This window comes from Amphiura filiformis, chromosome 7, assembly GCF_039555335.1.
Source record: "Amphiura filiformis chromosome 7, Afil_fr2py, whole genome shotgun sequence".
NCBI lineage: Eukaryota > Metazoa > Echinodermata > Ophiuroidea > Amphilepidida > Amphiuridae > Amphiura > Amphiura filiformis.
The window spans coordinates 29,818,061-29,939,588 of NC_092634.1; the positions used below are offsets into that span (position 1 = coordinate 29,818,061).

At 36.8% G+C, this 121,528-nt stretch overlaps 3 protein-coding genes and 1 long non-coding RNA gene across 4 annotated transcripts; 2 read left to right on the forward strand and 2 right to left on the reverse strand.

The window, feature by feature from the left end:
• The first annotated feature begins 37,254 nt into the window (after positions 1–37,254).
• LOC140156335 (uncharacterized) lies at positions 37,255–38,740 on the forward strand. Its single transcript, XR_011859528.1, has 3 exons — positions 37,255–37,335; positions 38,363–38,509; positions 38,629–38,740. It is a non-coding gene; the product is annotated as an uncharacterized lncRNA (long non-coding RNA).
• Positions 38,741–63,669: 24,929 nt separating this feature from the next.
• On the forward strand, positions 63,670–89,712 carry LOC140157780 (uncharacterized). The gene is made up of 21 exons (XM_072181028.1): positions 63,670–63,832; positions 64,306–64,449; positions 66,766–66,958; positions 67,500–67,648; positions 69,162–69,356; positions 69,863–70,020; positions 70,862–70,979; positions 71,451–71,540; positions 71,818–71,907; positions 73,651–73,740; positions 74,423–74,575; positions 74,853–75,107; positions 77,036–77,899; positions 79,092–79,256; positions 80,465–80,911; positions 82,149–82,270; positions 83,660–83,721; positions 84,563–84,768; positions 86,008–86,191; positions 86,735–86,932; positions 88,030–89,712. Exons 1-21 carry the CDS (start codon positions 63,670–63,672, stop codon positions 88,304–88,306), a joined length of 4,323 nt encoding a protein of 1,440 aa, XP_072037129.1. The 3' UTR covers positions 88,307–89,712.
• Positions 89,713–94,118: 4,406 nt separating this feature from the next.
• Positions 94,119–102,020, reverse strand: LOC140157781 (monocarboxylate transporter 6-like). The gene is made up of 4 exons (XM_072181029.1): positions 101,828–102,020; positions 97,206–97,265; positions 94,882–95,682; positions 94,119–94,237 (listed from the first exon to the last, which is right to left on the reverse strand). The coding sequence occupies exons 1-4, from the start codon at positions 102,018–102,020 to the stop codon at positions 94,119–94,121; spliced, it is 1,173 nt and encodes a 390-aa protein (XP_072037130.1).
• Positions 102,021–107,507: 5,487 nt separating this feature from the next.
• Positions 107,508–120,280, reverse strand: LOC140156995 (retinol dehydrogenase 16-like). Its single transcript, XM_072180048.1, has 5 exons — positions 120,089–120,280; positions 111,542–111,768; positions 109,532–109,790; positions 108,762–108,928; positions 107,508–107,950 (listed from the first exon to the last, which is right to left on the reverse strand). The coding sequence occupies exons 1-5, from the start codon at positions 120,178–120,180 to the stop codon at positions 107,718–107,720; spliced, it is 978 nt and encodes a 325-aa protein (XP_072036149.1). The 5' UTR covers positions 120,181–120,280; the 3' UTR covers positions 107,508–107,717.
• Between the last annotated feature and the right edge of the window lie 1,248 nt (positions 120,281–121,528).

Sequence of the window (121,528 nt, forward strand, 5' to 3'; positions counted from 1 at the left end):
TATAGGTATATGGACATTGCCTAGTTAACGTCACTGTGTGAAAAATAACCGGCCAATATTTAAAGTACTCTCTGAAATTCTAGAAAATATAGTTTTGTAACATGTCCTAAATTTTTAGCTAATTTAGGTGTTTGGAAATATTCGCACTTTGGTGTTTTAGTGTATGTTATAGGTATAGGGCATTGCCTAGTTAACGTCACTGTGTGAAAAATAACCGGCCAATATTTAAAGTACTCTCAGAAATTCTAGAAAATATAGTTTTGTAACATGTCCTAAATTTTTAGCTAATTTAGGTGTTTGGAAATATTCGCACTTTGGTCTTTTAGTGTATGTTATAGGCATAGGGCATTGCATAGTTAACGTCACTGTGTGAAAAATAACCGGCCAATATTTAAAGTACTCTCTGGAATTTTAGAAAATATAGTTTTGTAACATGTCCTAAATTTTTAGCTAATTTAGATGTTTGGAAATATTAGCACTTTAGTGTTTTAGGAAGGATACGTAAACGACAGATAACACCAAAAAAAAATGAAGAAATTATTTCCAAACCGTGTTAAGTCCACAACCATTATGTTTCTCATTTTCAAGAATGCTGGTTAACAATATATTTCGGAAACAAAGGCTCACACAGTATTGTTACCTTGCGTTTGTTTTATAATCGTTCACAAAACTGAAACTATAATACCAGCTCATTGCAATATCGCACAGGTAAAACAGAAACATGTGTAGTGTGGATTTAACCAGAGAAGATCTGATTTAACATAGTTGAGCTGTTTTCAATGAGTATTATCTTGGTTTAATAGCTTTTAATGGGGTTTAAGTCCTGCAAAGGTCGTGGTAAATTCTACTGTAGACAACACTGCATCATGGATCGTACGCCCGTCTATCTACTCAAAATCACTCTCCTGTGATGGAGTGATGTCGCTTATACAGCCAGTATTGAATATTCTGCACGTACAAAATGAACGTGCGGACAACGTGGAAAATGCGCAAAATGAGAGCCAAGGATATTGAACATGCGCAGAAAAGTATATTAATATGATCCATTTTGTTGCAAGAAATCAATACAATAAAGCAACAGTGAGGTGTGAAAATTTGACTTCACTCATACGTGTGGTTCATACGTACAGATTGTCCATTGAAAAGTCTGTTAGATAGGCTGTATAAAAAAGAGATTGCGATTTGCATCTGTGATACAAACGCACGGATTAACGCACAGTAGATGTTGCAATTTACAGTTTCGTACGGACCCAGTCGGTAAGACCCCAAAGTGATCAAATTTATTGGAATATTTATCCGGGTTTTTTATTTGTATATTACTGCAGGTTTTGTAATGGTTCTTGACAACGTTATGGTGGCAGTTGTGCCGAAATATTTTGATAAATATTACAAATTAGCAGTCAGTATTTATTGCTGTACGTCGGCTGTTGGAATTTTAGCCATGCCGTTGCTGACACAAATATTTTATGATACTTGTGGTTGGCGAGGTGCATTGATTTTGATCAGCGGACTAGGTTTACATTTAATACCATTAAGTGCTCTTTTGCACTCTGGAAAATATCAACAGACCGATCCAAGGAAGGAAAACGAGCCATTGATATACAAGCCTTCCAAATTAGGACACGTGGATCCAATGAATGAGAAGACGAAACAAGAATTCTGGCAGATTCTAACGTTGAGACACAACATTCCTTTAGTCACACGAGTTTTAGTTCCAGGGTTAGTATATGGGTATGTGTTACATGGATGGATGATATACATAGTGACGTTTGCTATTGCAAACGGCGCATCAGGACAGGAAGCGTCAATTGTAGCAAGTTGTGGAGGAATCGGTATTCTGATTATCAGAATATTACGCCCATTTGTGGATCATATCCTGACGTACAAACAAATCATGATCTCGTCATCTGTTTTGGGAGCTGCTTCTTTGGTATTAACAACTATTTTCACGCGCATCGTAGAAATGAGCTTGGCATCAATTTTCTTTGGTATCGCAATCGGTGCACTTGGACATGTTGGAACAGAAATATATATTCTTAGTAAACATGTCGCAGACGAAGATCAGTACTATATGGTACTTTCATTGTTTCATCTGTCCCTTGGATACGCTTCAGTAATAAGCGGGATATTAACAGGTAAAATACATTAAGTGATAAAATAAGAAAATAAATGAAAGGGAAAATGATAATATTTGTGTGTAACCAAAGAAGGATGAATAGCGTGTCCAGGCAGGATCTTTTTCTGCGGGGGCTCAGAGGGGCTTTCAGAGTTATACGAGGGCTTAATAGCTCAAATCGCCCCAAACCGGCTGATTTTACATGATTTTTAACAAAGTGCGAGGGGCTTCAGCACTTAAAGCCCTCCCCCTCCGACACGCCACTGAGAAAAGGAAACAGCAGCACTTGTAGATTAAGAAGAGTCATATTAAAAGTAAAAGCCATGACGACAATGACGATAACGATGTATGATGATGGTGTTTGATACAGACTGTATCAAAATGATTGGTACCCATCAGTTTTGATGGTTATTGAAAAGCCTGCTTCTTCCAAATGCAACATAGCGTCTTCTTGAAATGACTGTAATTGATAGTTATATCACTGTTTATGACAACAAATTAAGTGGATCCTGTGTTGATGTGACAGTCAAGTGAATACATGAATACAAAAGCCACCTAAGTCCATGCGAAGTTATTTTGAGAGAAAAACCCGTGTATCATTTTAATTCCTTCAGTTAGATTTACCTGGCCAATATGGTAAGTTTTACGTGCAAATGAGTGGATTAACCTGTATTAGGTATGACGATTAGCATTTCAGGGACTTCGTGGGGTTCATATTAAATTTTGGACTTAGGTGGTTTTTGAATCATATACAAAGACAACAATGTTAGAATGAGATTACCACTAGTAAGATAATACAAAATAAAGCACACAGGTATGTATAATGTTGATAAGCATTCTGCCATGTAATATAAACCACACACTTTCCTTTATTAAACCCATTTTTTGTTCAAAAGTCATTCTCTAGCAATGAATGTGTTACAAGTGGACTTTTATACATACTGGATTTCAATCAATGTGTTACAAGACTCAAATCATGGAATTGGGTGATTCTTTCATACATGCTATTTTTCACATGCCCAATAGACACAGAGAATGAATTTGAGTTGTTCTTTCATGCATATGACAGGCCTATGTATAGCAACAATTTCCCATGCTTAACTCAATTTGGCCAAAGTATGGACTTAGGTGGCTTTTGTATTCATATATTCAAGTCCATATTAGACCCTACTGGAAATTGATGGTACCGATCATTTTGATACAGCCACATTTAATTGTTAATGATGACGACAACGAAGACGATGATGGTGATGATGATAATCAGTGGGGATCTGTCATTATTACTGCCGGAGGGGACGGTCATGTGGTGATCATGTGGTGATGGTTCAGGGGGGACACGAGGGGTGAGTGGTGTGTGTGTGTGTGGGGGAGGGGAGTGTGTGAAACCTGCACATATTAGTACCATTTTATGTGACTTCGTTGTAATTTACTGAACTGATACGACTCGGTGATTTTTTTGAGTTTGTGTGTTTATTTAGGCTATAACATTTTTAAATTCTCATTGTGATAGGCTCTACATATTCAAGAAAATAAAGTAGTGTTGTATCAATAAATGATAAGACAAATAAATATGGTTGATATTGTCACTGTCTACACATGACCTTCGAACATGCTTGGTATAGTGAACATGGTGAATAATTATTAAATTTTACATGACCCCCCTATCAGGAAAAATAAAATGACATAACCCCCTGTTTGTTTTGTGAAAACCCACTTATTTCTCTCGCCCCGGCATTAATAATAAACAGTCCCTTTTGTTGACGATGATGACGACGACGACGACGACGATGGTGATGATAATGATGACGATGACGATAATGATGATGATGATGATGATCATGATGATCATGATGATAATGATAATGATAATGTTGATGATGATGATGTTGATGTTGATGATGATGATGATGATGATGATGATGATGATAATGATAATGATGATGATAATGATGATGATGTTGATGATGATGATGATGATGATGATGGTGATGGTGATGATGATAATGATGATGATGATGACGACGACGACAACGACGATGATGATGATGATGAATTAAAATTTTTAATAATAAACCTTCCTCTTGTAGGTTTGATCTACCAAATGACATCGAGCAGTGTGGTATCTTTCCTCGGGTTAGCCGCTGTGACTTTACTTACTCCGCTTTCGCTTGGTTTAGAGGAATTATTGACAACTTGAATCAACTCAACTTGAAGACAAATCAACTTGAAGACGTCTTATAATGTGGCAGATATCTCAAAGATTCTTAAGCACCAGCGCATTCCGTCGCGGACCAGACTGTTAATGGTGTCATTCGGTCATTTCAAATAATGAGTTTTAGTTTTCATCATGTAGTTTCCTATTATCCTGCTTAAGCTCTTGAGTGACGTCATTAGCGATATCTTTGTCTGTACCCTTTGTTAGAATCAAAACATTTGTAGCGAGGCGTTTCGGTTTTCAATTCAGTTTATTCAAAAGAAGTTTTTTAATTCGCAGGACTATATTCACGAGCAGAGAAGTCGCACAAGTCAATCTACATTTGAAAGCGTGATTTAGTTTTGGAAATTGTGATCTCTCCCATCTGTTTCTCTTTCTCTCTCCCTTACCTCCGCCACACACACTCTTTCCCACTCCCTCTTTTATTCCTCTCCTCTTTTTGAGTAAACATTACTTCACTAAAAGTCACTAGCTTATATTGGAAGTCATATAGCTTTTCTAACGATCCTCCTACATGCGATAATAAGCCAATCAAATTAAAAAAGTCACCCACCACTAATTGCAACAGAAACCATTTAATCACCATTCATTTCAAAAAAGTAAATTAATAAAGAGAAACAATATTCACGATATTATGACAACTGACCATAACCATGATACCCCTACTGCCAAAATTATTCATACATGTATATTTTGGCATATTACACAATATAAACAACAAGAGGTATTACAGGCGGGGGGGGGGGTAAATGAACGCACAGTCCCGCTTTTACGGCCCCCTGAGGTATCTTTCCTTATTTCATACGGGCCTCCTAGCACCTCGGGCCTGGGGGCATATGGAAAGGTTTCTATACAAAAACGATTCTCTTATATCTATGCAGAATTTCCACCTCGATACACCTGAGCACACATTTTCGCCCAAGAGCTTCCAAGCAAGCAGTGAATTATCTCTACACATTCTTTGATTACACTACACGGTAGAGTGCATAGCATCGTAAGAGCTGTGTGAGCTTATAGTTGGAAAATAGGCCTCTGTGATTGGTTTTTGTTAAAACCTCAAGTGTTCCCTTCATCCAATCAGAATGTTTTTTATATCGAACGAAAGCTAACACTTCCCTCTAAAAACACCCTTTCTCATTAGGTCAACAGATAACGCAATTCAATGTTTATAGCAAGGCTAATGTGGTAAATTTGTGGAAAACAACATAATTTTATGACATTAAATTGCAAATCTTGTGCAAAAAATAACTATTTTGAAAATTCAATGAACTATGACTTTGCTAAAGAGCGCTTACAAATTGATATGTCTACAAAGCGTGATTTAGTTTTGGAAATAGCTTAGGCTTTATTTTTACAGGCACCTAGGACCCGGGCCCGGGCATAACGCATCCCCTTAACCCCCTTTGTCGGCGGCACTGACAATTGCACCCTGATCTGGGACCAGCTACACTAGTGTTGTTTACGTTATTAACCATTGTTACCAAACGCAATGACGTCATTCCAAAACACCTTTGATAGACTACGGATTATCTTACTAATTTGACTTCATAACAAAGGAAACAAAGACGTTTAGTGTAATGTAAATTGTGACGTGTCGTGTCAAAACCAGACACTTTTGGGCAGGATCGTAAATGGAGAAATAGCCAAAAATCAGCCGGTGGGTGGTTTAATCAGCATGAAAAAGGCATTAAAACGAGTACAAACATGCCTAGTATTGGTTCAGTAGTTCTCAAGATAGCTCTTGATATTTTGAGAAAATATTTCAAAACTTGGATCGTTTTCCGTTGAAGCGAAGGACTAGCACACAGAGTATAAAGAATTGGGTGAAGAAAGTTTTTGATAACCAAACAACTAATCATGGATTTTTGAAAGCGGGAGAAAACCGGAGATCCCGGAGAAAACCAGAGAGAACGAGCACGGAATCAAAATAAACCAAGCGCACATACATTCCTTTGGCACAGCCGGAGCTTGAACCCAGGACCTCAATGGTGCAAGGCGAGGGAACAACCGCTGCATCAACTCGCTCTCCCTTATATTTCGGGACGGGACTAAATCTAAAAATGGTCCTATCATATTCCCAGCAAACACAAAAACGTTTTAAAAACGTTTTAAATAAGTTATATTTTGGCTTTTGGTTTAGGTAAAAACATTTTAATAACATTAAAATGTCGGGTTATATAAAGGTCATAATAAATGATTAAATATTTTCAAAAAATGTTATTTTAAACTATTTTTGCAAACATTTTTGCCAAATATTTTGTCAATACTTGAATAACATTATGTTAAAATATTTGAACCCAGCAAACACAGAAATGTTCTTAAAATGTTCTTTTCAAAACCTTTTAATAACATTTAAATGTCGGGTTATATAAAGATCATGAAAACGTTTTTAAAACGTTATTGCAAATATTTTGGGCAAACATTTTTCGCAAAATATTTTTTCAACCCCAAAATAACATTCTGTTTAGAATGTTTTGTATCAAGTTTTCAAGAATGTTTTTGGAATGTTATTAAAACGTTTTTATACCCTTTATATAACCCGACATTTAAACGTTTCCTGTAAAACATTTTTGTTTGCTGAGCATTAGATTATCAAAAAATGTTTTTTAAGGTAAAGAAAACGTTTTATACTCTTAATATACCCTTTATATAACCCGACATTTAAACGTTTTCTGACAACCTTTTATAACCTTTTGCGAATGATGTCGAAAACGTTTTGTGTTTGCCTTGTTGTAGTGTATTTCAAATCGTGCCTCTCATCACTAAGAATAAAAACGTCAAATGTCATTATATTCTACGATGCCTAGTTCAGGTGTTATAACGTTGAATAAGTCATATGTCAAAAAATGCTCAGACTTCTTACTCCCCATCAACATCAAATCTTAAACTTAAACTACATTCACAGACAATTTTGGCGCAATTGTTATGCCCCCTTCAGAGTTAATGCAGTCTAGTCAAAGTTCCGGGCCAAAGTCCAATAGAAATATGTACATGCATAACCTTGGCCCATAATTTCATCCGATTCTGAGGTTATACATATTTTCTCAAACAAATCATTTTTCTATTTCGTGTGCCGAGGGGAATAATTTGAGACAAATTACGATTAAATCGGTGCATTTTGAAAATTTGACAACGTGAGATATTTGACATTTGCTATCTCTTTATCTCTTCATTGATATCTTTTTATGTACATAATTGTGCGTTTAAATATATCTCTTTACATTATGAAGATCCATTGAACCCGGACATTGAATATGCCGATAGACACAAACGTTCATTACCACAGAAATGTTAACAGCTGCACAAACATGACAAACAATCACACACCGACATCGCCTGGCTAATAATTACTTGGTACACCAGAGATACTAAAATCAATACCCGGGATCGATACACGTGAATGTGCTATGCACGATTTTGATATTCAGACGAAAATCTTTGGATACCGGGGTAGAAAATGATGAATATCTCCCGTAAATGATTTCGTCTAAAGAAACCAGATGTGGTTCCTTGCACTTGAATATATGCGTTGAACAGATATGATAGTCGTTTGCTTGCGTCTTGAGAAAGAAGCTTGCGTCTTGAACTCAAAAACTGACGATAATTCTGATTTTATATGTGCCGAATTATATAGCGCAGTGTATATAGGCCAATCGTGGGTAGTCTAAAAGCATATGATCTATGGCGTACCATGCTCGACTCACACACAGCGAGGTCAGTCACCGGACAATTGTCAGTAGCCGTAGTCAGATGTCCTTCTGCCCATTATGCGTCTCAAAATTATTAAACAGGTCGGAACAAAATGGCCATGCGTGGCGGTGGATTCAGCCTACCATGGCGATTTCTGCCATGAAGATATCGGGGCGATGACACTGTGAATCATAGACTGAGTCTTAAATCGGCTTTTGTCAAAACAACCAATTACTAAATATGTCCTACAAATGCCCTAAGGCATAAAACAATAAAAACTCGGCCTGTTGAACCATGGAAACAAGAGAATTATCTTATTTCCATGGTTGAACATTATTCTCAAATCTTGGTGTACTACATTCCAATGGGTGACAAGCCTATCGACCGGTGCGAGAGTATTACTTAAGGGTAGATTTTCTATTGTTGTTCGAAGCAGCCAAACAAATTGATTTTCATTATATAAATCAATATATTATTGAAAAATAACACTTTGATGTATTGCAAAAGTTCATTCTACAAATCATATACTTTGCAAACTTGCTTGAATTTATGCCGTTAACTGAGTTATGTACGTTTTACAATTTAAGTGTTGCTGTTTCAGCCCTCTTTACAACATAACTCAAGAACCATAATGACCTACAAAAGTATAGTTGAGATATTTGGATTCTTCCACACACTTGCTATGGAATAATCAATGCAATTTTTCCCAAAGCTCACTACCATTCGCAAGATGCTGTGAACTACCAAATCGCAACAGTTTAAAATAGTTGCTAACGTTAAAGTGGAATCCGACTGTTTTGGTGATAAAAGCTTTAATGTAAGGACAAGATACCATTTGAATAAAAAAATCGGGCTATCTACCTTTAATTGAAGCCAGCCTCGATTTCCTCAAGAATGAATAATATATGAATAATTCAGCAATAAAGTAACAATCTAGCCAATCAGAGCAAGTTGTTCTTTCTTTCCTTGTTTCTTTTAAGGTTACGCACTTTTTTGCGTACAGTCTCAGCGGCCAGAGGATTCACTGTATCATAATAAAACATATTTAAAGAGATAAAAGACATTTGGGAGTAAAAATTGTAGTGGAATGAATGCCTGGTGTAATTTTTACTAATGGAAAAAAAATTGTGATCCATCAAAAACAACGTTTTTAAAAATCAATTTTAAATGGAGCCTTAATAAATAAGCTATACGATAAGTACATCAAACGCCTGTTAAAAAAACCTGTCATGCTCTTTTCTAATCACGACAGTTTTACTATGAACCAGCTTACCAATGTTGATGCCATTTCAGATACTTGGATCAAGCTGGTTCAAACACTCTAAAGAAAGAATGTGGTCATATTGTTGAAATAAAAAAGAAAAGCGCAGTGATTTATAGTGCGCTACACACCCACAAGACTCAATATAAATTAACAAGCGCATTTATAGACATTTTATAATTGACCATTGCAACCAGGATCATCTCACCGAGTTTTGTATGGATTACAACGCGATCAGCGGTAAGTTCCTTGTTTTCTAGTGGAATTTCAGCTCTGGTTTTAACACTAGAGCGTACTAACCACCGCCAGTGTCCGAACCCGCAACCTCTCAAACCATAGTCGAAAGCTTTAGCGATTGAGCTAACTTGACTGCTCAAATATCTTTTCCTTAATTCCAAATGACAATGTGTATGGAATATTCGTGTATTTTCCTGTCAACTTGCACAAAACATTAAGGCGCACAGATTTCCCGTCTTATACAATGTCAGCATCGTATTAAAGGGGGGTAACCCTATCGGTTTAGGATATGGATTCTCTTCAAACTTACATACAATGTCAAATATTGTCCCCTTTATCCATCTATGTGAGAAAACGGGAACAATTTCAGCATAAATGTGAATAATTAGCATATTAGCAAGCGAATACACTGGTACGCGTGAATTGCATTCTGGTCAGGCATCCCGAAACAACGGCCGAGTGCATGTCCCGGTGGAAACAGGAAGTGTTCGCCTTGGCACTGAAAACCGGCTCGCCACTGTACACTTTTATACCCTCTATTCATACTGATTAATCTTAAAAAACATTACATAGCACTGCGCTCATTAATCATTCTTGACAAGATAGCCCATGCTGTATTTACTTCGCTTAATTATTTCTTTATTTTTAGCTATATGATGCACATTTTCACATATTTATGATTTTCTTTGTTTTATTTTTTAACTAATTTTTTAATGGGGGGGGGGGTGGTCTCATAATTGACAATATAGGTCATGTTTCCTTATTTATTTCGCGTCTTATGTATTTCTTTATTTTTGTTTTTTGTTTTATATCATTATAGCGCCATCTATAGTTTGACATTAGGGAGCCTATTTAACTATATTTGATGTATTTTTGCGGACGAATTGGTACATTCGGAAGTCGTCCGAATCTATTCCGATTTCATTCTATGACTACCCAAAACTCCCGTGTCGTGTAAAATGCGAACAACTGGTAGCCTGTAAAAACCGCTGTGTTTCATGATTTCTCCAGAAATACATCGACTTGGAGCGTCAAATTTCAGGATAGTAATGGGAAAAATAGTATCTATTATGTGATACCAAAACCTCATCAACAATGAAAAAAATCGGGGGGATGATGCTGTCGATCGGGTTACGGACCTTTAATGTTTACCTTATTTGTTTGATGTCTTATATTTAAACGTAAAATGGCCATTTAATCTTTATTAAATTTGTTATTTTGATGTAGCGCTGATGTGTTGGCGCGATAGTTGTTAACCTCCCGCTTGAAGTTCAGCCGATTCTGGTTGGAGGTAATGGACCAGGTAGGATAATCCAAGTGAGCTGAAGATAGAAGAAATGATCATTGGTGACTAACAAGGTTGATATTAGGAATTCTTACAGCTTGGTCGTGGGATCTGTTGGAGCGCCGCAGACGAGGATCATACGATCTGGTAACACTAACAGGTGTTGCAGGAGTTCTGGAGCGTCGATAATAGATATAGAACATCCTATGAAATACAATTGACTCCCACTGCTCTTCTATATGTCCCAGGTACTGTATTTGACGGTTCTTTCCATCTCCTTCTGAGTCACTGATGTATAGCATCTAGTTTAGGCAGAGAGGTGGAGGAGCACCCATCCTTGCAGAATTGGCATATTATATCTCCGATCGGATCACAGTTTTGCTCTCTGAGAAGGAACCAGGTAGCAGGCTCACGCCACTCTCCTTTTCAACTGCCTAGTTGGCGCAGTCAGTAAGGTGTGGACAGTGGCGGCGCAAGGAAATTTGTTCGGGGGGGGGGCATTAGGGGGGGCAACGTGAATTTCAGGGGGGGGGGGCAAAATCAACAAAGTTAGCGCAAAATTACCGTAAAAAGTGGACATTTTCGTAATTTTGGGTTTTTCTGGGGGGCAAGAGTTCTGACTGGGGAGCATTTGCCCCCGTGGCGCGCCGCCACTGGGTGTGGAATACATCCCGTACATGTGTATCATTGAATTGACCTGCTACCACGAAATGAGCGCAAAGTCGCAAGTTGGTAGTTTCGAGATGCCCTGACTGCATTAGTGTTATTTGTTTCACATGCACCTGTTCAAGCGAATAGTATGTCTCGAAACTACCAACCTGCGATTTTACGCTCATTTCGTGGTAACAGGTCAATACGTCAATGATTCAATGGTACATATGTACGGGATGTGGCAAACAACACTTGATCGGTGAACACTGTGAATAACACCAGAGATACCCAGGTTTAATACAAAATTTTACTGTAATTAAAGCACTCCAAGCTTAGTCCTACACATGGTATTTTGTACCCCATTGAACATTACAATCAAGCAAAAAGTAGAAATTCGAGGAAAAATTCGAGTGGGTCGCTGTGGCGCAAATAACACTTTAAGTTCAGGTGTCAATCAAAAGCGGAATCAAAAGGTACACTGCCGTTAGATATACCGGGACATACCCGCTACGCGACCCTATTTATACCTATAAATAGTAAATTGTGAGGCAATATAAGAGTGTAACTAAATACCACCTATATTAATGATAATCATAAAGCAAACTAACGTGTGTTCCGTGTTGTCTAATCTAATCAGATGATGCTGGTATTTATGATATCATAATACTACGTCGTTGGAATTAGTTGGAATCAGTGTATTTTGACTCCTGGGTTATGGTATGAGTAGCCGGGACTGTATGGTCAATGGTGCGTATTTTGGCTTCTGAAGGATCAACAGAAGAAAAACAGGAGAAGTAAAACCAACAACTGCCACAAAAACTAATAAAAACACCATCTTCTGATGCGCAATTACGCCTTGAATCAAGGCTACGTGCAGATCAAATGTCCGTCGGTGAATGACTCTTCGGACCTGTAAACGACCATATACATAGGCTTACATCAAGGGTACGCATTTTCACCATCGTCATTCAAGTTTTGACTGACACTTTGTTGACTACACAGGTAAGCCTTATCGATTATAATACAAACTCTTACAAATCTTGTCGATTCCTACTATAATTTAATTTTTGAATTAAAGCCATGTTGTAACATTTGCTGAGGAGGGCCCCTCAATATTTTTTGAAATTCAAGTTACACGAATGTAATGTACTGCAACAATCAACATCATTCATTACAATGGAAATATTAGTCGCGTACGAGATGTTCATAACACAGTACATACTTGGTGTGCATGACGGTCATGCATGTACCCATGAAAGGAACGTGCCGTAGTACGACCGACGGAGAGACACGCATTGGTGACATTGGCGCTGATAGTAAATTCCAATTTTCTTTACTTTACCTTAGATGTTCGGCTCAAAATTAAAAGGGGACATATCTGACAGTAAAAGTAACATTTTATGCAAAAGAAATACTAATCTATTTCTTATGGAAATGCTACAACATGGCTTATTTTAATGGGAAAATAGTATACACACGTCAGGTAGTGATGAAATAAGTACCTAATATTTAAGACCATAACCATATTAAGAATACTGAAGAAGTAAGATGTTCATACATCTTAAATACTGAAGAAGTAAGGTTTGTATTTGTCTTTTAACTGATGCACAGAATTAGAGTTAGAAATAGCTAATTATATTCCAGAAAAATACAGCACTATTTTTTTTAAATTAAAAAGTGTTATCTTGTTTTGCCAAATGAAACATGGCTAAATCCCAATATATTAATTAGTTCCAATTGGCAATGAAAATCAAATTTTCATTTTTTTGGAATTGTTTAGAAATAAGGGCTAAAACAGGCGTTTTTATTGCGTTTTTCGTATACAGTGACAATGAAGCTCAAAGACGTGTACAAAGACATATCAATTTATAAGCGCTCTTTAGCAAAGTCAAGTTCCGCTTGCGTTTAGTGGAATACACTCTATAAAAGAATCGTTTCTGTATAGAAACCTTTCCATGCTACTTGTTAAGCATTCTAATAATTTAGGAAACATATTTTCAGCTCTTTTTTTTTAATCATAACCAATTTTCAAAAAACAAAAACCCAAAAACAAAACTCCATAGAATATCAAACCTAGAACAACCAAGGTATTTGATCCGCCATAAAAAAAAATGCGCGCCCTTACGCCCAAATGACTTAAAGCTAATCGTAGATCGATTCTTTGCGCTCATTTAAGTGATAAAGGTATTAACCCAGCATCTTACCCGGGGTAGGCCCGACATAAAATTAACATAAAGGTTGGGTTGGTGAGGTCCACCATAGGTTTCTACAGTAAAATTCACGATTTCGTTCTTGGAAGATTGTTCAAAGAGAGACTGACTTCTTGCTTGAAAATCACATGTACGTTGACTTTTTAACCGAAAATCAATTTTCCATATATTTTTGGACATAGTCAGAATTTCTCAATTTTGCCATAGTGAAAATTGCATTTTGACGTCATAGCGATATTATTTTGGGAATGTTTGTACTTATGTTGGTATAATTGCATAGAGGGGACCCATAGTACCAAATATAATGGTATATATTTATGTATTATGACGCTTATACATTAAATATAGGGGGTTGCAACACCCCTGGTAGTCTATTACAAAATGGCTCAGTAGTTCTAGGGTTAAAAGTATGAGCTATTAACTCTTAACATACTCAAGACTTTTAAGTGCGTAGACTTGTGACTTCAAAACATGCAAAATTTCTGATAATTATGCAATCTCTTCATACTCATGGTACTATATAGAAACCAAACTTTCAATTCTCTTGTCATAAAATGGAACATAAATCATGGTAAGAGGACTTTTCACTACAGATCATGTTATATGCTTGGAATGAACTCCCTCCAAACATCCGTGAAAACTTATCTTCAATGACCGTTCATACTTTTAAAAACTGTATTTCTGAATTGTGATTAGACTTGCACATTTGATTTACCAATTTACACATGTTTATACAACTTTGTGTCTTATGTTCTAATTTTGTTACTGTAGGCATATATCCCAGCAAACACAAAACGTTTTCGACATCATTCGCAAAAGGTTATAAAAGGTTGTCAGAAAACGTTTAAATGTCGGGTTATAGAAAGGGTATATTAAGAGTATAAAACGTTTTCTTAACCTTAAAAACATTTTTGATAATCTCCTGCTCAGCAAACAAAAATGTTTTACAGAAAACGTTTAAATGTCGGGTTATATAAAGGGTATAAAAACGTTTTAATAACGTTCCAAAAACATTCTTGAAAACTTGATGCAAAACATTCTAAACAAAATGTTATTTTGGGGTTGAAAAATATTTTGCGAAAAATGTTTGCCCAAAATATTTTCAATAACGTTTTAAAAACGTTTTCATGACCTTTATATAACCCGACATTTAAATGTTATTAAAATGTTTTGAAAAAACATTTTAAGAACATTTCTGTGTTTGCTGGATTCAAATATTTTAACATAATGTTATTTAAGTATTGACACAATATTTGGCAAAATGTTTGCAAAAATAGTTTACAATAACATTTTTGAAAACATTTAAAATATTGTTGTAGTGTGTTTTCATACAAAACGTTTTAAAACATTATCAAGACCTTTATATAACCCGACATTTTAATGTTATTAAAACGTTTTTACCTAAACCAAAAGCCAAAATATAACTTATTTAAAACGTTTTTAAAGCGTTTTTGTGTTTGCTGGGTAACTATTAATATAACTATTAATGGCCTGATGTACAATGTAAATGCTGTACTTTTATGTAATTATTTTTTCCATGCATTGCTTTTAATATTTATTAACGTCTGGTATGTTGTAAATTGTCACTCTGGATCATTACCAGTTACTGAAGGGGCTACCCTGTTTAAAGAAAAAAAATAGGATCAGCCCAATTCATGTATTATGTGGTAACTGAAACTAAACTGTTGTATGAAAAGAAAAGGATTGTAGATTTGAAAATTTACATCCAATAGACCAAATCGGAATTACAATTAAATATCAGAAACAGCAAGTATTATAAATATTCAAATTAATTATACAACCTTATGTTTTCGCTTATATAATAATTAAATAAAAGGAACATAAAAAAAAAATTGGTCACAGAACAGGAGTTCCAAAATACGCACTGCAAGATAATGATGATTATAGGTTTATTGCAAAATACTTTGTCCAAAAAGTTAACTCCAGTGTAAATATCACATGATAAAAATATTAATACAATCTCCCGGATTCTCCTGGATTACGTTTGTTCAGGTGATAATTGTATAATTGATAAACATCATAAATGATAAGTCGTAAGGGTACCACTTTTGTACTGTGTTTGATTTGTCTGTGTGTGTTTATAATTTTAGACAAGATAGACTTTGCAGGTATGAATCCGGATCATAAGTCAAGTGCTTAGCAAACTCAATGGATTATTTTTGACGTTTCCTTTGCAAAAGTGGATCGACGAAAATTGGCTATTTCATTACATATCCTATACACTATCAAAAAGATAAACTTTGAAACAGGGGCTGTAGATTTAAAAATGGGAAATTCCATTTAAGATACAACCCTCTGAGGAAGATTTTAATCTTCCACTCAAGGGGTTGTATATTTCAAATGAAATTTCAAATCTTACATAAACAAAGTTTTGATAGACTTTACTGAAACCAGTTTGTCAGACCATGTTAGAAAAAATATAGAATAATAATAAAAATGTATTCAATAATCTTGTTATTTTGTTCGTATTTAGAAACTAAATCCGAAAATTCAGTTATAATCTGAATGATCAACCGGGGGGGGGGGGACACTCACTAAAATGGATGACGAAGATGTGTGGCCACATTGACCCCCATTTTTCAACTCCCTTTCACCCAGTGACCCCCTTTTTTGTTTTATTGAACTCCCTCTCATCCAATGACCCCCTTTTTTGTTGTCCTGTCACCAAAAGATCCCCCTTTAAAAAAATTTGTTTAGAAAGTTTCTGATAATCTCTCACTGAATGACTCCATTTTTTCATTATTTTTCTTCAAATTTTTTCAAATATTTTCAAATTTTTGAAAATATTTTCAGTGTCTATAGACTCTCACCGAAAGACCCCTAGTTTCGAACTGCTGTCCGTACATCCCCGTCGCTTCCAAAGTCGGGTCCCCCCGTGTCAACTATCTCACTAGTGAAACAAAAAAGAGTTTATTTCAAATTATATAATGAAAAATTAATTAAGGCCTACATTTTTCCAGAGTATTGTGTTAGGGAAAAGGGAAAATCTAGACGGAGTTGTTAAAAAACATCAACATTTTGTCACCACAGGTCATTAAGTACATTAGAGGCTATATTGATCTGTAGACCAAACTCTTCTTATCACGTAATTGCACCAATTAATTACAATTTAGCGCGTTCAAATAGTTGCTATCAATTATATTTATATAGATACAGTAAAATTAATTCACCAATACATCCAAGTAAAAGATTAATAATATAAAATTTAATTCATTAAGGCTTCTTCTTTCTTCAATAAATAAATGAACATACTTCTGAGTCATTAACACCTTGGATTCTCATACTGAAAGAACTGTATCGTCGGAATAAATAATACTTGGGTATTTTAGTGCCCAAACAAACTAAATAGTTGATGGGGTTAAGGGGGTACTACACCCCTGGCCAATTTTGTGCCTATTTTTGAATTTTTCTCAAAAATTATAGTGCATTGGTGACAGGTAAGACATGTATATTATAGGGGCAAGCACTACAACTACTGCACTGGAGATTTTTATTTCAGCGCAGACAACAGTTGTGGAGTTACAGTCAAAAATGAGGGAAAACCAATATTTGATCAATAAATCAATAACTACTTGCTTAGAGTTGCTGAATTTTAAGTACCGTAGTTGTTAGTCCTTGCCCCTATAATATACATAGCTTACTTGTCACCAATGTGCTATAAATTTTGAGAAAAATGCAAAAATAGGCACAAAATTGGCCAGGGGTGTAGTACCCCCTTAAGGAGTAAAATTTCTATCACATTCTTTTGGAATTTTAAAAATTGAGTACTCCGTTCTTGAAATATAAGAATTTTACGAAAATACCTCATTTTCAATCCGTTCCATGGAGTCAAATATCAATCACCATGACCATAGATACATCATGCGCAGTGATTGGCATACATAATACAGATCATTGATTGAAATTGAATTTGTGGAAAGGTTTGGAAATGAGATGGTTGTGTAAAATTCTTATATTACAAGATTGGCATGATAAATTGTCAAAATTCAAAAGGTATATGATCAATTCACGTCATTTTTAGCTATATTTAGTTTGGGCGTTTAAAAAGTAAAAAAAAAAAAAAAGTTCCGACAATACAGTTCTTTTAGGGACACCCTGTATTTCCTTTATACGAGTATTGGGTTAAGATAGTCCACGAAGTTGAAACCATTTAAAAAAAGTTTAACAAATTTAGATATTTCTGCCAGATATTTATGGCTTTCCAAAATGTATGATTTACCCAATAACCAAAGCCGTTTGTTTACCCCCTCACCCCCACCCCACCCCCCCAAAAGCTAAATATAATAACTCAATCGTCGATACTGCTGCTTTTACACAATCTCGGTAATTAAAGTTCATCGACGTTCCAGAGTCCAATGCTTTTCAAATAAATTACAGTTCTCATATTTGGCTCGCTTGCCGCCTTTTACAATCATATTACAAACAGCTACTTACCAGTACCGCAACAGGCAGTGTGAAAGGATCACAACAGTAAGATGATCACCAAAGTAATACCCTTGTCGAATCCAAATTAAACCCAAACGGAAACCAAGAACTCAAAACTGTTATAATATTTTGAATCCAAATGCACAATCCTATAATGTATGGTTTCATTTCATCCAATATTTGTATGTCCTACTTTTTAATACAAACAATAATATAAAATCGTTGAAACGTGGGGAACGGATAAACGGTTTGTGGTCAAACGATTTTAATGTTTTTAATCATTCTTTTTGTATTTTCTTACATCAGGTGCTGGATTAGCAAAGCCTAGCGTTTTGCTAGGGTCCCCTGATGGGACAGGTACAGATGGGTGTGAAAACAAGTCATAGAGCACTATGTAGTGCTTTGATTAGCATACTGCTGTTCCACTCTGTATCCAGTCAATCTGAAATTGGCGGGAACATTACCGAAGATGCCACCTTAGACATATATGGTAGCCCATACAACGTAACCAGCACCCTGGTCATATATCCTAATGTCACCCTTCTAGTTGATCCTGGTGTTGAACTTCATTTTCAACCCAATGTTGGTGCAGTTATTCAAGGCTCCCTTATTGCTAACGGCACAGAAACAGACAGAATTAAATTCACTGGCCATGCTGTAAACCGCTCAGTTCCTATTGGATACCACCAAATTCGCCTCGTTGACGGACCGACACTTAATGAAGGCAGACTGGAAGTGTTTTTCAACGGCCAATGGGGAACCGTCTGCTGGGATTATTGGGACTCTAGTGATTCCATGGTGGCCTGCAGACAGTTGGGATATCTGAGTGGATATAGAACCAACAGCTATCGCTATGGCACTGGACCTATTTGGTTGGACGACGTGGAATGCACTGGTGATGAGCTTGTATTGTGGAGTTGCAATCATAATGGCATCGGCGTTCACAATTGCGGTAAGTTGTCAGGCTTCCACTGCTACTGCTACTAAACTCAACCAATAAAGTATCGAAACGATTATAGATGGTCTGATATATCGGGAAATGAAATATATAGCAAAAAATGTATATAAAGCGCAACTTTCTCCTGCGCATTTTGATACCTCTTTTGTTGCTCTACGATATCATTTAGTCGAGTTATGGGCGCCTGAGTGGCTTCAAGTCAGATTTTAAAAGTTGCACTTAGCTCCCATTCAAGCCAAATGCGTTGTACTGTAACCAATAAATGACCATTTTGCTTTTGTCCACCAAATTCAAATGAGTGTGTGTGATGGTGGGCACAAGTATTGAGATGTCAGCAGAAAGAGTTCATGAGATAAGTAAAGGGTAACAAGTATTGAAGTTGGAAATCGAAGGAGTAAAATAAAGTAAAGTTTATAGTTAAGTAAACAGAGCACATCTTTGTCTTGATTTTGTGTGGGGGTATGTGTGTACACGGTACACGACGAACGCATTTGGCTTGAATAGGAGCTAAGTGCAACTTTCAAAATCCGACTTGAAGCCACTCAAGCGCCCATAACTCGACCAAATGATATCGTAGAGCAACAAAAGAGGTATCAAAATGCGCAGGAGAAAGCTGCGCTTTATATACATTAAATAAGTTTTTGCTATATATTTCATTTCCCGATATATCTGACCATCTATAATCGTTTCGATACGTTATTGGTTGAGTTTATTAAACTGCTGCTGCCTCTACGAGGCTGAATCTGTCACTGATACCGTACCACTTCCATTGGCCCTGATTTGGTAAAATGATCTCTAACTTGAAAATCGCTGTTTCGAGAAAAAGAGCTTTAAAGTTTGAACTCTTGACGCTTTTATTCTTTCATCAAATAAATTAATAAACACATTTAATATCTTAGAAAATATAAAAATCTTACTATTTTGCACAAATTTGGTCGAGTAATTTTGAAATAACAACCATTTTAGGAAGTTGTACATTGTTTTACATTATTTACTCATTAATATGGTAAAATGATCTATCTTGATCTATCTAGTCAAGATAGGTTCTGCTATTTTCAAAACGAAGTACGGCGGTAATTCGAGGATGTCATCAACGGATAGAGCGCCCTCACATTACCCAAGATATGGATTTAGATCGTTTTTCCTATGGACGAAAGAGATAACAGGCCGCGTACAATCAGCCAAAGTCCCCTTGCATTGTATGCTGCGAATCCTCGCATATTCATGAGGGCCGATTGTTCGATCGTGCCGTGTCTAGCAATCACGGCAGCATTGCGTACCTTCACGATTACGCGATAGACCGTAAAATGCGCAATCGCATGCCTGTCGCATTTCATGGAACAATCGGCCCTCATTATCGGGTGATGTTGAGACTTTGACTGATTGTACACGGTTTGTTATCTATTTCGTCCATGGTTTTTCCAAACCAGGGCTGCCATTATCACTACCACTACCACTACCACTACCACCACCACTACCACTACCACTACCACTACCACTACCACTACCACTACCACTACCACTACCACTACCACTGCATCTATTGCTGACTTCTTTTGACCACCCTCCCAGATCGAGCCCATGGGCTGGGTGGTGTTGTGAACTTTCACACTAACATGCCTGGCATTTTGTTCCTGTTTAATGTAACATTATAATGTCGAGCATAGTTAGCAGTGTTTAGTCTTTTCTAAACATTTGCTGGACTATAAAGGAGAAGACCATTTTTCTTTCTTTCCTTTGAAATGTGGGATTCTGAGGGATAAACCCCCTAGATTACAATATAAAGACTTGCAAGTGATCTTTGTTCGCTAATAAAAATATTTATCCGTATAAAGTTTTCCCAAAGCATTCCAAAGTCTTTAAAAAATAATTCAGGACTTTTTTACCTTTATAATAAATACATGTACCATGATTCTTTGCTCTATGGCAGGTCAAAATGAAGCTGTTGGATTGGTATGTGATTCATTGGCTGATTATAATCTCTACCATAAGTCATGGCTTGGATTACAATGGATCCAGGAAGTCAATACTACTTTTTTAGAATCTGTTCTTAGCTACACCGATATTGAATACGCTGGCGTCTTCTTCGATAATGACACATCACAGTATACGAGCTTACCAGCCATCAATGCGTCAGGGATTCCACCCTTTCTAGACAACGTGAACGTGGAGAACAATTATGGCGATGGCATTAAATTCTCTGACGTGTCCGTTGAATCAGCTATAATTGACAGTCGTTTAGCCAGGAATAGGAAAACAGGACTTTATGTGTCAACCGTTGGTATAGGAAGAATTTACGTAGAAGGGACTGATGTATCTGGCAACGGCGGTGTTGGAATTGATTACGGGGGAAATACACATCCTGAAGATTCTCAGCACTACAAGTTCTGTGGTTATGGCATGAGCTTGGATAAATATATATATTTGGACCACTCTTCCTCCGATCCACGCGAATGTGTACAGGTACGTATACTGCAAATACAATGACACCCTTCAGATCGTTCTCAGCAACACCTGTTTAGCTTTATATGTTTAGTGGTGGTTATTCAAATACTGCATTTTGTATTTAAGGTGGTACTACACTCCTTGATATATTTGTGACTAATTTTGCATTGTTCTCAAGAAATAATAACACATTGGTAACAAAAGTTATGTATATTATAGGGGCAAAGAATCCAGTTGCTACAATGGAATTTCAGCACTAGTGACTCAAGACAAGCGGTACATTATTTATAAGAAAAGAGGTACCACTAGAATGTACCTCATTTCTTAACATACGACGTATATAATGAACCACTTGTCTTGAATCACTGAAATTTCAGTGAAGTAATTGGATTCCTTGCCCCTATAATATACATAACTTTTGTTACCAATGTGTAGTTATTTTTTGTGAAAAATGCAAAATTAGTCACAAAATTTATCATAATAAATATACCGTATCACTCTGTACATCCCCATGTCATTGGGTAGGATTTACCGCTTGCGTTCTGAACACCCCAGCAAACACAAAACGTTTTCGACATCATTCGCTAAAGGTTATAAAAGGTTGTCAGAAAACTTATTATTTAGATTTTTGTGTGACAAATCCAATAAGATATACTCACTGACTTGAGCTTTCGCCATCCAGGCTGATGGCTTGATCACAAGTGATCTGGTCCACTGCATTTCCCGCGGTGTTTGGATGCACTCTCACTCCTCGGGATCAAAGTTTGTTTTAGCAGTGGATCATATACGTGACACATATACGTGATACGTGCATCCAAACACCGCGGGAAATGCAGTGGACCAGATCACTTGTGATCAAGCCATCAGCCTGGATGGCGAAAGCTCAAGTCAGTGAGTATATCTTATTGGATTTGTCACACAAAAATCTAAATAATTTGATCTACAATCCTACCGATGCATCTGTTTACGGTTGTCAGAAAACGTTTAAATGTCGGGTTATATAAAGGGTATATTAAGAGTATAAAACGTTTTCATAACCTGAAAAAACACATTTTGATAATCTACTGCTCAGCAAACAAAAATGTTTTACAAAAGGCGTTTAAATGTTGGGTTATATAAAGGGTATAAAAACGTTTTAATAACATTTCAAAAACATTCTTGAAAACTTGATACAAAACATTCTAAACAGAATATTATTTTGGGGTTGAAAAAGTATTTTGCCCAAAATATTTTCAATAACGTTTTAAAAACGTTTTCATGACATTTATATAACCCGACATTTAAATGTTATTAAAAGGTTTTGAAAAAAACATTTTAAGAACATTTCTGTGTTTGCTGGGTTCAAATATTTTAACATAATGTTATTTAAGTATTGACACAATATTTGGCAAAATGTTTGCAAAAATAGTTTACAATAACATTTTTTTATAATATTTAAAAATATAGTTGTAGTGTGTTTTCATACAAAACGTTTTAAAACGTTATCATGACCTTTATATAACCCGACATTTTAATGTTATTAAAACGTTTTACCTAAACCAAAAGCCAAAATATAACTTATTTAAAATGTTTTTAAAACGTTTTTGTGTTTGCTGGGACGTTAGTCCATAAACACATCCCAAAAATTAATTACCCCCTTTATTACTAGGCAATAGCTCCAAATCTATGCATCAAAAAATGAAATAGCAAAAAGAAACCAATTTCAGTCCTGCAAATTTTGATACTTTGATCATTTGTCTGAATAGCTGAAAATTTGTAACCATGGTGACTCCTAGAATACAAAAAGATGCGGAAACAGTAGTTGCACTAACAAGGTACTCCTGTCAGTGTATCATTACATTATCTATTGGTCAAGGATGACATTTTTGGGATGTGTTTATAACGATTATCTCATGAAGTGCAAGATTGTTTTTCAGACAACATCCGTAAATGGTGTTAATTTAAAATCATAGTATTATATTTGGTGAGCACAAGCAACTCTTTTAAGGTTAGCAACTATTTTAAACTGTTGCGATTTGGTAGTTCACAGCATCTTGAGAATGGTAGTAAGATAAAAAAAAAAATTGCATTAATCATTTCATATTAAGTGTGCAGAATAATTCAAATATCACAGATATACTTTTGTAGGTCCTGTGGTTCTTGAGTTATGTTGTAAAGACGGCTGAAATAAAAACACTTTCGTAAAACGTACATAACTCATTCACAACAATAAATCAACCAAGTTTTGAAAGTATATGATTTGTAGAATGAACTTTTGCAAAACATCAAAGTGTTATATTTCAATAATATGTGGCCGTACACTACGAATGAGCCGTAAAGTCGGCAAATTGTATTCTGAGTTACAATGTAAAATGCGTGTGAAGGTAGTATTCATAATGTACCTCAATTTGTTGCGACAAGTATCTCATTTATACCGTTTAAACCAATCAATAATCCTATTGCTGAAGAGGATAATAAGCTTCTACCTATTTCTATAGAATCATTAAATAGCTCTAGTCTTTGTTTGCTTTGGCTAAATCCTGTTCAAGTGGTGAGCTACAAAGCATTGAATTTTGTCTAGATAACCAAAAAAAGAGTACTTTCCTGAACCTCTTTGACTTGAGGATGATTTGAAATGACCGCCAATTATGACTGTTTGATATTTATTACCAATAATGTGGAAAAAGAGACACACGTAGAACCGAAAAAAGGTACCACGTGTAAAAAAATTAATAGAGGTTATCCACTTCACTCATGTGTGACTTCTAACAAAAGGCACTGGTTCCCGTAGTATTCCTCATTCAAACTAATTCAATGCACGACCTCGGAGTTACCTGCATGACTTTGGCGGGCTATTTTGAAACAGTCATGGTTGCACATGCAGGTACTTCTTTTGAATGTCCTAAACAAGGTATAGCAGTCGTTGATAGGACATGCAGCTTATAGAACATGGATAACCTCTATTGTTTACTTAAAAGTGATCGATAAGTCATTCAAATTGTCATATGGTATTTTTGAAATGAAACATTTGGCAATAAACGAAAAAAACAGCAGTGCTGTCGAAGTAGCAGCCCCATTCAAATACATGTAGCTAATTTATATACTGTCAGTATATAAATTACAGATTCATGTAAATTCCGTATTTTTGTCATAAATATACGGCTTTAGGCTGAGCCACTAACAGGCTATGTTAACACGTTTATGACAATGACAAAGGTACCAAAATCTTAATTTTGATGATTTTTAATATCGTCCGGATGAGCAATTCACTGAATGGGCCTTTAAGTACTAGGTGTCCCAGAAAAAGCGACCCCCAAGAAAAGAAAGGTCACAATATATCAGCAGTCATATTTTGAAAACCTAATTGGTCATATGTTTGCATGATTATCACCAAGAAAGATAGAAAAGAATAAATGTGAAAAAGAATAAAAGAAAGAATGTGGCTTTAAACAAATGATATAATGTGGCATTAAATAAATAAAGAGTTCAGCTTTAAAAGGCGATGTACACCATTTTAAACCTTTTATATAAAGGCCACCAACATCTGTCCTTTAATGCATTTAATACTTTTAAAAAGTTCAATTTATATTCAATATATTTTGAAACTACAATCACGAACAGCATATATCGTTACTCTACTACGATAATTGCCCAAGTCATTTTTTGTATTTTAGAACAAAGTACAAAATACGGTTCAAGCATGCATTTAAACATATTTATTCACAAATCTTTGAAGATGAACACATGATAATGAGACAAAAAAAGGGAATAATCAGAAATAATTAGGGTGATTACGTATTTAGTACTTTGCTCTGTTCTCCAAATGACATGATCGATTAATTGGTTTGAGAAGCGGTGTGTGTCCCAAAAGGCTGAAGTAAGCAATTTTGACACCGCTACCAAGAGCTTCAGTCAAATATGATTTAAGGCTTAAACAACATACGTAAGGCCATATCATTTTTACAAAACTACCTTAATTTCCTTTCTTCAGCTTTTTCAATCGCCACCTGGAACTACATTAACAGCCTACCTTGTATATGGATATACTTATCGATCAACAGTCTATATAGACTTCTGGAACGGAAACACCACGGAAGACTTACTAGCTTCTGTGCTGCTTACTGAAGTAAATGGAGAACTTATAACCACAACAAGCAATAGCCTGAGAGTGACAATTCGTACAAATTATTACCGAAGCTTTTCATGTACACTGTTAATCACAGTTCAGAAAGGTTAGTCTTTTGTTCCTTTCAAGCAAAGTCCCAAGGCAACATTCTCTGCCTGTTTCCATTGTTACATGAACAATTTGACCTTTGACTCTATTATAAGGAATTATTTTAACGTCCTCGTATTTATTATAATGACCGTACAGCTCGAATGAGCCGTAAATTCCCTAAATTGTATTCTGAGTTACAGTGTAAAACGTGAATGCAGGTAGTATTCATCGGCATCTCTAGCTGGCGCGACATCAGTCTCATTTTATAGTCAAACACCAATCAATAATCCTATTGTTGAAGACGATAATAAGCTTCTACCTTAGATGGCAATAGAAATTTTAATAGCTCTGGTCTTTGTTTGCTTTGGCTAAATCCTGTTCAAGTGGTGGGTTACCAGGCATTGTATTTTGTATAGGTATGTATAACCAACAATTAAGAGAACTTTCTTGAAACTCGTTGACTTGGGGATGATTTGATATGACCGCCAATTATCACTGTTTGATATTTATTGCCAGCAATGTGGAAAAAGAGACACACGTAGAAACGAAAAAAGCTACCATTTTCTTGAAGGAGCAAAGTTCATCAAACCATAACCCCGCTTCTGGATATCGTTTGAAATCAAATAATATACCATTTTAAAGCTTGTGATGTATATTTTCTAAACACGAAATAAAACAATTTTGACCGGGGAGGAATTTACGGCTCATTCGCCGTGACAGGTCACATATATAACTAACTGTATGTACTTTTATCACACATTGTTTAATATCATTCTGCTATGTGAATATAGTGGAATACTTCCATCGCTATGCCACAAATTTGCAAGAGAATCTTATGAACAAACCTCTGAATAATGATTGTAGTTTAGATTTGGCGTACAACCAACGGTCTTGGAATAATGGCCATTATTTAAATGGGGTAATTACTTTTTGGTAGATGTTTCTTTACACAAATCTAATGGTACTTTTGTTCTTTATTTTGTCATTAATCTAGGGATGGATTATGATTTACATCTTCAAAATGTTAACTTGTTGGAGAATAGCGGCGGTATGAGAGTACAACACATGCGTCGAAGACTAATTGTGGGCGATTCAAATATCAGTAATAACGCTCGTCATGGAATAAACATCGAACATACGTACGGGCATCTGTTGCTACAAAATACAGATATTTCGCACAATAAAGGCACTGGATTATTCGTCCCGCAAGGTCATGGTAAAATGTATTTCGACATGTGTAACTTTAGAAATAACACCGAGAATGGAATCTATACTAAATTTCGAACACGACAACGTTCGTACGTGTTTATATTTTCAATAACGAGCACATCTTTAACCGACAACGGAGATATTGCGCTGCATGTCGAGCCTGCTACTTGTTCTTATTACTACCAATGGGATTTCGAGATGGTGTCAAGCACTGTAAGCAATAATATACACGGAGGATTGAAACTCTCTAGAAGTAATTGTAATACCTTGTACAGGAAAGCTCTTATATCACACAACACATTTGCAGAAAACGGAAACCTTGCATTGTCTGTAAACCTAATGTCACCCTTTACTATTGATAATAATTCATTCGAAAATAACATAGGGCCACAAGTTCTATTAATAGAGCTCCCCAGGTCATCCAATCCAGCCAAATTGTTAACTATAAAAAATAACTCTTTCATTACAAATTCTGCTGACTACATTGTGTTCCTTGACGGCCGTTCTTCAAATGGTCTGGACGAGATATCATTTCAAGGCAACGTATTGGCTAATAACACGTGTGAAATTGTTCTCCAAATTGCATTTTATCCAGATGGTGTTTCTGGAGTGGCAGACATATTTAACATCTCGCAAAATACTCTTGTTGATAATATACCGCATCCTTTCTTCGACCGTGAAGCCCAGTATCTTCCTGTCGCAGTTATTTCTTTCAACAAGCCTCACGTGTTGTTCAAAGAAAATATTATAGAGAATCCGCTTTTCCCATTACAACTGATAATAACTGGAGATAACTTTGGTTACCATGTTACAGCACACCTAAACTGGTGGGGTACTTCTGATGAAGTTCAAATTCAGGAATATATCTGGGATCGTCAGGATAGGTATGAATTCGCTACCATCGATTATTTCCCGTTTCTTTTGTCCGCTGATTTAACTGATGTCATCAGCCCCAATGCAACTAGGTATGTAGTGCCTTTTATACGTGATGATGTGATCGGAGGTGTTGTACAGGGGAACGTGTCACTCTCAAAAGCCGATTATTATGTAGATCGAGACATATCCATTCCGCAATCATCTGTCTTGCGTATAAGTTCAGGCGTTGTTTTAAATTTTTCTCCATTTTCGGCGATATTTGTTCGAGGTAAATTAATTACAGACGGTCATATCAACGATGGAATCTATTTAAAACCCCACTATTTTATATCAGATACCGTGTCTTCCAATGCAACAAAGATCAGACTCGTGGACGGCAGCACTGCATGGGAAGGTCGGCTTGAACTGTTTGTAGACGGAGAATGGCATTCTGTTTGTAGCAATTATTGGACGCAACAAAATGCACGCGTTGCGTGTCGACAACTCGGATATTTTGATGTACTTGATAGCGATTTCTACCCTCGTCAACCTGGTACCGGTCCAATATTGAATTATCCAGTGGAGTGCAAAGGCAACGAATTAGATATACTCGACTGTAAGCCTAAAGAGGACGCTACCGAATTATGTACATCTCATAGTTATGATATCAGTATACAGTGCAGGCGCCCTCAATGGGCGGGTTTGGTTTTCCCCGTGAATGATGAAGTAAGTGTATTACGTCACGTGACTATTCAGCACGCTGGTTATAGGCATCGTCACGATGCACATACAGTTTTAAGTACGGAAGCAATATCTGTTCATCTTCATCACCACGAGTTCAGTAACCTGGACATTGTATCCTCAAGTAAAGGGATTAAGATGCTGTACACTGACCCATTCCATGCGATACGTCCACTTTCAACGATATCGATGACAAACTGTACCGGATATGCATTTGAATGCTATTCCGACGGAGTTCATCTTGAAAATTGGAATATTCACAACTGTTACGAAACGTATGTTTCACCAACTACAAATATGCATACAGAATTGGTGAAATGGGTTGAATCTCATAATAAGATATCCACATGTCATTTGAATAAGACACTTGACTTGAAAGAAAGCTTGATATTGTCACCCCCGTTCAGTGAATCTCGTTATTGTAAGGGAATACATACGATTAATAATATAGACTCAAATGGACGAGTGGGTGTATTTGTTCTATACTCATCGGATTACGCTAGAATTACGGTTGAAGAACAAGGCCAAACAATACTTAGTATATCCGGTAGTACTCCTCATGAAAACTCGGTGCTTTCAAACGGATCTACAATAACAATTCGACACCATTCAGCTTCTTCAAGATATGATTACAACTTTAATCTTATCGTCAAGGGACTTGAAGGTGAGTACTCGAAAAGACATTTATTGCAGAATTATCCGGGAGAATTATGGTGCATTTTTGAATTAATGTGTCGTTCTTTTGAAGTACTAGTGCACCTGCAGCTCTAATGGCCCTGTAGCTATTAGGGCACCAGCTGCATGATAGAGATACTGCTTGACCCCTGATGACCCTTTTTGATTTTATAACATGTTTCTGTGATATGGAGAATACTTTTAGCGAAGTTTGAAATTTTGACCCCAGATGACCTTTGACTTTGGATGACCTTAATGTATTTTTTTTTTTCATGCTCCCCTCATACGAAGGATTCCACCCACCAAGTTTAAGCCCAATAGGGCAAAGTTTAAATTTTGCCCCTAGATGACCTTTGACCTCGGTTGACCTCAATTTTGTTTCGCACATATATTCCCCTTATATCAAGGATTCCACCCACCAAGTTTGAGCCCGATAGGACAAAGTTTGAAATCCATGACCTTTGACCTCGGATGACCTCCATATAATGTTTTTCATGCTCCCCTCATACGAAGGATTCCACCCACCAAGTTTGAGCCTGATCGGACAAAGTTTGAAATTTGACCCTGCGTAGTGATCTTTGGCCTCGGTTGACCTCGATTTTATTTCGGGGATATATTCCCCTCGTATCAAGGATTCCACCCACCAAGTTTGGGCCCGATCGGACAAAGTTTAAAATCCATGACCTTTGACCTTGACCTCCGATGACCTTTAAAGCTACCCGGTAAACAGCGCACGCCCGGTACCCATCTATATCTGAAATATCGGAACGACGCGTCGAAGCGCGGCGAAACGCATAGCCGGAGAGACAGACAGACACATAGACAGACAGACACACAGAGCGCATTATTTTATTAGTATAGATTTTCAAGCATAATAGAGAGTTCCCGTGTTTTGGGTTACCCGCCATCTTGGAGGGAAACCTAAACTCCGTTTACAATTTTCAGAATACCAACACTCGCGCAATAATTAGCAAATGTTATTTTGTAGAATGTAGCACCAATAGGGTCATTGACCAAATCAAAGGAATGAGGAATACGGCGGTTCGAATCACGTTATAAACACTATTGTAGTCCGTTCCGCTTGAAAACACGGGAACTCTCTATAGTATTAATATGTATGTGTATATGTTAATAGTGATATCAGATGGATAACTTAGAACTATATGTCCAGGTTGTACAGTACAACTGTTAAAAAACTTGCAACAAGCTTGGTAATATTATTGGTCAAGTTCGATCTGACATTCATAATAACTGAATATTTAAATTATTAAGAAAGGTTATTAAACAGTATAACTAAATTATAATAACTTGTGACAGAAGAAAACACATCAGGAACATTAACTGATGTAAGCTCCACAAAGACAAATACAGGGTGTCCTATTTATACCGGGAAAGATGGATTTTTTAAGGTATGAATGGCATTTATATTGGTCAATTTGTTTTGCATTGCAAGTTTTACATAATATTAAGCTTTCTCAGATTTTTTAGATTTTAAAAATTGACCGTTTCTAGTAGTAGTTGGAGAGGATTGCGTAAAAATGGTGAATTCCAAGTTTTAACAAAGCAACCTATTTTGAAAATCTGTAAAATTACTAACCGTTCAGCACAAAGTTATTTGGAAAATGTTATGCAGTATATTTGTTGTGTCCTGTTCTTACTTCTACTAAATAGTCGATATCTATCGTTTTTTATGATGTTACGAAGCAATCCTTGTATGGAATAAAGGATTTGCTACGCTTGAGTGATCTTAAACTATTCTTTCTTTGGGGGCAGTTTTGAAGCCAATTATTGCGGTGTGTGAGTTATCATTTGAAATGCCGGCAGAGATGGATTTTTCATAAAGGTATTGAGAAGGCTCGTCCTTAGTGTCACAACATGCATTTATGTCCACAGTTTATTGGCAAACCCACAGCTACGTGACGAAGAAGAATAAAATTTACTGCGGAGGATGCTTTAGGAAGTTATATCCTCTGTAATAATGACATTTGTGGATAAAAGTTGGTGTAAAAATCACATAAAAAGTATGTTTTCAACCTAAATATCTGATGTCATATTGAAATGTTTCACTTAATCCCATATCAAGAATGATTTAGCATGGTAAGCTCTACATCTGTGCCAAATTTTGTGTATTTCCTATAAAAGAATATAGGATTCCACCAATATATTGCACAGTGCGGCTGGACGGTGGTGATAAAGGATACATGTGTTATGAAGCCTTTGCCTTGTAAATTACACACAAGCCGTTTTCGTTAATTTTCAGAAATAGCAATGTCACGCGAAAACGAATCAAGCTATTTCCATGAAAGTCACAGAATAAGTAGGAGACACGTGTGGCATTGTATTGCACTTATGAAGATTAGATACACTGTTGACTATATATTTTTGATATATTGTTCAACGGTATAAATTCTGGGACACCTTGTATCCAGCAAAAAAATTGGGTAAACAGGTAAATGTCAACCTTTTGTATGTAATTATGATGAATCGTTAAAAACCTGATTATTACCAATACTATTGTCATTTATATACAGGGAGCACTGAAGTTCCAACTCGGAAGCAGCTAGATACATTTACAATTACAAATACAAATATCGTCCACATCATAAGCAGGAGCTACGGCATGTATTTTTACCCGAGTCAATGGACGGAAGTTATTGCAAGCAATGTTAAGATGAAATGTTCTTCTAGTTCGTCCTGTATTCACTTCACTCGAGCGTTTGAGAAATTATCTCTTTACAAAGTAGATTTAACGGATGCGTCTTATGGACTGCGGGTTTCTACTACACCGCTAGTAATATCTCAAAGCAGCTTTTATAATATGAACTACGGAATACAGTTTTCAGGTTCTACAGCTATCATCAGCAACAGAACTATGACGGTTGAGGACACACGTTTCAGTTCTATTTCACGGGCGCTGTACATTTCTGACTCGTACAGTGCAAATGTTGCTGCTAACCTTGGTGTACACTGGCTAATAAGAAACTGTACAATTAGCAATACGCAAGATTATGGTATAAGAATAGCGTCTCGATCATCTGTTAGCTCCAATACAGTAATACCTAGATTTACTATCGAGAGCTGCGATTTTTTTGGAACATTTAAAAGGACCATTTACGTCTCTTCTGGACCCGTGTACAATTTACTTATTTCCGACAACATCTTTCGGGAGAATCAGGGAACCGTAGTAAACATAGAAAGAGCGGATAAATATTCTAGCTTATCTGTCATTAACAATATATTTGAAGCGAATGAAGCAAAAGTGCTTAGAATACCCAACGATTTGCCACGATGTAGTATAAAGGATAATATGTTTTTGAATAACACAGCTCCTTATATAGTAGAATATTTTGAAACAGTGCAATTATCGTCAGCAATGACTTCTGGTTTCGAACATATTTTCTATGGAAACTCTTTAACAGGAAATTTCCCAACAGGTACTTCAGGCAACCAACAGGTTCCGACTTGCACCATCATCACGCGACACTTGAGTGGAAGCTTCCAATACAATATTTTCGAAAATGAAGGATTTCTGTACGAGTTTTGTATGGGACGATTTACGTTCTATGATGTTAGTGCGTCTTTGGATGCCACTTTTAATGATTGGAACGCTGAGGAAGAGTCGGAGATAGCTGATAAGATTTTTGACATAAACGACTGGAATGATAGACCAGGCGTCACCTTTGCGCCATCGTTAACTTCTGAAAGTAATACTTTCCGGACATCTTCACATGGCGGTCTTGGCGAAAGTCACCCATTAGGAGGAAAGCTACTGCAAGATAAAACCCTAACAGCCTCTGAAAGTCCTTATTTCGTACGGTCTGATATCACTATTGTGGACAATGTAACATTGACAATTGGACCAGGAGTAGAAATGAGGTTCGCGCCAAATATTGGAATACTCGTCATGGGTTCTCTAATTGCTCGTGGCAGTTACAATGACCATATCGTAATGACTGCAGCTAATTTAAATGACACAAATCTTTCTTGGGGTGCTGTACGATTACAAGACGGCCCATCACCGTTGCATGGCCGACTTGAAATATATTTGAATGGAGAATGGGGAACGGTTTGTCGCGATTACTGGGACTTAAACGATGCTCAAGTGGTTTGTCGCCAACTCGGTATGGGATCACCCGTTTCCTATCGTAGTACGGATTTTACAGGGACACCACCTGATAGAATTTGGCTTGATGATGTACGGTGCACAGGAAGTGAAACAGTGCTATCTGAATGCCCATCTAGAGAAATTGGGATACATAATTGTGATCACCATGACGACATCGGCTTAGAATGTGAGCTTGGACTATGGGGCGGGATTCGAATTGTTGGAACCCAGGACGTAGATGAACCCGAATCTATTCTCGAGTACGTTGATATCGTAAATACTGGTTATCTTCACAACAAACCCTACCCTGGATTGTTCATTAGGCATGCTAGTCCACAAATTAACAACGTTAACATCGTGAATTCGGCTTCGCATGGGATCTTGACGGATACACCAGTAACTGACTTTAAACTACAAAATGTTACCGTCAAAAATACCAAGAGCGGCGTAGTGCTTCTAAAAGTTGGGAACGTAATGTTGGATCTCGATAATGTAACTGCAGTCGAAAACAAAGAGACTGGTTTAGTGGTGTACGAAGAAGATGACAACTCGGCATTTTCATTATGTTATTTCAAAACAATTCCGATTTGTTGGCGGGAAACTGAGAATCTAATCATGGTAGACAAGTCTGCCGATCTGCATTTGCACATTCCCTCTACGCAGTATTATGACTCTGCTCGTTCGTCGTGTACTATTCTAATTCAATCTATCAGAAATGAGACTCTTGTGCTTCAGGTATACATGCCTCCTAAGTATAATAACTACATAGAAGTATACGACCATGACTCATCTATACTTTTAGGCAAGACGAGACGTTACACCAATGAAGATCATGTAACGATTGTATCGCCACCAGAAAGCACGACTTTACGTATATATTCCTATCACGATCAACGCTATGGACACGAGGCATATATCAGGATAACAACTTCCGCTGAGAAAAGTAAGTAGAGTGATAATGGATTAAACAAAATGTTATCGATGATGTGAACAGCAGAAATGAGCGAAATTCTTTATGTCTCATTTACTATGCATACAAATTACAAGTCATTATGAGCATGAAAGTGGTTTAGACGTCTCTTTTAGCGTTATTTTATTGATTAATTAACGAGGTGAGCTCATGAATAATTAATGAGGTGGTGGATGTGTCGTTTAGGTTTAAAAAAATTTTTGTGTGTTATTAAGGGCTCTGGTATGAGTCTAGTCTTTGTCAAAGACTGACTCGAGATAGTGTCGGACTCGTGATCAAGGGGGGTGAGCGGCGAAGCCGCGATGAGCAGCGAAGCGGCGAATTCAAGCCGCAAAGCGGTGAGTACGAGCCGCCAGCCGAAAGTGGTTTGAAAGTGGTTTAGACGTCTCTTTTAGCGTTATTTTATTGATTAATTAACGAGGTGAGCTCATGAATAATTAATGAGGTGGTGGATGTGTCGTTTAGGTTTAAAAATATTTTGTGTGTTATTAAGGGCTCTGGTATGAGTCTAGTCTTTGTCAAAGACTGACTCGAGATAGTGTCGGACTCGTGGGGGGGGTGAGCGGCGAAGCCGCGAAGCGGCGAATTCAAGCCGCAAAGCGGCGAGTCATGCCCACTGTGGTTTCCGAGAGTGTGTGGTTCCCTGTAGTTTCTCTCTCCCATGGATAATATAGGTACACGGTCTGTAACACAGACTAGTATGAGTCTGGGGCAGTATTTTTGTGGGACATGAGAGTACACCAGACATATCGAATTGTATTTTGAATACGAAGAATGTCCTTCTGATATCAATATTGTTTTTTTAAATTTGCGATATAATACGAATTTTATGGCAACCGGAACTGGTCAAAGTTAACCGTAAGCGCCATATATACTCTTGACGTCACTTCCGTTTCAATTTGACCTTTTTGGTAAATCCCATAATTCTTTGTGGCTAGACCTGAGATGTCGTCATTTGACATGCTTGTCGGATCCTTTAAGACTTTGGTAATCATTTGGTTAAAGTGAATGCATTTTTAAAAATCCTGGTTGCGGGAAATTGTTGATTTGGCATGTTACCTGTGGCAAATTGATAGATTGACCGACCAGTGTATTTCATGCGGATCCTATACACGCACGGTGGCATAGTATACGCCGAAGCCCGGGTGAAGAGGTCAGAGGTTTTATTGAATAGCTCTATTGTCTTCTAACAGACGTGCTGGTCAGAGACCGTCACGGATCGAAACGTCACGTTACTGACTCTGTCGTATCTCATTTGGTAGAGCGTTCTAAGCTTTTGAAAGTTTGTTCTACCCCTGCATGGTCTCTGTTTAGATAGCTGGTCTTAGTCCTGATACTTTTCTATAGTCTGTGCTTATTTTTGTTTTTACTACACGTGTTTATTTGCAGGATTGGTGAAACATGCGATCCGAGATTCAATTGTTCGAGAAAATAAAAGAGGAGGAATATCGTACAACATCGTACCTAATGGACTGATAAATGGGGTCTCTACAATGTTGCCTTATTCGTGCAATATATCTATAGAAAGATGTCAGTTCTTATCAAACGAAGCACCTGTTGGTGACCATGTGATCGCATTTAGAATCAATGGAGAATCTCGCTTCGATATGGAGAATTGCCTAATTAACGGGAATAGTAAATTAGGAGGAATCGAACTCTATTTGGATGATGACGACTCGTACAATAACAAAACTGTACTACATCGTATTCTAAACAACGAGTTCAAGTACAATACACAAGGCGAAGGTATGATATTTGTGGAAGGGATAGGTAACAATTTAGGAGATTTTATCCAAATTTACGGCAATCTTTTTCTTCACAACACTCCTATAGATACAGCAAGTGTGATAGAACTCAATGGAGTATATATCAAGTTGGACAGTAACACAGCGTATAACAACACGGGAAAACGAATGCTTTTGGTTAAGCAAGGAACTATACCACCTGAACCTCAAGAATGTATCAATAACCTTATTGCTTACAATCTTGGGCAATTTAGTACCGAAAAGTACACCATTGAAGTCGGCGCTAGTGGTATCCAGTTACACAATAACGTTCTACAAAATCCGGCAAATGACTTTGAAATGAATGCGATTCCTGGATCTGGAGAAATAAACGCAACTCATAATTGGTGGGGGACAACGTTAGACTACCGCATTGGAAATAGGTTACGGGATTCGGACTTTGTTATTGGAAATCCAGACATCATATTTGAGCCGTATCTGTTTAGCACTCCATCGCATGTGGAGAGTAGTGAGTATACTTGCCTAATTTGATAGAAAAATACACCGTCGTAAGATAGGGAAAATGTGTCACTGGCCCCTGAACATCTTTAAAGCAAAATCTTCATGTTCAAGGGCCACAAGTACATAGGAGGCTTTGTACTTGTGGCCCTTGAACATTGTAAAACAAAACTACAAAGAAGATTTGCTTTAAACATGTTCAGGGGCCAATGAGACATAGGAAGTATTTCCTTCCCAACGACGACGTGTATTGTGGTGACGATGGCAATGGTTTCAAACCCAAATGACTGAACTGGGTTTCTATATCAACGGTTGAATGGGCCATATTCAATACTCCCTCTAAGACATACAAACATAGGATGAAGTCTTGTGGGCCGGTCTCTCATTGGTCTCCAACCCAAGTGACTAGACCTGGCAACTACCAAATGAATAGGGTGTTATGACTTATTCTAGTTGGCTAACAATGTTGTATAGAAGTTACATTTACAGCAGTTTGTGTTTTGATCCAAATTGTTATTCAAGTAACCAGTAAAAATATGGAACCATCCAATCTTCACAATTAAAAGTAAAAGAGTCGTTAATTTTGACGAAAGGCATCTAAATCCTCAAAGGCTATTTCAGCTGGAGAATCTAGAAAACTAAACTTACAAACCTAGAAAGAGGGCAATGGCTATTATAGTTCTGAGCGTGCTCAACGCATTGACTTGTACTTTTGTCGTATTACTTTTAACAGTTTATTGTCCTGTTGGATACTTTGGATATGGCAGTGATTGCTTTGGATACAAAGGTGGCGCCGTCAATTTTGACGAAGCAGTGCAGTCTTGCAAGGTACAGTTTCATATATGTACAGTAACTCTTTTGGTATTTTCAAAACTGTAATAGAAGCATATTATGGCACTATCCATATCTGCAGTTATTGAAGGAGTACAAAAAGTACCCCTATACTTAAAACAGAAGAAATATCTTACCAAATAAAGCAATCAATAGATGGGGAATTTTGTTGTTCGTATTCTGAAACCTTATTCGGCACGTTGCGACTCCTTCATACTAATTTGAATGAAAAATAAGCTTTTCAACGTAACAAATTGGCGGAATTTTCCTCCTTCGATTCACACCGGCCTTTGTATCGGGCTTTACACCGTGATAGATCATGATGTCACTTTTGAAGTGCTTTCTTTTTCAATTAATGGTATAATTTGATGAAATCAAACAATGAGGTATCAAAATACGCAGAACAAAAGTCTTCATCTATTCAATTACTTTATTTAGTAATTTCTGTACATACACATATATTTTGTAGTAATTTTTAACATAAATTTATTAATCTTTTTTCTGCTTTTTTGTGGTAATCTAAATTCTATAAACTGTACATTTGTGTGCAAATTGAGGGCGCTATTTAGATATATATTTAATTTAAATTAGCCAAATAATATGAGTTATACCTTACATTTCTTGATAAAAAGTTTTTTGAAAATTCCCATGTCATTTGTTAGCATGTTTGCTGCTACCTCTTGTAAAGATGCAAACAAGATTTTAGACAAATAGCGCAACCATTGTTCAATTTTTCTAAAAAAATGACTCGGTTTTACATGCCATCAAACAACCGTGTGTATATTTCTTTCACTCTGTCTCTCTTTCTGTCTGGCTTTCCTCTCTTTTTTAGTCCTCTGCTTAATCGTGGAAACCCTCAACGCGTATTGGTGTGCAGGATGGGGGTGTGTGGGGGTGTGTGTGTGTGTGGGGGGGGGGGGTGTATGTGACAGTGGTGCTGAGTACGCAATGAGATGTGTGGATGTGAGTGTTTAAATTATCTGTGATTAAAATCAGTAATATCAAATTTGGATCTTTTCTCAAGATCGATGGTGCCATTTTGCCGACTATGCCGTCATATATATTGCAAGAGATTTTGAAAAACCACACACAGTTTTCTACTTCTCCTGGTGGAATATGGTTATACTACCTTCCTGGCAGCAAAAGTGTTGATCAGACATTGTTCCAAAAGGTATGTACACGAAATTTCCCCATTTTCAATAAATTAATATTTGTTCTATATTGTTACGACGTTTATCTTTGTCTGTTTGCATCTTTCTTTTTATTGTTTCTCAAATCATATTAAACCAGGACGTGAAATCATTACAACGGCGTTGCTTTATAATGGAGTTGTCCGAGTCATCGAATGATTATAGAGTCCGTGAAACTTCGTGTTCGGTCATGCAGCCTTACGTATGTACACGTTCAGCAAGTAAGATATATCCAACTTTTAAAATTAGAAATTATATTGACAAAAGCATTATTACTTTATTTATCGTTTAAGTTTTACAATTATTGGAAATATTTACTTTACAAACCTCGACCGGTGGTTGATCGGCAGTTATGATGGTTATGGTGCTTAGAACAATAGAAACCGGCTTCAGCCGGACGGAACTGGCGGGCCATCAGAGGTTTAGTTTTGAAGCCGCCACTTATGTTAATGCTACATACGGTACATTCGAAAGTCGTGCCGTGATTATTATTACTATTCTTCTTCTTCTTCTTCTTCTTCTTCTTCTTCTTCTTCTTCTTCTTCTTCTTCTTCTTCTTATTCTTATTCTTATTCTTATTCTTATTCTTATTCTTATTCTTATTCTTATTCTTATTCTTATTCTTATTCTTATTCTTCTTATTCTTATTCTTCTTATTCTTCTTATTCTTCTTATTCTTCTTATTCTTCTTATTCTTATTCTTCTTCTTATTCTTATTTTTCTTCTTCTTCTTCTTCTTCTTCTTCTTCTTCTTCTTCTTTGGTAATACTATTATTATTCTTACATTAATTGCTAACAGAATACTGTTAACTGATTTTTTTTTAAATAGGAGTGAAATGTCCCAATAATTGTCACGGTAAAGGTGTCTGTCACGGAACCACGTGTGTGTGTAGTAAAGGATGGAAGGGTGAAGATTGCGCAGAGTTCCACTGCCAGGATGTTAAAGATTGCTCTGGTTTTGGGACGTGTGTCGGACCTAATCAGTGTAAATGTCGTGCTGGTTGGCAGGTAACTGAAGTGTTTATTTTCACAATAAGATGTATGGACTTAAGGGCTCGGATAGCAACATTTGCATATAGGTTTTTTTTCGGGACATGGGAGCACATCAGGCATATCGAATATTGCATTCTGAATACGAGGGATATCCTTCTGATATTTAATATTTTTTCGCGATATAATTATTAAAACTTTTTGATATTTAAATAAACGTTATAAATCTAATGATATGTACTTAAAATATGGGTAGCTGAGAGGAAAAGCCGACGATCATTTAAAAATGTTAACCATTCGTATTGAAGATGCACAATTTTGCATTATCTCACGAATTTCAAAGAAATCAAAATAATTTGATATCAGGAGGACATTCCTCGTATCAAGAATGCAATACGATATGTCTGAAATCCCAGAAAAAGAAATACTGTGCAATCGTTGCTATCCGAGCCCTTAAGCTAAGGGCAAAAGCAATAGAAATGCAGTAACACAAAATACAAAAGTAACACCAAAAACCTACCTAGGCCTATATACCTTTTTTTACTAATACAACTACACGTAATAATTCAACCATTATTTCATTTTCACAACTCGTCTTATGTGTTTTGGTTACAGGGTCGAGCATGTTCAATAAGTTTTTGCAGCCGTTTTGACCAATGCAAGACATGCGCCCGTGAAGAAGGCTGTGGATGGTGTGATACAAAGCGTTCGTGTTTGCCGGGGACACCACATACCCCTGATAAAGAACTTGACTGTGTAGACTGGTTTTACTACACCTGTTTTACAACTGGACAGTGTTCGCAATCAATTAATGTCAGTATTTGTTTAATTGCCGGTTTTGTCATTTAGTATTGGGAGAATGTTGGGGGTGTGTGTGTAAAATTGGGGGTGTGTGTGTAAAATCTGAAGATCTGAATATCGTGTAAATATTGGTCAATTGCACGTTACAATCATGGTTCCAAGTTCCAAAATTTGAACGCTGAAAGCACGTTATAATATTAGATCAACTGTGATTTAACGTTGATTCAACGTTGAATACCCTTAAATGCCCTTCATTTTAATTAACATTCTAATAAAGAATTTATCTTTTTCAATTAGTTTATTGTAATGCTTTTAATCATAAAAAAAGACCCAGAAAAGATAAATTGCTCAGCAGGTAATGCTTTTTTCAAAACAAAACTTTATCAAAACGGATTTGTAAAAAAGTGCTATTATAAAAAGTTTATATAAGTGAGTTAATAAGTTTCGCCATCGAAAACTTATTATCTCTACAGAGATTAAGCTGCGAAACCCGGCAGTGCAACATGTCTATGCCTGAAAGCGACAATGAATCATGTGAGCAGTGTCTGGATGTTAAACAATGTTTCACAAAAGATGTGAGTATATCAACCTTTTCTGCACGGTGTTTTATTAGAGTAGTGTTAATGTAGTACAGTAAAGGTATTCGAAATTGAAAGTCTATTGAAGGCGATTTTGCACTCAAATATTGAGATCAATAGAAAGGTACGAGTATTATAAAAGAGATCCCAAGGTATGACATTTCCATCTCAAACATGTCATATGACTAAATTTTCTAGCTAGGAAACTATTAAAACATTTCGTCTAACTATTCAGTTAGGACGCGGGACTACCAATTCTTTAGAAATGCATAGTCGCGCTAAAAGTCGATCGGTACATGTTAAAATCAGCACAATTCAGAGATACACCTTTTTGCTATGAAATTTATTTTCTCGGTCAAATATAAAGCAAAATTTTTTTTTGCTTCAGTAATGTCAGTTAAAGACATAGTGCTTGGATATACATTTTTTTTAAAAATCCTGGTGTTAAAATTCAAGCATCATATTTTGTCTTTTAGTGTGATATTTTTGATTTTTATAGACCTTTAGTTCGCCCGTGAGCTTTTTACGGAATTCATTTTTAGCGTCTCAAACTAATATAGTTTGCTAAAGAAAGATATTTCCCACCTCTGTAAAGCACATCGTGTGGGTCTATATATTATAGTTTTGTCAGAATTTCCGTTTTATTTTACCCTTTTTCCCTTCGTGCTCCGAAAATGTCAAACTCAGTACTTTATCTCGAGAACAACTAGCAGAAATAATCGATATTTCAATTGTTGTCAACCAGGTCCCTTTTCCATTGAAAACCAGGATTGCCTGACCAGCGATTTGGTAGCCCAAATCCCCAATTCTGGTAAATGAGGTGAATTTTGGAAATTTGCTCCCGTGATAGCCTGCAATTTCAATTTATAGGGGCTATGGATTCCATGATTATGAAAACCATTTTGTCTGTTTGTTTGTTTGTTTATTTACCTAGGATGAGGTCCTTGGGAAAATCCACTGTCCAAACCTAGAAAAATTCGCGTGTTATTAGAGGGGATTTTAATTTTCTGTCCCTCCTATCTCCAGGTGAATTTTGAATGAACCCCCCCCATCGCGGGTTGGCATTTTCATTACGCCCTTCAGACTTGCGTTCGGGTTTGTGTAGGCCTATTTGTCATAATTTAGCGCTATAGGACCTACTTTCTAAATGTAGGCTATAGCTGTAGCCGTGTTATATAAATATTATAAGGTACCGGTATGTAATATTATGTAGGCCTATGGGGGTGGGGTGGGTACTCAACACATTTTAACCATGACTTACAATGCAAGGCTCATTGTTGCCATAAATGATTTTTCCTTTAGGTCATTATAATAGGTTGTTATAAACTTCCATATTTAACCTTGTATTGTTTTGGCTGCTTCATTATGACTTTGGGTGGGTTTAAGCAATTTCAAACAAACACAAACAAAAGGCACTATACCCAGTCACCTTCATGACAATTGAAACACTAGGTAATTTCTTTGCTATATTGAAGTTCTGGCAACACTGTATCCAGGCCGGGCACCCAGAGATATCGATCCACAATGCTAGTATTAGCCTAAGATTTCACGCGTGGATTTGACAATTTTTCAGCTGGTAGTCAAAAATGATGGAATCAAAACGGAAATTCTGACAAAACTATGATATATCGTTCACGGTGATGTGCGTTAGAAAGTTGGGAAAAATCCTTCTTTAGCGAACTATATTACTTTGAAAAGCTAAAAGATTGACCTAAAAAAAGACTCGCGGGCAGAGTTGAAGCCTATCAAAATCGAAAATCTTACACTAAATGACTGAATTTCACGACTAAGTTTAACACTAAGATTTGAAAAAAAATACAGTATCAAGCATTACAGTTTTTCCTGACATTTACTGAAAAAATGAAAATTATTGCTTTTCATTTGGCCGAGAAAAAAAATTTTACACTGAAAAGGTGTAACTCAAAATTTTGTTAATTTGAATACCAAATTCGATCGTTTGTATTGCCTTATTAAAGGACTGAGTGAGCCTTGCATAACAATAACAATCGGTAGTCCAGCGTCCTAACTGTATTAGCGAACTAATTGTTGATTCCGAAAAAAAACCCATGAATTTTGTATTTTGTTTTTTGCTTTTCTTGCCAAAGAATCCTTGTCATACTTGGAACGAAGACCGCTGTCCTTCAGGAATCGTATCCGAAAATTACACCGACACGTCAAGGATTATGAAAGCTGAAATCAATGAAGACGTTATTCTGTTGGATACAGAAAATGCCACTATATACAAATGCCCAGTTGTTGGATATGGCGAGCTGGAAGATCATGTTTTGTTTGTAACAAGTCAAATAATGGACATCAAAGTTGGCAAGATTTTAAGCAATGAGCAAGCTGATGGCATTCTACACAGGGTTGGATTGGTGACGAATAAAGGTTAACAAATCTTATTCAACTACTCACATAATAATATAATAATTTGTAATTATACTGTGCCTTTCACAGCCACTGGTGAAATATCAGAATCAGATCGCATCAACTAACGATGCTGTCGAAACACACAACAATCTGCACTTTCAACCCTAGAACTATGAAGGGGGTTGTACCAACCTCCCTAAGATTTTTTTATCTGTACAAAAGAAACCCGCACGCGCTTACGCCCAAACGACCTAAGCTAATCGTAGATCCATCCTTTGCGCTCATTTTTTTTACCCCACCCCCTTACCCGGGTGTAAGACCGGTCATCAAAGATGACCATAGAGGGGGTTGGTGAGGCCCACTGATTTATATTTCGCTCTTATGAAATTATTCCAAGGGCTACGGACTTGTTAGTAAGGTGAAAATAGTCATTTCCTTTTATATGTAGGAGAAAATTGGGTGAAAATCGTATTTTTGTAGAAGTTTCTAGTCGAAAATCAATTTTACCTATAATTTTGTACATAGCCAGAATTTCCCAAAGTTGCATGGCCGTGCGCCCTCACATTATGACGTCATAGCGACATTACGTGGGGAGTATTTTTTACTTATTTTGGTATCACTGGATTGAGGAGACCCATAGCTATACATTAGTACCAAATATAACGGTATATAACGTTTATATATAATTGAACCTTACGGGGGTTGCAACAACACCCATTACGTGTTACAAAATATGGCTCAGTAGTTCTAAGGTTATTATTCACCACCATCCTTGTGTATGACTTCTTATAATATAGACTGCCTACTAAAATTTATACTATATTTGTCAGCATATTACGGATACCGTTGGTTTTTCCTTCAGATCGCCACACACTGTTCATGGGTAAGCAGGCCGACCTATTGGAGGTTCTCAAGTATGCAGACTTCAGTCAACCTGTGGAAATGGAACCTGCTGGTGACCCAGCGATAACAGATGATACCCCAAATAATGAGTTACTTGAGGAACTGCTGTATGGTAATATCACCACTAATGGTAGTAACATCATTGAGTTGGCAGAAGGTAAACCATGCTCTGACATCAATATGTTTCAGTATTTTGGTAGCTTTGCAAATACATTTTTAAATACATTATTTGGTCCTAATTGATCTTTGAATCATTATATTAACTTGTGTGACAAACATATTTTGAATAAATTATTTGACAGATATTACTCCTTATAAGTGTCTTGGACATCACTATATCAACAAGGATAATAACGAAGAACAGAGTATATCGTCCTTCATATTCTTACCCATCAATGATGAGACAAGAAACTACACCATTGGAGATATTCTTATTTCAAATCGGACTTCTTTGAATGTTGAATCTGTCATAGAAATTGTCTCTGAACAAGACGCAATATTTGTTCACACAGAGCTTGGCGACTGCTCCGACAATGATACATACATTTATGGGTTGGTACCACCAAAACTGGTTAAAATAATTAATATATCTCTTATACACGATTTTGCATTATGATAAACGAACGCAATTTCTCCTTGATATCCTTACTAAAGTAATGGACATGCATTGATAACACATCCTAGGCAAAGGACATACAACAACCGGCAAACTTGGCTGCCATTTTCTAGTGTAACAATAGTAAATGGATTGGTATAACTGTAGAAACATTTTTATAGCTAGGCAAAAAAGGTGTTGAAGCAATCCTAAGTCCGCACCGTTAAAGGCCTTTTCAAAGTCAAGCCAAATATTTAAATTAAACGTTACATTTAGTGATTTACTCATCCGGAGGATCCTAAAAACCACCCAAATTAAGATTGAACCATTTTTGCTAGTGTAATTGATATGCTAACATATAGAATGCTAGTGGTTAAGTCAAAAGCCAAGTACCACAAAAGTACATTTGTAATTTCTCTGCTTAAGGGTATACGATGTATTGTTGGTCGAAGCAGCAGAAAAAATGTTGTTCACAGCATCTTGCGAATGGTAGTGAGCTTTAGCAACAATTGCTCAATTCATAGCGAGCGTGTAGAAGAATTCAAATATCACAGATATACTTTGTAGGTCCTGTGGTTCTTGAGTTGTAAAGAGGGCTGAAACAACAACACTTTTGTAAAACGTACAACTCATTAACAACAATAAATTAAGCAAGTTTTCAAATTATATCATTTGTAGAATAAACTTTTGCAAAACACCGAAGTGTTATTTTTCAATAATATATTGATTCAGATAATGAAAATCGATTTGTCTTTGGCTGCTTCGACCAACAATACCTCGTATACCCTTAAGTAGAGAAATTAATTTTTACTAAAGAAAATGTATTTGAACAGTGCTTCAATGTTGTTTTTTCCCTTTTTTACACTTTCATTAGGATTAATGATATGCTTTTAAGAGACTATATCAAGACAATTTTCATATTACAGCATAAAGGAGATGTTGTCAATACGAAACAATACTGGTGAGGAAATAGACTTATCTTGTCGAGGAGGCATTGGTCGGAACAATCTCCTGGTACTGAATGAGAACATATACGAAGACGATCTCGTTATCTCACACGATGACACAATTATCGGAGGGCCTGGTGATCGGTTTGTTGGACAGGTAAGATAATTCTTTACGTATTCTGATATCTAATTTAAGATAAGTTGTTATATGTCTTGGAAGTGTACTCATCATTACGTTTTTATTTGAATATGCATGTGCCAGTTTGACATGTTATGAAGTTTTTATACTAACGTGTGAACAAACATATTTTTCTTTATATGAATGGTTCAGGTAGCCATACTTTTGCTCCTCGTTCTCAGATAATTCTAGCGATTCACAATACGATGCGCCGCCAGCGGCTGCTCTTGCCAGTCCAATTTTTCACCTCCAGTGTCGATATCGCCGTTCTAACCACCATTGGATTTTCACGCGAGTGTGAAAATAATAATGTAAAACAGCTCCACCAAGGATTCGGTGTGATTAATAGATAGATAATAGATCTACTATAATTGTACTAAAAGTACGATGATCATCAATATTGATATTTAAACACACAATTACATAATTATGTGCATGTGTTGTATTCCGATTATGCGGGCTATGGATGTCGACTTTCCCCCCATGCACTGCGTATTTTGGTCTCTCCCCAGCTGGAGGCGCAATGCATTGTGAGTCGGGAGAATTCAAATAAAATATTTTGCTAAGAAAATATTTATTAGGAGTATATGTAATCATTAAAGAGAGTTATCAGGTTAGTTTTGCGATCATAAATAAAGTTAAGTTGGCAAAAGCAACAACAAAACAAAACAAAAAATAAATAAATAATTTTAAAAAACCTATCGACCGAACCCTACTTGAAATATTTCTTATACTTTCTATGTAATTTTAAGTGGATATTTGTTGTATTATACAATAGATCGTCTCGAAGACAATTACCAAGGAATTCGTAATTTTGGAAGTTCTGACTGCAACAACGCTACCAGAGCTGTTAGCGTTACCACATTTCAGTGTACTGCCAACACGACACAGAGTTAGACGAGGAACATTCACCTACTCTCCGAGTTATTCGTTTTCATACCCCTTTGAAAAAAAGGTAAACAGTACAGGTCAAAGTTTGCTGAATGGTACATATGTTACCACAATAAACATTGAACCCGGGGGGGGGGGGCACTTCAATTTGAAATGGATATAGGTGTAGGGCTGGCACTTTCGCACTAAGGGGCATTCGGTGAGAGCAAAATGTAAAAAATATGGGGTCATTGGGTGAGAGCATGATTTTTGGCATTCGGTGAGAGCAAAATGTAAAAAATATGGGGTCATTGGGTGAGAACATGACCTTTTTTGAAATGGAATCTTTGGGTGAGAACCGAAACAGCGCCACAGAAACCGCGAAAATCGAATTTTTAGTTCTAAATGGCTTCAAATTTCTCTGTTTTTTTTCAAAATAAGTAACAAAATCAGTGATAAATGAAAGTTGCTGTTCAAATTGAACTTGTAAGGGTCTTTGGGTGACAGATCAAATGTAAAAATAGGGGGTCTTCGGGTGACAGAGACGGGACAGAGCATCTGTTTGTAAAAAAATATGGGGTCTTTGGGTGACAGCGATGCTGAAAAAGGGGGTCTTAACAGCCCTACATACGCGTCACCTCCAAAGTTGAAGTGCCCGCCCGGGCATTGAACTTGGTGAAGTGGTCAAAAGCATAAAAAACTGTCATATAAAAGAATGTCTGAAACAATGACAGGTCACTCCAGAGGAACAATATAGTCCGGTATCCACGGGAATTTAATGATGACCCCCCTCCCCCCGTCCCCACAGGATCATACCAAACCAACTTTTTTAGCTTCCTTTTATGGTCATATAACACATTCAAGATGTTAACAAAAAATTATTCCTGGCACTCCGGTCATATTCAAGGTCTAAGTTCAACACAGTGGTCAAATTTTAAAGTTGCTCAAAACTGGTTAAAAGGCACGCCAAATTATTTCTGTCATTTCAAGCATTCAGAAATAGTAAAGTTTGACCTACCAGCGACATACCGTTCTTGATTTTTTTGGGGGGGTCAGTTTTGGGACACAGGGGCCAAAAATTAAAAATGCCCCGATTTCAACGAAAATTTCTGAAATTGCTCGTCATGTAAAAACAAGCTATTGACCACAACCTATTTTATGATGTTTCCTTAAACTTAACGAGCAATATGAGACCATTTTCGTTGAAATCGGAGCATTTTTTATTGTTGGCCCCTGTGTGGCCAAAAAAACCCTGACCACCCCCCTTAACCTTTTTGCTCATAACTCAAGAACGGTATGTCGCAGGTAAGTCAAACTATACTTTTTCTGAATCCTTGAAATGAGAGGAATAATTTGGTGTACATTTTAATCAGTTTTGAGAAACTTTAAAATTTGACCACTATGTTGACTTTTGACCTTGAATATGGCCGCGGAGTGCCGGGAATAGGACAGAAAGTCTTCTATCACAGACATTCATAAGTCAGTTTTCACCGACCATGTTGCCTCTATCAATCATTCCATCAATTGGGAGGACTTAAAAAGTTTAATATCGACAGAGAAGCTGACAAGATGACTAGATGGCTGAAATAAGCCATCTAGATACGCCGAAAAGGAAAAGACAGTCAGTTATATATTCGACCACCTCATCATCATTTAGCCCGGAAAACAACGTGTTTTGGACCAAAAGAAGGCAGAATTGCACGATGGGCCATCAAATAGCACAATCCACCTTTATTTTTGACCATAAATTATGCTTTCACCCTAAATTTTAATTATTTTAATTCCCCGCCATTGTACAGACATATATGTTCACATTAAAGTATTTTGCGTTTAGGGACTGTTCAATATTTATGCCCATCGGGGGTGGGATCTGAATTAATCTTTCACTTGTTTTTAAATAGAGAAAATGGAGAAAGCGAGTGGGGAATCCAAATATTTGGAGCAGATGCGAGGGGAGAGGGGACGCGAAATTTTTGTTAAAGATTTTTTGTCAAAACTCCCACTCCCCCTGGCGTAGATATTAAACAGTCCTTTATAGCTCTTTATCACATTGGCTTAATAGAAAGGAAGAGTAACGTGTACAGGTGAAGGAGCAGCAACATTTAATCCAACGTTTACGTTGACTGGCGAGAAGCCTGGACTTTTTGACATAGAATCATTAGGTATGGAACTATCAGGAAAGGCGGAGCTGAAGGTCGAAGCGCAATGCGACTACACCGCCGAGTAAGTTAAAAGCTCACCGTCAGTTTTATCTTAACAATTTAGACAATTCAAAGCCGTAGTATAATTTGCTCACAGTGACGCCCAAATTTTTTTCTTCAATTTCTACTTTTTGCACGATTGTTATCTTCAATGGTGTACAAAATATCATGTGAATATTGAATAGTTTTCAATAAAATCCGGGTATCTTCGGGTTTCTTCACCACGCTCACAGACGCTAAAGTAAATTTATTAGTGATGGCTGAGATGTCTTGTGCATACATGAATCATTGACGTATAAACTCTGCGTATCGTTATTCGTATTTATACGTCCATGCGTGAATAACGATCGGCGAGCTGATACACGCATTAACGGTAGAATATAATAGGGATTTTCTTTGTTTTATCTCATTTGTTAGGCTCGAAATATAAAACGGACATTATATATTTGATTATAACATTTTACGGAAAGGATTATTCTTTGTAAATCGCACATTATTGCTTAAACGTTCGTATATCAAATTACATCAGCATATTGAATTTTTCACGGTCTATCTAGCGTTGTGTGAGAAAAGATCGCCATGGACTGAACTTTCAAAATAAAATCTTTTCATTCAAAAGACATCCTTAAATTGTGTTTGGGTTGGTTTAATACCGATAGAACTTGCTTTAGACTTACACATATAACTGTACAAAGACAAAAAAAAGTTTTCCTTGTTTTGCATCGTTCGTTCAGCTCAAAATTAAAAGGGATTATATAGTACAGGGCACTATGGGTCTGGGATTTTAATTTCATACATTAGTGGAACCAATGTTTGGCATCCTCAAATTCATCAATTGTTCCTCTTATTACAGGGAATAAAAAAGTCAATTGTTTTATTTCGGTGCTTAATTCAGGAGTTATAAGGTCGGATAGGTGAAATGTCAAACATTTCATAAACAGAGGTCAAAATTTAAAAATGGTCCGATTTCATTGAAACTGGTTTCAAATTACTTCCCTTAATGTAGGAAATCTTGGTGGAATTTTTTTTGGTAATGCCCCCATCAGAGTTTATGCAACCAAAGTCAAATAGAGATATGTACATGCATAACCTTTGACCCATGATTTAATTCCATTCTGAGGTTATAAATTTCTCAAACAAATTATTTTCCTATTTCGTTTGCCGAGATGAGTAGTTTGGGACAACTCGCGAATGAATCGGTGCATTTTGAAATTTTTGAAGCCTCTGTGCATGAGATATTTGACATTTGACCTAGTTTACGCTATAACTCCTGAACTAAACATTCTAGTACACAATGACAGTTGACTCTTTTATTCCTAGCAATGAGAGGAACGATTTGAGGTATAGCCTATTACAAAATGATAGAATAAATTTTAACTTAACATTATGACTTCGTGGGAAGGACAGAGGGCATAGAAAAAAATGGAACAAATTCTAGTTTTATCATTTGAGGTGCAAGGATGCCAAAAAACATTGGTTCCACTAAGCAAAACTAGATCCTAACTCAAAAATCACCCGATAGCGACCTACACTATATATTTGACAAAACTAACATTTTGAGGCAAACAAATACAAATCTTCATGGAAATGTTACAATTGCTAAAGAAATAAATTGAAACAAAACAAATAAACGAAATAAATTATGGAAACTTCTCATTACTTTCACATTTCAGGGGTAAACTGGAATACTATAAACCTCTTGGGCAAAAACGTGTGGGTGTCTTCACATTTCGGATATGGTTAATTCCTTTCCCGGTGAGCTTTCACCTTACCGCGTCGTTGGAAATTATTGCTGAGGCTAAGGTAAATGTTGTCTGCATAATTACTCTTATAGTCTTTTTAACTTTTCATTTTCTACTAGTCTATTGTTCAGAAACGAAAATGCAAGGGATTATGTGAGTTGATCTGTAACTTGAATTAATTGTTAAGTTTGAAGTACCAATCAGCTTATTTCAATTATAGAGGTGGATGCCTGCTGTCAGTAAAGGCTGCATAATGACAAGATTATGGAACAATATTAATAATGGTAACTATATTATAATACACACTAATGTTTTAAGCAGATAAAATTCCAAAATATGGTACGTTTTCTGTCTTTGTTTGTCACGTGGTTTGTTGAAGTAATGAAGTTGCGACTATTTTCACGATGACACCATGAAGTCTTGTGGCCGAGCGGTCTAAGGCGCTGGTGATATGTCGATACTGTATATACATGATAGCGACGCAGTGCAGTGTGGGTTCGAGCCCCAGCTCTGCCGAACTGAATTTTTTTAAATTTCATATTATGTTAGGGAAATGTGGCTTGGAGAATGTATGTATGACGAAGAGTGGTGTGCTCTAGGACCTGGTCACTCCATAATGCTACAGAGAGCACACTACTTTGACAATGGAATGAAAGACTCATTATTGATTAGACGCGGATTTTAAAAGTATAGCCCCTGTGCGTGTATCGCAAAAAATTGGAATAGGACGTAGGAATTTTGTAACTAAAATGCATTTTGCAAAATGTGCTCTAACCAATTTATAAATCAGTGAATGTTCTTAGTCATCCAGTAGTTTGAAACAGAGTTTTGGAATTAAATCTAATACTGGAACTTACTTTTTGCAACTATTGCTACGTTGCGTCTGGAACCACCAGACATCATCAGGCAACTGACCCGTTGGACTGGTCACGTGATATTTACCTCCATTTAAAGGACACTGGACACTCAATTAAGAACGAGGAAGTTGTCATTCTTGATAAGGAGGAACAATCGCATAGGAGAGGCATAAAAGAAGCCATTTGGGAACGCATTGAGCAACCATCACTGAACAAGAAAGGGGGACTCCGCTTTAACTTATCTCATGCATGGGACCGGGCCGTCGGGACGATACCTAGCCGTCTATCACGTGACCAGTCCAACGGGTCAGTTGCCTGATGAAGTCTGGTGGTTCCAGACGCAACGTAGCAATAGTTGCAAAAAGTAAGTTCCAGTATTAGATTTAATTCCAAAACTCAATTTATAAATCATTCATTGACATATTGCTTGACATGTTTGGAATTATGGTAAATCATTAAAAAATATTAATCAATTAATTAATTATGTACATTAATTAAAAAATTAATACAGATATGTAGATTTTGTGTATATGCACTTTATTCCGTAATCAATAAGTATGATAAACAAACACCTTTCTGGCACAACGACTCATAGCTCAGCGGTGTAGGCAGTGGACTATGAATCCATAGATTGTGGGTTCGAACCCCAGCTAAACCCTTGTAGAATTTTAATTCTAGTACATTTCTTTTTATTTTATTAAGTAAGAGTTATTTTTAATAATTATTTCAGTATTGAAATAGGAACAGAAAGCGTGCGGTGTACACATTCCAGAAAAATGTAAATTTGTTTGTTCTAGCATTCTGTATCTCCAAAATCCTATCTAAATGATTCTCAATGCTACACAGAAATTATTTTCTACAAAGGATAGAAAATTTACACAATAGGGTGCTTGCACGGAAGATCATAAGTTCAAATCATCCTCCAGACACGCTCCAGAAGACATGCATGGAGTACAATATCAATCACCTGTAAACTGGTATTGATCAAAGTAAATCTTTGTACTCCATGCATTAGCATATCTTAGTCCTGTATCTTATGGAGCATTTCTGGAGGATGATTTGAACTAATGACCTTCTGATGTGTGTTTGGTATTTTGTAAGGCAACATGAGTAAATAACATGTAATCGAAGGTCGTAAAAGATAATATGATAGTAATAGCTTGACAATAGCTATCAATAATCCGTTTCCAGTAGATTCCTTCATACACGGTCCCTGGGTATGCATAGAGAATATGTGTACAGACAGATCACTGTGTGGGTATCATTATAATAGAGGCGTGTCCAAAATAAGTTCACACCCCTTCAAATAACGAAGATATACTGCAAGCCCTATGTGACTGACCTATGTAGATGTCAGTGAACATGGTATACGCCATGAGGTCATCTGCTATTAGACTGCCTCCACCAGTGGCCTACGCTGCGCTATAGTTCGGCATACATAAAATCAGAATTTTTGTCAGTTTTTGAGCTCAATACGCACGGTTCTTTCTCAATACGCAAGCTAACGTCTATCATATCCTTTCAACGCATATATTCAAGTGCAAGCATCAAAAGCGGCTTCTTTAGAATAACACAATTACGGGAGATATTCATCATTTTCTACCCTGGTATCCAAAGATTTATCGTCTGAATATCAAATCACGTGTATCGATCCCGGGTATTGATATTAGTGTCTCTGCTGTACAATGTAATTATTAACCAGGCGATGTCGGTGTGCGGCATGGCCTGCAAAACTCCCTGTTTAGTGACTATCACTCACTTGTGGACCACTCTCTAAACCACTTGACGGATATTTTTTGTACTTGCTGTCAATCTAGAATAATGTATACATGAAATGTAGGCAAAAAACAGAGTAGGTGGGCATCTGCAAATGTTCGTACCTCCCTGATATGTAAATGACAGATAACAGCAAAAACAACTCCCATATCTGTCCATAACTTTGGTCAGTAGAGCGAGTCAGGGGATTTCAAGTGGGTGATTATTGATTGGCAAGTGCCATATGTGGGCATAAGTGCAGTCCACCATTCAATGTGGAGGATGGGCTAGACCTTATTGATTTTGCTGGAGTAATTCCCTGTTAACCCGGTTTAAGCACTGCCAAGGCCGAATCATGTTTGCTGTGCAGCATAACTGCATTATGACAACTTATTGCGAATTTAAGACCGTACAATTTAAACACTTCTTTTATCTGGATTAGCACCAACCCTCCCATCTCAAGTTTTTATGTCAAAAGTAACTTAACAAACCGGAACTAAAAATTCACTTCCTTCAACTTTTTAGAGAGCAACAAAAGAAGCTAAACGAGTAGAATATAAGAATTGTTCACACGTGCCATGCTGAAACTTCAAAATAACAATGAGATCTGAAACCGAGAACGAAAATAGAAGTAAAACTGAACAGATAAAAAGATTGTGTGTGTTAATTTGAAATCAAAAACTATGTAACGTTTTTTCAGGCTTCGGTATCGCCCCTTATCCTAGATGCATCTTCGGGCCGTCTGTTAATCAGGCGGCAATTGGATGGTGTCACCAGAGGTCATTGATTTTTAATCAAACTTCTTGGGAATGTTTTTGCTTACAGAATTTTATATAGGTTCCTGCCAAATTTTGGCGAAAGCTACCTCCCCTACGAATCACGAGACAGGACAAAAGTGGGCCTGCATCAAGATAAGAGTGACATCAATGAAACCTTGAAAAAAAAAGTTTGAGGCAAATGCGCGCGAAGCAAGCTCGTGGGGTGTGGGTTGCCGACAAATAATGATAATAATAACTTTCTCTTCTACCTCACCGTCTTTTCGTATTGTTGTTGCTGATGTTATTGTTTTCAATTATGTTATCAAACACAATTATAGACCATAAACATGTGCATTCTGTAACACCTTGGCGTATGTCACATCATTTCGTTAGTGTTTCAACACATACTATCGATCCCGTTTGAACGCGAAGCACTTTTTGATTTTCATCACTGGCTAACCGTTAACAAATTTCTCCACTTGTAAGCATTGCAAATGTCTCAGGCTTTGCCATTAAATATATAACAGCGGTATCAACCGGTATGTCCCGTTTCGCGATGTGCGTATCTCATACTTCAAACAGATTCGATATAGTTGTCAGAATCCCCGTCGATGTCATTCCAATGTTGATAATATCTCGGTATGCAAGCTTTATTTGATAATGCTCTTATTGCCATATTTAATATTCGCAATTTCATAATAAAATTTCGAAACGATTAAAATGTACGTAGGATACATTTACAGTGGTCTAACTTTTCTCATTCAGTTCAAGGCTGTCGTAGGAGCATCCGCGAAAGTTACATGCGACATGAAAGGGTCAGCTGTGTGGCGTGATGGTGATGGAATATCATTCCCAGACCCCACGGTAAGGCACTTAAGAGGACTGCATCAGGAAATAAATAAAGGTTTTTCATTTTTACACAACCGTTGACTACGGCTGAGTCTTTTTTCTTACAGGATCTTCTTCTTTCTTTCTTGGTAATGGTTCATTATTATCTCAAAATAGGTTATGGTCAATAGGCATCAATAGGAGTTAATGGCCTTTGACCTAATATTCCATTAACATTGGGAAACAAACATCCTATAATGTGAAACCTATCTATATCTTAATGGTTACGCTTAGAGAAATAATTCAATTAAATTTGTCAAATTTTACCTTTTTGCAGGTAATCACAGATAGGTCAAACTATGCTTTTCATACATTCTTATAATCTAGAGAATGGGTTGGTGTTTTTGTAACAATCTGAGCAATTTTGAAATTACTATGTGAACTTTGATCCATGTCTTAAGCATGTTAAGTCGGTTCCACATGTCCATATTTAATAATATTTTATATTCTAAAATTAATCATAGCGACTTTTGAAGTCACAGCATCCCTAATGAAGTAAATTGTTCGACTGTTTTGTAATTTGGTCATAATCGATATTAATTTTTCGCTTCAGCTTGGATGTAAAAACGAGACAAAAACATTCGTAAATCATGGAGAACCTGACACCGGATTAGCTACAGCAACGGTAACCGCAATACTCAAAGTTGGATTCTCAGCTGTTTATCCGGCGAGAATAAGATTACCCGAATGTGGAAATTTGATCAAATTACGTGAATGGTTGAAAGTGGCGAGTAAGTTTTGTACCAATAATTGATCCCAGATGTTTGGGATTTTTAAGATTTTTACCGAATTTGCAAACAAATAATATGTCTGCACGCGTACTAAAGTTACTGCGTACAATTATCCGAACACTTCAAACAAAAGCAAAATCTTGACACTTAACCTGAAATACCATACATGCAACGTAATGTTCTGCATATTTTGATACCTTATTTGGTACGATGCAACTTTATTTCCCCAAATAAGTTAAACCATATTGAATGGAAAATTGTATTTCCAAAGTGCTAAATTCCTTCGGCGTGATGACTACCGGATCAACACTCACTCGCCGTGTTCGTAATATTAGCGTGTTTCGAGAAAAAGTCCATGTACATTTTGTCACTTTTGAAATAATCTCTTTTTTATTCAAATTAGTACAACTTGGGGAAAATAAAGTCACATAATGTCGAATGGGGTATTAAAATACGCAGAATAATCTATATTTCATCTATTTATTGCTTTATTTGGTAAATTATGTATTTAAAACTTTTGTTTGAAATGTTCAGATACTTTTTGTGTGAGTGTTCTCTTCGAATTACACCATTGTCCGCGCTTATTATAGGGGTGTGACCAGTGGTGTAGCTAGGGCTTGTGGCGCCCGGGGCCAAGGATACATAATGGCGCCCCATCGCAAATTCTTAAACAATGTAGCGCACAAACAAATTGCACATATACTTCTAATTTGGTTATAATCAAGCTAAATTTCGGTCCTAAAATGGTCTTTCAAGTCACTATTAATGTTTAAATGCGCGCCATTAGGCGGAGGCACCATATTTAACTTTAGCTTTGGACATTTTTAAATCACTTTATTTATTTATTTTACTCGTCTAATACAAAGCGCGCAAAAAATGACTCTAACCGCTTTGGAGGGTTCGCAGAATCGATCTATCAAGTGCTGAATTGGTGGATTCGGCGCCCTTAAAAGACGGCGCCGAATGTCATCTCTCATCAAAAGCCTCATGCCACATTTGCTTCATCAAAACTAAAGATTTTTATATTAGAAGAAAGCTTAATATTTTACTCACTACCCCAGTAAAATTTAACACCGGAGATGGTGTCAACAAAAAAGTGGTGAATTGTGGTACATGTATTTGCTTCTCATCTCAAAACCGCTGGAACAACAACAATACAATTGAATATATGAATACAAAAGCCACCCAAGTCCATACGTTGGCCAAATTGAGTTAAGCATGGGAAATTGTTGCTATACATATGTATGAAAGAACAACTCAAATTCATCCTTTGTGTCTATTGAGCATGTGAGAAATAGCGCGTATGAAAGAACCACCCAATTCCGTGATTTGAGTCTTGTAACACATTGATTGAAATCCAGTATGTATAAAAGTCCACTTGTAACACATTCATTGCTGGAGAGTGACTTTTGACAAAAAAAATGGGTTTAATAAAGGAACGTGTGTGGTTTATATTACATGGCAGAATGTTTATCAACATTATACATACATGTGTGCTTTATTTTGTATTATCTTACTAGTGGAAATCTCATTCCAACGTTGTTGTCTTTGTATATGATTCAAAAAACCACCCAAGTCCAAAATTTAAAATGAACCCTACAAAGTCCCTGAAATGCTAATCGTCATACTTTATACAGTTTAATACACTCATTTGCACGTAAAACTTACCATATTGACCAGGTAAATCTAACTTAAGGAATTAAAATGATACACAGGTTTTTCTCTCAATATCACTTCCCGTGGACCAAGTGGCTTTTGTATTCATGTATTCAATTATTATAAAACTCAATGTAAGATTGGAAACCGACCATGAAAAAACCCAAAAAATGTAAGTGAATGGTTACGCCACACCACAGAATTCTAATATACCCATGCGTGGCGCAAACGTAACCGTTCTGGCTGAAAATGAATCAAAAAAGGTACGGCAAGAATTTTTCGCATCACGTACGTCTTTTCAATGTGCAAACTGTAGTTAGGATAACGAAAACGACTGATGGGCAAGTCTACTAAATGACCTCAAAATCTGAAGAAAAAAATGGCGGACTGTCGCCGGACCCTTTCCAGAACCAATACAGCATATTTAGCCATTGTCAACATGGGGTCATCGCCAGGAATATTTTCCTTAAATAAACAACTAACACCTCCGCTATGTGATATTTCACGATATAACGTTAATGGAAAGAAAAGTGCTTGTGTTTTTCGTGTTTCGAATCGGACGAGTGACAAGCTCTAATGACGTCATAATTTTAACCACGTCCGGGTCATTAATAATTAATGAGGTAAACCCAAATTTGGAAACCTCCAAAAGTATGCTAGAGTTCAAAATTATGCAAATGAGTTGAAGGAGGTTACGTGAACATGTACAATAATTCTCATCTGGCTTTACTAAAAGATCTTTGCGCCACACCGACTACGCCTCATGCTGTTTAATAATTGTGATACGACGCGATCAGATTGTTTCTTTGACCGTTTGTTTCTTCCCCATCAGCTAATATTGGCATAAACGCAGTCTGTACCAAACCACCAAGAATAAGCGGATTATCATTAATACAAGATGTAACAGCAAAAACAGTCATCGGCGCCACGATTTGTGCCCACAACTGCCCCGATCCAGAGAAGTCAACGTTGCTTACAACAAGCGTTGGGTTAGACCAATATACTTTGACAGGCGCATTCCGAATTGGGGATTGGACTGAGGAAGAGGAATATGTGGTTCCGTTGTCATTCGGGTATAACAATGCGTAAGTATATTGTAGTCTCCACAGCAGCCAGATTGGTTCCGCTCCCTCCACACAAAAAGTCTGCCAATGATAACGAACGAGTTCTTTTTGATTGGCTAGCCGTTTGCCATGACATCATCGAGCACGCGCTGCTTGTGTATCTGATTATTCAGCCAGGAGTTGAATTCACTGGCAATCAAGTTCCCGGATGCATTAATGACTCCTGATCAGGTTCTCGTAGACTTTGCATTGTGGCCCTCTTAGCTAATCAGAAACGGCATTGGCAGACTGTTTGTGTGGAGGGAGCGTAACCAAACTGGCTGCGTAAAAGACTACACATATTGCAGCCATTTTGAATGCGTAGTTTAAAACAATAACATTTTTCACGGCTGAATGTAGTGACAATTTGACAATCAGAATTTGTCATATTGACCATTACTCTGTGCTCAAACAACGCTAGCCACTAACCTCAATAGCGGGTGGAAAAACCACAGGCAGCCACAATAGTTCTGTTTGAGACCCCACTATATTCACAAGCCGTGCACTCAGCCGTGAAAAATGTTATTGTTTCAAATGGTGTCATTGTAAAGGGGAGTATTGTAGCTATCCATTGATGTGCAACACGATATGAATATGTCACAAATAATTTGAGATACAGATGCTTGAAAAACTTTCCAAACTTTTGTTGAGGAGTTTATATTCAGTGTTCCATTACAGAAGTAATGAGAGTGTCGCGGATACCACGATTTGTTTTTAAATGGGTATACATCTAGTGTGATTTTATTGCATGATATTTATGACGTCACGATGATGGCAAGTATAATGAAAATTTGAAAATCATCGCGAAATAATTAACGCACATAAAGCATGTAATAAATGATCTTCCCCTTTATAATCTTCAATAGATGGTGTTTAGACCCAGGATACGCTTGTTGTCTTTGCGAAGACGAAGAAACTGGAGAAAAACTTCCTGGAAAGATCCATCCTGATAAGTTGGAGTGTATGTGCCCATGCTACTGTGATCCACCGGACAATACCGTCAAAAGTGTCAAGGTATGATTGTGTCTATCGGACTTTAAAGAACTTGAAATAATGTGATACGGCCATTATCTTCATATTTTTTATTCAAATCAAATACACTTGATTTTAAAGGTATCCTGGAAATTTTTGCGAAATTTACTCTACATTGCAAAACTAAAAGTAGGTATATCACCTCAAAAATAAGCGCAGCAGAAACACGTTATTGAATGTTTCTACATGAATGAGCTTTATTAAAGCATCAAAAATAAAAAAAAACCGAATTGAAATCGGTCAATGCATTGTGACGTAGTGTCAATTTTAAGATGCTCATAAATGGAATGCAAATCTGCCACAAATTGCTATAATGACAACATTGGCACATTTCGAGATTTTGAAGGTTTATTTGGACGCTTGCTTGAAAAAGCAACGTTAATTTAAGTATCACAGGTTAATTGCCTATTTTTTCTAACTTCGTCAAAGAAAACAAAATTAAAAAATCTATCATTGAATAATTATAATAAATTAGCCAAATATACTATTTTAGCAATTGCGGCCAATCTCCAGACAAATTAAAGTTGAAAAAATTACTAAGTTCATCTAATTAAAATTGATGCCAAAAGAAAACCGTACATGATATCAGGGTGCAGTTTTTTTCGCACACATATCTATACAAAGTTCATTCAATTGATAACAAAAAAAAAATACACAAAAAGTTATTAACTATGCAAATTAGCTAATTACAGCTAATTATGTATTCATGATATTATTATGTAAATTAGGCATGAGTAATGGTTTTTTTTTTCAATATTTAATGAAAGTCTTTTCATTCATCATAAATTTATCAAGTATGAACCTGTTATGATGTTGAGTAAAGAAACTGCAGATAATTACTTTAATATAATACAAAAAATACAAACTTTGACATTTTGACGGTGTTTGGAATAGAATTTTCATTTTTTTCTGTAAATATGGTATGTGTCACCATTGCTGAAAGCCAAATCCGAAAAGTAAAAATAAAAATTCATTTGCAATGAGACTTTAAATTAACATTTTGTTATCTGGATTAACATGGGAAGACAAACGGAAAAGGAACAGCCACTTTACTATACCGCGTATACAAAAATGGTGTGGCCTTGGACACACACAATGGCTTAGAGCTATTGTGGTTTGGAATATTACTGCCTTTAAACTCACTTAAAAAATGTTTTGTTTCAAATCGTTTTCCTCAAGTGTGCCATTCGTTGTCGACGGAAATAATTTACATGCTTAGAAAGATTTGTATTTCAGCTAAATGGTGGTAGGTCTTTTTATTTCAAAAGGCCTATATTTATTGATTTATGAGGGATCTTCAACAATCCAAAAAACAGGTAGTAGCTCTTAAACGAAGCAATATTTATTTTAAAAAACCCGATGATAGTCACAGAAAGGTTTCACACACCATATATCAAAAATTCAAACAATTGTGTTAAATAGCACATATGAGGAAATTAATTTTTCGACATGGATGTTTGCCAAAATTGAACAACTTTCATGCGCGCGCTTTTCAATTTACTGTTATGCTTGCATGCACAGTGTGGCAGAATTATTGTGCAGCCGCTCCCTCATTTCAAATATTTAGTTTTGGTTTCTCTTTGTTCAGAAACCAAAAATCAAGGGATTAAAAAGTAGAGCTGATCTGGTCTACAATCATAACACTATTATGCTGGGAGGACACAGTATAGGGTATATAACCAGAAGTATACAATAGCCTATTGTGCTAACATAATTATTATCATGATTGATATCGGAAATCTATCCCGCGGACGACAGTTGATGCTATCTGTCGAAGGTAGGTGGCATATTACACTCACGAGTTCTAGGCCTAGAAATCATATACATGCGCGTATATTGAAGGATGGGGTGGGGTGGGGGATTTGTTTGTTTGTATGAAACATAAACGATGCATAGAGATGATTTGATTGTGAATTAGTTTATTATCCCCGGGAAGCACAACCCATACCTCTTTAAGAGGGGGCCCCCTCCCTATATAACCACCTCTTCCCTAAATTACCCCTTTCCCCTCCTCCTCCCCTACATTCGATATCTTCATCTCGAGCTCTCCTCCACCTTCTCTTTCACTTCCAATGCTCTCTCTCATCTGTTTCTCTCTCTCCCGGCCCATATCCCCCTTGCCCTCCAACCACCCCCACCACACCCCACACACACACACACACCCACCACACAATCTCTTTTCCCCTCTGCGTACTGGTCATAAACAGAATTTATGACCAGCAAAAAAGGGCCCAAATCCAATCAGAAACGTCGTTATATCGTGAGTATGTATGAATAAATAATAATAATAATAATTATTATTATTATTATTTCCTTTGCAGGAAAAAGACGGAGAATGCCAATGTGACACATGTCCAGATGGTAAAACGCTGAAGAGAAAATATTTAGACCCAGAATGTTATTGCCATTGTGCTGACGGTACTGAAAGGGAAATGAAGTCAGACGGCTCTTGTCCGGTAATCTTTATATATATATATATAAATATATAATATGCAAGAAGTATCATACTGCCCGGTGGAAAAGTGCTCAATTCATTTGAAGAGCGAAATATAGTATTGTCCAAAAGGCAGATTTGCAATTTACATTCTAGCTACTGACAGTTTCATGCCAGCAGTTTGCTGGCAATCATCAGACTGGTGTAAAAAAGTCCACACATAATAACAAGAGAGCAAATATTGATTATAAATATATAATAAGTATTTTTTTCAGGTGACTAACTTTGGAATTGAAAGTGCTCAAAGCCATTACAGGTGAGCGTAGAAACAAATTCAAAGTATAGACCTCTGGAAAGGGCAACCGTTACTACTAGTTTCACAGCATACCCTCACTTACGATCATTGGGTATACCGCCATTCCAGCACAGTCTCTACTCCAAAAGTAGTCGAAAGTGCTCAACCACTATAAATAGTGGGAGCGTAATATAACAAGTAGTATTTTTCAGGTGACTAACTTTGGAATTACAGGTGAGCGTAGAAACAAATTCAAAGTATAGACAAAGTTAGATGTACGGGTATTAAGTTGAGAAACGGTCAAATGTCATATTTTGATATCCACAGGCGTCAAATTTGTAAAAATGCTCATATTTTAACCAAAATGGTCTCAAGTGGTTCCTCTTGCAAAAAAAGTCAAGTAAACGAATAGTTTGAACCATCTAGGATGTTTCGTTACATATTATGTAACATTGCAAAATAGATCACGGTCAATAGAGATCCATAGGAATTTACCACCTTTACCCTGTTACCTAGGTAGCGAAACATTTGAGTATGGGAAAACTATTCTTATTGTTGCAAGAGGAACAATTTTAAAGGATAAGATTTGACCCCTGTGGAAGTCAAAATATGACCGTTGTTTATAACTTGAGAACCGTACATCATACATATGGATGTCAAACTACTTTTTCTGAATCCTTTTCTGAATAAAGGAGTAGTTTGGTGACTTTTCTCTAAATTTGTTAAGGATATATGTGCCTATTAAAGGCCTCATTTTTGGATTTCGCAGCTCAGAGAGACCCTCTAAATTTGACCAAAATTGAGCTCCGAAAGACCCTGGTTTTGATCATTTCCTCACACTTCTGGTTTTTTTTAACGATTTCAACCAGAAAGCCAAGAAACACCTTTGATTTTGACTGTTTGCAGGTCCATAAGACCCCCTTTTTTCTTTTTTCGCAGCTCCAAAAGACACCCTTCGCCGTCAGCTCCTAAAGACTCACCACCTCAATGTTCCGAGGCAGTACGGTATACCCACATAATCTGCCCCCTCCCCGGGTTTGTATTAGGTGGTGTTTTAACCCTCTCCACACTCCAGGTGACAATTTCAAAATTGCCTTTAAAAATTCAGACATGTACATTTTCATGACCATATTATTTTGAAAACTGCATTAAAATGAGTACAAACAGACTTAATATTGATTCAGCGGTTCTTAAAATAGCTCTAGATTATTTTGAAAAAATACCTCAAAACTCAAAACTATGTTGAAGCCTATGGCCAGCAAGTAAATTAAATTATTAACTAATCCCTGGCATTAAATGATATGTGGTAAACAAATTAGCCATGCTAATACGTATAATTTCAGTGCGAGTGTACCTGTGCAGATGGCTCACACGACACCATTGATGCAAGCGGTCAATGCCCATGTCTGTGTGATTGCAAAGATTGCACAAAGTCAACTCTGGGACCATCGAGATGCATGTGTGACGATATCTGTCCACCATGTGAGGTAAACGAGAGGCAGGTATGGGAGAATTGTGAATGTCACTGTAAAGGCGATGACGAGTGTGGAATACCGCCGTCGTGTGTGCTTGGAAGAAAAGGGGCAATTTGTGATGAACCGGACTGTTTTCCATGTCAAGGTCAGTTCTCATTGCATCTCTGAAATTAACATGATTATTATTTGTATAATTTTCTTATTTGGTCTGTGTAAAGTATCCGGTTAAAAAAATAGACTAAACTTACTGAAACTGGTTGTGATTCACATGTATTGTAGGTTCTCCCATGGCGTCAATACTGGGGCCAAATTTGAAAGAAGAAAAAGAAAAGAGGGCTCCTCGTTCGTTTTCCTCGAGTACTTAAAAGAACAAGAACAAGAACAATTACATTGAAAAAGAAAACAAAAACCTACCTCTCCTCTCTTATCAAATTCATGAAAATCCTCAGGACGAGAACCAAACAATTGAAATTTATGTAGCCTTGGGATTATTATTAGAATAGAGATTTTAAAATGGGGGAAATGACTGGTTTTGAACCACTGATAAGCTGGTAGACAGTTACGAGCTATCGTGCGTGTATGTGACTAATGTTTAAGATATCTCTTTGTTATTCAAAGGATGTAACGGCAGAGGTGTTTGCAGCCTAATTTTTGGACAATGCACATCCACTTGTAGGTGTAATATAGGCTGGGGAGGAGCATGTTGTGAGCGCCGAGTACCGACGGGAGGAGGAGGAGATCCGCACTTTAAAACACTAGATGGTATGTGACTGATATTTACTCTGTGGAACCAAATTTAGTACAATATTATAGATCCCAAGATTTGATCTTTTTGCATAACTCAAGAACGGTATGTCGCAGGTAAGTAAAGCTCTATTTTTTCTGAATCCTTGAAATGGGAGAAATATTTTGGTGTGCTTTGAAATTTGACCGCTGTGTTGCCTTTGATCTTGAATATGGCCGGCGTGCCGGGAAGAATAATTTTTGTTAACATCTTGAATGTGTTGAATGTGTTACAGGGCCATCAAACGAAGATAAAAGTTGGTTTGGTAGAATCCTGGGGATGCACATTGAACCCTGCTATATACTGCACTAAATTGCACTATAGAACCATGATTGCACTACTTTATTCACCTAAATAACAATTTAGTATCGAGGATATCACACTAAGTTCCCAAAACTCAGCAACAAGTCCTAAAATATCTGGGCAATTTAGTAGGATACCATCTGTAGAAGTAGTGATGTAACATGCTTAATTACCATAGCAATGGAGCAAAACTATATTGGTATGTATTGCCCTGCATTAGACGTATGCTTTAAGTCTGCATCGTACTGCACCATATGTGACATAAAATGAGTTTTGCATTATGTTTCTAAAGAAGACATTTAGAGCTTTCAGAAACTGAAAACTTCATGTTGATAGGACTTTTCGTTGCGAAGTTACGTCAAATTATCAATTGCTGAAAACAATATAAAACAAAAGAATCTAAACACTTTCTTTGCCAATATCTCAAAATCGATATTAGCGACATCCGACTCATTTCCCTTGATCGTGTTACATATGTTATAGGCTGATTTTAATATCAAAAAATGGGCACAAATACCTGGATCGTAATTCTATAGATATTTAACATTATGTTAAGTCCTTGTAAGTTTCACTCGCACCTGTACCAGGTGTGTATACAGAACTTCTGCAACGGGGGGGTCTCTTGGTGAGCTGGGAAAGGATCATGAAAGTGTTAAAATCATATTGAAGCTTTTTAAAATGGTCAAATATGGTTTAATTTGGAACAAATTTGCCCGAAGCGCCCATAAATTTGCTTTAAAAAAGCTGAAATGGTAAAATTTGAGATTTATTTCAAAATCACATGCACACTTTTGTTTCTCTTTTCTTTTTCTCTTATCTTAATTAGCAAAAAATGTTTTTTTGCTTATTTCGTTTCTCTCCCTTCCGATAGCAAAAAAAAAAAACCCACACCATCTGGGTGTTAGGGATAACCTTTGGCGAAAAGTTGTTTTAACGAAAGTTTCCAATAATAGATACTAATCGATTTTCAACATTATACGTAAATCGAAGTTAACATGCCAGAACAGTACCGTCATGATTTTAAAATAAAGACTGATGCCGTCAACAGTGTACTTGATTTAAATGAATAGATTCAACAAGTTTGTTCAGTAAATAAATGTTTTGGATGTTGTTGTGGTGTTTTGTGACAAAACCAAGTTCATTTTTACTCACTGAAATAATTCGTCCTGCACATCGGAGGCTTTTATCAGGTATGACTGATATAGTCATCTGATTTTCTTTCCCGACAAACAAATTTGAATGGTTTCCGGTGTTCCTTGGAGTCCTTTGCCGACTCCGATGTGTAGGACAAATTATTGTAGTGAGTAAAATGAAAATCAAGTGCACATGGTCAGTGTGTTACAGATATAAAACCCCGGGATATAAAAAGGTTTATGACAGCTTCTCTGGTAGGAGGTCTGTAATAAATCAAAGTAATATTTTAAGAGGTTTGACCATTAAGGTATTGTTCACCGAAAAGTTTCATTAATTTTTAGTAAAAATCGCACTTTAACAAATAACCACCACTACAATGAAAGCCATTATTGGGGGGTAAGTACTGTATCATTATAACACCAATTTAACAATTGCTGTGATATCCGTAGTTCATGCCCATTTTAGGTTCGCGCTCTTTTTTACAAATGGCCTGAAATTGCATATTTCGGTCACTGATTGCTATTCTGAAGGACCGTTATTCTGTGGGAACATGAAGGTTCATTACTCCGGAAAGTCATTACTCCGAATTTACAATCTGCTTCGGTATTCCGAAGGATCTATAATCCGAAGGCACACTTGTTCTAAATTCGGAGTATTGACCTTCGGAATAACAAACCTTGTTGTAAATTTGGAGTAACGATCCTTCTGGGTAATGAACCTTTGGAGTAATGAACCTTCGGAGTAGGCTAATGACCCTTTAGAATAACGACCCTTCGGAATAACAGTCCTTAATAATAAAAGGTAAGCATTTGATCAATAGATCACTGTAGAACTTGTGAGTTCGTTTTGCTTTTCAGGTAAGACGTATGACTACTTTGGAATAGGAGAGTTTGTATATTGCCAGAGTCCGGACAATGGCTTTGGTGTCCACAGTCGATTTTTTTACCATAATAACGCATCTCTGATTGGAGCAGTGGCCGTTAAAGCAGGAGATAGTGTAGCAACCATTACCACACCGGGTACCACTGTTAACGATATGCCGTTTCTTAGGTATTATTAATGTTGAACTCTATTATCTATTTTTAAGTATTGCATGTTATAGCGCCCACAACGACGAAATTCTACAAAGTGGTAAAAGTAATACAACAATGGGGTTTGTTTATTTTAGATGTTCTTCCCGTAGAACATGTAGGAACTCGGCAACAAAAACCAAATAAGAGAGGGTTACGGCTTGCACTATCCCCATCCTGGGGCGTACTGAGGCCATCGAGCTAGACATGCCAGAAGAAGCAAAATTTTCAGACCGTCCCGCTGACCTACTACTATAATAACTTATACCAGGACAAAAATATTATTTATACGCGCAAAAATATGGACAATTAGAATCGGGCCATAGAAATGCCAATTACAACTTTTGGTCAAGTATTTCGAGCCAGGGGTTGCACTCTATTATCTTGTCTGTCGGTACTCCTGTTCCGATCCCTGGTCTAAGTTAAGCTGGCACAATTTAAGCCAATTTCTACAAACTTTAACGTCTTTCAATAAATGTCATTTTCGATAAGCAAATTTGAAACCTATGTTCTTTATATAGGATCGACGGAGACCTAGAGGAAGTACGGGATAAATTAAAATACACCTTGGGTAATTCCACAGTGATTCTTGATATTGAACAACCAGTTGCTAATAACACATCTGATGGGGTTGCTGTAGCTTTCTTGTCATTTCAGTTCAAGAGTGCACGTAAGCAGGTTCTGAATTTCTAATTTCCTTTATTTTATTTTTGTCATTTGTGTTTTCTGTTTATGTGTATTTATAATGTAACCTAATAAATGGTCCTCATGTGGTAAGTATTTATATTATTGTTTTATAAGCTATTTACACAGTTATACGTATAATAAAGGCCATTCTGCAGGAGATACCATATAGCAGTGGTTCCCAAACTGGGTTCCTTTTTGGGGGGTCGCGGCCTCTTCCAAAAGGGGTCGCGGTACTTCCAGGAAAAGAAAAAGAAAATACTCTCCGTGCATTTATCGTATTGGTTATGTGACCCCCTATTTTGACCTATTTTTGCATTAAAATCGTAAATTGGAAATGGAGCCTTGTTTATTAATTCTTATTTCATATTTCACGACCTCACGAATTCTACGGTATTTGTTAGCAAAGCCGTTGAGGTACTACATGCATACTAAATTATACGGCCTATCGCACACAAGAATACTGTTTGGGCGCACTACAGTATTATTATGGCAATTTTAACTTGATACTCTTCTTTTTCTCATAATCAATACGTCTTTTCATGTAAACTTACTTTAGTACTTTAGTAATTAAGGGTGCCCACTCTTTCAAATTATGCAAAACCAAATATGTTGACAATTCTAACCCCTCGTCTTCAATGAAAATATAAGGGGTGAAATCAAAACTCGACCGGCGGTTGACCGGCGGTTCCATCCGGTTGCCATTGTTTAGAACAGTAGCAACCGGACGAAACCGGCGGTCAACCGCCGGTCGAGTTATGATTTCATCCATAATACTATGTTGGTATGCTTCATTTCCAATGAAACGGTTTCCGCTTTGAGAAAATGCAACAAGTTTTTTGGTGTCAACAATTAAAGTATATGATTTCAGTAGTAAGTTTGTGGTGTCAATTTCATCAGAATGCTTGAAATACTTCCTTCTATAAGGCAGGGTTGGGCGTAAGATCATCCTCCAATCATGGCTGGAAGCAATAATTTTTTCATCCTGTACGTCAAAGTTCTTTTTTCTTCAATCGGCGAACTGTGGTTAGCATATTCCCAAGTAACGACTGGTCATGGACTTCTATTTGATGACCTGAAAAGTCAAATCATGTGAGAAAATAAAAAAGGCGGACGAGAACTGTTATCAATTTGCAATACGTAAGGTACAAGTAAAGAGGCGGATATACGTTCCGTAAAAGGCCAAAAAAATTAAGTTACCATTATCGTTCATTTCTCCGGTTTTACCTGTAATCTTAATCGTTCTTTACCACATTTTAGACACCTATTTATAATTATGCCTCTTACAGATGAAATGCTTAAAACATAATCCAGTTGCCCTATCTGCGATTTATGGTCTTGTCCTTTCAAACTTACTATGTACTTATACAAAATAATTTTTATTTGCACCTAAAGGATTTCAATATATTACTGTCATCACTTTCGTATGATAACATTCCTTGCGGGTCACATTTGCATCAGTTCCTCTCTGTTTCATCATTTATTTCTTCAATTTTCAGGAGCTTCACTCACTCTTGAAGTTCGTCACAGCAATGTCATGCATCGACAGTACATGAACATATTGTTAACGCCTTCAGTGGGTTTTTATGAAAAAACAGAGGGATTATGTGGATTCATGGACGACGACGATAGTAATGACTTCCAAGGTCCCGATGAAGTTACTTACACCGACGAGATTGAATTTGCAGATTCTTGTAAGTTATTTAGTTTATTGTACCTATTGCAAGCGACAGTTACTTCTTGCATTAAGTACACCGCTTTGGGAATATGATCATGCAGTCGTTTTGTCAACATAATATAATATTAAAAAGACTGGTTTGCGTCTGTTGCGTTTGACGTCAGGGCAAATGTGCGTCGTGATTGGTTGCTGACCTGCGCAGTAAGGCATTTCCGATCTAGTTGACAGGACGTCATACGCAAACTTTTTAATTCCGTCTTGAATTATAGCGGATAATTTACAAAAAACAGGCGTGCACTTGATGCACGAAGTTTCTATTGCTTGCCAATGGCACAATAAATGAAATCAAATTAAGTATGCCCTGATGAATTATCATAACAATACTGCTCATTTCTACAGCCGTATCACTTTGTGAAAGAACTAGTTAGTATTGACTTAGTATGCCTACTATCTCGTTTTCTATAATGTTGTTAAAATAAAACTCGCTAACCTGTCGAATTAAACATATCTTTCAATATTTAGGGGAAATAATTACATCGCAGCTCAACCCTGGAATACAAGGAAGTTGGTCTTGGAACCAGTCAAATTTCCACGTGAATGACACTATGGACAAATCCTACACCGACCCACATTATGTTCCTATCTACTCACTTGATCATATTCCAGAGGAACAGCGAAAGGTTATTTTGAATGATTTTTTTATTAGAATAAACACAAGCACCTGCTAATCCCCGGGCTGCTAATAGCTTAGTTTTATCATCGTCGACTGTAAGTTATCAGCCTAAGCTCTTCAGAGAATCAAAACTCACTAATATGATAACGTAACTATAAATAACGTCGGTTGCCAACTGTACTAAAGTCCACTGCAAAACCGAAGTTATGTCGCACAGTGTCATCGCCCCGATATCTTCATGGCAGTGAATCAAAACTCACTATAAATAACGTCTGTTGCCAACTGTACTTAAGTCCAAAAAAACCGAAGTTATATCGTTACCCTGTTACGACACTTGCCTGACTCATTTTTTGTAATTTTGAGAGCAAGTACAAAATATGCTTCAAGCATACATTTAAACATATTCATTCCCTTATTTGCAAAAGAACAAATGATAATGAGAAAATGATTAGGGTGATTACACACATAACTGATATGTGCTGGAACCATATTTTGTACTGTTTCTCAAAATAACCCAAAACAACTTATCGTAGCAGGCTGACGATATTATACTTTATAAATTCAATTGTTACTATAAAAATACATAAAACAAACAGAGGATGGTTGGATTACTTTTCCGTGATCTCAAGTTCCCTACTGGTTTTAAAAATTGGTGATATATTAGTTGTTTCGGTTAATATAAACTTTGAATTCCTTCACTCATTGCAATTGGCGGGGCTACACACACAAAAAAAAATTGTGGGTGTAACAAACCTAAGTGCGAATCCGGATAGGTTTGTGCTTCAGCACCCTAGTTAGTGCGATCTGATGCTAATGATTCACAAGTGACAATTTATATTATTACTTAGGTTGCCGAGGAGATCTGCACCGCTCTCGGTATTGAGGGGTCTCTTCTTCAGGGATGCATCTATGACGTGGCTGTCACAAACGACACATCGTTTAGTGAACAGGAAACCCTTAAGACAGGTACAATGGGCTATTCCATTTGAAATTCATACACCCCCTATGATACACATGACCTTGATATTCAATGGCGTGTGAATATCTAATAGTGTTACCTGAATAAGTGACTCCATTTTGAAGTACACAAAAATCAAAGAATTATCTTTTTTGAAACGTTTAGTGCAAACATTTACGGATTATATATAATTATCGTAAAGGTCAATTCATACCACCACCGCATTTGCGATGCTTTGCGATGTCGCACTGCATCATACTGCAAACTACTGCATTGCGATATCGCAATAAAGTTAATACAATTTAACTTGGAGTTGCATTGAGTTGCGGCAAAAGTAATCGATATATCGGCATCGCAAAGCAACGCATCGCAAATGCGGTCGTAGTATGAACGGACCTTAAGAGTGTTTGACGCGGCACTATGTTTAATTATAATCTGTTTCCATATGTCTAACCCCTCTATCTAATTATTGGCTGTAGGTTGCCCATTACAATGTAATGGTAAAGGCAGATGCGTTAACAGCACGTGTGAGTGTCTGGATGGCTGGTCTGGGGAAGACTGTCGCGAAGGTAACCAAATTTATATAAATGCTAAACAGTGAGGAATAGTTTCAAAATTTTAATTTTACTGTGAAACTCGTACATGAATATATTGGGCATATTGCTAGACCGTGGTAAGATGAGACAATGTGAAAAGGGGCCATTAAGAATGGTTTGCAAACGTAACCACTGCTGAACAGAAGAAACAATGTGGTAATTAGTGGTCAAACGACAATGAAATTGTTCCTACATGTACATTTTAATCATGCTTCAGTTGTTTATTGTCTGAATGGTCTTTGTTGTTAAGGTGCTTGTGGCGAATGCGTGCGAGGACATTGTGATGCGGGATTTTGTAGTTGTGACATAGGATGGGAAGGAACAATTTGCGATGTTAAAGGTAACTTATTTAATTTCAATTAATATTACGATTTGGTTTTGCTAAAGTGTCATTTAAAATGACCACCTGCTGCTACACAGGAAGAAAAAACACACGGTTTTGGAAACATTGCTGATTAATACATTAAAGCCATATTATAACATTTCTGTAAAAATAGATTAGTATTTATTTTCCATAAAATGTTAGCTTTTACTGTCAGATATGTCCCCGTTTAATTTTGAGCGAACAAGTGAGGTAAAGCAAAGAAAATTGGAATTTACTACTTGCGCCAATACAAGTTACTCCAGCGGTTGTAATACGGTACGACCCTCTGATGTGGGTGTGTGTGTATATGTAGGCCTATATGCCGCACGCCGTGTACGTATTCTTTTATCGCATATACGTGTTCGACTAATATTTCCATCGTAATAATAAAACGACGGTTCCGGCGTTTTAAAACTACAGCACCGAAAGTCTTGATTTTTGCAGACTATCTCTGTTAACTAAAGTACATTACAATCGTGCAAAAACCAGAATTTACAATTTTTTGAGGGCGTTCTCGTCAGCAAATGTTATAATATGGCTTTAATATGTGACGTGTCATGTCAAAAGGAGACACTTTTGGGCAGGATCGTAAATGGAGATATAGCCACAAATCTGCCCGGGGGTGATTTTTTCACAATTTGGGTTGTTGCGAATTTGTGTTGTTACTAATGTTAAAAATATTGTCTGATTGTTTCAGACCGGAATATAACTGGCATCTTGTATTTTTTGAGCAATTTTTCTAGGTAATTCCTACTCTCAACATTGTCAATAATATTTTTAAAGGCTGATATCTCAATTTCCAATTTTATAATACCTTAACTTACAACCTCAATATCTTCGCTTAGGAATGCCCGATTTCATTGGGGAAAACAGCGTTGTGGAGCAACATATCTCTTTATTTAAGATATGTAAAACCTCAAAATCGATAACCTGCCCAAAAGTGTCTCCTTTTGACATGACACGTCACATATGTGATGTCAAAAGACGGAGATATTGATTTTAAGAATAGCCAAACAAAATATCTGCTTTTCTTTCATAGTGTTTTGGAAACTCTAACTGTTCATATCTTTTGAACTGGATATGCAAATTCAATGTGTTTTTTTTTTCAAACTGTAGCTTTGCAAATGTGTGTTACAATCCAATAAGAATCTGACAATTTAATATGACTGATTTCAGACAGATTTTTGCTTGATCACAACACATTATAGAATAATTAATATGCAAAAATTAAAATAAATAGCTTATTTTACAATATTTTGTAAAAGCAAATATGATATCTTATTGAATGTCTGTATGGTACTAAGGTAAAGCCATGATTTCTCCGTGTTTCAAAATTAAAAATCTGTGTTACAAATTGGACGATTTCCGTGATTTTCCGTTTTCCATAATAAAGCACTGAAAGGTTAAAACAAACATGTTTTATAAGTGTTATTGTATCACGGAGAAATCATGGCTTTATACTAAGGATATTGATATATTATGTAGAGATGGACGGTTTGTTTACCTTTAAAACCAAATGAATGTAAATATATGAAAATGTTTGCACATAGGGGCATGGGAGACACATGGGGAATTCAAGCTCTATCCTTCCAGTTGTGTCTCCGCTCATGAGAACAGTCCAGTACTCCATTCCCTGTATTTTGCAATTATAACACTTACTTTTATTTTAATGGCTTCTATCTAGTTTAATCAAAATGCATTCCACTGTCGTTCTTGCAGCCTCGTGCCTTTCTGTAAATAACTGCACGGATCCTTCCAAAGGTCAATGTCTTATGACGGATATATGCCTCTGTACGCCTGGGTATACTGGTGAGTAAAAAACACATTCACACATAACTAATAATTCTGTATTTCAAAGGTTTAACTCGTAATCATCGTCGAAAAATTAGGGTAAGATATGGAAGGGAGTTTCATATGGATCTCAAATATAATGAAATAACCGCCGAGTGCTAACCAAGCAAACACAAAACGTTTTTAAAACGTTTTAAACAGGTTCGGTTTTGGTTTTGGTAAAAACTTTTTAATAACATTAAAATGTCAGGTTTTAATTATAAAGGTCATGAAATGTTTTAAAACGTTATGTATGAAAATACACTACAAATTATTTTTTAAATGTTTTCAAAACATTGTAAAATATTTTTTGCAAACGTTTTTTAACAAATATTCTGTCAACACTTAAATCACAATATGTTAGAATATTTGCAGGAAGTAATTTCAAAACGTGTTTTTATGAAAGCGTTTTATACCCTTTATTTAACCCGACATTTAAAGGTTTTCTGGCAACCTTTTGTAACCTTTGGCGAATGATGTCAAAAACGTTTTGTGTTTGCTGGGAAGGCAAGATTCTATATGCACAATGAAATTGCGTCTGATCCTACGGAGAGCGTCAAAGCGACTAATCAATACTATCAACGGACCTTTAGATATACTAAAAAAGATGGAAAAAAAGAATGCAAACCTGAAAACTTCATTTTTGATTTTACGTACACAGGAGATGATTGTAGTCTTATAGCTACGTGTTACAACACTTTGAATTGCTCTGACCATGGTGTATGTATTGATTTCGATGTATGTGACTGTGATTATGGATGGTATGGAAATTTTTGCGACATGCCAACGTGTGAAACATTCAGCTATTGTTCGGGTAATTATGAATTAAAATGAATAAGTTTTATATCAAAGATTAAGATGAGATTATAATTTACGAAATCACATTTGTTTCTTCATTGAATATGTTTAAAGCCATCACTTTTACTGCCGGTAGAATTGCAATATTTCTCGCTGCATCATTGCTTCCAGTTCACAATCACTCTTGTAGGTTATTGCATATGTTACTGGTTTGTCTTAAGCTTTTCACGTTCGTTCCTGTGCACATTGCTATCAATTTCAACCGATACATTAAACTATTTTCTTCTGCTAAGGGAATGGTGATTGCGTAGATCATGATAAATGCAACTGCTTCAGTGGTTGGAAGGGTTCATCTTGTGGTATGCCTGATTGCACTGCGGTAGCCGACTGTTCCCGGAATGGCAACTGTATCGCTCCAGATACCTGTGAGTGCTACAGCGAATATGTTGGTAGCAACTGTAGTGTGCCGTTAAATTGCAGTCACCTTAATCACTGTAACGGAAACGGCGTGTGTGTGTTGAAGAAAGTGCTGAAGACCTTACTTGCAGGTAGGTATAACTGAGGACAAAGGCCCGATGTGATTGGTTGCTGACCTGCGCAGTAGAGCATTTTGGTCTGGTTGACAGGACGTCACACACAAACTAGTCTTTTCAATTCGGTCTTCAATTATATACATTTAATAAACGTACACATTTTTTCAGGGGTCCTCTCCAAATTGTCCCCTTTGAAATCCGATGAACCCTTTGAGTTCCCTTTGAGCATTTTGAATGGAACATAAAGTAATTTTAAAGGGGAGGCAGAGGGGACTTCATAAAATTTCATCATGATGCATAGATTGTATTTTAACGGGTTAAACGGGCGGTATATTCTGCGAGGAATGGAATAATTGTAATCAACCAGTCACCCTTGCTAACCTCCTAATACCGTTATTCCATGAGAAGCTAAAGATTCCTCTTTTAAATTTTAAGGGGAACCGTTGCGATCCATTTAAATGTCTGCCAATCTTACCAACCTGACCTATGATATTAACTTCCAATACCACTATTCCATGGGTAGATGAATTTCCCTTTTAAAATCAACAGGGCCTTTTGAGTTCCCTTTGAACATTGTGTAAAGAGCTGATCTAAATTTAGAGAATAAATGATAGGATTATGTCTTTTGCCTATCAATATCGTGTCATAATGGATGGGCTGGCCAATATTTTGAGTAGTGGATGCCGGCGCAGCCGGTATCCACTACGATAAAAATATTGGCCAGTCCATCCATTATGACACGATATTGATAGGCAAAAGACAAAATCCTATCATTTATTCTCCTTCTTATTCAGTTTTAATGTAATTTTTGCGAGAAAAACTGCCTTTTTTCAGAAAAAAATAAAGTTACTTTTGTGAGGACATCCCCGTTGTTTTAAATGAACGAAACCATCACGAACATCTAAGCCGCCGCATCGCGTTCTTAGTTCTCGCACGTGTATTACGCGAACGCATTATCGCGCGATCATTGAGGAGCAACAAGCGTGGCAACGTTGCGTGGCGGCGCGCGCCCTGACTAACATCACTATCAACTATTGTGAGATATTATACACCAGAAAACCAATCAAATTACGTGAATTCTTTACAAGACGCACCCATTGAATAAGAATAGGCCGTTAACCTATACTTTCAAAACTGTATTCACCCTGCATACAACATATATTGTCCCATTTTAGATGTGTAAATATAGGGAACGTCATTAAATTTTAAAGGGAGTGGTCATAAAGGGAACTCAAAGGGGCCCTTTATTTTCAAAGGGACAATAGAGGATCACATTATCTGACAGGTAATGTTAAATTTCGATGGAATAACCTTTGAGTATCATCTGCTCGCCTGACTGCGGTTTAGAAAGATACGTTCCAACTGTAGATGTTCAGACGATTTTTTTGTTAATCTATTCTTTCAGATGCTACTTAGGATATGATGGAATAGACTGTAGCTCTCTAGACTGTTCCGAGGTTAACGACTGTACAGGCAATGGCACGTGTGTAGAGCCAAATTTCTGTGTGTGCGACCTGGGATTCACCGGTTCAGAATGTTCAGTGTATTCGTGCGAAACTCTTGGATTCTGTTCTGGTAAATATTATTATATTCAAAATTGGCCGCCGGTTCTTTAACGGTTGGCCGTCAGTTACCAGTTAGAACAAGTGATTCCATTCAGTTACTAAATAATTTTACAAACAAATTTAATGCAGTTCAAAATTCTGAATACCCACGTGGTTAAATTTTGAAGATATCTCTGACTTTATTTTTATAGCAACATTTTTGTATGTGGGCTTAGAAATAAATTAAACCGGTTAAACGTTTTTCCTTACAATTTAAATACACAGTAATGTTCTCATTTCTTTATATGCCACAGATGACTGCGAAAACGTAACGTTTTACGGCAGATTCTTTTCAATCCACTACTAATTCCTTTTTTTGTATGGTGTATATCATTTTAGGACACGGTTCCTGTGTCGAATATGACGTTTGTAATTGCACAGAAGGGTGGCTTGGAATCTTTTGTGACATTCCGAGTTGTCATGACGTTAACAACTGTTCTGATCAAGGAGTGTGTATAGCAAGAGATCTCTGTGAGTGTTACAATGGGTACGAAGGAATCGCATGTGATGAAGAGTCTTTACCAAACTTGGCCACCCCTGTCTTCTTACAATCAGAGTATAATACGACGATACCCGAGCATACCGCGAGTGGCTCTATCATTTTGACAGTACAAGCTAATGACACAGATGTTGGTCGCAATGGTAAAATTACTTACTCCCTTGCTTTTGGGACAGAATTCTTTGCCATTAGTGGTGATACTGGTGAGATTACCACGCGCATAGAATTTGACTACGAATCCGTTTTACTCCCGAATCAATTCGACCTCATTGCAATCGCAGAGGATGATGGACGGCCTGTCTTTTCTTCATCAGTGGCTGTTTCAGTTTTTATTTTGGATTTAAATGACAACTGCCCAGAGCTGTATGACGGTGAGGCAATTACAAGCGTTGACATGCCTCCTGATGCTCCTATTGGAACAATCGTTCATCAGATATTTGCTGAAGATGCAGACAGAGAATCAAATGGAGAATTACTTTACAGCTTTTTCCAAGTCCCTGAAACGATTGTGCATCTTTTCGAAGTTTCTATTACTGGCACTATTAGAACTCTGGCCCTTGTACCAGTTGGTATGTATGATCTTAGGGTGTCCATCGCAGATCAAGGAAGTCCGTCTTGCTCATTACTCATTCAAGTCAACGTTAATGTTATGCTAATCACGACCGCTCCTCCGACAACTGCACCAGAGACTACTACTTCATCTGGTAAGAACTATTATTATTATATTTGTCTATTATGTTATTGATGCAATGAGATGAAATAAAACCACGAACTAAACTATAAACATGAACTTGTTTAATATTTTAAAGGTCAGATTCATCATTTTAGTTTTATGTGCGAATTTATCTTCATCATCAGTCGGCTGCGGAGCAGGCGACTACAAGCTTTCTCCAACTGTTGCGATCTTGGGCAAGCGAAACAATTTTGTTTGGCTGCAGCATCCCTTCAGTATCTCCTAGGAGGTGCTGGACATACTGTAAGTACAGTGTGCGCGGCCGTCCCGGTTTCCTCTTCCCATGTGGTGGGATATAAAGGGCATATTCTTTCACAGGCTCGCCATCTTCAAGACGCAGTATATGGCCGAGAAATTTGAGTTGATGAAACTTGACTCTGGCAACCAGAGTGATGTTGGTCAGGTTGTAGATGGTTTCATTTGGAATCCGATCCACACGCTTGATGTTTAACATGACTCTGTAGCAAGATGTTGCAAAGGCATTGATCTTGTTTTCCATGTCCTTGGTAATTACCCATGACTCGCACCCGTACAGAAAGACAGTAACACACGTTGTCTGAAACAGCTTGATTTTGGTTTCGATTGTAATTTATCTTACTGTGAATCAGACATACGTACGCGTGTGCATGTCTAGCTGTCTGCATACTTTTGTATGCTTCTGGTATGTGAGTATATTAAAAAAAAATGTGTATTGGTCATCGTGTCTTTATTTTATATAGACAGGTCTTCATAGAAATTGAAAAGATTGCACGAGCTTTGCCTGAAGACACAATGTAAGACACGTGGCTGAGACGTGTCCTATAGTAAGTCATGTCTAACTACAGGACACCAAATTAAAACATGTCTCAGAACTTAATTTATAGGAAGTGTCATACAGAATATAGACTTGTCTTGCAGGGAGATATGACTTAGTGTCTTGGTTAGGCACATGAGCTAATGAAAAGCTGGACATGTTTGTATAGAAACATTCTGCGGAGTGCGTGTTATCATTACTGTCAAAAGGAAACGCGCTTGCATTTTTGCCAATGTATTCAATATGTTATATAGATCACATAACTTACTGTGATGGTCTATTTCAATCCAAGTTGTAATCTATGCAATATCAAGAAAATAATCAGAAAGAGTGTTTCAAAATTATGTTATCTCTAATGTTACGACAATAGGTGAAACGACGCATGCGCCGAAGACTGTGTCAGATGTGCTGCCATTTACGTCACCAAATGCAACTGGCCCAGTAGTTGAAACAACGCATGCGCAGAGAACTATGTCAGATGAGCCGCAAACTACGTCACCAAGTGAGACAACTGATCCAACCATTAACACAGAAGGTAAAACTATGCAGGCGTAGACAACTAAATTTATTACATAATCATCATATACTGCGCCAAAAAAGTATCCTTACACTTGGAAAAATAACCACAATTTACAAACTGAACCATATTGGGGTAAATTTGTTTTTTTGTAATGGATGCACTCTCTAATCCTGCACATTATGACACCACATTGAATCCAATGTGACCTCAAGAAATAAAGATACAAGCAATTGAATAGACGAAGGTCCGGTTTTAAAAGTGACAAACTGGCCTATACAAGGCGCAAAAAGATTCCAACAAGCACAACAAAGAGACAGCACAGTATCTTCAATGAAGCTTTATTTAAAGCAGTATCTATTTCAGTTTTTACTTCTCTGTACTTTTCATAACTTCCATTTGATTTGTCAGCTCTTTTGCTTCAGTTTTCTTTAGTTCCTTTTGTTTTATATTAGAGGCACGCACAAATTAGCCATTTACCACTCTCAAACAAGATGTCTAGTCCGTGGAGTTTTGAATAGGCCAGTTTGTCACTTTTAAAACTGGACCTTCGTCTAATCAAATGCTTGTAACTTTGCTTCTTGAAGTCACATTGGATTCAATGAGGTGTCATAATGTGCCGAATTAAATAGTGCATCTATGAAAAAAAATACCAAAAAAAAACAAACCCCAATATGGTTCAGTTTTGAAATTGTGATTTCCAAGTGTAAGGATACTTTTTGGAGCAGTATATATATATATATATAAACTGGCATGCATTACTATGCGGCTTGAGGTTATAAACATCTAACCAAAAGTAATAACACCCCCTTCATTATGAGATCATAACTGAAAATCTATGCATCAACATTTATAATTGAAATAGCAAAAGGAACCCCAGTTTTGTTTTGCAAATGTTAAAGCCTCATTTCAACTTGGTTGGTATTTGAATGAAAATTGCAATAAAAAATCAACATGGCTTCGATTGATCTTACGCTAAGTGGCTGAACCAGGATTTTTTTTGTCTGCGGGGAGGGGTCAACACTGAACATTTCTCCCTAGTCAATATTTAACAAAAAATCTTTGATGTTTTGTTATATGACTAGGGAGAAACTGGAGAGAGACTGGTCAAAATCCAAGTGTCAATCATACCCGTTCCTGTTTAATGAGTTGCTATAAATGTGATCATACATTTTCAAGTGTCAGCCTAACCCCAGCCTAATATCCGATTGGTTTTTTTTCTCCAGACGCAACCATCATCACGGAAGTAATTACAGAAATGATAACCGGGGGTACTACCGAAACATTTACCGCTACAGAACCATTAACTAAGCCTAACACACCGAAGTCAGAGCCGTCCACTGTAACTAGTCCACAAGTGACTACTACTACCGATTACCGATCACTTCCGATAACAACACCATTAACCGATCCGAGCACAACTATGACTGAATTACCAACTCCAGAAACTACCGAAACATTAACCACAACAGAGCCATTAACTGAGCCAAGCACAACTATTGTTGACTTACCGACCGAAGGACCGTCCACAGTAGCTGACATTACGGATCTTACGAAACTGACTACTACTAGACGCCCTACTGAAAAATTCACCACTAGAGCTCCAACTGAACCACAAACGCCTCCTCCGGCGCATGGACCTTTGCCATCACCAGAGTATCCAGAATTAGATGGTAGGAATATTATTATTAAAAATAAATCGAAGAAAGCACTTAAACATTATTCTCCTTTGGTGAATCTCTGCCCCCATTTTCCCCAATTTAATAGGACAAAGCCATTTGGTCAGAATGTCTGTGAGACCTTCCAACATTGAAAGAAGGGAAGTGGGGATTGGGAAGTGATTGGATACTTGACAGACATGCTATACATGTAATCGGATACCACAGCCAGGGCGATGCATGAAAATACGAGGAACTATTTGTTTGTGTGGCATCTGAAAAGGCTGCTTCACTGAAAGTACATTTTGGGTTTTGATGCTCAAAATGGTATACTTTATCTCACTTTATGATATTTTTGTTGAAATATTACCAAAATTTATCCGCACGGCATCGGGTTTTAGTAAATATTCACCCTACGTAATTGTAGCTTTCAGCTTCGAAGGCGCAATGCAATTTTAAGCTGTTTAGGTCCAGTGCGCTAAAACAAAACGTGTCATGTTAACCTATGCTGAGGTTTTGATCATTTGGCATCTAAATCGTCTAGTTTTACCTGATATTGGTGGCGTTTAACAGTGAGAATTCGGAATAATGAGAAAGTTTCGCTCTGAATTAGCCATTGAAAACTGTGTAATGGATAATTAGTGTTATTTAACTTAGAATTCATACTTTTGATACAGCACGCATTGATTTTAGCAATGGTGTCAAATTGATTCCATGATATGAATGTAGGCTAATGTCATCAGGGTTGGATAATTTGCATTGAGTTCTCTGCGCTTTCTCATGGGCGATCATTCGTTATTTGTCGCCGATTGAAGTATAAAACAAAGGTGACGCTGAAAGTGGGGTCTCCGGACCATGACCCTGTTCTTACGAGCCATTAGATTGCACAGGAGCGTGTAAAATGTTCAGATTCACAGTTCAGAACTAAGGGTTATACTTTCATCTTGTTATCATGATTACCGTTCGGACAAATCGATGAACTTTAAAACGTTTACTGTATTGGGTTATAGCAGTTGAAATCCATACACCCTCTATGCAAGACATGACTATAATTCTCTCACACATGGGTTGTATATTCGCCCATTCAGGTGACCCCATCTGAAATTCACACTCCCCGGATGGAAGATTAATGTCTTGTCATCCATGGGGGTGTATGAATTTCAACTGGAATGGCTCATTGCAATTAATTTTTTACATGTACTGTTTTTGATACAAGGTTATATTTTGTTTTATTTTGTTTTTTAATTGGCAGGCAACCCAGAGATACTAATCGAAATACAGGTAAATGTCCTCAACGCACCCGACGGATGTCAACCTTCTGTTAACGAGTTCTCTCCAGAATGTGAACTCTTCAAAGAGGAGTTTAGTGATGACGTAAGTTGATTTATGTTTGTAATGCTTATAAATTTCAGTACGGTTTGCAATTTAGTTCAATGATCTTGACTTTACATTTGGAGATTCATGTTATTATAGCCTATGTTTTTTGGATTCGATAATATTTTAAAACGTAATTTCGACTGTAATACACGTGTCCACCATAGCCACGGTTATAGCATAGGTGTCATTTTGGATGCTTATACTTGCTTACTAATAATTGCAAAAGCTTATAGTATTAGGCAAGGTCCTTAAGGAGTGCTTTTATCGCCTGGGTCACGCGATGCCGCGCAGGTGCCGATGTGATGATGACGTGATTCAATTCATAACCCCACTTTCGTGTTTACGCTGAAGGACCATGCCGAATATTATTGCAAATACAAATTTCGTATTTTTGCAAATAAACGCCTCCAAGGCTATGAATAAAGGAATGCTTACTGGTAGGATACTTGCGTACCACCACAGGTACCAAAAATATGCAATCGATCGAATTCCTCACTATATACGGAGCCATGCAAGGGAACTAGAGGAACATTTTGTAAGGTGTCGCTATAGCTATGCCAATATGATTTTATGTGGTAATAAGTTTTCTGTTCGATATGAAGACACGATGGTGTTTGGACGAGGCTTCCAATGGGAAATTGTTTGTTTAGTTAGCGATATTTATCGAATCATATCTTAATGAGAGTTGTGTTTTTGACAAAAAAAATGTTTTACTTAAAAGTTTACGGTGTTAAGGTTAGCAACTATTTTAAACTGTTGCGATTTGGTAGTTCACAGCATCTTGCGAATGTAGTGAGCTTTGGCAAAAATTGCATTGATCATTTCATAGCGAATGTGTAGTAGAATTCATATAATTTATTACAGATATACTTTTGCAGGTCCTGTGGTTCTTTAGTTATGTTGTAAAGAGGGCTGAACCAACAACACTTTTGTAAAACCTACATAACTCATTCACAACAATAAATCAAGCTTTCAAAGTATATGATTTGAAGAATGAACTTTTGTAAAACATGAAAGTGTTATATTTCAATAATATATTGATTTAAATAATGAAAATCGATTTTTAGTTTGGCTGCTTCGACCAACAATACCTCGTCTACCTTTAAAAGTCCAACGTTTATTCAGCATTGTCAAAAAATAAAGAAGGAGAAGAAGAAGACGACGAAGACGAAGAATGAGAAGAAGAGGAACGAATAGGAGGAGGTTGAGAAAACAAATGTTGACAATCACTATGACGACCTTTAAGAAATCCTTAAAAATAGTTTGCGACAATGTTTAGGTAATTTTCAGTCAGTGACTGCTTCAATGTTTTACAATTTTGTGTTGACTTCTTTGATATTAGTGATTATAAAGATGTTGGCTAATACATGACTTTTTCCTCAACAGGTGTCAATTTTTGCTTACAGTGTACTTAACGGACTCCTAAGAGTTAAAGTTCTTAAACTCAGGTAACGTTATCATAATGGTGCATTCTGCTACGATTTAGTTCATTCTTATTATACAGTTACGATCAAAAATTAATATAGTCCATTGGCTAAAGATTTCGTATATAGCCAATCAATGATCTTTTTATAAACAAAGATATACAATACATTACATTCATTCCCTTGTATCGAAATGATTTGCCGACAATCTGTATATAAAGTGACGGTTCCGATACTTGAGAATGACTTCAGACTCTACCGACATTCGACCGCCGTCGCCCTGGCAGAAACGGCAATAAACCGCGTTCTATTTTTCCAAATCATCCGATATGTTGTCGTGTTTGTCACGGCCCTGGCGGTCGCCCGGTGTTTGCAGGGTAAAGAAATCCCTTGGTAATCCCACCAAAACTTAAATGTAATCTTTTAAAAAAAGTAAATATCATAGTCAAGAAATTAATGATGCGTCTGGTAGGCTAAATTTGTTAGTTTTATACCATTGGTTGTAATCATCCTTGTTAATTCTTGAATCGTTTGTACAGACCTAAAATGCACTCGCTACTTTTTGAAACGCGATGGCATAATTGATAATTGAGGTTCATGTTGATAACATTCTTATGGATAATTCTACGTAGTGTTTAGAGCCTAATTTTGTTTAATTTTTTGTGAAACTTCTCCTTTGCGACTTTAATTTTTTGACCGAAAATGTAGTTGAATTTGGAGGTCGCTCATGAATATTAATTGGGGCCGTGGCTAACTTATATATCTGTATAACAATGAGCGGACATGCAAATTAGCATAATTGATCTGATTATTCATGAGGATGTTTAAAGAAAATCTTTTAACAAATTACAATATTATATTACAGTGATGTAAATGTACCTAGAGATGTTGGTATTTTAGAGCGATCGATCTACGTAGACCATGAAGTGGTTTACGCATGGAATGATATGACTCCCACTGACAGAGGGCTCACTGCCGATGAAATTTACGAAATGACGATAGTCCCTTTCCTCGGCGGCACCCTGGGTAATCAAAGTTTGGGACTATGTCTAGACTGTAATCCACCTGAAGGTAATGTTACAAGTTTAATGTAGTATAATTATGCATGTGTGTTTAATTTGATTTAATCTAAAAGTATAGTGTTACTGTTCACCAATATATTGTGCCAATTGCCAAAACAAGACTCGGAAGTTCAATGTCGAATCAACTGAAAATTTTGCCAAACAAGAAATAAAATAGGAGATCTTTTGACTGCGCATAATGCACATTACATCATATTGATATTGAGTGAGCCGCCCGGATTCTATATTTTATTCGGCTTATAATTGGCGAAAATTAGTCGGATTTGTATTACTGCGATATCTGTATAGCCAATTACTGTATTATCAATTAAGGCGTAACTTACACTCCGTTAAAGATGATTCGAGTCTTCGCCAATTATAAACCGAACAAAGTATAGCCAACAACATCAAAGATGCAGTTTATTGTATAACTGTTACATCTTGTTGAAGCTGCTGCACATCATACACCGACATCGCCCGGTTAATAATTACATTATACAACCAGAGACACTGAAATGAATACACGGGATCGATACACGTAAATGTGCTATGCACGATTGATATTCAGACGATAAATCTTTGGATACCGCGGTGGAAAATGATGAATATCTCCCGTAAATGATTTCGTATAAAGAAACCAGATCTGGTTCCTTGCACTTGAACATATATGTTCAACGGATATTATCGTCGTTAGCTAGCGTCTTGAGAAACTAGCGTGCGTCTTGAGCTGAAAAAGTGACCAAAATTCAAGATTTTAAATAGCGCAGACTGTATGTGGCTATCACGAACATACAGGATCGACGAGTGTCAGACCGACTGACACAAACTGCCTGTGTAGGAGACTATCGTAGAGGCAGTCTATAAGCAGATGACAATGGCGAATGTATGCTCGCTGACCGTACAGAGGTCAGTCACAGGCTAATGTCATTAGCCTTAGTCGGATGTCCTTCAGCCCACTATGCATTTAAAAACTATTAAACAGGTGGGAACATGCGTGGCTGTGGATTTAACCTACCGTGGCATTTTCTGCCATGAAGATATCGGGGCGATGACACTGTGCATCAGAGAGTTGCACTACTAGGTATGAATATCAAGAACAAAAACGAAATGTAACAATGTCAGACTCCTTTGCTATGATGGGACATGATTTTAATAGTAACTACTCTTACCTTATGTAGTTATTTTTCTCTTTTAATATGTTGGTCCCGTGGAATTGACTGAAGTTGAAGTTGTTCTTCTTTACCTACAGAAACAACAGCTGCTTTGTGCGATTCTACTTCTGAAGGTGATTGTGGAGAGGGAAAGCACATGGACTTTTATTGTATTGATGGGTTCCCGGTTTGTCAATCACAGTGCTTAAACACAGTTGAAACTTACTGTGGAGTCAACGGGATATGTTCACAAGAAAGTAGCATGGAACCAGCAGAATGCCAGTGAGCAAATTCTTTATAACAGTATCTTTTAAAGGAATAACTTTTGGGGAACATGGAACGGCCATTGCTTATTTTGATCCACATTTTGTATATTATTTTAAGTTTGGAAACATAATTCTCTCAATATATCCCAATACTAATTGAATATTGGTGTTCGGGCAGGAATAAAACATTTTCATGTAAAGTTTTCATTACATTTAAAAGCTGGCTACAAAATGACCCATCAAACTACTCAGAATTTACTTATGTAACATAATTATTTGAATTAATAATTTTGATATGTCAAACAAAAATACACAGGCCTAAAGGTTATATCTTATGGCGGTATGAAAGCTATTCCTGAGAGATATTTCCACAGAACAAACCCTCGCTATGGTAAATTACAGAGATTCAATTTGAACACCATAGGATCTAATATAGTTTGTCAATAGTTTCAATATATAAATACTTATTAAGAAATAATTCAGGAATACCCCTTAATATAACTCTTACCCTAAAATTCAGACAAAATATAAGGAAGGTATATCTTTATCTTTCCCACAGCTGCCGTTTCTCAGAAGACTATATCTACTTCGGTAAAGATTGCCGACGTTCTGCTCACAAGAAAGGATTGTTTTATGGTCTGTCGGTGTCTGTGGGACTGATCATTATGGCCATAATAGTACTCGCTATCTGTTTGGTGATGGGCAAAAAGAACGCAGCGAAAAGTAACAAGTCGCATGATGGAAAGGATGTAGCAAGGTAAAACACAGGTTTACATAAGGTATCGCACTATTAGTTATTATATACCACATACATAGATCCTTGTTGTTTGATTGGTTAAAAACCACGCCACGTGGCATGAAATAGTTGAACTATTTTTGAGTTGAAAGGTTGTTCCCATTGCAGCGGAAAATGGTAGTACTATTCCCTGGGCAATAGTAGTACTATTTCCCGCTGCCATGGCAACAACCTGTCTCACTGTCCGCACTGCCTTACGCAGAGATGACGCGCGCCATAGACATGCCAACTCAGTTGTGACTTTTGTGTGACATTTCCAAAAATAGTGGTTTGTTGTGTAGATACCGTAAAACCTCGTCTACAAGCATATAGAGTGCTTTTGATGAAAGCTAAATTAATACAGATGCCATCCATCGACAAGAGTATAATATTATGGAGTTTGAGCAAATTAATTACCTATACAAACATATACAAACAAGTACTATTGTAAGACCAATTTATTGTATTGGCATATTTACAGCTGTCTCGTTTTAATCTAGCTTTAATCAAAAACACACAATATGCTTGTAGACGAGGTTTTACGGTATCTGCTACAAAAATCTGTATGAGGTATATAAAACAAATATTGCTCTTCGTAATCTTAAAACTATACTATTTTCCCTCATCTTCGCTTCGGGAAAATAGTACGGTTTTGAGCAAAACTTTTGACCATTTACCTCCTAGGCAGTAAATATTTGTATATTATATTATGCTATTTCATGGTATGATATATATATAATAAGTGTGCTTTTATAGTTCAGTATTCTTTGTGGCTAATCAAATTATCATTATCATTTGGTAAGATAATGATGAGATTGCGTGCATTTCCCCATATTGTCTCGACAAAACAAACAGGTTGTCGGTATCCATTACTATCTATCTAACGAAAATGTTAATAAAACATTAAAATTACGTTGAAAATATATTATAATTACTATTTATCACAACAGTATGAAAAATGATAAGGAAATGTTCGTATACTTTTATCCGTTTTCATGTTTTTAAACCTTTTTCACCAAAATGAATTTTGAAATGATACAATTAGTGTTCCTGGTTCTTGTACTTTCTGTAACCTACAGTGAGGACGAAGAAGAAGCAGTTCTCGGGATTCAAAACTACGGTTACATAAAACCAGGCGAGATATACGACCCTAGTAACCCACAATTTGAATTAACGGCTACAAATCAAAAGATTCCCGATATTGTTCCTGGTAATGATTATGCGGAATTCGATGGTGACCACCGAAATTCGGGTATTGCCTTTGAAACGGCGAGGTCTCATGATGTCAGCGGACAACCGACAAATGACAGAAATTCCGACTTCTGGGGTAATTTACTGGAGACGACTGATTTCTAGCCAATGTGACTGTGTACGCTCTCCGAACTTAAGTTATATGCAGCTTATATACCATTTAAAATCGGTATCTAACATCTTTAGGGTTATAAATCATCGACACATTATTATTTTCTAGCCAGGTCAATTGTAAATTTGAGAAAAAAAACCCAATATAATTCATGAGCCAGATACGTATACTTTATCATGTTTATTGAGTTATTGGCATGACATTATAGTGTGGGTAAAAATACTCATTTTGGTTGTTGTTTGACCTTCATACCACCTTACTTTCCGGAGATATCGTATATGGAATTCTTAGGAAATTTCCGAAAATCTGAACTTAAAATGAATATAAGGAAAATAATTGTTTGATGATTGTATAATAGTAGTCTTGAATGTTCTTTAACTATCAAAACCAAAAGAAACTGTTTTGAGGTCACTATGACTGAAAAAAATAATTGTAATTAACGAAAGCTGTTTCTTCGGAAATGCTCAAAAATGTCATTTTGCCGGATTTAACTAAAAATTCATAAAAAAAAATAATACAAAATGGAAATGAGATATTTCAATTTTGAAAGCATTAGTCAAGTTACATGAAGTAGTGCAAACAAATGGGCTCAAATTTGATTGCAAAAGTGGGTTCTAGAAAAGGGGTAAATTTATTTTGTTGTAAAAGCCCTTACATCCACAAAAGGCGCGATATAAAAGAAATAACGAAATAAATAGAAAGGGTTAAACATTACACTAACCTAGTCTTTTAGTTTCTATATATTCACCAACACTTTAACCGAACCCAAATTGAATAAAATCGAACAAGTAATACTTGCACAATAAAAAAAACCCTGTTTTTCTCAAAAAGTCAAAAAGTGGATGTAAGGTTTTTTGCAACAAAGCTTTTCATATGTTGATAACGCCTTTGATAGACTACGGATTATCTTACCAATATGACTTCATAATAGGCAAAGGAAAAAAAGACGTTTAGTGTAATGTAAAATGGCTATTATAAGGTACACCTGTCGTATTTTGATTAAGCTGTACATAGTTTTACGCCTGTATGTAACTTGGAAACCAGTAATTAGCCACGATGATTGACATTGATGACATTCGTGATTTCTGCTAAGCTTTTCTGCTAACCTCCTTTTTCTTATTCTTTTAAGAATAAGAATAAGAATAAAAATCAGAATAACACTTGACAACGTTCCTAGCTCCAATCTTATTGTTCTTACCCGTGTGGTGTGACACGATATAACACGATACAGCACGTGTGCATCGACACGATATGCGTACTCGCTATTTGAACCAATCGGAGGCGCATAGCAACAATGGGACTGAACGATTTTAAGCCTTAGGCAATTCCCTGTGAAATGTAGGAAACTTGATTAAACTTTGTAATACTTATGATTTTTTTTATTTGAACTGAAGTGTTTTTAGCCGCTGTCATGCATCTATCGTCTCATAGAACACGGGCGACATCATTATTTTTGGCGTAAAAAAACTCGGCTTCGCCTCGGTGTTTTAAAATAATGATATGTCACCAGTGTTATCACTCCAGTGGCTAAAAACTATACCTTTATTCACTAATTAATATTACAATGCATATCAAAATATTAACAGTATGAAATCTTGTAGAGACTGAGGGGATGACAATGGTGAATCCAACGGACGAGTACATTATCACACCAATGAGATTTAGATAGCTAATAAAAATTGGTCAGCTCTCCCACCCTCTTTAACTCCATCTCTCTCCAGTTTCGATATCTCCTCCTCTTTATCCCCTCTTCTCCACAGTTCGTTCCGATCAACTTTTTTCCTGTCTAGAATACATAAAAGAAATATCTTATCTCTATATTTTAAATATGATTTCCATCCTTTTATCAATTATACTTCCTCCCTGATATTGTATTACTATAGATTACTAAAAGGATAACTGCTTAAGGTTACTGCCTCTTTTGAGGTTTTGAGCAAAAAAATGGGATGAATTTGCCACATTAAGTGTCAAATTTGGCCCAGAAATAATCATCGGAAAAATAAAAGTTATACCTCATCTTAAAGGTAAATGCTTATATATTATTATTTTCCCATTGTTATTTTTATAGCCTTAATCAGATTTTCACTGGAAGCCTAAGACTTGGGTCTCCGCTCTCACCACTCGCTATTTTATTTTTGGACCGTTGATATCATACCATACTTCACACCGATTTCTCTACCAAATTGTAGGCATAGGTCAAACATTCCACAATTACATTCATATAATTTACAACTTCTAGAAAACGTAAATTTTCAGTGCTCCACATTTGGTCATAAGCTTATTCATTAAAGTTCTTCTCTTTTCTTTCTTGGCCCATATTTTTTATTTTAAACTAGCTGCAATATATCACTGACTCCTACTTAAGCCATACAAAGTTTGTATGTCCAAACTACAGCAGTGATGAAAAATAGTAACATTTCTTGCCACCATTCTGCCAAATCACACACTTTTTCAAAAGCTTCCATTTCAATCATTTTTGTGATTCAGGTACCTGTTTTGCCATTATGTGTCAAATCAGTTCTAAGTTTACCATCTCAATTGTACTAACCATTTATATCCCAAGCAAAATGTATACATCCTTTATATTATATCCAAATCCAGGTTCAAGAACAGGTTAAATAGACCAAATCTCAAATGTCTCCAGTCATATAAAAAGCACATTGATTTCAAAATGGTGCCCAGAATTGACCTCAAGTATTTGACCCACACAAAAGCCTCATTTACAAGTCACACTATTGACAACTAGCCATGCATACAACAGTACAGTAATGAATTCTTTTGAAGGTTGGTGAAGAGCCTAATCTTTCAAGTCAAATCACTTCCCACAAATCAATGCAGTCAATACATGTGTGCTGATGTGTGACAAACTAACATGTATTATAATACACTGCTATTTAGATCAAGAGGTGTCAAAAGCAGGTGAATTGTGGGATGGTGTTCAATAATGCTGAAACAGGGCTGGTGTTATGTCATTGTCTGAATATATTGATTTTTATGGATTTTCTCTGCCTTGTGATAATACATATTGTGAATGAGAGGGATTTTTATGCTCAGCTGTCTTAGAAATATTTATGGCTGGGTCTGGCAATCCCAATTGCCCTCACCTTAGTCACCTAGCAACTGTAAACAACATATTATGTAGGGTAAAAATGAATATACTACAATCAATATCTGAAGTGTTGAATACATTTATGTACTTCATAAATATTCAAAAATGTAAAACATGGACAAGTTAGATGGAATTCAAGAGTATGTATCCTTAAGGTAGTACTACACCCCTTGATAAATCTGGGACTATTTTTGCATTTTTCTCAGAAAAATAATAACACACTGCAACAAAACTTATGTATCTTTACAGGGGCATGGAATGCAGTTACTACACTGGAATTTCAGTGACTCAAGACAAGCGGTACGTTATTTATGATAAAAGAGGTACCGCTAGAATGTACCTCATTTCTTAACATATATAATGAACCACTTGTCTTGAATCACTGAAATTTCAGTAAAGTAATTGGATTCCTTGCCCCTATAATATACATAGTTTTGGTTACCAGCGTGTAGTTATTTTGTGAGAAAAATGCAAAATTGGTCACAAAATTTGTCAGGGAGTGCAGTACCACCTTAATATTAAAGAAGTAAAGGGTAATGTCATATTCGTTACCCCCAAACAATGAGTCTGGGGAAGTAAAAACTTAAATGCGCCGAACCTATTATTTAAACGAATTTACTGCCGGGGACACATTATTTGGATGTAAAGGATAAAACCTTTATTTCTATTACTTTACCCCCAAAATAGTGCGATTTAAAGAGAAAATATAACTTTATTGCCCAAATATTTGAAGTTGCTTATATCAAGGTATTAAGGCAAGTGACAACGCGCAGCGCTTGAAAAGTGTACGTGTAACTTCGGGTATTGCTCTATGTAGAATATACATGCTTATCATTAAAATGCGTTCCATACGCATTTAGAGGATATTATTTCATTAACAATTACAGCTCTTATTTAATATAAACGAATGTCAATGCATAGCCTTTTTTCTGATACCATAAAGATATAAAGCATATTGTTCCAATATCCAGCTTTGATATTTAATATTTTATAACCATATGAGAATATCTCCTTTTCTTAGTGGATTTCCCTCATTTTTAATCAGTCTAATGCAACACCATTAACATTTTCAGTGAAGAAGTGCAACATGCGGAGTTTTTATGACCAGGAGAATATACCTTAAGTCATCCGTTTTGTTTTGATAAACATGGTTGGGTTTTTTAAGTATCTCAGATGTAATTTCGGCAACAAAACTCTATAATTAAACTCCAACATAACTACAATTGGATCAGGGAGATGTCTTTAGCATGGTGTTTTTTCTACTGAATCGGATCGCATTATTTATACGTCACGTGATGCCCAAATTCTGTATAGTTTTTCTTCTATCATCTGAAAGGGCACAATGTCATAATTATATTTACCAACAATGAAGAAAAATAATTCACCTCGAGGGCGGGTGTAAGAACTTTAACTTAACCATGAAAATTCTTGGGTTTTTTTTTTCAACTTCTGAAAATGTAAAATTTCAACGTGGCAATAGGGTATCAATCTGGCAATACTGACTCATTAAAATTGGGTGATTGTAAAACAATTGCTAGGGTTACTCAACTGTGAAGTCCTTTTTGGCAAAAAATCTACCACCTTTATGTGCGGTTTTGCAAAGTTTATACTTTTTCACGAGTGAAATCAGAGAAATTATGGTGTTTTTTAACCTAAAATCAACCAAGGGATGCTTATTTTTTTTTAAATATATATTTTTTCATTGGGCCCATCTCCCAGATGACGTGTCCAAGAGTTTATCAACATAGAAATAAATTGCTCTTAAACATTTCCTATGTGCACTTAGATCAGGTAACTTCAAACCAAGTGATTATCTTCTTCACACAATAATATAACAAACTGAAATGAAAGCCAAATCTCCTTGCTACAAATTTTAAGTTTCTAACAAAGGGTAGAAACAAAGATATCCATAATCAAGTCAGTTAAACCAAAACTCAATATTTGAAAAGAGGGTAAAAATCGGTGTAAATATTTCGATGGTTTATATTTTTTCACAGTGAAATAACCTTAGCTATTTCCAAAACGCCTTCAAATGTAGATTGACTTGTGCGACTTCTCTGCTTGTGAATATTGCACTGCGAAATTTAAAATCTTCTTTTGTATAATTTGATCAAAGTAATTTCAAAACTGATTTCCGATGATATAACAAACTGAAATGAAAACCGAAACGGCTTGCTGCAAATTGTAAGTTTCTAACAAAGGGTACAGACAAAGATATTGATAATGACGTCACTTAAAGGAGGATTTTGTGATTCTAGCATCCTCTTTGTATGACAGTTTTCAGTATCCACGAAAAGAGCTTATTCCCAAAATTTAAGTTGATTCCGATTTTGCGTTTGCGAGCTCCATAGGCCACTGTTGTAATTTCGGTATGGTATACCAGAAACGAAATTCAAATTTGACGATATTTTTGCTAAACGAATTTATCAGCAAGAAATATTTGGTACATAAACATTATGTAGCCAGAGGTTTCCAAGTGTATAAAAATCTCAACTTTTTTGGGAAAGAGGGGGGGGGGGTGAGTCAATGTCCTTTCAAGAGCTTAGGCAGGATAATAGGAAACCACGTGACCGAAACTAAAACCAAAACTGAATATTTGAAATGACCAAACGACACCATTAACAGTCCGGTCCGCGACGGAATGCGTTGGTGCTTAAGAATCTTTGAGATAGCTGTCACATTCAAATAAGACGTCTTCAAGTTGACTTAGTTGTTAAAAGTTCTTCTAACCCAAGCGAAAGTGGAGTAAGTAAAGTCACAGCGGCTAACACGAGGAAAGATACCACACTACTCGATGTCAATTGGTAAATCAAACCTGCAAGAGGAAGGTAATTGAAATATTTTCATCATCATCATCATCATCATCATCATCATCATCATCATCATCATCATCATCATCATCATCATCATCATCATCATCATCATCATCAACAACAACAACATCATCATCATCAACAACATCAACATAAGAAACTGTTCATTATTAATGCCGGGGCGAGTGAAATAAGGGGGCTAAGTGATTTTACAAACAGGGTGTTATGTCATTTTATTCTTCCTGATAGGTGGGTCATTTGAAATTTAATAATTACTCACTATACCAAGCATCTTCGAAGGTCTTGTGTATCAATCATACCTATTTATCTAATGATTTAATGGTTTATTTTCTTGAACATGTAGAGCTAATCACACCCCCACACAAACACCCCCCACACCACCCACATCACTCACCCCAACACCACATGAAGCCCCTCGCACTTTGTTAAAAATCATGTAAAAACAACCGTGTTGGCGATTTTAGCTAGACCCCCCCCCCCCCCCCCCCCCCTTCCCCGTATACCTCTGAAAGCCCCTCTGGGGCCCCTCAGGAAAAGATCCTGGACACGCTTCTCATCCTTCTTTGCATACACACAATCATTTTCCCTTTCATTTGTTCTTAATTTATCACGCTATGTATTTTACCTGTAAATATCCCGCTTATCACCGAGGAGTACCCAACGGATAAATGAAACAATGATAGCACATTATAGTACTGATCTTCATCTGCGACATATTTGGTAAGAATATAGATTTCTGTTCCAAGAGCACCTATCGCGATACCAAAGAAAATTGATGCCAAGCTCATTTCTACAATGCGCGTGAAAATAGTTGTTAATACTAAAGAAGCAGCTCCCAAAACAGATGACGAGATCATGATTTGTTTATACGTCAGTATATGATCCACAAATGGCCGTAAAATTCTGATAATCAGAACACCGATTCCCCCACAACTGGCTACAATTGACGCTTCCTGTCCTGATGCACCGTTTGCAATAGCAAACGTCACTATGTATATCATCCATCCATGTAACACATACCCATATACTAGCCCTGGAACTAAAACTCGTGTGAATAAAGGTATATTATGTCTCAACACTAGTATCTTCCAGAATTCTTGTTTTTTCTTCTCATCGGGGTTCAAGCCTCCTAACTGGGAACAATTGGATATTATCAATGGATTGTTTTCGTCTAGGTTGGTCTGTTGATGATCTGTTCCTGAGTGCAAAAGAGCACCAAGTGGAATCGAATGTAAACCTATTCCGCAGATCAAAATCAATGCACCTCGCCAACCGCAACTATCATAAAATATTTGTGTCAGCAACGGCATGGCTAAAATTCCAACAGCCGAAGTACAGCAGTAGATACTGACTGCTATTTTGTAATATTTATCAAAATATAACGGCACACTTCCTAGCATAACGTTGTCAAGAACCATTACAAAACCTGAAGGTAAAAAGGGAAATTAAAATTATAATCATCACCATTATCGTCATAATTATCATCATAATCATCGTCCTCATATCATCATAATTATCGACGTCGATATCCTCCTCATATCATCATAATCATCGACGTCGATATCCTCCTCATATCATCATAATCATCGACGTCGATATCCTCCTCATATCATCATAATCATCGACGTCGATATCCTCCTCATATCATCATAATCATCGACGTCGATATCCTCCTCATATCATCATAATCATCGACGTCGATATCCTCCTCATATCATCATAATCATCGACGTCGATATCCTCCTCATATCATCGTAATTATCGACGTCGATATCCTCCTCATATCATCGTAATCATCGACGTCGATATCCTCCTCATATCATCGTAATCATCGACGTCGATATCCTCCTCATATCATCATAATCTACTCATCGACGTCGATATCCTCCTCATATCATCATAATCATCGACGTCGATATCCTCCTCATATCATCATAATCATCGACGTCGATATCCTCCTCATATCATCGTAATCATCGACGTCGATATCCTCCTCGTATCATCATAGGCTAATCATCGACGTCGATATCCTCCTCATATCATCATAATCATCGACGTCGATATCCTCCTCATATCATCGTAATCATCGACGTCGATATCCTCCTCATATCATCATAATCATCGACGTCGATATCCTCCTCATATCATCATAATCATCGACGTCGATATCCTCCTCATATCATCGTAATCATCGACGTCGATATCCTCCTCATATCATCATAGGCTAATCATCGACGTCGATATCCTCCTCATATCATCATAATCATCGACGTCGATATCCTCCTCATATCATCATAATCATCGACGTCGATATCCTCCTCATATCATCGTAATCATCGACGTCGATATCCTCCTCATATCATCATAGGCTAATCATCGACGTCGATATCCTCCTCATATCATCATAATTATCGACGTCGATATCCTCCTCATATCATCATAATCATCGACGTCGATATCCTCCTCATATCATCATAATCATCGACGTCGATATCCTTCTCATATCATCATAATCATCGACGTCGATATCCTCCTCATATCATCATAATCATCGACGTCGATATCCTCCTCATATCATCCTGCAATTTTATTTTCGTCTGTGCCCCAAAGAATTATTTTGCCCACTCTGATCAAGAAAGCTGGCTACGCTCTTGGATATTTCCATGCAAGTTGTGCCATATCTCATCACATTTAGGTCTCAAAACTGAGTGAATAGAGTTTCATTCATAGATTTTGAAAGTTTTTACAACTTATTTTGTAAAAAAAATCGTCTTAGGCTAGTAGGCCCCCTATATGCTAAATCACCGATGATTTAATGAATAAATGTTTTGGAAACAAATAATAAAACGTGATACCATGTATACATACCTGTCAGAAATGTACCAATGAAAAAAACGTATCCATTATTTGAAAATGCACAAATGACCAAACCAACGTTCAGTAGGATACCACAGGATATAGCTACTGCTCGAGGACCAAATGTGTTTGCTAGAACGTCTGTTAACAAACCTGTAATAATAATAACAACAACAACAACAACAACAACAACAACAACAACAACAACAATAACAATAATAATAATAATAATAATAATAATAATAATAATAATAATAATAGTGTTATACTTGATGAATCATTTTTCTTATGAATAATGTACTAGGGTAGCTGCAGGTAATATGGGACAGCAGGTAATATGGGACACCTGTTTTCATTTTAACAAAAAGTAGCTTAGAGAAGGTACACACTTTAAGTTGATTTGTTAAGTGTTTAGAGACATCAATTGTGCTTCTAGAAATGCAGTTTTGGAGTCTGTGTATCAAACTCTTGGAAATCAATGCCAAAAGAGTGAAATTGCCCAAAAATTTACGTCGTTTTTTGGCCTGATATAAAATCAATGACGCCACATTTTATGATTGTGTATCCAAATACTCTGGTACTGAGGGTGCATTTGTCACTTTTTATGATCTTTAGGTGATGGGTTAAGCTTATCAGCAGGTAAAATTCCACTGAAAAGTGGCACTTTCCTTTTATAAATGATTATTTTCTCTGATTTTCAACTGAATGGGTGCAGGTAATATGGGACACATAGGAAATTGTGTGCATTGTCAATGCGAAAAGCAAACTATTTAGATTTTCTTGTTGAAATTTGCATTTAACATTCAAAATCATGTAACAAAAATGTTTTTAGAACAAAAGAGTGATTTTCTGAACATTTTGATTTTCACCATAGAGATAACACAGTGTCCCATATTACCTGCACATGCAGGTAATATGGGACACTTGACGATGACGTCATTTTGACGTCATAGCGTCCAAACAAACATAAAAACAAGATAACATTGCCTGTTTTATTAATCTTAAAGGACAGGTTGTTCATCATAACAATCTCTTTTGGGCATATCTTCTTTTATGCACATAAGCTAAACGTCCTTAATGGTCCCATCCCAGCAAACACAAAACGTTTCCAAAACGTTTTGAATTGGTTTTTATTTGGTTTTGGTTTTTAAAACGTTAAATACACGTTTCCAAAACGTTTTGATAAACATCGAGTTATCTGATGGCAGAATAGTTCGACCAAAACGTTATAAAAACGTTCTAATAACGTAGACCCATTGTAGACAAAATACTCACGAAAAAAGCAATTCAAATCACAATGTTCATAGATCGTTCCATTCGACTGGGGTTCCAATATATAACCAATTAGCTGGATATTAAATAATTATTTAATATTTATTATAATAAGTAGGCTATCGAATCAACAAGAGACTTGCATTTTATTTTTCTGTAATTTATTTAGGCCTACTGTACGTTATTTGCATGAATGATGACAGATATGAATAAAAAACGTAAGCAAATTAAAGTAAAAAGTACCGGTAAATTTACATTGCTTTATTTTATATATCAACTTTCAAAAGATGTAACCATGGTAACGCACGGTCTCGATTTCGTAAAATAATGAACCGGCGGTTAGTCTCGAGTCCCAGACGGCTTGTGCTCCTCGTTACTCAAGGAGCACAAGCCGGCTGGGACTAAGACTACCCACCGGTTAGTGCGGTTTGTGTGTTTCGAAATACTAGTAACAAATTGTAACCGTTTTGACCATGCATCAACGGATATATCAGTGATTCTCAATTGCTGACTGTTTACGGTGGAATTTAATAGGCCTAGCTAACCTTTAATCATGTTTATAGATCAAAAGATAAACGTGTATAGGCCTTTGATTTTGTAGACAAGTTGCAGCTATGTTTTGGGCGAAACATTTGCGTTTTCAATGGAATTACTGACATATGATTTTAGTCTGCACTGATGGCGAGCAATGGTGACTACTACACAGTACTATTATATAGTACGTAGTATCCTTGATCTCAGTAACCTTATACTTGACTAGCCTATACGTGGTTACTGCTCAACTACTATATATTAGCTGTTCAAATTTGATTCTGGTGTGGAGAAAGCGATACAATTCTACATGTATTTTTGTTGTATTTAATGATAAGTGTTCCGGCTCCAAGAGTAAAGTATAACAGCATTAGGTCTACTCATTTAGGTAAGTTTTCATTTTCAGTTTTAATTGAGGCCCTTTTATTTCTTAATTCTGTAAATTTTAATAGCATGACATGGTATAAATGTGCCATTTGTTTCTGATTATAATCATATATAATATTCACGCTAGTTGCCCATTGCAAGTCTCTTGTTGGTTTATATACTGCGCCAAAAAGTATCCTTACACTTGGAAGAAAAATAGATAGCGCATCTATTAAATAAATAAATTTACCCAAATATGGTTTAGTTTTAATTCACATGTTCAGTTCAGTTCAGTGAGTTGTAGAATTGATTTTTTCCAAGTGTAAGGATACTTTTATAATTTTAGCGCAGAATACATTTACATTAATGTATTTTAATATCACATTTAATATCCTAGCTAAGGTTGGCTTTCATATTTTGGTTATCCGAATCATGCTTCCAGCTGCCGGCAAGAATAATCGATGCAACAGGACTGGACTGGGACGCTGAACATGTCTTAATGTCGAAGACATTGGGGACATGGAGTTATACATTATCTCATGGTGTACATCTTTCACTTTCATGGTTAATGTATTTCTTCATGGTTTCATGTCTTATATACTACACAAGAGATCGAAGTGTTAACGTCATAACCATGATAACTTGGACTACCAAAGTGATGCGGTTTATTAGCATTTGGAAAACGGTCTGATAACGTTTTCAAAACGTGTCATGCAAACGTTATTGAAACGTATTTAGAACTACGTTTTAAAAACGCAATATTGAAACGGTTTTTAAACAAAAGTGAAACGTAATATTAACGTGAAAAAAACGTAATCAAAACGTTTTATGCAAACGTTATTGAAACGTATTCAAAACTCCACACATTTACGTTTTTAAAACGCAATATTGAAACGTTTCTTAAACCAAAGTGAAACGATTTTTTAACGTTTTAAAAACGTATTTTGGCTAGCTGGGATATTACCTGCAGGTACCCTATAATATCATTTTCTCTTCTTTCCAATAGCTGAAATATTATATCAACCCTAGAACTACCCACCCCCACTAAGATTTTTTATCCGTCACAAAAAAATGTATGTGTTTACGCCCAAACGACCTAAACGAATCGTAGATCCATCCTTTGCGTCCATTTAGTGATAACATTTTTACCCCCCCCCCCCCAGCACTTTACACGGGGGTATGACCGGCCATCAAAAATTAAATGTAAAATCCATGATTTTCATTTCGCTCTTGTAAAATTATTTCAAGAGCTACTGACGTTTTAACTTGTGAGTTAGGTTGAAATTTCCCAAATTTGCATGGGCGCGCTCACATTATGACGTCATAACGATAGTATGTGGGGAATGTTTTTGCTTATTTTGGTATCACTTGATAGAGAAAACCCATACCTATACATTGGAACCAAATATAACGGTATAAGACGTTTATAATTGAAATATTAATTAATGGGTTGCAACAACATGGCTCAGTAGTTCTAGGGTTAAAGTACTACAGCCTGTCTCAAAAAAAAAATTGTGCAAGTGAAAAGCGCCCTCTATGGCAATTAGAAAATACCGTTGTGACATATTGCTTACATCAACGTCAGTGGCATATTTTACACTTTCGTTGTTAACTAAACATATCTCGAGATTAAAACAAGCAAATTGAACAAAACAAACGGCATTTGAGAGCTAAGACTGCGCCCTTGACGTTGATGTAAGCATCACGTCACAACGGTATTTTCTAATTGCCATAGAGAGCGCTTTTCACTTGCACAATTTTTTAGATAGGCTGTATAATAGTCCTTTTCGGTTTTTAATAGTCGTGGTTCTGACGTACATTTCCCCCGTAAAATATATCCTGTAACATTTCAATTGTATTTTTGAAGTAAAAAAGCATGTTACCATTGCTAGCGTGTTTAAATTTTACCTCGCCTGTAAAAGGAACTGCCTTACAAAAAGCAAACAAAAAGCGCACCGGCAAGGAGACACTGGCGAAATTATGGGGCTCGAAGCGGACAGGACACAAAGCCTGGTAGCTAATTTCAAATAGGTTTTCATTTGGATGGATAAGTATTGTTTTCACGCGCTTCACATGGCCTATTCTATCATGGACCGAGCTACATTAGGTTACACATGCCTTAAAGAATATGTACAATTTGCGTAGCCAGATTTTTAAAACAGGGGGACTGGGAACTCAAACTTGTGAATGTACGGCTACCGGCAATAAGTGGGGACCACGGGTCTTGTTTCCTCCGATTGCTTAAAAAATATCTGACGGAAACAATAATTTCTTGCCGAATTGTTAACCCAATGTTTGTTTCGACAGCTGGGATGCTCATGAATATAAAGAGTGGATTTGTGGATGAGTGGGGTAGACATGGTAGAGGCCCAGTGGTATCACGGAAAAGTAATTAAAAAGATCTACCAATCGCTTGTGCAGGTTTTGCTAATAATAGCTGATTCCTGTTTTGAAAAACAGTTTATAAAATGAATAATCACTGATTCTGTCCAAATACTGACAAGAGGCGCGTTGTTTGTAACAGTTGTTTAAAAAGTAATTCTTACCAATAGTGTACCCACACGCCGACATAGATGCAACACAGAATCCAATAACCCAAGTCTGAATAGCCAACTGTTCTGTTATATATGGCAGTAAAACACCAAAGCTCTCGATACACCCGATGGTAAAACATGAAGTATATGCAACTGCAACCAAAACCAGCCATGATTTTTTGCCGTTCCGATCCCCTTGGCTCATCTCGACTCTTTAATTCTTGTAATCCCGTACTTGATATGACAACATGTAGGTTGAAACTCTATAAAGGCAAATCCAATCTCGATGATCTAACCAAGTTATTGATGGGTACATGATTGCAGCAATAGATATGATACATGCCGGCTTTTTATGCCATTAACATATTTTGTGTCTGCTCTCACACAGGCTGTCCTGCCCTCGATGTTGGAAAAGGTTAGGAAACACCCCAGCTGTTGGCAGCCAGTGAGTTTTACTGAAGGTATCAAATCTGATTTGTGTATAGCTAGGGTTGGGCGAATCTTTACATTTTTTTGGAAAAATGGTTTAAAATTAAGGAAATGAGCAAAATTTGAGGCGTAAAAACTACTATGAAAAAAGAAGAAAATTACCAAAATACACACCTAACTCATTCTAGGTAGGGTTAATCATATAAAAAAAGGTCTGAATTGGGTTTCTTGACACCCCAAACCCATATAGACATATTGAAAGTGGTATCTACCTAAATGGTGTGTGTTGAGTAGGCAAAATACGCCATTTTGGCGGCCATTTTGATTTTTTGTAATTTAGCGACGTCAGACATCGTTGAATGTAAAAATAATTGTCATTTTTGGATTCTACATCAAATTTCTACACGGGAAGCACGGTGGCCTAATGGTTAGAGCGCGAGCTGCATAATCGAAAGGTTGCGGGTTCGAGTCCCACCACGACCAGTGTGTTGCATCCTTAAGCAAGACGGCTTAATTCCCAATTGCTTCACTCCACCCAGGTGAAAATTGGGGAGCTGCTGGGGGTAATCACAATCTAAGTCGCTGAGAGTACCTGCGCATCAGTTGCGGACTTGTGGAAGCGGAAATGATTCTGATATATCCTAATGGCAGCGGAATAATTGTTGAAGTGTGCTGGTCATACTGCAGTTACTGTCCGTTTTCCTATACACAATACACAGTGCTCTCACCATTGACGCGTGACCTCTACAAATGATGTACGTTGGAAGAATGGACACTTGCCTAGTTAACATCACTGTGTGAAAAATAACCAGCCAATATTTAATTTATTCTCTCAAACTTCTAGCAAATGTCTTTCTCTAACATGACCTAAAATTACAGCTAGGTTAGATGTTCAGAAATGGTCGCACTTTTGTAAAATATGAGTGAGAGCAAAGCATAGCTAGCTCATAGCTAGCCAACTCCCCGTGTTAATTGAATGGAGATTTGACCGAAAATATTGAGCTATATTGGTAACAGACCGCTCCGTTCTGAAGGATGCCACAAAAAAACGGTACAAGCTACATTTAAACTATTCTAAATAGGTTCTAGAAAATATAGTTTTGTAACATATCCTAAATTTTAGCTAATTTAGATGTTTGGAGAGGGTCGCACTTTTTGTGTTTTAGGAAGGATATGTAAACGACAGATAACACCAAAATATGAAGAAATTATTTCCAAACCGTGTTAAGTCAACAATCATTATGTTGCTCATTTTGAAGAATGCTGGTTAACAAAAAGCAGGTCTTTGTCTCATTTCGTGAACAAAGCTACACATACCATTGTTTCCTTTCGTTTCCTTTATAATCGGTTACCCAACTGAAGCTATAATACCAGCTTTATTGCGATGTCGCACATTGAAAACAGACACTTGTGCACAACCAGAGAAGATCTGATTTAATCAGTTGAGCTGCTTCAATGAGTGTTATCTTGGTTTAATAGCTTTTAATTGGGTTTAAGTCCTGCAAAGGTCGAGATGAATTCTACTGTAGACATGACTGCATCATGTACTTCGGTGTAGCGCACGTTAAATCACCGACATTTATTTAGCATGGAAACAACAAAAATATTATGGTGATTTGCCCAACCCTAGTATAACCTACATGTATCCCATTTTAATTGAAGTAATAAACAGATACACATGTAAAACTATAGCAGTATTTAGAGTTACAGGATTACTAAGCCCTCAAAATAATAAATGACAAGCTTCTATGACATGCAAGAATTTGTGACATAGAAATCCAAAATATTGGCCATGTACGAAAAATAGGCTTAAAAGTGTCCAAACATATGATTTTCACCACATTTTAGGGTATGAATGGAACTCAATGTTCTAACCCATATATAATATAAAGTTTGAATTCAATATCACTTGTATTTGTAATACATGTGTAAGAGCAAAATGTTAAAATACGTGCAACGGATGGATGACTTAAGATTAGTCTAAGCCATTGGGCACTTATTTGCCGCGTTTAAGTGCACCGGAAAAATGCGTGCTTGCCATAGGCTTCAATATAAAAAGTCCAAGTTTTGAAATATTTCCTCATTATATCAAGAGCTACAGTATCTCAAGAACCACAGAACCAATTATATAGGCTTCTTTGTATTCATTTTAATGCAATTTTCATGCTGATTCTAAATATCGTCTTGAGAATTTACAATTCTGAAATTATTTAATTAAAAAAAAACGCGTTGAGAGAGTTAGGAAATAGAGTAAGCCCGATTTTTCATAATTATATTCAGTCATTACTTATTACACTATTGGTTTGTTTTCAGCATAAATTATTTTACAAATAGAATAAATTAGGACTGAACTAGAATGCAAGCAGTGTAATAAAACTTGTTACGTCGTATTAATAGATTAACCAGCAACGTGCATATTTTTTGTTTTGTTCTTCATTTGAATTATAATAAATTAGTTATTACCACACAGCAGTTGTTTCCACCTGTTCTTAATGTACCACTTCGCACTATGCACGGAATCAACTATACTATTAAAATAGTATTACTTGGTATAGGCATTACAAAACTAAGCACACAGACACAAGCTAAAACTAGAGCTGTGGCTCAAGAGCCACGGATATCAGGCGGTGACTTCTGACCTCATTAGACCTTTAATCTCATGTTGACCTTTTCATGCTCCTCTTCATTTTAACATGTGACCTCAAATTGACCTCATGTTGACATTTTATGTTCCCCTCATATCAAGGATGCTTTGTACCAAGTTTAAACTCAAACGGGCCCATTGTAACATTTGACCTCATTTGACCTTTGACCTCGGGTGACCCCCCGGCTACGGACCTAATTACGGTGACAAGTAAGGATGGTGAAGTCGATATACTTTGTTGGTTTAAAGGTAGAGCTTGTCTAACTTATCATCAGCAATAATTATGTATACCCCGGGATGGTGAATTATAGGGGCGGCTAGGTCAAAAGGGGGGCAATCATTTTTTGGTAGTTCGGTAGTTAATTTACAATATTTTTCCCATAATCATGGTGAAAATGGCTTTATTTGGATAATGTGCGTATTTATTTTTTTTAATGGTATTTTACACTATTTTGGTGCATGATCGGGGTGAATTTTGGTGGAAATGGGCTGCTCACCCGTTTTCTTTTCCTTTGCCTTCCCGATCTTCTTTCATTCTTGTCACATGGGTACTGTTCTCTTTATTTCTTTGTCAGGGATGGCTTTGCCACCCGGACCCCGTTGGGCTACGCCACTTGTGTGTAGTTTCCATGCATCAGATTGATATTAGGTGCAAGTTTCTGTAACAAGTGAACATTGGCTGGCATATTAAGCCCAGGGGAGGCACTCCCTATCTGAAATGGCAGGGACGTGCCTCGGCCATGTTAAAAGTCATGAAAGTAGGGGGCTTTCAGGTCAAATGTACAATTACAAAAATATGGGGCCATTCAGTACACAACCTGAATAAAAATGGGGCCATTCGGGGTAACAAACTGTAAAATTGGTGTCATTGGGTACAAGATTGCCAAAAAGGTGTCATTGAGTACACATAAAGTGCCAAAACTGCGAAAAAGAAACTTGGCCACCTTGTAAACTTAATTAACAATTGGAAGCAACTGGATGATTGAATTTGAAAAATCCCATGATATATTGAGGAGAACATAAATACCACCTAACTTTGGGAATAAAAGGGGGATCATTAGTGTAGCATGAAATAGAAAAAGGGGGTCATTGATACCTGATTTAAAAATTTAAAAAATTGGGTATAAGGTAGGACACTAACACAAAGAAGGGGGTCATTGGGTACAAGTCGGTTTGAAATAGGGGGTCTATCCCGAGGCACATTTATTTCAATCAATGCACTGGCACTGTTCTGCCTTGGTTCCCAGGTTTTTGGTTCCCAATTAGATGATGGAACTCGCATTTGTCTATATGGATCGCCTCATCATCTATATATTTAGCGTAGATGTGAGAGGAGCTGATCAGCAGCAAATTAAAATTTTATAGCCATAAAAATATTTATAGTCTTTATAAAGCTTTGTTTTATATCGTATCATATTTTATATTTTTATCGTATTTTAAGGCCTTTATAGTCATGATGGCGTCACCAGCCATACAGGTTGTCCAAAAAAGATCTTAACACCCGGGTGGAGAATAATGTTGAAACACGGTGAAATCTATGAGGTATTTAAAAACTATATTGCAAAGAGGAATAATCACAAATTAGAATAAACGATATGCTTCAGATCTCACACCACCAAATCAAAGTCTCAAAGAGATATGTACTAAATTTGCCTTAATGCGTCTTTTTCTTCACATGAGCGACTCAGTTCTTTAGCGAACGCTATTATAGTTGAAATCATCCTATGCCTGATTCCTCTGGCTGGGAAAAAATAGGTTGACTGCCATTATTTTTACGACTGGCCCTTGATGGCCGAGTATTACCTAATTTACATTATTCCAGTGTTTCTGTATAGAAAACTGAAGAAAAGGCTGCTTGAAATCATTAAAAATTACTCGATCTCTCCATCTGCGGCACACTTGCAGGATTTAACATTACTAATCATGACCAATCCAAATTTAGGCATAATTATGCAAATTTCTGCTCGTTTTAATGCTTAATTTATCGGTAATGATTAATTTTTTTGAGAAATAAATATTAAGGGCGCACAACCATGATATGATACTATTTGGTGGGTTGAATTCTTCAACAAAGTGGTCAAAACCGACTTGAGGAGATTTCTGCATTCATCATGGATGGAGACTGTGCACCCTCAAAAATGCATTAATTAAAAGTCCTGTAACTTCTTAATATATTTTTTTTCATTCAACATAATATTATAAAAGTATTCACTTTTGGAAAGGAAATTAGTCAAGGAATCTACAAATTGCAACGTATTTTGCAACACCTTCCACAGCTGCACTGGGGTGTGTTCGGGTACAAAAACTCGTACTCCAGAACATGAGGTCAGATGGTTGTTGAACGGGGGTCATTTAGCTATGTCAATGGGAGTGATGTCATCAAGCATGTCAAGGCTCATAGTTTAGGCTTACTTCAATGCTTGAAAAATAATTCTGCGCTAAAAACAAAACTATGCGAAACAAAAACAAAGTTGAATAAGGAGAAAGATACAACAGAATTCTACAGCTATAGCGGTATTTATTTTTTTCATTATAATACTTATGCAAATGTTTTTATTAAAATATTTTATTGTTGTCTGTGTATTATTATAGTGGATAATACCATTTTCAGTTATTTTCAGTTATTGCATATTTCTTTGGCACTTAGATGTCAGCATAACATAAAGCCAGGTATGGAACTTAACTTTTTGTCACACGATAATCGGGCAAGTAGATCATAAATTTACTGCCGAACAAAATGTTACGTTTGCAAATCATGTTTCAAATCTGCTAAATATATATGTTGATTTTTGCAGTATTTCTCTTTTATATTATCCCCCGTGACTCCATTTATTTCTTGCACACTTTTGGTATTGGTGTTTTTATTCTGAAGATCAAGTCTAAATTATCAGTGAGAAAAGCGGGTAGCATTGACAGTGGTTTATAAAGCAACTTAGCATCCCAGCCAGGAAGATAGCGCCGCCATGGCCACCATGCAGTGAGGGCGTGCTCCATGGCATCTGTAACCAGGTAGAGTTTATCACTTGCATTGTCCAAAAATCTTTCAGACATTACGTTTTTCACTGCAAAAAAATCATGAAGAAACACATAAAAGTTTTTCGTAAAATTACTCATTTTGTGCTCTACATGTAGGTTGTTTATATTATTTTAAAGTGTTGTTTTCCTTTAATTCACTCATAAAGGTGTAGACAACTTAAATGTGGTGAATGTGAAAAGAGCCGTTTGCAGAACCACTCGACGTGAACATCTAACAACACTGCCAGGTTTCAGAAGCCCATGTTGTTTGGATCCAAAAAGTGAACATACCAAAGAGATTGTGCTTGCTTGTTAAATTTATGGTTAAGCACTGTATGTATATGAGCTGATGAACGTTAAAAGTGTGATATTTTAAAGATGATATCAGATGAGTTAAAGTGGATTAGTTATATTGTTAACTTCTATCATTGTTAGTAATTGTTCTATACTTAAATGGTCTTATGGTCTTAGTGTTCTAACTTAGACATCTTTCAACTATCTATATTAAAGCACAAACATATATACATTACATTTGAATTTGGGTAGACATCAATACTGCCTCCAAGTGACTGAATTTAGTTAGTCTGACCAAATTTAGTCACTTGGTGACATTGTTGAGATTAACCCAAATTCAAATGTAATGTATGTTTGTGCTAAATATAGACAGTTGAACGTGTCCAGAAACAAGCCAACATATGGAGTTTTTTTTATTTTGAAAGAAACGATAAAAATAATAAATAAATAAAAAAAATGAGGTTATTTTCCAAGAAATTACACTTAACACCACTGAAGATTATACTGTCATCTGTATCACTTTAATTCATCTTACACCCTCTTTAAGTCAGGACAAACACTTACAATCCTGATAATATTCTTCTCCATATTCCTCCCTCTCCTCCGGAGTCAACCTATTCCAGGCTCTATCCATCCGTGGAAATATGTTGCCGTCTTTATTGGTTACTTCTGTCCGAAAGTAACCCGGCTCTAAGATGTGAACGGTCACTCCATACGGCTTCATTAGAATTCTAATGAAAAGAAAATATATATATGTAATTTGGCAGGGCTCACTTATGACTAGTTAATTGTTAAGCTGAGCGACGAGCGACTGGTATTTAACCAATGAGGTATCGCGCTTTTTCCAACGCAACCAAAATCACTCGATCTCATTGGCTAGAAACCGATCGCTCGTCGCTCAGTGATGGAGCATAATAAATTCAGCTTTATACTGGAGAGATTGCGGTTTTCGCCTTCAGAGTTCTTTGAAACCATGTCACGGCATTGCCATGCCAACAACGATGTTTTCAAACGAATAATTTGGCAAAAGACAAAAGGTTGTGGTCGTTGTGATTGCCCGGGTGTGATTGCATCCTTCTCAGGTCCGGAGTGCCAGTGTCATTACCATTCCAGGCAAAATAATGAGATGACTACTCCATGAAATCGTTTTGCTCGTCAGAAATTAGCTAAAGTGCTGATCACTGTAAGAGATCATTTCGGAAAATCGCAAAGGCTTTTGCGATTTTTTTTACCCTAAATACGTCGTCACGGTAACGATGGTCGTAGTGCGAATTGGGGTTAAATCGCTTATAGGCATTTGGAATTTGCCACATGGTCTACTCTTTTTTGCTTACCTAAGGCCATCTGAGAAAGCTTCTATGCCATATTTCGCCATTTCGTATCCCCCAATCGGCATAGAATATATCCCATGAGCGCTTGATATATTGACGATACGACCTTTGGCCTTTTTGATGAGCGGAAGGAAAACATTGGTCACCTCTACGACCCCCAGTAAGTTGACCTCAATTATGGAGCGAATTTCTTCCCGTGTCCACCAATTGTATTGTCCTGGATGGCCTGTTACTCCAGCGTTGTTGATAACTCCCCAAAGACCTTGAAAGAAACGAGTCACGCAAATAAACAAACAATCGACGGTAATAACTCACTTATTCAAACAGTGCATGTAAAGTTTGTTCGGCTTATAATTGGCGAAAATAAAAGACTCATAACGGCGTGTATTGATATAGAATGCACACGGTTTTACCCAGAACTTAGACCAGTTGCGCGTTGAGTAATGCGTGACTGACGCGCATTTTATATGAATTTATAACAGTGCCTGTAAAGTTTGTTCGGCTTATAACTGGCGAAAAAAGAGACTCATAACATCGTGTATTGATATAAAATCCTCGCAGTTTTGTGCAGAGCTTAATCCAGTTTCGCGTTGCGTAATGCGTGAGTGGCACGCACTTATGTGAATTTACGCGAGCGTAAGTTTGGATTTCATTGACGGGCACAGTAGCAAAAACCGAATAAATTTCGCCAATTTATTCCACAAAAACTTTAGCATACTCCATCTATTGAGACTGTCAACTGTTGACTACCAAATGCCTCTGGCGAATATCACTCCTATAAGGTAATGATATGCAAGTTACTGCATAAGAGTATCATGTAACTTGTACTGCCTCAGATGTACAGATAGAAACCTCGGGAGTAACTCAACCATGTCAAAAGGTGAAGTGAGAATGCAAACGTTATTGAAGTCAGAGATAACGTAATATTATTATGCAGAGCCTGGTTAGGGTACTTGCCTTTGGGTGCATGAGGTCCCCGCGGTGGTAACTTGCTGGGTATTGACTTGGAAAAAGTCTGAATTTAATTGGCAATATCGGTACGTAGATTAAATTCAGATTTCCGCTTTCCTTTATGGCCTATTTAGAATTGGGTAAATGAACCACGACAGGTTCCCGTCTTTAGGAGGGGAAGTAAAGCTGTTGGTCCTATGTGTATTACAGTCAGTTTCGAAAAGAGTGTTTACCACTGGCTGTCCCAATGTGTCCCGGTTTGGTTATGAGGAGCTCTTAAAATTAGCATTACTATTATGAGTACCCTCTTACAAAAAAGTATTGGTGATCATTGCCGTTGAGGCCTAGTGTCTAGCCCCTGGGTGTAGCCTATTGCAGCCAGGTATGGTATACAAGGACGTCTTGTGATTTCAAATAAACTCAGGATGGGGTTTTCAAAACTAAATAATGAGGCCATTTTTTTTTAATCTAGTCATATTCAGCTATGACTTCACTGTTTTGATTCAAGTGCTTCCCAATGCCCCATCACGTGATCGCTTCTCCCGTAGAAGCTTGATCACGTCATTTAAAGGCCCATTCAGTGATTTGCTCATCCGGACGATCGTAAAAATCATCACAATGCATTTGTCATTGTCATAGATGTGCTAAAATGTCCTTTCAGTGGTTCAGCCGAAAGCCGTGTATTTAAGACAAAATTAGGCATTTACATGAATCTGTAATATAATACTGACAGTATATAAATTAGCTAGTACATGTATTTGAATGGGGCTTCAACTTCGTCAATACTGCTGTTTTCTTCGTTTTTTGCCAAAGTTTTCATTTCAACAACACCAAATGACAATTTGAATGACTTATCCTTCACTTTTAAGCAATTCATAAACAATTTTTTTTTACATTTTCGCTGAGATCACTGAATGGGACTTTAAATGAACAAGTCAAGTCAAATACCTGTGTTTATAATATTAAAGTTGATCAAATTTGCACACAAAAGTTTTGTGACCTGATAACAAATGTTTTGTAGTGGATAAAAATGAAAAACCGCTTTCCCCTCAAAATCTATACCTTTATTTGCTGGTATATCTGCTTTTACTATATCATAAGCGGCTTTGATACTTTCACTTTTCGTAACATCCATTTGTACCGTCTTCAATCGATTACTGCTGGCTGCTCGAAGATCAGATGCACCTTTTTCCGTAAAACACGCCGCAAAAACATAGCATCCTTTCTTATCCAGCTGCTTGGCAATAAGATTACCAAACCCGGTGTCGCATCCCGTTATGAGAACGTACCTGTATAGATTCGGGAGAAAAGAAAATATAACTGTAGTGGGATTCGAACCGGTAACTTCTAGATTGAGAGACCAAATAATTATTACGAAACTTTATAATTATTACAAAGCGCAAAAATGAATGTGGTTAAGGATTCCATATTTCCATGGACAGAGAACAGTAAATTTTCGTATTCAAGTTAGCACATTATGAATACGATACTAATACGAATAGCGTTTTCAAATTTCATCCATAGTCGCATCTTAACTAGACGTCACAAATGCTATACAGTAAAAATTCGTTAATAAGCATATGTGCGTATTCACGAGTTGCTCGGACAGGAGCGAATTTTTAGGGTAGCTTGTTAAACTTTTTCATTTGTTTTCTTTTAATTTTACCATTATAATGTGTTACAGACATTTAAATATTTGTAAATTTAAAATAATGAAAACGTTTAAACAAACTACTATAAAATCGTTAATAATCGATATATTATAGAATTATTCTATAAGAAAATGTGCCTTGTTATGACTTGGTTGGGTTATGCAGATCTCCGTTTCTTTTGTTTTGTTCTGAGCCTGAGTCCGTTTAGGGCCGGTTGCGGAGCGCTGCATGATCTGATTCTTGGAATCATTTTTGCTTTTGAATGTCATTTTTAGCATGTTTAAAATAATTTTTTCTGTTGCTTTAGTTCACTGTGTTTGACATGCATATTTGTTTTGGTTCTTTAATGCCTCTTCTTGTACCAGTACTTGATTGGACTTGCATAGTAGCTCAGGGTGGTGGAGTGTTCTGCGTTTTGCCGGTACCTTGCGTCCGCTCTGTTTCCTCCCGGCTTGGTTCCCCACTTTGAGTTGCTGTGTGATTCCAATCTTGTACAACCATGTAATCGTTTACCTTGCAATAGTGTGTATGTGTAATAGCATGTTAAGTTATTATGCTTTTAGATCTGTATTATAATATTTATTGTACTTGTTAGCTGATATAATATTTATATTTTTAATTATTGTGCCTTGGATCAAACTCGTATAAAATCTGATGGTTTTGCCATTAAGCCGCTCTGTATTTTTCTCATGGTTGGATTATGCAGTTCTCCGTTTCCTTTTTTTGAGTTCTCTTCTGTGCCTCCGGCTGCGGAGCACTGCATGATCTGACTCTTGGTATAATTTTGCTTTTGATTTGATTCTTGTTTTTAACTTATTTAATTTTGTTAATGCATTGTTGTTGTTGCCATTATTATTTGTACTTGATTGGAGTTGCATAGTGACTCAGGGTGGTGGACTGGTCTGCGTTTTGCCGGCTCCTTGTTTTTGCTCTGCTTTCTTCTCCCGGCTCGGCTCCCCACCTAAGAGTTGCTATGTGCTTCCAATCTTGTGCAATGTACCCGGTCATTTTCTTGCAATATTGTGTATGTGTAATAGTATGTTTAAGTTAGGCTATATATTGTTTTTAAATTTTTTGTTCCCTAGGTTTTATGTTTTGTAAAGCGCCCAGAGGCTATTTGCGTTGGGCGCTATATTAAATCTCTCATTATTATTATTATTATTATTATTAATAGGCACATGATAATTATGCTTATTGACGAATTTGTACGGTATGGTAATAAATTACCGGACCATTTAGCTCAATCGGTAGTGCCGTAGACTCCAGACTTGTACACGAGTCCAGCTTGTCCGAGTCCGAGCCGAGCCGAGTCCATTAGTATCCGAGTCCGAGCCAAGTCCGAGTCCTTTTGTGTCCGAGTCCGGACTCGAGTCCAAGTCCGGGGGTGCCGAGTCCGAGCCAAGTCCGAGTCCAACAAAAATAAGACCTGAGTCTGGACTTGAGTCCGGCTCGAGTCCGGACTCGGTCAGAGTCCATGCCCAGAGGTCAGTGCGGGGGGGGTGAGGTCATTCAACTTTAATGTGACATGTATCAGTCTACTGGCATTGCTTAGTAGGAGCCTGTTTGTACAAAAATGGGTCATTGGGTATAACAAGATGAAAAAGGGGTAATTGGGTATAACATTTTTAAAGAAGGGGGTCATTTGGTATAACATTTTTTTTAAATGGGTCATTATTTCCAAAAAATGGAGCAAAATTTTATATTTTGTTTCCAATTTGAAAATTTACAATACAAATTTACTGAAAAAAAGAAAATTTCAAAGATTCCGCATAATTTTATGGCATTTTGATGATAAAATTGTAGAAAAAGAAGGTCAGTGGTCAAAGGTCACTCACTACACCATAACACACACCGCTTTCCCTATACATTGTACACACCCACCCTACCAAACCCACCCCACCCCACCTCACACACCAGTTGACATTTTAAAGACTCAATCTAAGTCAACCAACCAACCGTACACACAATACTTCAAAGACCCATACATGTAACACCTGAACGTATGTATCAGATCACCCAGAGGATGATTTAAGCACTTCCCAGCAAGTCTTGCGGTTAGCACAGCTGTGTGAGTGAACATGACACCACTGCCCGCCCACTGCATACACACGTACATGGTTAAATTTGAATTTGGACAGACATATTTACAATAAAAACACCTTCATCAAGTTGGTCGATTTCACATTTTATGTTATCTACAGAAGGTGTGAATTATCCTTCATGCATACATCACTTTAGATCTGAAATCGACCAAGTAATGACGACACACGGGCAATTCTAAAACAACATCTTTTGCACAGAGTTCAATGGGATTTGAAAAGTAAAGTGGCAGTTGAAACTCTAGTGATAACACTTTTACAGTGCATGATGGGGCTTCCTTAAATCATCCTCTGCAGATCACCTGTACTGTAAATGATCAGACAGCAGTCATGTGGGGGATATTTTGTGTGTGTGTGTGGCACAACTTTTGTGCCCAGGCTAGAGAAGCATACATGTACATGTAAATGAATTGCAATGTATTCAAAATTTGAAATTATACATCACAGAAATATATAAGATCATCATCATCATCATCACCATTATCATCACATACGTCATCATCGTTATCATCATCATGATCATTGTCATAATAATAATACTAACAGAAATTCACCTGTAATAATTCTAAACATCATTTCAAAATTGTCCCACACAAATGTGCAGTGAGTAGCACACACAAACCACTATGGATGAGTACTATTTTACTAAGTGGGAGCTGAAATGTAGGGTCCAGTGTGCATGTTTCTCTCTTTCAAGAGTTTAATTTTAATGGATTGGAAAGTTCTATGAAAGAACTCTTAGATATTTTTTGTAGTCCAAATATTTAATAAAATTATGCATTTAATTAATTATCAATTATTTCATTAATGATATAAATAATATGATTCTGCCAAGTGACAGATAAATCTAAATAATTTGGTGGCTATGTAGGATATATGGCAGATCACAGATTTCACAGCCTCAATTAATTTGGAAAATGGCCAAATTAATAAGTAAAGTCAAGAAATTTGAGATCTATTTTGACATTTTTAGATAATCATTTCACATTTTACATGCATTTAATTGGACTGGACTCGGACCGGACTCGGCTTCGAGTCCGAGTCCTTTTGTGTCCGAGTCCGAGCCGAGCCGAGTCTTTTTGTGTCCGAGTCCGAGCCAAGTCCGAGTCCAACATAAAGTGGACTCGAGTCCGGACTCGAACGATACATCACTGGTAGACTCCCATTTTGCTTTAAAATATTATGCGTGTCCTTTCATGGGTTCAAGCCCACCCTAATATGAACGTCAGCTGGTATTTTCCCTGGGTAAGAAACCTGTCAGTTATTGCCTCTTACACCCATGGAACAAGTGGTGTGCTGGTCCTGGGTGCGATGGTTCATTTTGGCGTGCGCTGACCTTGACATATGCATCCCTCGAATGGTTTGTGGGGTTATCAGTGACTTTTTGTATTGGTGTACGACCCTGTAGGTTTGGTAGCCCAATATGAAGACCATTGCTATGATGTTGATGAGCATACGGTAACTTTATCAGAAGTTATCTATTTTTAAACTTTAAATGATGTAAATTAAGGGAGTAATACCCGGGAAAATTAGTCCTGCTCGAAATGTGTTGTGCCTGAGTACAGAAAGCAGCTCAATACCCGAAGGTTACTATTTAATTATATTTACCAGCGCTACACTGGCCCAGTCTGCGTATAAAGTTTGCTGAAAAGTTTAATAGCCCCATAATGAGTTGAAAAACTTGGTGCCTGTTCCAGAAAATATAATTACATCAAGATCAATATCAAACAATGATATGTTTGACTAGTACATTAAATATTTTGCAGGTACATTGTATATATATCATTGCTACGGACACACATATGTTTGTGTTTGTTTTAAATGTGATACTTGCAGTTGTGCTCCGGGTACGCGGCCCTTGAATTACATATAGGGTACCCGGGCACAGACTTACCCAATTTTTTCAGCCTTAGTCTAAATAAATAACGCGGCGCAGCGCTGGAGCAGAGAACCGGACATTTTGCATAGACCTAAATTAGCATTTCCGTCCGAAGCACTTTTAGAGCTTAAAAGGTGCCCCCCGCACACAGACATCGCCTGGCTAATAATTACTTTGTCAGCAGAGATACTAAAATCAATACCCGGGATCGATACACGTGAATGTACTATGCACGAGGGTAGAAAATGATGAATATCTCCCGTAAATGATTTCGTATAAAGAAACCAGATATGGTTCCTTGCACTTGAATATATATTTTGAACAGATATGATAGTCTTTAGCTTGCGTCTTGAGAAAGAAGCTTGCGTCTTGAGTCAAAAACTGACAATAATTCTGATTTATATGTGCCGAATTATATAGCGCAGTGTATAGGCCAATCGTGGAGGTAGTCTAAAAGCATATGACCTATGGCGTACCATGCTCGACTCACATACAGCGAGGTCAGTCACCGGTCTAATCGGGGCTATTGTCAGTAGCCTTAGTCAGATGTCCTTCGGCCCATTATGCGACTCAAAACTATTAAACAGGTCGATACAAAAAGTCTACAAAATGGCCATGCGTGGCGGTGGATTCAACCTACCATGGCGATTTCTGCCATGAAGATATCGGGGCGTTGACACTATGCCCCGCTGGGCTTGCCAAAAACTGCTACACCTCCCCTTCCCCATTTCGGCTTGCCAAAAAAAGTATTGCCCCTCCCGGCTACATCTTCACACATACACCACACACACACACCACCACCACCACCACCGCCACCCGTGTGCCATCCCCAGGAGTTCATAATTATTTCAAAGTCCATCATTGGAAAATAATGTTTTTTAATTTCATGAATTTAGGGCTTTCAAATTACCCCGTAACGTCAGTATTGATTACCAGTTATCATGGTATGGACAGAGAGTTGATATTCTTGAGAGGGCACTCTATTCACGTGGTTTCTTTTCCAACGCTAAAAGATCACGAATTTTGGTGGTTTGCAAATGAAAAGTGTCCGCACTATCGATTGATTACGTAACTGTTATGAATAATTTATTAGGTTTTTCAATGCAATCGCCTCGACCCATTAATACATATACATACAAATCCGGTGAGTTCACTGAACTACGCCCTAATACTGATGGAGTTTTAATGGCGTTAATCCTCTCCATACACAGATGAACAAATACAATAGATGAAGGTCAACACGTATGACCTCCTATGTGACATGTTATATGTGATGTACAAAAACCTGAATATCATAAAGATCAGTATTCGTTTGTGCATATGAACTGCACATTTACGTTGCTAAATATTACTCATCATATATAATGACAAATATTGGTATTATGACAATACGGTATATACATTGTATATAAAACGACTAATAGATCCTAATATCATGGCGTCAGGTCAATGTTCATCATATCCCGTATGTTTCTTAAAATTCATTCATATTTGAGACAAATTGCTGTGCCATACTGCAGTTACTGTCCGTTTTCCTATACACAATACACATTGCTCTCACCATTGACGTGTGACCTCAACAAATGATGTATGTTGGGAGAATGGACACTTGCCTAGTTAACATCACTGTGTGAAAAATAACCAGCCAATATTTTATTTATTCTCCAAAACTTCTAGCAAATATATTTCTCTAACATGACCTAAAATTACAGCTAGGTTAGATGTTCAGAAATGGTCGCACTTTTGTAAAATATGAGTGAGGGCAAGGCATAGCTAGCCAACTCCCCGTGTTAATTGAATGGAGATTTGACCGAAAATATTGGTATCGGACCGCTCACTTCTGAAGGATGCCACAAAAAAACGGTAAAAGCTACATTTAAATTATTCTAAATAGGTTCTAGAAAATAAAGTTTTGTAACATGTCCTAAATTTTTAGCTAATTTAGATGTTTGGAGAGGGTCGCACTTTTGTGTTTTAGGAAGGATATGTACACGACAGATAACACCAAAAATATGAAGAAATTATTTCAAAACCGTGTTAAGTCAACAATCATTATGTTGCTCATTTTGAAGAATGCTGGTTAACAAAAAGCAGGTCTTTGTCTCATTTCGTGAACAATGGTACACATACCATTGTTTCCTTTCGTTTCCTTTATAATCGGTTACCCAACTGAAGCTGTAATACCAGCTTTATTGCGATGTCGCACATTGAAAACAGACACTTGTACACAACCAGAGAAGATCTGATTTAATCAGTTGAGCTGCTTCAATGAGTGTTATCTTGGTTTAATAGCTTTTAATGGGGTTTAAGTCCTGCAAAGGTCGAGATGAATTCTACTGTAGACATGACTGCATCATGCCCATTTTATAGGTGCACAGGTAGATCCGTGTTTTTTTAATTTTCATTTCCTTTTAATGAAAGAATTAAGGTTTTCACTGCACTGGGGGCCACAAGGGTGATACTAATTTTAATGCTATATTTTCAAAACGAATACGTGTTCCCGATTGGCTCTATAGCGATTTCACAAAAAAGGTATTTCTAGTACAATGCAGCGTCGGACTCTAGCTGAGAGCATAGCCTAGAGCATAGCCTAAGTCATTATAGACTCCAAAAAGGGCTCTCCATACACAAATGAACAAACACAAAGGAGGGTAGTCTCCTCCGTGACCAGCTTGATTTCGATGGAGCGAAACCAAATTGGCTGCAGAGGAGACGGGTACTTTTGCCATGCAAATGAGGTGAGTGTCATAGCCCTGGTATGGATTAGACTGCGGAACTCAGTCCTCAATGATAGTCAGTCACTTATCTTTTGGTCGTTATATGACTATCATTTGAGGACTGAGTTCTTACCATACATCTTCCGAGGTGCAGTTTCAGACAATAGCTTGGGATTATTGGGACAGAGGTTAGGCCGAGTAAAAAAAATACATGTTTCTCGTCCGCGCCCGCTCCTCCTTATTTGAAGATTTTTCAAATCTCTTTTTATTTTGTAAACTTTCAGTTTATTTATAACTTGTTGAAACAGATGTTTCAGAAGTTGAAACTTATTTTACGGCTTTGTTAATACATAATACGTCATTTAAGAAGAAACTAAATAATCTAAATGATCACTAGAGGGGCCAACCTCTCAAAAACAATGAAATAAAAAGGGCCTCCTCTTTTTTCTGAGATATCAATCTGTATGTCGAATACCCAAAATATGGTGCCAAATACAGGTACGACGTATTTAGCGCCGTTTTCCAATAAAAAATAGAAAATAAAAAGCCCCTAATTTTCCTAATTTTTAAAAACCCGGACAAGAAACATATTTTTATTTTTACTTGGCCTTATCTTTTGAATTCTTTCATGACTACTGAAGCATAGTCAAAAGCATCGCCCAAAAACCGTTCCGCTGCTGCCAGTTCGAGGCTCTCCCCGCACATAGTGCATAATGGCGGAACCGTGCAAGTAGCGAATAAAGACGAATAAAGGCGCCATGATGGAAGGTCAGGTCGGGTATCAAAGGTTATTATAACTTAAATACTACTTGTATTCCCACCTTGCCTCTGTCACATAATTTCCTTCATATTATTGACAGCAAGTCCTAATTTTGACTTTGCTTTCTTTGAAAAAACATATCACTGGTGCCTGATGGGAATACCCGTCCGCCATTTCATTAAACTGGATCGTTTTCGCCTGTTTTGTGCCCAGATGTATTGGGGCGCGCTATACTCTCATTGAACAGGCAAAGTTCGCAAAACTAACAACGTTGTTATTTGCCAAACTCAATTAACATGATCCAAGGGGTCGAACATGAATTATTCATAACGAGCTATAACGGATCGATAACTGGCCTCACTTTCTAGCTAGTAAACCAGCTGAATTTTTCATAGATTTTGCGTTGCTAATAGAACAACCGTGAATTTAGTGTCACCCCCTTGGTATGGATCCCGGTATGGATATATTCGCGATCATCTGCGAATCCACTGTACTGGCTTACCTTCCATTTATGTTGATTTTAATTTTGTCAAGTAACCAAATAGAGACAAGAAACACGAATACAACCAGGAAAGCTAGCGACAAAAACTCCATGTCTAATAAAGAAACTATGCATCATCCATTACATACACGAAACCGTAATCGGTATTAAGCAACGTTCTACAAGTCCTATAATCAATGTATGCGTTGACTGTCGTCGTTGGGTAAAGTGACCTTCGAACCGTCTTTCAGTTAATTGACCTAAACATATTCCACAATATAATCACAGATTTATGGACAAGAATATTCTTTAAAAAGACAATCATCGCTCAAGGGATGTAATAGGATTTTCAGTGGTTCCGCTAAAAATAGAGCCTTACAAGTACTTTTTGATGGACTAAATCTACAAAATAATTTAAAAAAAACACAATGAAGTGTTAAATTGTATTTCTAGGTCGACTCTCGGACTGATTCTTTACAGTGCCCCACTATCATCGATTTAACTTACCGCCGTCGTGCAGGGTTGAAAGCCCATCATTATACGCTGGCCGGAAGTTACGTAAATCGGATTAACTACAATTACAATAGGGTCAAATAATTTTTGAATATATCGCGCTGCACTACAAGCAGGTTACACGCATCACCTGCGTATGTCTGCAATCATAATAATACTGCGCCAAAAAAGGATCCTTACACTTGGAAAAATAATCACAATTCCAAAAGTGGACCATGTTGGAATAAATTTGTTTTCATCTAATCATGCACATTATGACACCACATTGGATTCAACCTCAAGAAGTAAAGTTATAAGCAAAAGTCCAGTTTTAAAAGTGACAAACTGACCTATACAAGGCGCAAAAAGATTCCCCAACAATAAGCGCAACAATTAAGGAGACAACACAGTTTCTTCATTGAAGCTTTATTTAAAGCAATTTTTACTTCTCTGTACTTTTCATAACTTTCATTTTATTTGTCAGTTCTTTTGTTTCAGTTTTCTTTTGTTCCTTTTGTTTTAAATTAAATGCACGCATAAATTAGCCATTCACCACTCTCAAACCAGATGTCCAGTCCGTGGAGTTTTGAATAGGCCAGTTTGTCACTATCAAAACTGGACCTCCGTCTAATCAATTGCTTGTAACTTTGCTTCTTGTAGTCACATTGGATTCAATGGGGTGTCATAATGTGCCGGATGAGATGTATATAATAAATTTACCCAAATATGGCTAGTTTAGTTTTAAAATTAGGATTTTTCTTCCAAGTGTAAGGACACTTTTTGGCGCAGTATAGATTGAATACAATACCGCATACGTCTTTTCAAAGATACTAATCTTACTGAGTGATCATCATGATATGGTTCAATGCAGAGGTACCGCATGAACGTAGTAGTGCAACGCGATATATTAAATCAAAAATTGTTTTTGAACTATTGCTATGGAAGTTAATCCGATTATTACGTAACTTC

Excerpts from the sequence above, each read along its gene's own strand:
- LOC140157780 (XM_072181028.1), top strand. The coding sequence starts at position 63,670 with ATGTGTGACGATATCTGTCCACCATGTGAGGTAAACGAGAGGCAGGTA. Across the intron at positions 79,257-80,464 it reads TCCAACCATTAACACAGAAG|ACGCAACCATCATCACGGAA; the intron begins GTAAAACTATGC and ends TTTTTTCTCCAG. Across the intron at positions 86,192-86,734 it reads ATGGAACCAGCAGAATGCCA|CTGCCGTTTCTCAGAAGACT; the intron begins GTGAGCAAATTC and ends TCTTTCCCACAG.
- LOC140157781 (XM_072181029.1), bottom strand. The coding sequence starts at position 102,020 with ATGAGCCAAGGGGATCGGAACGGCAAAAAATCATGGCTGGTTTTGGTT. Across the intron at positions 97,266-101,827 it reads GGCGTGTGGGTACACTATTG|GTTTGTTAACAGACGTTCTA; the intron begins GTAAGAATTACT and ends TTATTATTACAG. Across the intron at positions 95,683-97,205 it reads AGCAGTAGCTATATCCTGTG|GTTTTGTAATGGTTCTTGAC; the intron begins GTATCCTACTGA and ends TTTTACCTTCAG.
- LOC140156995 (XM_072180048.1), bottom strand. The coding sequence starts at position 120,180 with ATGGAGTTTTTGTCGCTAGCTTTCCTGGTTGTATTCGTGTTTCTTGTC. Across the intron at positions 111,769-120,088 it reads AAAATCAACATAAATGGAAG|GTACGTTCTCATAACGGGAT; the intron begins GTAAGCCAGTAC and ends GAATCTATACAG. Across the intron at positions 109,791-111,541 it reads AGATATACCAGCAAATAAAG|GTCTTTGGGGAGTTATCAAC; the intron begins GTATAGATTTTG and ends GTTTCTTTCAAG.